Here is a 102,304-nt window from a genome sequence, read left to right on the forward strand (position 1 = left end):
TGGCCATGCAGGGCTTGCTAGGGAAAAAGTTCCGGGAATCTGTGCACGGGGCGCGCACACACCTACTACATTGGAATGCATATGAGCAATCACTCGAAGATAGAACAAATGGTTTAAGGTGCAGCACACATTGCAACACTCTAATCTTGCAACTAGGTAAGAGTGGCAACATCTGCAAATGAAATGAAATCACCTCCTAAGTCCCAAACCCTGGTAACCAATAGAGTTATGGGTTGTCAATACAAAGAGCATGTCCACACTACAGCACACTACATCCAAAGCTGGGTGGCTGCATAACGTACACCTAATATTAATAGGCATAGCAAGAGGTAGGGCTATCAGAGAAGCTCCTTGGGGGCACCACCACCTCTGGGCCAGCCAAGGCAGAAGCACTTACCCATTGTCACCACCAAACACGTAGATGGCATCTCGATAGGCAACCACGGTGTGTTTGCTGCGCCTGAGAGAAAGAGTATGTCAAGTAGTCTGGAAAGGGGAGTCCTAGCCCTGCCCCTACCCCCACACTAACACACCCACTCTGCCCTGCCCCAGCCCCGCCCCCTCAGCCCCACCCTGACCAGTCCCCACAGCTCCACTCCAGCCCCACCCCAACCCAGCCCCACCCTGACCAGTCCCCACAGCCCCACTCCAGCCCCGCCCCCTCAACCCCACCCTGACCAGTCCCCACAGCCCCACCCCCTCTCAGCCCACCCTCACGCTGGTTCTGCCCCACCACACTGACCCTCCCAGTCAGCTCCTCCCCCTCCCAGCCCCATCCCCTCACCTGCCCGGATCCCGGCTCCCACAACAGAGCCCCGCCCCTCACCACACCCGACACCGCCCATTCTTTTCAGGCCCACCCCAGCCCCACCCGCGGGCGGTTTGCAGCGGCTCGGTTGAAGGACGCCCCCCATCGGCTCACCTGGCCCCCACGAATTCGTCGCAAGGCGGCAGGCGGCGCCAGCGATGCACCGTCTCGAAAGGCCCGAAGTTGAGGGTCAGGTACTCCAGGCTGTCCGAGCAGCTGTGATCGAAATCCACGCTGGGCGCCACCTTGGAGCTCCCGGCCCCGGCGCCTGATGGGGCCCCAGCCACCGCCATTGCCCGGCTCGTACGAGCAGTCAGTCAGGCGGGCCTGCCCCACCACCCCACAGCCCGGGGCATGCGCAGCTGGGCAAGCAGAGAACGAACCGGCCCTTGAAGACGAGGGCTCCCGGCATGCTCCGCGCACGCCTCCAGGGGACTACAGCTCCCGGCGTGCCCCGCGCCGAGCAGGCGCGTGGCTCCCTGTTCCAGCCCAGCGGCGGCTCGTGGCCGGTCCGGTGGCGCGGGATGAGGCGCTGCTCGGGTGGCGGGGCGGGCGTCTCATTTCCGGCTCTTGTGCCCGGCCCGCCCTACGGCGGGGTAGAAACTGTAAAATTTCTAGTTCGGCGGGGCGTTCCCCCGGCGTGACCTGTCCTGTCAGGGCAGGACCCAGGGCCGGATCTCGGCGGGACCCCAGCTGGCCCCACAGCCGCACTGCAAAACGAGCGGAGGCCGGGAGCTGACGTCCCTTCCTGCTCGGCGTGCTAGTGTTGGGCGGGTGAAGCCCCCAGGATGGGAGGGAGCCACAGGACCTGCTCCCTGCACCCTCACCCACGTAAGCCCCCGCTTCGCTGGTAAGCGCCGGGGGGCAGGGACCCTTGTTCTGTGCTAGAACCAGGGGGGCCTGGTAACAAATAACTATCACGGAAAAGGGCTAATGATGCTCCTGAATTGCAGTGAGGCCAAGAGGCTCGTTCTGGAGGCCTGCTGCTCTATGCAGCAGTGCCCCTTATGCCCCAGCAAGGGCACCCAGGTTTAGGCTTCTGGCTTGTGCAGAGAGACCTGCCTTCTGCTAACTGGGGTAACACCAAGCTGCACAGCTTGCTGCCTAGACTAGGCGTTCCCCAGCATGGCAAACTGCCTCAGCACCCCTGCTTTGCCTTCCCCTTAGAGGCCATACAATGCATCACTGCCCACAGTTAAGTTAGCAGACAGCCTTTTGTAAGCAAACACACATTATTACAGTGAAGGCACTACAGAGAAAATAAAATCAAAAGAATCTGCATGCCTGCTTATAAGACTACCAGCAGCCACCCCCAAATCCACCAAGGTCTCAGTAGGTTAGCAGTCTTGCCAACCCTAGCATGGGGTGTTTCTGTGGTTATATATTCATAACTGCTTGGCTCAGAAAAAGCATGCTGAGTCAGTCACTCCTTTCCAGGTAGGATCTTTGATCTGTCCTCATGTAACAGGTGATCAGCAGATAAAAGCAACCTCCTCCTCAGGGCAGAACTTCAAAAGGCCAAGTTCTGGCATAAATGGCTGTTCATTTTCCATGCCACAATACACATTGTTACCATCAAACATCTGGTCCTTCACTTACCTGGAAGCCTACATGACCCTATAGTAAGAGCCCAGTTTCCAATGTACAGGGCATTGTCAAACAAAGTTTGATGCGCTTTCTGCATTCCGCAACATGCGCTGGGGTTTAAATCTGCCCTTCGTTCTTTTCTGTTTCATATTTTCAGCATCATTATACACCAGTGTTCTATAAACATGCACTGTAGAGCACAGGTTCTCACTAATATTCAGTAGCAAAGTTTCAGTAGCTACCATGCCAGGGAAGTACTAGAGCGTTACATAGCCTTCCTTTACTCTAGACCAAGAATGCTCATTTGGGAGATTGCAAGCGGATTCTTCAGCACAGCTAACTGTAGGATTTTAGCCATTTTTTGTTAAACAATTGGAGAAAGCAAGGTTGGCACACCAGTCAGAGTTTGTAGAAGACATTCACTCAAATTCTTTCAACTCCATTCAGTTACATGCAATAACAGATTGTGTTGGACCCTATTTCCATCATTGCTTCAGGAAGTTGGGGGCAGTCATATTGCTTTTTTTAATGTTATGTTAGCAAAATAAAACTAAGAACCACAAACCCTCAGACCTAGGGCACTATCTTTTCCTGGATTACTTAAAAAGAAAGTTAATTGTTACCCTAGGTGAGTAAGAGAGAAGAGCCACATCCTAAACTAAGCCAGCAGAATATGAGGTCACATGCTTTGTGAGGACCTGTGGGGAGAAATACAGCCTTGCACTAGGCTCCTTTGTTTCCCTCTTTTAGCAGTGTAAAAACGGAACACTGGCACATGTATAGTGAGCTAATTGGAAGCTTGCTTGTAAGGAAGGCTTGCAGATGCAGTTTGAAAGCACACTACTCCATGAAGAGAGAGAGAGAGAGAGATCTGATTGACCCTTTAAGAAAAGGGGTTTGAGTGGTTCTCATTCTGCCTAAAAGGAAATGGAAGATGCAGTCAGTTGCAGGGTTTCCCTCCTGCCCAGAAGAATCCTCTGAGATCAGGCCAATAGTCTGTAGGACAGTCAAGGGAGAAGCAGTTGTAAAGGGTAAATACGTATAAAAAGGAGACCAAAGGAAATTAATGTAATTATTTCCTTCTAAGAAACTGTTTTTTAAAAAGGTATCAGTGTATATTTTAATAATTTTATTTTCATTTTCCCCAAAAGGGAACAAAAGGCAAAGAGGTGTTGTGAGATACATCACTCTGTATTTATGGATAAATCAGTTTGTAAATGTTATTTTACCACCCTATAAAAATACACATACTAATTTGTGGACTATAGCTTAACCATTTCATATAAGTCTCAGGAGTGTGAAAAAAGCCAAGTAGTTCAGAGAATGGTTTTCATGGAGCAAAAAGGAAGTTAAATACACTCAGTTTTTTCTAAAAAATTCTGGTTGCTTGTATTCAATATAACCAAAGTCTTCAGTAGCCACATTCCACAAGAATTGAGATTTAAGTGGTAGCTTCCTTTCAGCATGTGCATGCAAAAGCTTTAGCAAAGAACTAATGCAATGATAGAGAGACTAGACGGAAGCCCCCACCCACCGTAGGAAACAAGACGTTCATTTAATTTTATTATTTCCGCTTCCCATCCAAACTCTTGTAAACAGATTTCATACCATTTAGGCATCTCTGATAAAAGTGTCTATAGTCTATAAAAAGTCACGTGGTAAGATCAAGATATTTACCCTGTATGTGTTATGCAAGTGCGAAGAGGAACAAAACTTCCCAAGTCTCAGAGCACATCCAAGCAACCTACAAAAGACCTGATTCCTTCCTCATTCTGTCCAACTGTGTTGTGTGAAACTCAGTTAATGTGCCTCTTCAGAGGCAAATATAAAGTTTACTTTTAAAAATATTTAAGGACACATTATTTTAAGGACCTCTTGGAAAGTTTTTTTTTTTTTTTTTTTTTGGTGGAAAATGGAAGTGTTCCCTTGGTGAGATCAGAGTGCAAAGCTCAGTCTTCGCTGCTCTCTCAATAATCCTTCCCTTAATAGATTCATAGTAAGACAAGGCTCAGTACTTCGTGATGAGGATCACATCCGCAACAGCAGGTGGACACTGGAAAAAGTTTCATGTTTAATCACAAAACATGGAATAAGCCAGAAAACTATTGTCCAGATATGATCAATATGGTCTATTGCCTGGATTCATATGCCAATAGCATGAAGCACTCTTCTTTCATTCTCATTGAGATGGTCTGAGAACATTGCATAGCAAGGCTGCTGTGCAAACTGACACAGGAAATCAGTGAGATAAGCCTAGAAGAAAGATGACAAGAGACCAAGTTAACATCTTAAAGTACATCTATCATTGCTCAACTTTGGGAATTTAAGATTGCATAACATGAGAGAAGAATGAGCACTAATACAGAAGGGAGGAAAGGAGGCACTGTGCTCAGCAGACAAGACAGGCCATGCTCCATAGGCTTCAAACTACATGTCAAACAGGCAGGCCACATGCAACCTCCAGGCCAAATGTGGTACCAGGGCTGTAACCAAGGTGTAGCCCAGAGTCAGATCATTTGCTCAAGACTGAGCATTGTGTAGTCTTTGTGGATATGCCTCTAGAGTGGAGGGAAGTGCTGTTGCAATCTGTTCCCTAGATTCAAAGTTAGGTTCTTTTCTGTCAGATTACCCAGTTCATCTCCCAACCAACCTACGACTGTCCTCTCTAGTAGAAAGTATTTGGTCACATCTAGTTCTAAAAATCACAAGGCTTCCATCTTTTCCTAGCAGACTATTCCACAAATCAATACACCTCAGTCCAGCAATTTTCCTCTTAATACTTGCCTAATTTTCCCTTAATGAACATTTCAAGTTGTTTTCCATCCACCCACCAGCATCCCAGAAGTGAGGAGGAAGCAGGCTGATGCAGAGGGCTGAAGAATAGGGGAGAACATGGTGAAAGGGGGTTACAGGAAGAGCCTGAGGATGGAGAAAAAGCAGAGGGGAAGGAGACAGTATCTGGAAGGAGAAACTCAGTGATTACAGGACCTAGTGGGGGAGGCAACAGAGAATGAGGAGGGGGACAGGATAGATGCAGAGAGGGTGGGGGTAGATAGGAGCACAGAGACAAGGTTGGAGAGGATTCCGGGGCAGAAGAGCACATTCCTCTCTAGAACTTGGAGGAACCTGGGGCTTCTCAGCCCACACTTGTCTTTGCTTATGGCAAATATCTGTGAAATCAACTGGCCAAGTGTGTCTCATCCTCCTATCATGGCAGGTCCACATACAGGATGGCAGCATACTACTGTTATTAGTTATTCCATTAGCAGAGACTCAATGCTATGGATCTAAAGGTCAAAAATCCTGCTAACGATCCAGGGGGGTGTCGATATACTTCCATGTGACAGAGTTTGTTTTGTATTGTTTTTTTTAAGTTCAGAAATTACCTCCAAAAAACATTAAAAGAACCTTAAGGTTGCAAAGTCAAGCAGTAAAAGTCAGGAGATGCCAGAATTTAGGATTCCTATGCAGCCTCAATTCAGTCCCCTTGTGTTTGTGCATCAATCTCAATGTTAAATTCCCTGACCATTTTTTAAAAGTTGAAGTGCCTCTTTTGAGAGCTGCACATACTAGAACTTCTGTTCTTTTTTAAGCTAGGAAATTACAGAGAAAAAAAACTGTACAAAGAATGTTAAAGCAGCAAAGTCCAGCACTAAAAGTTAGGAAATTCCTAAAACTAAGTTGCCTGCCCAGCTTTAATTTTGACCCTTTTCATGTATACGTTCTGACAAGATTTTAACATGGTCGTGTAATATTTTTTCCATGGGACCTCAGCATCATTCAGTGCACAAGAAGGAAGATGCCCAGAGAATGATGCAGTTGTTTAATACCCTTGCATTTTCTTGGTTCAATATAAAACCACATGGCTTATTTATACCATGATATCCAAACACTGCACTGATTAAGGAGACCTGACCTTTTCTGGTAATAAAGATGAAATACTATCACAGACTAAGGTATCAGAGGTAGTATTAGAACAAACTGATCATTCAGAAAGTAAGCCCTCAGGTCCACATAGTATACATCCACGAATTTTGAAAGAGCTCAAGAATGAAGTGAACTGCTAACAAAAATATGCAACCGCTCACTAAAAACAGCTAACTCTTACAGAGGATTGAAGATAGCAAATCACAGAATCAGAGAAGTGTAGGATTGGAAGGGACCTCAGTATGTCATCTGGTCCAGTCCCCTGCACCCAAGGCATGACCATTCTTGACAGGTGTTTGTCTAACCTATTCTTAAAAACCTCCAATGATAGAGATCTCACAGTCTCCTTAAGCAATTTGTTTCAGTGCTTAACTATCCTGACAGTTATGATGTTTTTCTCTAATGTCCAACCTAAACCTCTCTTGCTGTAGTTTAAGCCCATTGCTTCTTGTCTTATCCGCGGAGGTTAAAGAGAACAATTTTTCACCTTCCTCCGTGTAACAACCTTTTATGTACTTGAAACCTGTTATATTCCCCTCTCCCCCTCACCAATCTTTTCTTCTCCAGACTAAACAAACTCAATTTTTTCAATCTTTCCTCATAAATCATGTTTTCTAGACCTTTAATAGTTTTTGTTGCACTCTTATGGTTTTACTCCAATTTGCCCATGTCTTTCCTGAAATGTGATGCCCCAGAACTAGACACAATACTCCAGCTGAGGCCTTGTCAGAGCAAAGTAGAGTGGAAGAATTACTTCTTGTATCTTGCTTACAAGACTCCTGCTGATACACCCCAGAATGGTATTTGCTTTTTTTTTTTTTGCAACAGTGTTACACTGTCGATTCATATTTAGCTTGCGATCCATGCTGACCCCGATCCATTTCTGCAGTACTCCTTCCTAGGCAGTCATCTCCGATTTTGTATGTGTGCAATTGACTGTACCTTCTTAAGTGGAATACTTTCCATTTCTCTTTATTAAATTTCATCCTATTTACTTCAGAGCACTTCTCCAGTTTGTCCAGATCATTTTGAATTTTAATCCTATCCTCCAATACACCTGCAACCCCTCTCAGCTTGGTATTGTCCCCAAACTTTATAAGTGAACTCTCTATGCCATTATCTAAATAAATTATGAAGATATTGAACAGAACCAAACCTAAGATGGATCCCTGCAGGACAACACTCAATATACCCTTCCCGCTTGACTATGAACCACTCTTAACTGGTTGGAAAAGTATTCCCAAAGAGTAGCTATGGGTATATTTCCCTAGTTGATTTATGAGAAAGTCATGAGAGACCATATCAAAAGCCTTACTAAAGTGTGTACACACACACACACACACACACACACACACTTCCCCCATCCACAAGGTTTGTTACCCTGTCAAAGAAAGCGATTAGGTTGGTTTGACATGATTTGTTCTTGATAAGTCCTTGACTGTTACTTATCACCTTATTATCTTTTAGGTGTTTGCAAATTGATTGCTTGATTATTTGCTCCATTATCCTCCCAGATACTGAAGTTAAGATGATTGGTCTGTAATTCCCTGGGTAGTCCTTATTTCCCTTTTACAAATTGGCTCGATGTTTGCCATCTTCCAGTCCTTTGGAATCTCTCCCATCAATTGCTGATGGCTCTCCTCAGTCAGCTCCTTGAGTATTCTAACACAGTTTTCATCAGGCCCTGCTGACTTGAAGACATGTAACTTGTCTAAGTAACTTTTAACTTGTTCTTCTCCTATATTAGTCTTGGATCCTACTTCATTTTTGCTGGAGTTCAGTGTTTTAGATGGCTGATTGCTATTAACCATTTTGGTGAAAACTGAAACTAAAAGGGCATTTAGCACGCCACTTCACATTTTCTGTTATTGACTTTCTGCCCCTCATTGAGTAATGGGCCTATCCTGTCCTTGGTCTTCCTCTGTCTTCTAATGTATTTGTAGAATGGGTTTTTTGTTACCCTTTCTGTCTCTAGCTAGTTTAATCTCATTTTGTGCCTTGGCCTTTCTAATTTTGTCCCTACATGCTTGTGTTGTTTTGTTATATTAATCCTTCATAATTTGTATGTAGTTTCCACTTTTTGAAAGACTCTCTTTTGAGTTTTAGATCTTTGACGATCTCCTAGTTAAGCCAGGGTGGTCTCTTGCCATACTTTCTATATTTCTTATGCAATGGGAAGTGGGATAGTTTGCTCGTGTCCTTAATAATATCTGTTTGAAAAACTGGCAAGTCTATCACACTGTTTTTCTCCTTAGACTTGCTCCCCATGGGATCTTACCTACCAGCTCCCTGAGTTTGCTAAAGTATGCTTTCTTGAAATCCCATTTTCTTTATTCTGCTATTTTCCCTCCTACCATTTCTTAGAATTCTGAACTATCATTTCATAATCACTTTCACCCAAGCTGCCTTCCACTTTCAAATTCTGAACCAGTTCCTCCCTATTTGTCAAAATCTAGAACAGCCTCTCCCCCCTAGCTGCGTTCGCCACATTCTGAAATAAAATATTGTCTCCAGGGCATTCCAAGAACTTGTTGGATAATCTGTGCCATGCTGTATTATCTTCCCAACAGGTGTCTGGGTAGCTGAAGATCCCCATCACTACCAAGTCCTGTGCTTTGGATGATTTTGTTGTTTAAAAAAGCCTTATCCACCTCTTCTTCCTGGTTAGGTGCTCTAGAGTAGACCCCTACCATGATATTACCTTTAAAAAAAAATAAAATAAAAAAAACCTCTTTTACCCTTATCCAGAAACTCTCAACAAATCTGTCTCCTATTTCCATCTCAATCTCAAATGTACTTAAAAGATTATATGGGTGACTGGGGGAGTGAGTCTATAATTGACTTTACTGGACACATCTCTCTTCCTGGCAAATTGGTTGCAATGATCAATTAAAAATAGAATAAAACATTTGGAATATCATGCTATGACAGGGTCTAACGAGCATAGTTTCTGCAAAGGAAGATTATGCCTCACTAATTTATTAGAATTCTCTAAACATGTCAATAAAGTAATGGATAAAAGAGAACCAATTGACAGGAGGAACAGAAATTTGATAACAGAAGAGGACTTTCCAATCTCATGGACAGAGGTATAACTAAATCCAATGGCTGAAAGTTAAAGCTGGACAAATTCAGACTAGAAATAAGGCAAAAATCTTTAGCAATGAGGGTAATTATCCACTGAAACAACTTACAAAGGATTGTGGTCAGAGCTTAATTTGTGCCAGGGCTTGCTGCGGCTCAGCCCTGGCATCTCTTCTATCAGTGGTGTGCAAGGCATAACCTCACACATACAATGCGTGTGAGGTCATGCTGTGCAGAAGACACCCTCTATCGATTGAGCTAGGGAACCTCTCTTTTTATTTTTTTAAACAAATTAAGCACAGGTTCTGGTGGATTCTCCATTACCAAAAACTTCTAAATGTTTTTCTAAAAAAATTTGCTTTAGTTCAAAAAGGAATTAATCCAGGGAAGTCCTGTGGCCTGTAATATACAGCTCAGACTAGATGATCACAAAGGTCCCTTCTGACCTTAGAATCTTGGAATCAGTTTACTTAAACTTTTGAAAGGTCTTTGATAAGGTCCCTTACAATAGGCTACTAAAGATTCTAAGCAGTCAGAGGCAGTTAACAGCAGTGTGCCTCAAAGTTCTACAGTAGCCCAGTGCTTAATACCTCAAACTAGAAAAGGAGGTGAACACACTGAGCTGGCAGAATTTGCAGATGACAGTTATTTAAGAGAGTCAAGTCAGAGAACGGTGAGGAGCTGCAGAGGGAGCTAGCCAAGCTTCAGAGAGACAAACTACACCAGAATTCATATTGCACAGGAAGCCTTAATTGTAGCATTTTTTAACTTGATTTTGCAAACTTAGCAACACTTTTATCATAGGTTTTAAATCCACAATACTGCTTTTTGTTTAAGATTCTGTTACCCTCCAGACACTCAGAATCCACAAGCACAGACACTTGGTCCTATATGCTACAAGGTTTATTCACTCAAATTGCATTTCTTTTACGTAAAAAAAAATACGTTTCTAAGTAGTAGGTCATTCCTGCAACACAGATAAGTCATAGAAAGCACCTTTTTCCTAGCTCATTGTTTTGACCATGTCAACCCTCTGAATCCCTCTGCTGGCTCTCCCCTTCTCTACTGTGTCAAATGTAAACTATTTGTCTTCACTTTCAGGGACTTTATCCCCACCCTACTTATCTCTCATTTGCTATCAAGCTGTGATTGCTTGCCTCCAGCTGGCCCACTTCTTAAATATGCAAACAAGCACCTTGGTGTTTTCTTCCATGTTGCCCTCTCACCTGGGAGGCAACTCCCCATAAACATCTGCAAAGCTACCTCATCCTCCTTCAAATCCCTCTTAAAAATTCTCCTTTGCCATGATGACCAAAAAAATTTTAACGGTTATGCTGTTGATGTGCTGAGACCACTGCCCATCATGCTGACCAGTAGTCTCATTGTTTCCTCATGCTCTCCTGTCTGTCTGTATCCATCTGTTTTCTCTTGTCTTATACTGTAAGCTCTTTGGGGCAGAGGATGTCTTTTTGTTCTGTGTGTGTACAGCATCTAGAACAATGTGGTCCTGGTCCATGATTAGGGCTCCTGTGTGCTATAGTAATATAAATAATTATAATAAATAATAATATGTATTCTCTGACACTTTCTAAAGCAATTCCAGTGAACCGAATAAGAATACAGAATGTACTCGCCTTTCAATGCTCAGGGGGCTCTGCATTTTGTTACAGATACTACATAAGAAAGTAAAATATAATGAATAACTAGAACAAGTAGGCAACAGGAATCAGAGTGTAAAACGTATTCTAATACATCACCTGTAAATCTATTTGATAAAGAGGGTCTTTTAATGCATCTGGGTCATCTTCTTCATCATCATCATAGTAATCCTCATCTGGCAATAAAAAAGCGAAGTGTTTATTGTGTTGGACTAAGAGGCTACTCTTTCAGAATGCATCCCACTAGGCCCTTAACTAACTCCAGGAGAGCCACAGATTTTGACAGGGCTCAGAAGTGTCATTATGGATAATAATTCCCATTTAAAAAAACAAGTTACTTTTATTTTAAATGGGATGAGGGCAGTGAAGAATGGCAGAATAAGGCAGGGCAGGAGCCTTTAGATACTCACAGCTGAGACAAGAGTCCAAGTTGCACAACACAGGTGTGTGTGATTCCTTGTGTGCGCACATATTTGCACATTAGTGGTCTTGTTTTATGAAATGAAATTAATTGCTCCAAACTGAGATACCCTGGGGTTACCACCTCAGCACCTTACACGAATAGTTCCTTTATTAGCTACATTTCATGCATTACAGACACACAGGAAACACTTCCACTGAATATTGAGACAAGTCTCTTTCTCACTGGGACATGGTAAGGTTTAAGAAAAAGTCTTCCTGGGGCTACAAAAGAACCTGAATAAGTTTCCCTCTCATTAAGACTACCTAAATGAATTAGTCTTGCCATGTTATCTGCAGCACGGCGAATGCATCATGATAGATTTCAGTCTCCTATGCTACTGCCAGTGCAGCGAAACAAATCTTTTAAGTTGTCTTAGTTGTACCAAGTAAGATGCTTCAAATTATACATCTCTCCCTTCTCTTTAATCCTCCAAATCATACCTACATCTTCCTTTGCCTTTACACACCTATCACCTCAGGATCACACACAACTTCTTCCTACAAGAACACAGGACTTCGTTGGGAAATTTGGGTTCTTTTCAGTTTTGATACTGTCATTGTGTGACCTTGGGCAAGTAATCTTCTCTTCTTTGAGCCTCAGTTTTCCCATCTGTAAAACAGATATTTATACCTGCCCCATGAGAGTATTGTGAAGCCTAATTAGTACATGTGACTCACTGAAGCCTGGTCTACATTAGAAAATTAGGTCAGCAAAACTACATTGCTAAGGTTTGCGAAAAATCCATACCCCCCGGCAAATGGCGCAGTTAAGTTCACCTAAGTTCCCATGTAGACAGTGCTAGGTTGATAGAAGAATTCTTTTGTTGACCTAGTAACCGCCACTGGATGTGGTGGATTACCTATACCAACAGGAGAATCCCTCCTGTCAGCATAGGTAGCATCTACACTGAAGCACTGCAGCGACACAACTATGCTGCTGTAGCATTTTAAGTGTAGACAAGCCTTGAGACTTAGAACATACTGAGTTATTTGATATCTTCTAGCCTATGAACAGAGAGTCTGTTCCAGGATGTATCATTCGCTCTTCCCTTTCTCCCAGCCAACCCCAGTCTTCCATTCCAAGTTATTTCCCTACCCTCCACATTATATACTAAGCAGCTGTCAGGAGAAATGTAACTTTCAGTGCTGCACGTCTTTTACTCGACTTGATCTTTTAAACAGTCAATGTAACTGTTCTGCTTACCATATTTGTTAGTGGCAAGAATATCTGATAAAAGTTGTCCAGCTAAACCTTCATCTTCACCCTCATCTTCCTGATCTTCCCACATATCATTGGAGTCGTCTGTTGATGAAAGAAAAGCATCTTAAAGTCACAGAGAAAATATCAGTTCTGGACTGATAACCAATACCAATACCCACAGAATATGCAGTCCCTCATTAAACAGTACAAGAGCAGAAATGACAGATGCTCACGTGTTTGGATCAGGAAAGCCAGTGTATTGGCATTCTTATATCTTTAAAGTCGATGGATAGGATTATAAATAAACTCCTGCCAGAAAGTCAGACCAGTGTCAGTACCAGTCTCACTTTCTGAGAGGAGTTTTTATTTATAATCCTATCCATCGACTTTAAAGATATAAGAATGCCAATACAGTGAGAATTTTTGAAGGAGGGTTTAACACCCAAGAAAAACAAGGGTTACAATAGAAGTGCTGCTGGACTATTACACCCAGTGATGGGTTTGCGAGGCTGTTATAATCAAGAGCCAGCATTGAACTGTCTATGGCAAGAACACTGGACTGCATGAAGCTGGCCCAGAGCAGGTAAAATGAAACGGTATGGTGCCAAACCAGGGTGGAGACAGACTTGTTCATAAATAATCAGGAAAGCAGAATTTTTTTTTAAAGCTTTTTTCTGCATTCAAGGTACGACAAGCAGTTCCATAGGAAAGTAAGACAGTGAATATTATATGAGAAGAAAAAAGAAAGTTGTATTACACAATAAGGTTCTCAGTATCCAGGAATTGTCTTTACAATTCAATATTTGACACAGAAATGTCAAATATTATTGAAAAACTGCCATTTCCCTCCCATCCATCCAATCTTTATTATAAATCTAATTATCAAATACTACGACTGTTGTGTATCAGACTGAAGAATGTAATGTTCAAATCTAAAGCGGTAGTCAACTATATGAATTTAATAAAGTCTCAGGATATTTACATAGGCCCCACACAGCTTAGAGAGTGTTAGGGAGGGAGACCTCTACTCTGATGTAGGAGGATAACTGAATCTGCACATCAAATCCTTTGGAGACCCTACGCATCCCGTCAGGTTGGCCCCTAGCATTAGAGTCCCCCTATCTGAGATGCAATCCTCTGAATTGAGGCAATAGTGAGGATGCCTCTTTTCCTGGTTCTTCCTAGGGCAGTCCTGTTCAGGGGTCCTCCTCCGTGTTCCTACTCTTACTCTTACTCTTCTTGGGATGAGGAGCAGCAGACAGAAGCAGAAACACAGGAGTGGAGTGATACCCATCAGGACCATTCAGCACCAGTTTGGTACTTTGGGGTCTTATGGGCTGGCAGCCAGGGAAAAGGTCAGCACCAGTGGCTTAGTGCCCTTCTAAGGTGGATCCTGAAGGTCCAGGTACTGAGGCCAAGGGTTCTATGGAAGCCAGTCCTGTGAAAGCTCCTAGTCACCCATTGTGGCACCCATGGAAATGCACACTTTTCCATGGTAATGGGCTGTGTCCATTAACTCCCACTCTGAGCCAGATTAGAGCTGAACCTGGTTTTGGGAACCATTGTCTTTTCCAAAGGTTCCTCCCACTCCAAGGGACCAGGTTTAGGGGCAGGAGATGGCCCACAGAGTAACAGACTTTAATGCCAGAAGGGATCTCTTAGGATAACCTAATCTGAACTCCTAAATAACACAGGCCAGAGAAATTGATCCTGTTATTTCTGCATCCAGCCAGTATCTTCTGGTTGACGAGAGCCTAATAATTTTGAGTCGTGCAAATTTTGCCACCTCACTGCTCACCTACTTTTCTAGATCTATATTAAAAACTAATCTTAGCACAGCACATTGTGGCACCTTGTAGGTCGGACCTTGTTAATTGCCTTTTTGTAAATCTAAATATCAAAGTGATTCCCTTTTATGTACTACTTTGACACATTCAAAGAATTCTAACAGATTAGTGCAGCACAACAATCCTTTGCAGAAACTGTGGGTTAGACCTATCATTTTGTGATCTTCCAGATCTGTTATTCTATTTTCAACTATCATTTTGACCAATTTACAGGAAAATATGTGAAGATGACTGGTCTGTAATTTCACAAATCACCCTAGAGCTCTTTTTCAATATAGGTACAACATTTGCTACTGCTACCCTCCAACTCTCTAGTATAGTAAAGTAGCTGCTTTTAATGAGATTACATATTTTTGCTAGCAGCTCAGGTGCTCTGTTTACATTCTGCACCATCTGAATGTGTAATCCATCCCAGTACTGTACCTTGACTCCAGTCTGCAGCTGTCTGGCGAGATGCGTTTGCTTCCATTGCGTTAGAAAGTTCATTTATTATTAATTTTAAGATTTTTACTAACAAAGGAACGTTCGTCCAGCGTTCGGGATCTGTCAGACCAGATGAAGGAATACACAGATTAACTTCACATGCCTTTTAATAAATTAAATAAGAATCTGCAAAGCCACTAAAACAATCTGTTTTCAATACATGCTCGAAATGTTCACAGAATAGAACTACACTTTCACATGAAAACATTCTTCTCAGAGAGCTCCATTTAACCAGTTTCTCCATTTTCACTGTAAGATTACCATCAAGCAGATATTCTGGAACCATCTGATTTAAACATATAAACAGGCAAGTGTCAAATCCTCAGAACTAAGTGAACACTGAAGTGTAACAGTATGTTATGTTAGTTAAGCAAGAACAATCTGAAACTTCAACAGGTCAATTAGTAACCACACTGGGACTTTGAAGGCCCAAGGCAAAACTAAAGGTGATTGATGATCTGTCAGTCATTTAATGAACAATAAAGACTGAAGAACAAGGTTAAAGATATTAGCGCCTTTCCAACTTCCCTTTTTTCTTTCCTTATGGGCATTACTGATGGCACACACAGTTCTCATGTTGCTCATATGTCCACTCTTTTTTATAATCTCATCTTGTGAATTCAAAAGACATTTCAAAATGTCTTTGAAACAGGATTCTTAAAGGCCATAAGAACTGTGTTCAGCATTTATTTTAAATTGTAAATATTGCCGTTAGGGGAACTATGGCTCAGGATCCAGGTAATGGAATACAGAGCCTTCCAGATTACCAGTCCAAATCCAGCTCAGGTCAAGTCACTGAAGTAATGAATTATTTGTATTACAATAATGCTTAGGAGCCCCAATCATGGATCAGAACACCTCTGCACTAGGGACTGTACAGACACCACAAAAGAAGTAACTGTTCCAAAATGTTTACAATCTAAAGCATAAAACACGATTACTATTGGAATTACATTGCATTGGAGTAGTATCTACATTACTATTGGAAGATTGTTTGATAGTTCATGTAGAATTAACTGACAGCTACAAGTGCCTTCTTCACAAATAAGGACTCAAACAATGTCCTACCTCTAAAGGCAGTTCACAAAGTCAGAGCTGAGCTGCGCTGGCAGGGCAGTGTGTAAGAAGCTTGCACTGTAGCTGCCTGTACGATATCTGTTGTGGTGACAGAAGACTTCAGTCCTCTTTCACCAATATTAAAATGCTTGTTTGTCATCACAATTACTGACTGCATTTTATTAAGCTAAAATTTTCTAAAGAGACTAGTGATTTTGGGTGCCCAACTTGACACACTGTCAGGGGACAAACAGTCAGCACTTCTGAAAGTTGGGCTCCGATAACGTATCTCTAGTTGGGCAGCCACAAATTGAGGCACCCAAAGTCACTGAACACTTGAAAATTCTTGCTTTGTGTCTGAAGTTGTAGAAGCACATGCGGCACAAAATCTTTTAGCTACCAAATCTGAATTTCAACTCCATTATCATTCTAACATCAGTAAAAGGTGTAAGGGCAAATACTGAAGAGTCAAAGTCTCTCTGTGGGGTATGACTAATGATGGAACAAATGCATCTCAGTTCTCCATCTGTAAAATGAAGATAAAGGGTAGGACAATGGAAGTAGCATTTTTTCTCTATTTAGATTGTAAGCTATTTGCAGCAGACACTGACTTCTTATGTATTTGCACAATGTCTAGCACAACTGGGCTCCAATCTCATTGGGGCCTCAGGTGCTACTGTAATATAAATGTGTAACCTATTGCTTCATCTGAATTCTCTCTAGGACATGAGTTTCAGATTAATAAACCTCTTAAATACAACAAACTGATCAGGATCTAAGTGTTACATCAAAATTTAACAATTGTGCACATTCAATTCTTAGATGCTCACCTTCCTCTTCACGGTTATGAAACATTAGTGCATGAAGCAAAAACACTGAAGGCAAAAAAAAAAAAAAGACTGAGGCAGGGCCGAGGGCCCATAATACCTACTAATTCTGTACCAGGCACAAAAAAGAAAAAGAACTAGGAAAAGGTAAAAGTAAAAATCAGATTTTCAAGAGTTCTGTTTGATTCCCAGATTGTTCAAAAAAGAGTTCTATTTGGATTAAATACTGGAATAAAGTTAAAGTTTTTTACTTCAATTGTTGTACAGTGGACTAAATTGAAAGTTTCAAAAAATAATGAGGCGGGGCCTCACTGAGAGAACAGGGTCTGATGAACATTTGTGACAATAACAGATACCAGCAATGCTGAGAAATTGCTTTAGCCTGGCAGTCTAGAACAATGCTAAGGATCATCACTTGGGTGCCAATTCTGATCCTCAGTTAAAGGATTTAATCCTATCATTATTAAAACCAATAGTGGTTTTGCCACTAATTTCCATGGGAGCAGGAGCTGGCATCATCACGTCATTCAAGTGAGTACCTGACCAACACACAGCAGACACTATGGAGAAGTATCTCTTAGTCACTAATATAGAGGGGCAGAAACTGCAAAAATCAAAATTACTTTACCAAACAAAAATTGCTTACAAAATTCCTTTCCTTTCTGTAGCTGAAGCCAGCACTATTCTCATCTCAATCCAATGCTACTTATTTACTATGCACGGATGTTAAGACCTAATGTCTCGATCAGAGTCATACTGTGGGGCACTAGAGACTGAAGTCCTTTATAGAAAGAAGAGGGAGAGCATGGACACTGTGCAAGTATCCACTGAGCTTCCCCCCACCCCTATCAGCCATTCCCCTGCTGTAAAGAATTCTCTAACACCTAGTGGTGGTAACTTCAATCCTATTGGGCAAGTCAATCCTTTATTACCTCTACTGTGATTACCAATAATGTCCACTAATCACTTATTTCACAGAGGTTTACCAAGCACCCTTACAATATCAATTTTAGGTCCTTCAAGCAGGAATGAATTTGATGTAGTGACAGAGCAGTGAAGGGCTCCAGATCCCATGAGCCAACTAAATTTCCCTTAATCGTAAATCAGAAGTGCACCAGTAATGTTCCCAAACAAGAGTTTGGTAAGCAATTAATAGGTATACTGAACTTGCTACCTTTGGGCAAGTTCCAATTAAAAAAAAGTCTGTCTTCTGTATAGCAATATACCCAACAAAGCTGCAGGAGACCCAGAAAATCTATTTTTAGAGGCTTTCACAGTGGCCACAAGGTAATATTTACAGATGCAACCCTGTTAGAGCAATTTGATTACTTACTTTTGGCTGATTTGGATCGTGTGCGTATTCCCTCATCCATATTGAATATTTCTTCACCCTTCACTCTAATGTCCTGAAGTCGCTTGTCATCAGTGTTGATACCATACTGGAGGAGTTTACACAACGCTACAGAGCTGAGGAGAAAAAATGTAGTGCCTGAGTCTCCCTCTGTCCTACACATAATCCAAAATTCATAAATCATTTATAACTTTATTCAGTTTACAGGCTTTATATCAAAGTTGAGTTCACTATAATGGTACATGAGCTCAAAAATAAAAAAGATATTCCACGTCCACCCACTTATTCAGCTCATGAAAAGGGCTGTAGTTCCAGATGCAGATAATCAGGGACATGAGCTCCTCCTTGGTTTCTTGCCCTGGTTCAGCCATTACAAGGGACTCATTACTCCTGTTTTACCCCAATGTCAAGAGCTGATCCCCTCTCAAAAATCATGGCAGGCCAACAACTTGGTCAAGGTGGTATGACAAAGATGCTTCTCAGATTTAGCAACTTAGGGGTGAAAACATAGTTTAAGGCAGTTATGCAGAACACAGGCCATAGAATTTCTCCCAGCGATTGCTGTACCAAGCCAAAATTTCTGGCTGAGCTAGAGCAGATCTTTTAGAAAGACATCCACTTTTGATATAAAGACTTAAGTGATGGAGAATCCACTGCATCCCTAGGTAAGTTGTTCCAATGGTTAGTTACCCTCACTGACAAAAATGTGAACCTTATTTACAGTCAATCTATCTAGCTTCAGCTTCCAGCCATTGGAACTTGCTATGTCTTTGTCTGCTAAACAGTCCTCTCATCAGAAATCTGCTACCCAAGTAGATTCTTCTAGACCATGATTAAGCCATTGTTAGCCTTCCCTTTGATAAACTGATAAGACTGAACTTCAGTCTCTCACTGTAAGGCTGGAGTTCCACCCTCATCCTCTTTGCTGCTTTTAATACAGTAGATCCTGCTTGACCTCTTACCCTTGGCTGGGGTTGAGATACTGGGTAAAATTTTCAGAAGCACCAAAGCAATTTATGAGCCCAAGTCCTATTTTCAAAATGCAGATGACTTGCAAATCTATTTCTCTATCACTGACCTGTCTCCTTCCAGCTAATCCAACACAATGTTGCTTTTCCCCTGGCATCTCCTTTTGATTTTCTTGTAATCTTAAATTGAAGATGGCCAAGACAAAACTGCTCTTCCCTTCCAAACTCTCTCCACTCTCATCCTCCATTATCACAGTCCATTCTACCTGTCTAAGGCTTCCCATCTCAAGGTTATTTTGATTCCTTGCCCCACATAACCTGGCCATATCCTAACTTTCTTGATTCGGCTCAATGTTGCCAAAATCCCACAAGAGGAGAAGAGCATTGCCTAGGAAATGCTCACCAATCCCTGCCCTGGAAAAGTATTGAGGACACTTCTTGGTCTGGTAAGTGGCGAACTGATCTGTGGACTGTGTTCCCCATCACGTGAACAAGTTGTGAAGTAATGACAGATATATCTCCCACTTGTGGTTGTGTGGGAATTTGCGACTGAGCTTGTACACTATTGAGTTTTGCGTGCCTGGTAGGTAAGCCGTGGACAAGATGATGTTGTGGGCACAGGTGTTCCTAACTATTCTCAATTCAAGGAGACTGATGTGGAGGGATATCTCCACTGGTAACCATTTGCCTTACGTTGTGAGAACATTTAAATGCACGCCCCCCCCCCATCCAATAAGGGAGGCGTCAGTGGTAAGGAACAACAACAGTGGTGCCTGAAAAAAGGGGGTCCCTTTGCATGCGTTGGCTGGGTTCTTCCACCAATCCAGGGAGCTACTGATCCTGGTGGGCAGTGACAAGGTGTTTGTCCAGACTGCTTCCGTTCAATATGCAAATTGAACTGAACCACAGCTGCAGGCAGCGCATGTAAAGTCTGGCATGAGGAATCACCGCCATGCTTGCCACCATATGCCCCAGGAGGTGGAGGCAGATTCTGGCTGGCACTTGAGGTCTGCACTGAGCTATGTCTATAAGTGAGACCAGGGAGAGAAATCTGTCTTGAGATAGGAAGGCTTTGGCCTGTAGCACATCTAGGTCAGCCCCTATGAATTGGTGTGAGGGTCAACTTTTGGGAACTGATCTGTAGGCCCAGTTCCATGAACAAACTTCTGGGAACTGATCTGAAGGCCCAGTTCCATAAACAAATGTATCGTGTTCTTGATGGCTCGACGAGCCTCCTGAAGTGGCTGGGTTCTTTGGAGACAATGGTCCAAGTAAGGGTAGATTATCCCATGTGATCGTAAACGGGCGACGATTACTGAGAGAGCTTTGGACAATACTCTTGAGGCTGATGAAAGTTCAAAGGGGAGGAACTCTGTATTGATGATAATCATTTCCCACTGTGAACTTGAGAAAGCATCTGTGAGCCGGCAGAATTGATATGTGAAAGTAGGTGTCTTGTAGGTAGACCACTGAAAAACCAGTCTCCTGTTCCAATGACAGAATGATCGTTGATAAGGTGACCATCTTGAACCTCTAAGCTTTGACAAACTTGTTCAGAAGCTCTGAGGTTCAGGCTGGATCTACAACCTCCCTTCCTTTTGGGTTTTAGGAAGTAATTAGAGTAGAACCCCATGCCTCATAGATGTTGAGGTACTGATTCTATGGCTGCTACCTGAAGGAGGCAATCTATCTCCTGCCATAGTAGACTCTTGTGAGAAAGGTCCCTGAAGAGGGACAGGGAACGGTACTGTGGAAGGAGTGGGAGGTGAAGTGGATGAAATAACTGGATCTGACAGTCTCTCTGTCCAACGTTATGTGCCCCCAGGCACTGCAAAATGCTGCTAAACAGTGGTCAAATGGGTGCACGGGCACAGAGTAGTAGGGAGAGATCTTGCAGTGCCTCGACCTGCCCATCAAAGTGGTGCTTAGTGGCTGGTGATAGAGTCAAGGACTGGGTGCGTGAAGGCTTCCATATTGAGAATTTACTTTTCTTCCTTTGGGACTCAGTGCCGCTGTGACGGGCATTGGGACAAATAAGGCCTCTGTGGGTACTGAGGGCTAAAACGTCTTTTTTGCCTTCGTGTGTAGATTCCCAATGACCTGGGAGTGGCCCTGGAATCCTTCATGGAGTGGAGGGAGGCATCGGTCTTCTCGGCAAAGAGCTTGAAACCCTCAAAGGCGAGGTCCTCCACTGTGGTCTGCATCAGCGAGAGGTGAAGCCACAATGTCTGTCTCATCACCAATGCTCCCAGCCTCATTTGTCAGATTCTTACATAACCACCTACAAATCTTCATCCATACAGTTCCCTATGCATGGTAGACTCTCCCTGGATTCATCCACAAAGCTCCTCCCCTGTCCCTTTAAAAGAACCATTTCCACCATACTGCTTACAGTGAATTGCGTTGACTTACATATAATTTACATACTGTTCGTGTCCTTTCCTAACCTCTGTCTCCTTGCCTGTGCTTGGATTATATGGCCCTCTGAGCAGGGATAGTCCTTGAGTATTCAGAAAGCACCTAGCACATTGTGAGCACTACAGTAAATAATTGAGATTGGGAGCCCCACTGTGCTAAGCTCCATACACCCACATAGTGGGAAAAAGTCCATGTCCAAAGATTTTACAATCTAAACAGACAAGACAAAGAATGGAAGTGTAAACAGTGGTACAGAGAAATGAAGCAAATTTCCCAAGGTCACAGGAGGTCAGTGACAGAACTGAGAATGGAATCGAGGTCTCTTAGTGCCCCATTCACTACATCAAACTGCCTCCTAATCTAGCTATTTATGTGTGTGCTTCCAGTTAGGACAACTTCATTTTCTTGATTATTCTAATGGTTGCCAGTTTGCCCCATAACTTTACTGCACTGAACTTAACGAAAAAGATTAAGTTTAATTGTTTGGTGACCTATAGTTTAACTCTCTTCTGTAATGCAAAGAGATCAGTTGTAGCAAACAATCTAAGATGAGAACACACTTAATTCTTGGATGCTGTGTCAAGCTCTAAAACCCAGCCTCCACTGGGAAAACCCATGTTATCTAAAGACTGAAGTTCTGCAAATCTACTTCTAAATAGAGTATCACATTTCAGTTGATTTTCCACTTGTCCCTATTGATTATCTGGATTCTATTACACTGCTGTGAAGACACCTAATATCTTTTGAGACACCTTGAACAATGACCTTGTGCAGTGCTTTGAAACAGTAAAATACAGTATAAATGAGCTCCTCCATGAGCTGTGTTCACCAGATCTTGCATTTTAAATCTCTCCCCACAGTAAGACGAGGAAAACCCCACAAACTATTTACAGTTCTGCAATTGTTTTCCTCCCCCCACTCCCCCACCCCACCCCCACTTACAGAGCTGCCATTTAGTACAGCCCGACAGCAAAGCAGGAAGAGATTTCAGTCCAGCACTGGAGCAAAGTAAGTCTCTTGTTCCAGGTAGCTTACAATTTACCCCACCACCCAGTCACCTAGTTACAAAATGTAATGGGGCAAGCAGTCTATAAACCAGATGCTTGTACTATCTTACCTGACTTTGCCTTCATATTGTCCATAGAACAAATGCTGCCGACTCATCCATTCAGCCATTACAAATTCCAAGGCAGGCTTGCCAGTTGGCCCAGGGAGACTACACAGGAACTCTAACAATGGCTCCAACTGGGAGTGAACCAGGTGAGCAAATACCATGATCAAAGACTATAAAAGAAAAAGGAATACTAGCTGTAATAACTCAACAATGAAATGTTTTCTCTTTACCAAAGCCGTGTCCCCCAGAGGCTTTGTGCATTTGCTAAAAAGGCATACAACAAACACTAAAAGGCATACGATCCCCTGTAAGCCTGTCCACTAACCAGGAAAGCAAGGGAATTAGAATAGGTGCGAGCACTTGCAACTGCATTTAACCCACAGAATGAGACAGGACAAGTTAAACTTTTCATCCGAATCTGAAGCCCACAAGCCCTCCTAAAACAAGGACAAAAATGACTAAACCAGCAGAGGTGGCACTGGGCTCTCCACCGGAAAACAATTATTTATATCACGGTAGCAGCTAGAAGATGCAACAAAGGTCAGGACAACATTGTGCTGGATGCTGTACATATTGGTGGAGACAATCCCTGCCCTGAAGAGCTTACAATCTAAACAGAAAGGACAGACAGTGGGAGAAAGGCTCTTATCCCCATTTTCCAGTCCAGGCACAGACATTAAATCACTTGCCCACAGACATTTAGCATGTCTATCTCCCAAGTCCTAGCCCAGTGCCTTAAACACAAGACTATCTTCATTCCCCCGTCATGAAACCTAACTCAGAAGCATTTTTCCAGTGGAGGTGAGCCACATGGCTTAGTAACAGCTGTGATCACCTTCCTAAAACTTGCAATTTTTGGTTACAGAATGTAGCTTTCCAAGTTTCTGACTCAGAGATCATGCAGTTAAAAATGAATGATATTCTTAAACTTTAGTAAGAAAGGCAGGAATCTAAGTTTTTAAAACAGCCTATAGTTTCTGTTTGATTAGAATGCAGCTGCACTGCTTCTTTAGCTTCCCAGGGTCTCGGGACGCTGGCCAGCAAAGTGCACTATGGAAGTCACAGGAATACATGAACCTACAAGGCCAAAGTAGAAAGTATCTCCAGGTGTCCCACTTCATTGGGCATGGGGATGAGATTTTGCAACTGTAAGACGCGGTCAGCAACTGCAAACAAATGCTTTTACCTTCCTAAAAAGGAGTATTTTATCCCTCTCACTACCCTCCTGCTATACTTCTGGCCAGCTGTCATAAAAGCACCTCCTCTCCGCCTGAGCAGGCAACAACAGAGGACATTTGGCACATTCTGTATTACAGGGTTCAGACAGGGTAGGGCAGAGCACAAAAGTCATCACATGGGAAGATTTTATTTTCCTCACACTCCATCACTATCAGTTGATTTTTAAGGTCAGAAGGATCATTATGATGATTAGTTTCACAGATTATAGAATTTCACCCAGTAACTTCTGGTGGAGCTAGAGCAGTGTTTCCCAAATAGCTGGGTTTTGGATCCACCAGTGGGTAACAGGGTGGGTCTAGGTGGGTTGCACATGTCCCAGAGGCACTCCCTCCCATTCCCATGGTCTCACTTCCCCCGTGCAGCGGTGTAGAGAACAGGATCTGGGCAGTAGTACAGAGCAAGTGGCCAGAGCTAGTGAGTGGATAGTCAACTGCCTGGTAGCAATCACAGCCCAGCTGCAGGGAGAGAGGGGCCGGGTAGGGGCTACAGGAGGGAACAGAGCTGAAAAACTAAAAGCAATGGGGCTGGAGGAGCCAAGCAGATGGCCTGGATGGCTGAGGAGGAGCAGGGATGGTTGGTCCCCCAAAAAAGACAAAATGGAGTTGGTGGTTTGCCTTGGTAGAAAGTTTAGGAACCACTGAGCTAGAGTACCTTTCAGAAACAATTCCCATCTTGATTTAGAGACTAAGTGAGGGAGAAGCCATCACATCCTTAGGGAAGTTGTTCTAATAGTCAGTAACCTTCACTGTTAAAAAAAAAATGTACTTCGTTTCTACTCTTCAGTCATTTAGTCTCAGTTTCCAGATACTGGATCTTGTTATGCATTTGTATGCTATATTAAAAAGCCAGGTGACATCAAATCTTCTTCCTGTTCATAGATCTTAGGACTGCATTTGCTCTCTTCACCAACTAAACATGAGCTTCCAATGTGATGCTGTGGCATTACACCATGATCACTAAATCCTTTGCAGAGTCACTGTTCCAGGACACAGTCCTCCATTCTGTAAGTATGACCTATGTTCTTTTATTTGGCTGCATTAAAATATATTTGAATGAGCCCCAGTTTACCAGCATTGCTCTGTGTAACAGTTAATAAGACAGTATTCCAGTAATGACTTCACTACTGCCTTATATAGTGGTAACATCACCTCTCTACTTGATATTTGCCTACGTACTATTCTATAAAAAAAACCCTCAACTTATAGAAGAGACTAAGTGAGATTCCCAGCTCAAGTACACCTCAACTGCAACTTCAGCAGGATGAGCCAAAGCCAGGAGATGGCTAACAGCATGCATGATGGATGAGAAGCTTTAAATTCATATTCCTCTGATCCTCCAAAGCGGACAAGACAGACATTTTTGCAGCATACCTAGAATCTGCAATTGCACAAGTACTGGATACTCACTCAGGCTTGTAATATAAACATATACTTCAGTGACAGGCAGGGTTTCTCTTCCTTATACTTATAAACATGGTTTCCACTGGGTCTCCAGCCTGCTCACCTGCATTACACTGAGTGTCTCTGCTTGTTGCATTTTGCTAAGGATGGCTCTCAGAATTTGGTCCAGGTTCTCTCCCAGCTCACTTCCGGCTTTGGAAATCAGTGTGGAAACTAGTCTGCCCACAAAGGCAGCTGTGAACTCTGAGGTCCGTGGATCCAGGAGTTGGCTCACCACCTGCATGACATACCACAGCCCGTTGTGGCCTTGTTCATCATGCCATTGTGCAATCTGTTCTAGTGCTACTGAGACGTATGCACGCAGACACTCACCACCATTCTGAATACAAGAGAGAGAATTACTGTGTTAGGACTGGCAGACTCTCAAACCGCAACTGCATATGTTGTAGGCTCCCCCAAGTAACCAAGAACACCCATTCACCACAGCAGAAAGAACCTTAAACAGGAAGAAAGAATAAATAGGCAAGATACATGTGATGGGTAAAATGGTGGCAGTTGTGAGAGAACCAGTGCTCAGATGACCTGTTTCATTAATCTATTATTCAGATACATTCCAAGAGACTTTGACCAGTTGGAGTTCATGGTAGCTACAAAGCAGCATGAGGGACAAACATGACCCAGAGTAACACAGTGAGGCTCTCTATTTGTTTCAGCAAAGACTACAGCACAGCAATCCAGCACAGTGTTCACCTTATTCTCACTAGAGCACTGCCCAGTGGGACCTGTTTCCATGGGCCATACCCACATGAGAAATGGCAGATGGAAACACAAAGTTGCTTTTCTCTGTTTGAAGGTGAGTAGCTGACTCACCTTGGACTATTCACAAACGTGTTTCAGGAGCTGGAAGCTCAGAAGGGCTTGCTTCCTATAACTTTGAAAGTCCCAAGTCCTTGCTTAGAGCTACTATGACAACATCACCAGGCAGTAGCAATGGCTGCCAGCAGGTAGAGCACAAAAGGCTGCTGCCGGTGCCCCTTCCCTTCTCACCTCCAAAGGCTCTGGGAGTTTGGTGGAGGGAACAGGAAGAAAATACGGTGAGGTAGGAACTGGCCATGGCGGGGAGCAGCAGAAAAGCAACCACTACTCACAGAGAATTAGGTGTGTTTGGGAGCAATATTGAGGAAATCAGGGACCAATAGCAGGCAGTGAAGCCTGCCCTGAGCATTCCCACTCCCCCCGGCTTGAACCACCAAGGTAGAGCTCTTCTTTAGCCACTATCCTTTGATAAATGCTGCCAAGAGGGGAAATGAGGTCAAATGTTTTTTCCCCTTGTCTCCTGTTTTTCCCTTGAATTAACAGGGGAGACTTGCTTACTCCCCCATGCTTGAGGTTGCTTTGGCAGAAAGCCTCTGCCAGGTATGCTAATTACAAGAGAAAGGGACATGTTTATGGCATGCTGCAGAGACCTAAAAAGAAAAGACCAAGACTGATCCTGACCCGCCAGTTAAAAGGAGGATCAGCAAAACTCACTACAGACACCAAAATAAGGATGGCAGCCATTATCTTATTTATAAAAGATAGGAATGGTGCTCAGGCTTCTGGCACACTGCCAGCACGGCTGCTGGTGGGGTCAGACTGAGCCCTTCCAAAGCAAAATGACACCTTAAAGACTAGACAATGCATGTCAAGTGACTGACTTGTGTCACCCATCGCTTTGGAGTGACATGACCCTGCGGTCCCTTGCCCCTTCCCTATAGATGTTACCTGCATTGTAGCATTGTCATCCGTGTGCAGGCTGCACTGAGCCACCGCAGGGAATGCTTGGCAGATCAAGAGCTGGGAAAGAGGAGGTTTTGTATTCCTCACAACAGTGGTTAATATATCAATAGAAGTCTGAAAGGAGAAAGCACACACATAGAAGCCCTTTTAAACTGCAGCTACCGCACTAACTCAGCATTTCCATAAGGCTAGGGGAGTGGGATGAGATGCAAAGGCCTACCCTGGTAATGGCTGGAGGACACACAACAGTGACTGTGCAGATTCTCCTCTGCTGCCTCACTCACATTGGGATGGGGGACAGGATGGCAAGGAAGGTTTTTAGCACATTTTGTGTGCCCAAGTGGCTCTGGTCACCTCAATTTCAAAGGGCTCCACTGGATGGCTTACAATTTGTAAGAAAACAAAGCAGATTTTGTTTCAGCTTTTACCTCTACAACATGCCTCAAAAACACAACTACCAGGGAGGCTTTGAAGATAGCAGGTAGCCCAGAACAAAGGTACTTTCACGGTTGACTTTCACAATCAACATGCTGCTCTACTGGTAAGAGCTGCACCTGAGGTTATTCTAAAAAGATTTATGTGGTGAAAAATTTCGGTTAATCTGATTCATCTAAAGGAACCAAGGGCAAACCAGAAAGGCAGTTCATAAATAGTGGAGGAGCACAAATGCCCATTCACTGACAGTTGGTGCAGAACAACTGACTCCCCTTAGCAGTCAATTCAAATTTTAGTTTAATAGTGGAAAGTATGTGACAGTGCATATGTAAATTTATTTCTGTGATCATGCTTTATATAATTCCGCCTGATTTTAAAAGGGTTGATGATTATTGTTTGTTATAATAAATGGTTAATCAATTGTTAGGAGTCTGACAGGTCAACAGACTGCCCATAACAGCCAGTTATAACCACATAAAACCCACCTTCTACTGATGTGCTTATAACCACATATAATATATACTCCTCTCTGATCTTATAAATATTTTAATCATGTATTAATGCATTATAAATCAAATCTCAACATAAAGCATGATTTTACATATACACAGAGATAGTTACCTGTGTGTGTTTAATTGTGTACAGAAAGGTGCATGCTCGCATGGGGGGCTATGTACTGCTTGGGTTCTAACAAGCTGTGAATGTACCATGTCCATGACATGTAACATGCATTACTGGACAATTCTAACTTCCACAGCTTACACTATTTCAAATGGTAAGAAAGAGTTAAAGACACTTTGTAAAGACTGGAAGAAGGCTGACAGACTACTGAGAGATCAAAGACTATGATGAGTATTTCTTTCAAACCCGTGGGTCTCTTTCCCCACAGGAAGATCTCAGTCACTTAAGACACTGCTTAATAGTAGTTTATGAGCATCCTCTCTCGCTCTTTTCATACCAAAACAAGTTGATGAAATGGGAATGACAAAGCCAATGCTTTGACTAGCTGCAGTGAGAACCCAAGCTGCAGCTAAACCATCTCTTGCCATAGTACTTACTGCACAAAGCCCTGCTGGAATCTTATCAGCAGGAGCCTGCATGATGCTGACGAGAGTTGGGATTAGTCTCATCTGCATTGGACCCTGGCAGGCTTCTATCTGTGCTAGCTCCTTAAAGATATCTTGGGCGAGAGAGGCAACAACAGGATCTAGAGTGAGAAAGCACCAGTTACTAAGACAAATTAATGAGTATTGACCTAAGGTTCTGTTGCTATCGTTTCAATAAGGTAAACTGCAAACTTCATAACCGGAGGTTACACAAATAGTCTTTACTGAACCATCTAGTTACACGGGCATTACTTTCAGCCTCATTAAGCAACTAGAAGTAATCGGAAGAAAACATCAGTATCCGTATGTCTATAGAGCATTTACTAGACAATTCTGTACATGAAGGTCACTTTCAGTATATTTGTGTCTGTAGCCAAGGAACAGAATTTAAAATTTGTGTCTGTACCATGCTGCACAACAGAACTGATACAAACAGGAATTTGGAATAATGTGGCATTTCACCCCCACCTTCACCCCAAGCCTTTTATCCTTCATTGTACCTATTGCACTGGTCTGGGTGACAAAGTTTAGTACAAATTATTTTAATATTAAACTCAATTTTATGCCATCCACAAACTTGCAGCATTCAGTCTCTTGCAGAATTTTACAGTGACAATGTTTAACTGCACCACAGAAACTGCCAGGGGAAAACTGGTGTTTTGACAGCTGGGTAGGAAACATTTGGAGCTCTGGCACCTAGAAATACACAGAAGATGGGTATGGTTTTTGGTATACAGGAAGCAGTTTAGGTCATTGGTAGTGGAAAGGAGATTCCTTTAAGAAAGGGACACAGTGAATTTAAAATTTGGCGGTGGTGCATTTGAATTCCTCATTCAAGCAACCCAAACAACTCTAATAGCACTTAGTTACCTCAGTGTATAACTACCCAACATCAACAATGATAAATAAGCAGAACAAATTGATGTTTCTGTTAAGATGTTCTGCAATAAAATAGTTGAAGCCTACATATAGCTACCAAACAATTATAAGTTAAGCTTCTCTCATACAGCTATACTGAATAAGGGCATCTGGAGATTGAAGCCGGCATTACTGCATTACAAAGTTCACATTTTAAAGATTTTTGGTGCAACCGTAAGAGCTAGAGATGTAAATTCATAGATTTTAAGGTCAGATGGGATGGTCAAGACCTAGTTTGACATCCTGCATCAAGTCCATAACTTTGTCATCCAATCTCAATTTAAAGATTCCAGGAGACAGAGAATCCACCACATCCCTAGGAATGCTGTTCCAATAATCAGCCTCGCTGAAATAACTGTGTGTCTTATTTTCAGTTTGAATTTGTCTAGCTTCAGCTTCCAGCCAGTGGATCTTATGACATCTTTGCTATGCTAAATACACAGCTGGCAAGGTTACATAAAGGTATGCATCCTGCTGCTCGGTTTCTCTATCTCCACATCATAGCGATACATACCTTCCTCTGTGTCTAAGACTCTGGTTTTGCCAGATTTCTGACTTGTCTAAAATAATCAATTTTATATAGATAATTTTAGTGCAATTTATTTTTTACAATCTTCATTTAAATTTTATACACTAGAATGTAACTGACCTCAAGTCACTTCAGCCTGGTGACGACACAGCTGATCCTAGCCTTATGAAAAAGATGGGTGTAAGCAGTGTACCTCTTGCTCCAACTGTCTTTCCAGGATCTGATGCCTACATCAAATACCTCGCTTATCTTGGAGACAGACACTTTCCTGAGTGTTGCCAGATGTGTCAAAGACTTTACACCAGGGGATCTGTAAGAATGGCACACCTTACTAAAAATAGCTTTCTTGGTGGCTTATCACATCTACAGGGAGAGGATATACAGGTTACAGACACATTGTTGATCCTCCCCCTTGCTTTACAGAGTTCCACAGACACAAAGCAGTCCTGTGCTTTCCTCTCAAGCTTATTAAAAGGGTGGTCTCAGACTTCCACCTACTCCAATGATTTACTGTTGACGGTAGTTTCCCCTAGGTCTCATGCACCACCAAGGGAAAGTAGAATGTATACATTAGATGTTAAAAGGGTACTAGGTCCAAACCATTTAGATAGAAACTATTTAGAAGGTCAGAGACTGACTGTGGTCTATAGTGATCAGCATCAGGGGGACACCATCCCCTCTAACAGGCTGAGGGTGGACTAAAAGATTATATAGAGACTTTTGCCTTAGCGAGGGCTCACTCAATCATAGCTAAGGCCATTTCCATGGCTTGTTATCAGAATGTCTCTGTTGTGCAGATTTATCGAACAACTACATGGAGTTTAATACACAGCTTTATTCAGCACTACTTGCTGGACTTGGCTCCCTGTGACAGAGTGGGACTAGCCTAGTTCACCACTCTGTGAACTTTGTAAGCATCCCTGCATGAGCCAAAATAAGAGATAATTAGGAGTGGGTGGTTAACCAGTTAACAAGCGGATTCAGCTCACCAGCTGGGGGCAGTTTAATGGGAGAGAGAAAGGGAAAGAGCAGGAAGAGCAAAGAAACTCAGGATCACAGCGAGGTGATATCTCTCTCCACCTCACCCTGCCACCCTATGCCTAGGGTGTACACTGAAGCTTGGGAAAAGCTTTATGGTGATGGAACATGAAGCTCCACATGACATTGTAAATAAAGAACATGGGTGAACTTACATAAGTGTACGTAAGTTTGCAAAGAGAAACTGAGGATGCAGTGGCCCACCCTGTGACAAGTGGGGGTTGTCCAGGATAACAAGGACTGTCTGTCTGAACTGGGTCTGTTCAAACTCCTGGAAGGTCTTCCATAACTACTTCTGTTGCTCAACTACCCAGTGCAGAAGTTCCTCCACACTGCCCAGTCCTCTGCTCCTTCTCATCAGCTCCCCTCTCTGGTTCTTCACCTACATCAGAGTGGGAAATCCTGGATAAGCCCCAACTTGCCACAGGATGGGCTCCTGCACCCTGAACTTCTCTTTGGAAACAGTACTCACGTGCTCTTATATAAGTTCACCAGTGTACTTTCCTCAGTATCTTATGCAGCTTCATGTCCCATCAGGAAAAGGCTTTTCCCAAGCTTCAACATATCCCCTAGGCACAAGGGGGAGAAAGCGATCACACCACTCAGACCTGAGCTTATTTGCCCTTCCTTCCCTCTCCCATTTAGGGGCTGGCCTACACTAGAGAGTTTTGTCAACAAAAGTCAGTAGTGTGCACCTCAGTAATTACTGCAGTGGCTGTAAGTTGACCTCTGTTAGGTCAACTTATTTTTCTAGTGGAGACAAGGGCTTGCAGTCGTCAACTGATTAGCTGAATTCCCATGTTAACTGGTTAATCACCCAGCCCTAATCAATTATCTTCCAATCTGGTCCACCCAAGGACACTTATAAAGTGTACAGAGTGGTGAGCCAGCCCCAGACTGCTCCTACTCTGTCAGCCATCCTTTTTAAATAGTTCTTCACACTTCACCCTCCATCTGCACTCAGCTGCTTGCTACAACTCACAAAAAGTGGAAACAGAGATATATACAAAGATAGTGCCACTGTATATTCCCAGTTCCTGCCTCTCTTCCCCTCTTCCTCAGAGTGATTTATATATCTCTGGACTCTGCTGTGGTCATATATGAGAATGTACTTCACTTCTGCTTCAGTTCTTTTCCCTTGAACCTCAGTCAAATATTGAGAGGACACACGTGCCTCCACCAACTGACGTAGCTTAAATTCTGAGCACAAAGCACCAACGGTCCCAATTCCCACAAGTGTAAACAGGCAGAGGTACCACTCACAGAACTAGTTACTAGTAACACCTCTTTAGTCTATTCTGACATATATTGAACATGCCACACTCAGCAGAGGTTGCCTATTTATTCTACTGACTCAAGCAGAATTTAGGCAACCCAGTATTTGGGTGACAACTCAATACACTCAACAATTCAGATTATGAGAGCAACCTTAGAAAACCTGTCCTGACCACCTTCATCAATGGACACAGACTTGTCTACACACTAGTGACTGATGACAGAGCAATGTTAACAGAAACCTAGTAAGAGGATGACTTCAGGCAACAAGATATGCTGTAGCATAGATAGCTGATCAAGAGTAAACCGATGTGGGATTTTACAGGATAAACTGCATTTAAGGAAATGAAGGGAAAGTTGAATGGCAAATAATACTGCTTCCTCAGAATGACTTAATACCTCAATTTAGTACTTCAGGGGCCTAGTCTACACTTACCTGGAAATTCGGTGGCAGTCGACAGGAGTTACGTAAGTTACACAGAGTAACTTGCGTAACTCACATCGACTTTGTAACTTCCCTTTAGCAGTCTGTCTCCACTGCGCTGTGCTGATGGGAAATGTGTTCCCATCGACACAATACTACGCCTTTTGAAGTGATGGTTTAATTGAATTGACTTCATGATCGATTGAGCAGGTCTTCACTTCCGCTCAATCAATCTGGATAGATCGATCTGACGGCAGCAAATTTGCCGCCGTCAGTGTGTACATAGCCAGGGAAACACAAGTCATCCTTTTATATACAGCATGCCCTCTTACGACCTATCTGTCAGCCTGCCCCCTACATTGTTCCTGGAGAAAGAAAATTCTTTTTTCACACGATTGCATATCATACCAGTTATTCTTACACTTCACTAATAGTGCAGAAAGATAATGCAAAGCCCTTATCAAAGAGAAGTTAAGAACACTTGATCCATAAGCATCTATGGATCCATAAGCATCTATGTGGGTAGAAGATTTTGATAGCAGAAGGCTCTTTAATGTGGCAGAACAAGATCCAATGGCTGGAAGCTGAAGCTAGACACATTCAGGTTAAAAATAAAGTATAAATTTTTGGGGCCACCTACCAAGAGATGTGGTTGATTCTCCACCACTTAAAATTTGTATGTAAAAATTGGATGTCTTCCTATAAAAAGTGCTTGAACCAGAGCATAAAATATGGGCTAGATACAGCAATCAACAGGTACAATTCTCTGGCCTGTGCTGTACAGGATGTCAGACTAGATGATAATGGTTTCAACTGGTCTTAAAATCTAGGAATCAATGTATTTCCAAACTGTCATTCTGTAAATTTTAAACACACTGTAAATGTCAACTTCACAGTTAATCTGTAGGAGATTAATCTTGACCAGACTCCATTAGCAAAAACAGAGCTATATTTTATAGATGCATTTTGGGCACATACCATTACTGTACTTGAGGAAGATTGCTATGGTAAAAGGGCAGATTTTGTTCTCCACATTTGCTGTAAATGCTGGGTCTACGGTACAAACAATGCAGAGTGTTTCCATCACAAGATTGAGGACCTCTGAACTGAACTGAGCTGCCAAGTGGATCAGTCCATCCAGGATACTGGGAAGGAAAGGCTGCAACACATGGGTGCTTTCAGAGATCTTCAGCTGGTCGCAGTAACTAGATAAGGAATTTATGGTACAAAACACACAAATATAATATTTATAATAGCACTAGAGGATATCGGATGCATAGATCAGAGTATCTTTTCAGTGATTGTTCCCTCTTTCCTTTCTCTTTTCATCCAAACTATGAGGTTTGTTTTACCACCCGTCCCCTATATTTTCTTTTTCCTACTCAAAGTCTCAACCTCCCACTTTTCAAATGTATACATTTAGTCTCTTTTCCCTTTCCCCACCTCTTCAGTCTGCTGAAAACAGCAATGGCCTCATACCAGTGGGCTCCGTAACTCACCTCTCTCTTTCAGGAGCTCATCACCATAGAAGGATTTTCTAATTTGTTTTTTTAGGATAAAGATAACTTCTCTCTTTATAGAAAGGAGGACTAAGTTACTTAATCAGTACCCAGAGTTTCTTTAATTAGGTGTGTAAATGTGTGAGTGTGAGAGAAGCATACTGAGCGTTCGGTAAGTTGCAGTGATGAGTTGGCACTTAGTTTGCAATACAATGAACCAAGTGACACTTGGATGTCTTCTGGCGACTTCCAGGCCTTGGCCCAACTCCTATGAAACTTCTATTTCCTGAGCCTACTTGTCTTCCTCTCCTAGAAAGATCCTGCAACTTCAAGCAACTTCTGCTCCCTGGATCCTCTTCTAGGGAAAAGAGCACTAGGCATCAGGACTGTTCTGGTATCTACCTCTGCCAGTAGGGAAGGAGCTTTCCTGGCTTCTGTTCCTTAACTAGCTACATGTACATCCTCTCTGGGTGAGCTGGCTTTCAAATCCAGATAACAGCAAATCTCACACTACATTGTGTCAGACTCACACATTAGTCTGATGGTACCATTTACTGACTTAGGTTACTCAGTCATTATGCAGTCTATGACCACAGAACCATACACAAAAAGCATATATGGGTATCCGCTCTCCTTACGTAGCAGTAACTGACAGCGTGGACAGGGCTTCCATCAGTAATGCCTGGTAAGTGATGGGGAAACACGCCCACATATCTGAATTCATGATTTCAAACTTGTGAATTCCAGAGACTTCAGTTCAGTACTAAGACATCTGCCTTAGACAGGAGACTCTATTCAACCATGCTCTGAAGTGTTTAACCCCTTTCAATGAACATCAGTAGGAATGCAAGCTCTGAGTATCTGTTATATCTAGGGCTGCCAATTAATTGCAGTAAACTCAAGCAATTAACTCAATACAAATTAACTTGATTTTAAAAATTAATCGCAATTAATCACAGTTTTTATCACACTGTTAAATAGAATACCAATTTAAATTTACTATAAATATTTTAGATGATTTTCTACATTTTAAAATATGTAATTGAAATCAACAACACAGAACAGAAAGTGCACAGTGCTTGTTTTATCTTATTTTTATTGCATAATTCTACATTTGTAAGTTGCACTTTCACAATAAAGAGCTTGCACTACAGCACTTGTATGAGGTGAACTGAAAAATACTAATCTTTTATACAGTGCAAATATTTGTAATAAAAAATAATAATGTAAAGTGAGCATTGTACATTTTGTATTCAGTAGATGTAGAAAACATCCAAAAACTACTATTGTTTAATAGTGCAATTAAACTGCGATTATTTTTTATTTTTTAAATCATTTGACAGCCCTAGTTATATCACCCCACTTCCCCAGCCTATTGAAGATGGAAGCTGAATTACTGCAGAAGAGCATGTATCTACAGGACTTCCCCAACAACTCAGTTATCTTCTCTCTGTGCTCTATCCCCAAATAGTCTAACAGTTGGCTACTAGATCCAAGGTTAAGGCTTCAAAAGTTGGTGAGAGAGAGCACTTACACAGAGCTCTTCTTCAGGTCTGGGAAATGTACTCAGTATCAGAGCTAAACACAAAGTGGAACAAGATTGTTTAGCACAAGTAGTCAACACATATTTCAAGGAACCAGTCAAGGTGCCAGTTGAATTTAATGGGCCATTTCACCTTGAATGGTCCCTAGAATTGTGTGTTAGCTGCTTACTCTAAACACTCTGCTCCATCAAAAGAGAAGAATGAGGGGGGATTTGATAGCGGCCTTTAACTACCTGAAAGGGGGTTCCAGGGAGGATGGGGCTAGGCTGTTCTCGGTGGTGACAGATGACAGAACAAGGAGCAACGGTCTCAAGTTGCAGGGCAGGAGGTCTAGGTTGGACATTAGGAAGAAGTTTTTCACTAGGAGGGTGGTGAAGCACTGGAATGGGTTACCTAGGGAGGTGGTGGAATCTCCATCTTTAGAGGTTTTTAAGCTGAGGCTTGACAAAGCCCTGGCTGGGATTATTTAACTGAGGTTAGTCCTGCTTTGAGCAGGGGGTTGGACTAGATGACCTCCTGAGGTCCCTTACAAGTTCATAGAATCATAGAATATTAGAGTTGGATTTAGCTCTGATACTGAGTACATTTCCCAGACCTGAAAGAGAGCTCTGTGCAAGACTGAAAATTTGCCTATCACCAACAGAAGTTGGTCCAATAAGAGATATTACTCACCCACCTTGTCTCTCAATCTTCTGCCATCACATTATTGATCTAAAGCCACATTTTGAATCTTTTTTTTAAAATCAATTTGCTGTTCAATTTACATTTTGAACCAATGCCTCTTAATTAGTTCAGATCTTTAAAATTTGTAAGCAGCAAACATGCCTCCTTACATAGCTATAGAAGACCTATAGAACAGCTGCAAAAGCACCACAAAAGTCAGCTCTGCAGGCTCTTTCTGTGCCCCGGTACACGGTGATTTCTTAAGTGGATTGTAGCTAGTGCCTCAACTAACAAAGCATAGGTGCAAACACTACTGTAACTACGATTTGAGACCTACAACTATAACGTTATTGTCTGCACTTTTGTTTAAGCTTTCAGTGACTGGTATTATACCTTCCACTTGCCCACCACTACAAAGGGCATTACACTGGAGATCCAAATTAACTTCCACTCTACACACACCATCCCTGGTGTTATTCCTCTCATTGTATATTTATGTGAGTAACATGAAACAGTCAAACTCCATCTTGAGTAAACATGTTATAATAACCCAAGGTTTATCCTGGGTTCCAGACACAGAATCACAAATCTGCAGCCTAGCAGATCAAAAAACTACTGTGCTTGTGATGGAATGGAATTCTACAGATTCCATCAAGTCATAACTACATTCAGTTAAAATTCAGTCTCACACATTTACTAAAAATAGTGAAATTTAACTCAATTATCTGATGACAGATCTGTAAATAGTTCCTGTACAAGATCTGTCATCAGCTACATGTATAAAAGTATGGTTCCCTAGAACATACATCAACTTTTCTGCTTTAACACCAGCTATGTCAAGCTCTTCCATCCTCCAATGATTCTTTTCCTCTTGCATTAGCTCACAATCCACCAAGACCCAACATAGTGCATAAGCTACTTACCCCCAGATAGCTCTGACTGCAGAGATCCGGACTGAAGGAGGTTGGGTCTCATGTAGACCACTGACTGTGGCCTGCAGAAACTGCTGGATTAATTCTGGAGACATAGCAACTGTGAAGCGACTGGCAGCCCAAAGAGCACGACCAAGCAGGAAAGGAGACACTGAAAAAAGATAAATTTCTTAAAATTCACAACATTTATTCTTAAACTATTGCTATTCCACCCTCCCCCCCCCAAAAAAAAAACAAAAAACACTGCCATCTTAAAAAATGCAATACTTGTTTCATGATACTAATAGAGAAATTTTTTCTATATGATAAAGAAGGTTTACAAGCAGGACTACCAAACACCTTTCCCGTGGACTGAATCCAGTCTGCATGACAGAGTAGGAAGAAACAGAGGTTACTTACCTGTTAATGGAGGTTTTTCAAGATAGGTAGTCCCTATCTATACTCTACACATGACCATACATTCGCTTCATGCACCTGAGACCAGATCATATTGAGAGTAGAGTCCACTGGTTCACATTTCTTTGTACTCAGCATCAAGGGTGCAAGGGGAAATAAGGACCAACAACCTCTCCTGTTCCTTCTCTACCATGAATCTAAGTCATGATATGAAACAAAGAAAGAGGGTGGGTACTAGAATATACAGAGGAACCACACATCTTGAAGAACCTCCAATCATAGGTAAGTAACCTCCATTTCTTTGAGTTCTGGTATATAAGAATATGCCACGCAGGGGTGACTGGCAAACAGTACTCAAACAGGAGATGTGCATGAAAACACAGGCGTACATTGCAATTCTAAAGGCTGCATTGGCAGAAGAGGCTTGGACCAAAGCATAATGCTTCGTTAAAGTGTGGATGGAACTCGAGGTTGTTGCCTTACAAATGTACATCATTGTGCACTTTTTGAAGAGATACTACTGAAGTTTCTTGCACTCTATTGAAATGGGGCCTCCCCCCATCAGGAGAAGGGAGATGCACCAACTGATAACAAAGGAGGATACAGACAGATATCCATTTGCAGCATCTCTGAGCAGATATTGCTTGTCCCTGTACTCACTCTGCTAAAGCAGCAAATAGCTTAGGTGATTTTGTAACTGGTTTAGTTTTCTGCAGGTGGAGTGCCAATGCTTGTCTGATATCACTTCCCTGATATCTGTTGGAAGACTAATGAAGCAAAACATAATATGTCCTGCAATGTTCTTGCATGTGTAGGGACAACTGTCTAATTCAGAAAGTACCAAAAGCCTGGCTGAAGTCCAGATACATTACGTCCACCACATTCCCACATCCACCAAACCAATTACCCTGTCAAAGAAGGAAATCAAAATGGTTTGGCATGATTTGTTCTTGATAAATCCATGCTAGCTGCTAGTGATTACCCCTTCATCCTCCAGGTATTCACAAACTGAATGTTTTATACAGTGATCTAGTTGCTTCCCAGGTATCAAAGTCAGGCTGACTGGTGTATAGTTCCCCAGCTCCTCCTTTTCCCCCTTTTAAAGAGGGGCACTATGTTAGCTCTTCTCCTGTCATCCATGAGTTTGTAAATATTATTGCCAGTGAATCCAACATTTCTTTAGCTAATTCCTTCAGTGCCCTCAGGTGAACAGCATTGGGCCCGGCTGATTTGAATTCATTCAAATTGGTCAGAAGATCTCTGACATGTTCTTTTGTTATCCTGATCTGCGTCCCTTCCCATTTATTGTCTATGGGAACTTTGGCAGTCAACCTGTCACCTGTCATTTTTTGTGTGAAGACTGAAGCAAAGTAGGCATTGAGCAGTTTTGCCTTCCCATCATCTTCCATTGCCAGTTCACCTTCTCCACTGAGATCTTTCCTTGATCTTTCTTTTTTGTTTGACATTTGTAGAACCCCTTCTTGTTGTCTCTAACATTTCTTGCCAGCTGTAACTCATCCTTTGCCCTGGTTTTCCTGATGTTGTCCCTACATGCTCGCACTATTCTCATGTGTACTTCCTTGGTGACATGCCCCTCCTTCCATTTCCTGTATCTCTTTTGGTTTTTAAATAGCTAAAAAGTTCTTTGTGCAGCTACATTAGCCTCCTGTGGCTCTTATCTTTCCTCTGTGTCGGAATAGCTTGATGTTGAGCCTCCAGCATTTCATCTTTAGTAACTGCCAGTCCCCTTTTACTCCTTTTCTTCCTAATTGGTCTTTCCTTCAGACCTTACCTACTATTTCTCTGAGTCGATTGAAATCCACCTTTCTGAAGTCCAACATCCTTGTTTTGGTGTTCTCATGTCCTCCTTTCCGTAGGATCTTGAATTCCATCAGATCATGATCAATTTCTCCCAAGTGAATCATTACGGCCAACAGGCTGGATCCGAGGGAGTTGTGGCGGTCTCCATGGCATAGGGTATCAATGGCTCTGACATGGTAGATGCTGCCGTGGATGTGAAAGTCTCCCTGAAGGTCCATAAGGGTGGCATGACATGATCAGTTCTTCTCCCGGTTTCCTTTTGTCGAAGGAGAAGGCGGACTCCAATTCGAATGGTGGTACCATCAAAGCTAATGGAATAGTGTGGAGTACTGGTGCAGATGATGAGGGGCCACGTACCCGAGGCATATAAAGTGATGGAGATATCAACTCTTTAGAAGTGGAGAGATCTCCTGGATGGGGTGACTCCAGGTCCGGTAAGGCAAAGGTGTGGCTATGGCAGCAAAGTGAGGCTATGGTGCCGGATCTCCTCAGTGTAAAGAGGCACCTCCCTTTTTAAGGTATCAGTGCCAGAACTGCGGTCTTTTCTGGAATGGGCAGATCCTATGTTTTGTGGGGTGCCAGTGATGGATTCCATTGCTTGTCGGACTTCTTCTCATGCCTCTGGGACTTAGCACATTCTCCATTTCCATGGCTCAAACTCGTGGAAGTAGAGTCCATCTTCTTTGGTTTGGAGCAGCGGTTCTCAACCGGTGGTACTTACGAGAAGGCTGGGTGGTACGCGAGCCATACCGCGCTGCCGAATCCACCGCCGGAAGTGCCCTCCCGCCTGCCCTTGCGAAACTTTGCCACCGAAAATGGGCAAACGGCAGAAGGGTTTCGGCGGCAGGTATTGTTTCCCCCATGTAAGCCACCGCGAAACCCCGCCGCAAATCCCTCCCGCCGCCGCCGCGAAACCCCGCCGCAGGTCCCCTCCCTTTTTTTCCCGAGTGGTACTCGGGTCGGGTACAGTCAGGTCAAGCAGTACTTGACCTGACTGTACCTGGCCCGAGTGGTACTCGGGAAAAAAAGGTTGAGAACCGCTGGTTTGGAGTAAGACTTAGTCTCATTCTTACAAGTATGCTTCCTTACCTCCAGACTAGGCCCCACCATGGAGTCTGTGGAGATTCAGATTCAGACATGGTAGCAGGACACACGCTCCTCACTGAATCAGGACAATGTCCAGGGGGTTGGGGGCGCGGGTTTCATGGCCTGGGTCCGAGTGAGCTCTCATGGCAAGCTCCAGGAGGTGCTTCCTGAGGCAAAGAGCCCAGCCTTCTCAGGTGCAGGTGACGAAGGATTGGCAAATACTGCCCCTGGACGCAACATGAGCGTCCCATAAGTAGTGGAGGCAGCACTGGTGGTTGTCACTGAGTGAGAAGGAGTGTGACCAGGAGGCGCAGAGTTTGAGGCCTGGAGTTTTGGGCATAGTCCAGTACCCGCACAGGTTTACGGGGGGAGGAGGAGTTGAAAAAAACCCAAAGCTATCTACTAAGTACTAAAATATGATAAAAATAGTAAAAGTACTATAAAACTGGTAAACCATGTACACTATCCTATTTAAAAGTGTGTCAGATGAGGTCACTGAAAGTTCCAACCTGGACCATGTGGCGGTAAGAAGGAACTGGAGACAGGGGTTGATACGCCCCATCCTTTATTGCCTCGGATGGAAGCACAAGACAAACCAGGGCACATGTGCAGACCAAAAGAAACTACTTTCAAATTCTCCGACTCCAGGCGCTTGGGTGCACATGCGTAAACCTCAGTGGAATACAATAAGGACCATCACTCAAAGAACAGCTACTTCTAGAGCAGTGGTTCCCAAAATGTTTCATGCCGCAACCTCCTTTGGGCTCACTCTGTTAATGCAGCCCCCAAAGACAGTGGTGATTTGGGGGACAAATTTTTCAAGCCTTGCCACACCTCCCATCTGCCCCTGCTTCCTCCCCCTCCTCCTGCATCCAGCTCTGTTCCCAGCCAAGATCAGGAACCTGTGCTGCACCAATGGCAGCACAGGGTCCTTCTCCCACATCCCTCCCTTGCATCCAGCTCTGTGCCTTTGCTCCTCACCTCAGGAAAGGACCATGAACAGCCTCTCTGCCTCCCCCGTGCTACCTAAATGGTGCCTTAGTCCCTGCCTTCCCTGCTCCTTACCCTTCACTGCTGACTCAAAGCACCCTGCAGCTGAGGGTTCCAACAGGAGGGTCCCAATAGGCAGAGCAGGACTGGGTGCTGGCCACTCTCCTTCCAGAGCCCCCTGCTGTCCCTCTCACCCCATTCCTTACACCCCTCCTCCTTCATGCTTGGCTCAATTTCTCACAACCCACTCCCAGCGGTCACGACCCACAGCTCTAGAGCAAATTGGAGAGGCTTCTCAGCTTTGTCTGAAGTAACACAGGAACTAATTCAAGAAGTAACAGTAGCTAAGCCACTGAGTAATAATAACAACAACAATATAATTAGTTTAAACATACTTGGGGCAGGTAGAATACCAGAAAGATAGGATACCAAAAAGTGACAACTTTAAAAAAGGGAGATTGAATCAAATGAGGTTAGCCAAAATGGTCAGAAAGTTAAAAGTAAAGGAAGTATAATCCTTAGCACTGATGTTACTTAAAAAAAAAGAATAGAATCTCAGAAGACATGAGTGCAGCTAAACAAAAAGGGAACTAGGAAAGCTAGGAGTAGACCAATATGGCTAAATGGCAAGATTCGAGAGGCAATTCAAAACCATAGAAATCCTTCAAAATGTGCATACCTGACCACAGTTAAGCCAATGAACAGGACCATAAGTTACAGCAGACAATAAGATAAATTAAAAGAGCCAAAATGAATTTTGAAAAGCAAATAGCTAAAGGTAAGAAATTCTTTAAGTATATGAGAAGTAGAAATCCTGTGAAAGAACTGGTGGTCCACTGGATAATCAGAGGATAAAGGAAGCAATTAAAGAAGATAAGGACATTGCTGAAAAGCTACCTGATTTCTTTGCATCAGTCTTCGCTGATGAGACTGTTGGGAAGATTCCTAGCTTAGACCTGTTCTTTTCTGGTAATAGAGATATGGTACGCTCGGATATTGAGTGTCAGAAGAAGAGGTGCTAGAGCAAACCGATAATCTAAAATGCAATAAATCAACAGGCCCAAATGCAACATCCAAGACTTCTGAAGGCACTTAAGTATGAAGTAGCTGAATGGCTAACAAAAATATCTCATTATAAACAGCCACTGTTTCAGAGAATTGGAGGGTTACAAATGTTGCACCTGTATTTTAAAAAGTCTCTGGGTGTGATCCAGGTAAATATAGATCATTAAGGACTTTACACATGTAACTGGCAAATTGGTTGAAATGATAACAGAACATCCTGCAAATTCAGAGCCATTCACTTACACAAGAAGTTTCAACTGAAAGTAGACTGGCTTACATTAAGCAAGTTTATATTTAATCTGAAATTGAGAGAGAAATGTGGGAGGGCATGCAAATACAATGATGCCCTTTATCTGTGAAGTTACCTCAAATATTTTTGTGTAATAGTATTCCACCTTGTCAACCATATCAGTTCCTTCTACATACAGATACTCAGCAATTACTACTACTCACAGCATTTTTGCTGACATACCTGATAGGTTGAGATCTGCAAGAACAACGTTTGTCAGGAATCCATGCATATCAAAATGAATTCTACCATTCTTCACACTGTCTGTAATAATAGACTTCACAGATCCCAGCGCCAGCATACAGGCTTCATGTATCTTCCACCTACAAAAGAATTTAGATGCCATTAGTTTTCCCACATTCATTCTGTAATTTTTTTTTTTTTTTTTTTTTTAAGTGAAAGTACCCATCAAGGATTTTTTGGTCCTAAGCTCCTTCCATCACCTCACTCCTCTCCAAACAAAAATCTGACCCACCTTTTCCTTAGTCCCACTTAGATCTTGAACTTCCTGACCTAGAATGTCTTTTCCAGTTATACTATATACCAATCACGAAAAACTTAAAGAAACTGATATAAGAATGACATGCGAACAAGCTAGTGGACATCAACAGATTTACTGCTGACATAGCAAACAATAAGATGGGAAGTTGTTTTGTAAATTTAACCTTAACTATGTCCTTCTTTAGCTAGCTACGGAATTCTTATACAGAGTTTTAACCTTAAGTTACAGAGCTATCCTCTCAACTATTATTTAACAAAGTTAAAGTCTGGAAATTTCATTCATAGATTATAAAGCCTGATCAGTTCCATCTGACCTCCTGGATATCACAGGCCTAAGGTTTTTTTAAGTAATCCTAATATGTGACTAAGGAGAAGGCCATTGATCTCCTTCTTGCTGATTTCCTGAGGTCTGCAGGAAAGGAATCTAACTGCTGAAAAAGGGGCACAGCAGCAGGGCTCTGCCAGGCCAAGTGTATTAACTTCCAGTGAGCCTTATGAAGCTCCTTACGACAGTCACAGCACCCACTCTATCAACGTTAGGAAGTTTGCTGGGCCTCCCAAAGCCTCCCTCCACCCTTAGAATAGCAGGAGGCCTCCCGGATGCTGAGTCCCCACTGTGAGCTTTAGAAGGCTCATGCCTACCTCATTAATCTAAAGAGACTCATTAAAAGTCTCCTACATCGCATGAACTTTAGGATGCTAGTGGAGTCTCCACACACTTTCTGCAAGCCTTAGTGCATTCTTCAGGGACCAGCCAAACCACCTCCCCCAACAAGGCTCACTAAGGCAGTTTGCTCCCCAATGAACCTTTAGCGAGTTTATATGGGGCTGATTTTATTTTCACTCATTAGTATCTACCAAGCTTAATAAGGCTCCCAGGCCACTGGGAATGCTTATGAGGAACCCCAATGAGCCTATTAAGGTTTGCAGGGAATGAGGTTAGTTCTCTTCTTCAGTCTTACTAATAAACCTGTTAAGATCCTGCTGTACCACCTCCCCATGTCCTCTTCTTCACTGTCTCTATGTTCTCTCCCCCTATTCTCTTACTCCACTCTCCCCTTTCTAAGTCACCATCACCACCCCCTCCCCCCTTCCCTCCCACCGCTTCCCCACCACAAGCACCATCCAAACACCCTCTTCTGGTTTGCCTCCCAACTTCATAAGAAATGAACACCTGAGGAGGTCTGCAGAAATGATAGTATTGAGGCTTTCAGGGGGTTGCATGGCAGCAGGGGCGTTCCCACCCACCTTTAAAAATTTAATCCAACCAACATTAACACTCACAGCACACTTGTTCTCATGTTAAGATACAACAAAAATCAGAAGAATTCTCTGTGAGGAACTTATCAGCCCTCCCTTCATGATACTTCGAAATATAAACCTATCTTTCCCTTTACCAAAAAATTATATTTATTTATAAATACAGCCCTAGGTGTTCTTGACTCTTTTTTTTTTTTTTTAAATGAAAGTTAAAGTTTTCAGTAGATACTTGGTAGCCTATTTTAAGCTCAGAGCCAATGAGCTATCTGCATGTTACTATTTAAACTCCTAATTTTTAAAATTAGAGTTTAAAGAAATTCATCTTTGGTCTTGGCCAATGTCATCATGGCCAACTCAGTCCAGTACACCAAGTTCTTTCTCCTATGAAGTGGAAAAAAAAAACAAAAAAACCTCTTTCTGGACTCAGATGAACCTACCTAAAACTCAGGTTTAATTTACCAGTTTTGAGACAGACGTTGTTTTGCTGTGGGGGCAGGTGAGGAACCATAGAGGAAATTTCAGATGTACCAAAGAAATTCAGCTGAAAATTTAATTATGGAGTGGTTACTGCCCTTCTAATATCCACTAAAAATACAAACACTGAGCTAATACTGTGTACACAATGCAGGGTATTTATGTGACAGTACGTATTAGACCGAGATGTCTTTTCTTCCCTTTCCCCCACCTAACACTGGCCATTGAAAACAATTCTAAATCAGAAGATACAAATACAGACACATCCATGAGGGAATAATGAAAAAACCACACACAAGTAGAAACGAGAAGGGATGTCTGAAGTTACTGAATTCAGTAGCATGAAACCAATGAAGAACTGCACCCATATTTATTTTTATAACATCTGGAACTGTAACTAAAAAAAACTTCATTGAAAACTGAGAACAATTTCAGTGCTGAAGTGCTGGCAATTGCTAGTTTGCTCTAGGGATAACAGAGAACACTGGATCTTACGCATAATTTGTAGATGTTTTTACATGGGCCAGGAATTGTTCTAGTTTTGTTTCTAACACACAAATCCCACAAGATCTTAATTTTATCCCAGTTTCATCACCAGAAAGAAATTACAATTCATTTGCATTATGTGCCTAATGTTGGGAGATAACCCACCCCTTATTCTGTCATCATTGCTACCAATGTTGCCTGCCTCCTTACCAATGCTCAGCACCATTGTTTTTAGTCTGCTCAGCTTCCTGCAAGTGTCTTGTAGCTGCTGCAGCCAAAGCTGTTGCACTCTCATTCTGGAAATCAGCAGCTACAGCCTGGATAGAAGAAGCAATGACCGTCACTCTGTTTCTTTATACAGGTGCATTTTAAACATTTATTTTTTGGCAGCAGTTGTACTTCAAACTAACCAGTACAAACTGTATGTAAGGGACAGATACAACTTTTTGCTTGAATCAAGTTGTAATTCAATACCACTTGGGTCCTTTAGACATAGAATACATTTCTTACCAGCAACAAATCCTGTGCAGCAATCCTTACTGTATAGGAAAAAGTATCGTCATCTTCATCCTCCACAAATTGCTGTGGATTTGCAGTCCAGACTTTTATCTGAAACAAAAGCAGTGGGGAAATCACAATAGTTCAGTGACATCTCATCCATTACTGGAAACAGGATAACTTCTATCTACTCTGATCATCATCTATGACAATGAACTGATCCAACACCTCAGTTGTGCAGGAAGATTTAGAATTTTTACTTCTCTGAAACTAGTTCTAATTTTCAACCTCAATATATATTAATATATTTATTTAGTTGCATTTTATCTGGAAATCATCTCTTACCAAGGAAGGTAATTTCTAGTGCTTCATCTGCTAGTTTTAAATCTCTCATGTGATCAGGCTTCCATTGTTTGCCTCTTTTACTTTCTACATGACATTATACAAATGCACTTACCTGCTCCTCTGTAATCTGCATGTAGAGAATGATGTAATATATCAGCTCTGGCAAAGCTTTCTTCACTGTGCTTTTAAATTTGTGATTTTCCAACAAGGCATGCACAAATTCAAATATGCTGAACACCAGGTTTTCAAAGCCCAGTACTTCACCTGAAAAAACAAACAAGTGGGAAGTTTCACAACTGGATGTGTCGAATCATGCAACAGTATAAATGACTGGCAAATATTAATATTATAATCTGTTAACAGGTCAGTCAGGGTAAACTCTGGTCTCACTCCTGGGCTAGCGAGAGCTGGGACTAACTGCAGAGGCAACACCATTCCATCTCAGGAGAAGTCTACCTCCCCTTGCACTAAATAGCAACCCCTTGAAATAATTGAGAAAAATGGTCTGGTTTTGACAAAAGTCCTGTGTTTTTCATGGCTGGGGGATAGAAAACCCCTGATCATAGGTGTACTTTCTAACAGGCAAGGAAATGGCTGCATTTTTTAAAGAATTTAACCACTGTCCCTTTAACAATAGCCTTACTCTTCAATGCTATCTGGAGAAAAAAAAATCAATAAACTACCTTTGATATAACCCCACTCCACTACCACAGTAGCATGTAAGTGAACAGCTGAGGTTTTCAGGAATACAAGTATGTCTAGGTCACTGTTCTGAAAACAGCTTTTGTTTAGACGAGCTTCCCTACTCTCCCCCTACAGAGAACAGAAGTGTATCATGACAAGCACTTACCATCAGAATCCACAGGGTCCTCTACCTCTTCTGTATAATTCACTTCTGTTCTCACATAGGTACAGCAAGTTAAGTAAATAAGAGCAACAGTTTAGCTTACACATTACTAGAGAATTGCTTCTATTCAGGATCAAACCCACTCATTAAGTCTTTATGTGATTTCATAAAGCAAATTAGTTTTCACTTTACAGCAAAGTCATCCTTATATTTCAAGTAGAATAATTAAATATGAAATGCACCAGACCATCAGTTACCTGTAATCAAGTTTCCCAAGTAGATTTGTTAAAGACAGACAATATAATTATGTTCATTGACAGATTTTTTTATGACATCTGATTCATTTTAAAAATCCATTGCGATAAAGTATAGATGAGGGAAAGTGTGATCCAAAATTTCATTCTCATTAATGAGATTTTAATATAAATGGAACCACAAAGCAGAAAGTTTGGTTTCTAAGTGAAAATTTATATCAGCCTGAAGAAAGAGAAGAAAGTCTAAAACTAAGATCCAAGTTACAAATAAAATTAAGAGTCCACTAGAAAGTATTTCTCAGTGATACTGACCCCCCAAAACACCATTCTGTGAAGTAAAAACCTTTGACTAAGTCCTTTTACAACATTCCTCTACGCTCCCAAACATCCAATGGTTAACATAGTTGTATATAACATCCAACATATCATAGCAAGATTTTGGAATACAAGATGCTCAGATAGGAGCTAGGTACTTAGGCACTACGGTGATTAGCATGATAAAAGACGAGAAAGACCATGCCTGGGCTATTGATATAAAGTGGGCTGGGATGCTGCAATCTCGAGAAAAACTATAGCCTCTCCAATCAAAAGGCTGAGTGTGGAATTCCTTCACTCACTTCTTTAACCACTACTAAAATATGGCATCCAGTTCTGGTGTTTCACACTTTTAAAAAAAGGTACTGAAAAATTGGAGAGGGTTCAGAGAAGAGCTACAAGAAGGTTTAATTGTCTGGAAAACCTGCCTTAGAGTGAAGACTAAAGAAGGTTAATCATTTTAGTTCATCCAAAAGAAGCTTAAGATGTTATGGAAGTATAGGGAAAAGTTATCAGATAGAGGACTCCTTAATCTAGCATACAAAGGCATACCACCAAGAAGTAACGGCTGGAAGCTGAAGTCAGAAAAATTCAAACTGGAAATAAGATGCAACTTTACCAGTGAGTGTATCCAGTGACTGAAACCACTGTACAAAAGGGATTATCCCTCACTTGGGAGTATTTAAAATCAAGGGTAGATGTCTCCATTGAACAGAGATATCAAATGTAGGGCCCACAGAATGGCTTCATCCGGCCTGCAGATTTTCCATGAATCTTCAGGCTTGTTTACATCCAGAATTCACACTACTGAGATGTGATTTGAGGGCAAATCAGTGCATTGTGCTTTAAGTCCCCCATATAGTATCTGCTAGCGTCCATTGATATAGCACTGTTTCAAAGAGGACATCAGTGCACACTAAGGAACATTTAGGACACACCAGCAGGGTCCACACAGGGGAGATGAATGCAGCACACTACAAATCACAGCTCCATTGTGCAAACTCCAGGGCCACAGACAAGCCCTTCATATTTTTATTAGAATGACTGTAGTCGACTCATCATGGTCCTTCCTCATGCCTACACAAAGGTGGGTCCAAATTCCAGTGAGTAAAATTAGTATGAACTTAAAGACCAACTAGGATTGCTGCACAGCAATTCAGCAAAATGGGCCTGATCCACAGGGCAAGGTGTCAGATCAGGCTCACCATATGAAATTACTTTGACACCCCTGCTCTAGAAGAAATGCTTTAGTTTAATCACAAGTTAACGGGCACGATGCAGGAATTACTGGGTGAAATTCCACAGCCTATGTAATGCAGTTGGTTGGACTACTGATCACAAAAGTCCATTTTGGCTTTAAAATCGATGAATTAATTGGTAAGACATTAAGGGCAATAAATTATTTGAGGCTTATGTAACCTTATGTAATGTTTCTTTTGTTTCCTGTCTGTCACAGTAAATAGATTGTTCTCCAACTTGCCTGTAGCCATGTATAAGATGTGTACAATTGCTTTCTTCCTATGAGACACCTCAAGAGTTCTTTTATTCTATCTTAAACCACACACCAAAAGAAAAAGGATATAAGGCTGCACTTTCTGTAAGGGTATTCCAAACTATCGGCAGGATTTGCTGCATGGAGGAAACCATGTGTTTAGGATAGTTCTTCACTAGGGCTGTCACAGCCTGGAAAACAAACATCAATGGAGCAATTACACACCTAAATTCACACAATATATCCGATTAAAGAATCATTAGAACAAGTCACTTTGGCAAAATGCTTTTCTCATGATCTTTGAAATATTCCACTCACATTTGCTCTTTTGTAAGGAACTGAAAGACTCAGAAGAGAGTAAGATATGAATAGAAATTGCTAGTAGTATGCTACTGCTGAGATACTGTGGTGATAAGCACTATAAAAAGCCATTTGATGCAGAGAGATTAAAAATTTATCACATTTAGATCACTGTTTTGAACATAGTTCAGGCCACCTGTTACTATCTGATGGCTATTTAGTCAACCATGACTGCTAACTTTGCACCCTTGTTGTCAGTGTCAGAACCTGAACCCAATACCTACAGGGATTGGTCCCCTCTAAGTCTGTAGCCAACGATAAAAGATATCAGGTATATTTAGGATATAGTGAAATAGAAGTATAAATTCATTTTGTAATACAAGGCCTACAGGCCTCAGACAGTAAGATATTTAGCTTAGGCAAACAAGGCCTCAGGCCTAAAGACAGGCTGATGTGAGAAGCCAACCAATGAGTGACTATGTCACAAGAATAGATGTGTTAACTGCTGATATTTAGGAAATATATACAATAACGTACCAGGTAAAACCAGTTAGAGTATTTTGGAGATTTTTGCAGATACAACAGAACCCCGTTTATCTGATCTAACTGGGACTGGAGCTAGATCAGATCATCAAAACCCCAGATAAAATGGAAAATGAGAAAATGAAATGCTGCAGTGCCATCAAGCGGCCACAGAAGACATCAGCCACTTCTGGCCCTAGAGTCCTGGTGGTTCAGTAGACACAGAGAGCCCGTTAAGGGAGGGTCAGATAAACAGGGTTCTACTGTATAGGCATCCCGTTATGGCAACTAAGTAATGTAAATTGGAGTACAAGGGAAACTAACAAGTTAGTCTATGAAAAATGGGGCACCCCAAAAGTAGTGAAGCGTGGAAGTTCAAATAAGGAAAAGGGGTTGAAACTTTCATAAATATGCATGAACCCCAGTGGGCATCAGCGTAACACTCAGCAAAGTTGTATCTCAGCCTCTGCGCCTTGGGAACGCCACAATGAAATCCACTGACGATGACAGTAACAATGGTGATGAGGGGGAAGATAATGGCAAAACACTCCAGGGTTTCCCAGAAAGAGATGTGAGTGATCCCAGTCAGAGGGCTAAACACTTTGTACTCATTCAATCTGCTGTTGTATTTCAGTGTTTGTGGGATTGTTTATCTACTTAGTGGATTTGTTTAAAAAGGGACTTGTGATAAACTGCAATTTTTCTCATGCACTCCCCAGGTGTCTCATTTTAATGACATGGACAATAATTTTCCTGATGCTGCAGCTTCTCAGACCAAACCCTTATTGACCACTGCAGTCAAAGATTAATCAATAATCAATACACAAACTTTGTAATGCTTCCTCAATTAGGCTACAGGACAAGGATGAAGCATTACAAAGTTTGTATTACCAGTACCTATGCCTATGTTGTATTACCAATGCCTATACTCTACCAACAAGGGGCTTCAGTTACCAAGTCTGTAAATTCACCATTTTCCATCAGTGCAAATCATTTAAACCTCAAAGTAGTTTCTTGTCAAGTTTTGTATCTCTCCCTGTCTGGTCCATGTCCCAGCCTGCAACCAGTCCCTTGGGAGTGCCCCACCCCCCTTAGCGTACCGGGATCCACACAGATCCATAGGCATAGGCCTGCATCCTACAAGACTGAAACTGGGCTTTTTGAACACCTGCAATCCCACACTCTCCCCATGGCTCTCTGGAGTGAGTCCAGCCAAGCCAGACCCTTGAGGGAAAGCTGTCTTTCGCTCCTTCAGGGTGCAATGCTCCTAGTATTTGCAGTGACACCAAGCAGCCTTTTCAAAACAAAGTAACAATATACCGGTCACCCAGAAAACAGAATCTGAAAGTTCTCAGGTTAGCAAAGAGGCAAAGGTTAAGCCAGAGTTCAAACTGGCCACCACCAAACACGTTATTCAGTTTGTTAATGATTGTGTTTCCAACCAGGCTGTTGAGTCAACACTTCCTCTTTACAGTCAATACATAGTAATGCCAACCCCAGAAGGAAACTGAGGCACGCATCGGAATAATAAAAATATTACTAAAATCCCCACATTCATCACACCTCTCTTCTCAAGTTTTGTATCTGTACCTGACCTCTCGTCCTGCAAACATTCCCATTCTTGCTGCTTGTTCGTCAGCCTCTAACAAAAAACTTAGTGTTTTCTTCCATGTAGCCTCTATAGCCAATTACTTCATTTTATCATCCATTTATCATCGTGTTATCTGGTGTTATGGTCCATTCATATGCTATTTCATATATAATCAATGTATGCTAAATAGATTTAAGTTGTAGGATTAATGAAGCATAAGAGACAAATATTTAGAAGTGATGAGTGTGTATTAGGTATATAAGTGAAGCATGACTGGAACATAAAGCCTATAGGCTGAGACCTGTCAGATTTCAGCTTAGCCAAACAAGGCCATAGGCTTAAGAATGCTTGACATAAGTGGGTGACCTAGGATAACCCTTTGCCAGAAAGGTTACAAGATTACTGTAGAAGATGTGCCAATAGGTAATGTTACAAAAAACTGATTGCAATAAACTGCAAGGTATTGTCAGGATCACAAGACACCTGATTGTAACATCATGGAATGTCCTGTCCTGACCACAGGGTATATGTTGGGTGTAGATGCTAATGAGAACAAGAGGAACTAAAAAAACCTATGAAAAATGAGGCACCCCAATATTCATGGGATGTGGAAGTACAGATAAGGAGAAGAGGGTTGAAACCCTCATGCATATGCATAAAGTGTTAGGTGTGGGCAGAACAAGATAAAAAAGGTTCCCTGTTGGGTAAAAATGGAAGACCCCCAAGGGGAAGACCCCCATGAGACAACCCCAATAGGAACCATTCCTCTATCGATAATCAACTATTGAGAGGTCCATCAGACCCTATAATATCATAGAGGATGAGACATGGGTTTTTGTAACTTATTGCTTTAATAAAACTTGTAGGACAGGTAAGACTTTGTTCTTGGGATTGTGTCTGTGGTCACTACCATTGGACTTCATGTGTCGCTAGAGTCTCCAAATTTAAGAAAAGCACCAGAGGTGATTTTCACTCTGTTGAGCTTGAAACTGTAGCAACAGGAACTGAGCCCATGGTAGTTTAGTACAAAATTACTAAATTCAAATTAAATAAAAAATCCCATGCATTGACCCATCATACTTGAAATCCTCCATAAGACCCCCACACTCTTCACTTTCAAGTCTCAAAAACTCACTTCTGTGTTGCTATAGTGAATCTTGCCAATTTTTATACAAACAACTTTTTATTCCTTTTCCCTAAATCTTGTTACATACTGCTAGCTACTCTGGACAAGAAGCATCCTTAAATGTCTGGAAGAGCCTACCTTAGTGGGTACATAAACAAGCAGCATAGAATGCTCAAGCAAAATATTCTCAGTAAAGGAGTTCTGGCAGGTACTGGCTAATGTGGTTTATTCCTCAACAGTATGTCTATAAATTGCAGTGCTACTGAAATCCTTCTAAAAATATTGGCAACTACTTAATTTTCTACATACAGAAACATACAGGAGAAGAATTAATCAGTTAACCTATTCTAGGTAACTGGAAGAAGAACAGAAGCATAACTTTTCCCTACCACCTTAATGTGCAATTGAACAACCAATGTCTAAATCTTCCTTTTTAGATTTCATGTGGTACAATAATACTCCCATGGTATCTTGAAAATGTCACTTAAGTGGAGCCTTCATGATGTAAGTTACTGCATTCTAAGTACCTTGGACCCAGAGTCCCTTGTATTATGTACTTTGTACATTGTCAAACCCATTTATCACATTATTTTGAGCGAAATGTCTGCTAATCATCAGTGAAATAATTAACAATGGTAACATTTTAAAGGTCATCCTTAGGTTTCAGAATCATCAACCTACATAAGGTGAATCATGAAGACTCACAGCTATCGATTCAGGTGGTCTTTATCAATCAGCAGACGACATTACAACAAATTACATTAATATTTTCAGGTTAATATTCAACCATGAGACATAGAAACAATTGTTATATGAAAGCTTAGATTCTTGAGTAGCCATCTCTCAACAAACATTTATCAATGAACACTGCAATATAACTAGAAACAGTGACAACAAATAGTTCAAAAAATTAACACATTAACAAACTTTAAACATAGCCAACGCCTTAAATTTACTACTAGTGATGACCCAGGGCTTGCTGCTCAAGTTTATGGCTTTATGGTAAGTGAGAGTGAGGGCGGTAAGTGTGTGTGTTGTGCTGGAAGACTGCGTTGATTTGTGCTGAGCTGTGTCTGGAGGCTGTGCTGGGATGCTACTGATTTTTGCCAGATGTGTGCTGTGACGAGGGGCTACATGCATTTGGGGTATTTTGTGACACAACTGTGTGGCAGTTGAATCAAGTAATCAACCATCTAATGCAATCTTCCTCATACAACCAAGAAAGTTGTTGCATGCAAATTAGCTGTAGACCATTGGTAGTGATTGGTGGAGTTACCTTTGATATCACAATGGTCTACGATTCTTGGCATGGCATAGATACATGCCTTACTGTAGCAGTACACCATACGAGTGTAACTCGTAAAGTCAAAATGACGGAGAACTTAAAAATTGGACAGTAAGACCACGAATCCCAATGATGATTGAACACAGTGATATTCTGAACAAAAAGTTCTCAGTCATGCTTGTAGCTGTTTCAGTTGTTTCATACTGAATCAACATACATTCTAGCCATCAGAGTGACATACGGACAGGTGACAAACCTGGAATCTTATTATCTAGGTGATCTAGAAGTAGATCTGCCTGTGTCATTCGACACCACTGCCAATGGAACTTATTACTGGATATTAGTGTCCACAAATCTCACAGCTTTCAAAACTAAGCATAAAACTCAGTACTTCAACTTCATTTTCCCAAAGAGAAAAACAACAGGAGGGAAGACACAGTAATGAAGAGACAATTTTGTTCTTTAACACCCCAGACTGCCTCATGACAAGTACAGAGTAAAATTAGATCATGGGTAAGGCCTTACTTGAATTGCAGGATGATTGTCAAATAATTGTGGCTGAGTTGCGAAGACATGGAAAATGGAAGAAAAGTAATAACGGACCTTTATTAATTGCGGAAATTTGGAAAAGCCAGAGCAAACATATTCGTTTAAGAAAAATTTGCTGGAACTCAAGTATTATGCTATGCCTGATAATTTTTTTGATAACCAGACATTTTACTGTAATACAGTCATTAAAAAGAAGTGAATAGTAAAATATAAAATTCAGAAGACAAAGTCTTAACACAACTGTGGTAAAAATAGAGTTCAGTTACTTTAGCATTTTATATTTTACAGGCATTGAATGTTAGTGCAGTACATCCCACTAAAGTGGTCTCCTTCATGCCCTGTCTTTGCTTGTGAAGACTTGCCCATACCAAGATATTGCATGCTTGGCATCCACAGAAATAGGCAAGACTGATAGTGAACACTTTGCTATCTCTGCTATTCTGGAAAATGCTGTAGAACTGCAGGTGAATCCCAAAACTCTTCAAGATCATTTAATACATATTCCCTTGCAAAAAATTTGTATGGGGCAAACTGTGCTTTAGCTTCACGGCCAAACATAGGGATTGCCTCAGAAGGACCACCTGATCTGATTACATTCAATTGCTTCACACCAAATACCTGAAATGCCTTCATAAATGAAAGTCTGGGCTGCATAAACCTTGGTCCTCATCAAGCTGGACTGACAACACTCTCCTCAGTGTTGTAACAGTAATCCTTCAGTTTGTCTGCACTTGTTTTTTTTTTTTTTAATACTCCTTGTAAAAACGTATTCCATTCTGCATCTTCACTGCACTTTTCTTTTGAATTGGAGTCTGCCCAGTGTATCAGATCCATTATAGTATTGCATGATTGATGGATAGAAACAGAACACATCTCAAAAGATGCAATGGTTCTCATCACTGGTTTGGCATGCCAAGCAACAAATTCTATGTCAAGTGGCATGGTCATGTCATTTAAAAGCAAGAGCAGTCTGTCTATTACTGGAGTGTCAGGTGAAATCTCCATTTCACTTTTAATGAACTCGTGATAGTCATTCACCTGTTTAGTGTGCTAAAGAACTGCTTCAAACCACAAATTCCATCATGTCACTACTGGTTCTGGACACTGAGGCACTTTGTTAGGATCAAGCTGTTTTTTCCTGCAAAGAAAGCCTTGAAACGCAGTTTGGGAGCTGGGCAGTGTTTAAAGTGCAGCAGTGAATTTATCGACATTAGAAAAATGAACGTGCTACTGACTGCTAGCCAGAAACTTACAATATGTACATTGCACGTTATATGCACCGGATTAGGAAGTAGCCCCTTGAGAACTTGAATATATGCTAAAGTACAGTATATTGCATTGTCTGTCACTATCTCAGACACTTTATTAAAGTCTATATCAAAATTGATCAGGCGCTTGGTGACAGCTTGTGACAGTTGAATAATTTACCAGGTTAAGAACAGAACTGTCCAAAAGAAATTATTGTAGCTTTTCTGAGTCACTCATTTGGGGTACAGCAATGATATGCAGCACATAAATATCTTTGTCATCTGTTGACTTGTCAAACACAATACATATAGAACCAGCTTTTATAATATGCTCTTTCAGCTGCTTTCTGTGAACTTCCAACACTTTAGGTAAGCAATCTTGGCAAAACTTGTTAGCAGGAGGAAGAGCATCTGTGTGGGGAATTTGTTTCTGAATGTACTCCCTTAACACTCGATTATCCAGCTTCTCCATTCGTATATTTGCACCTGAAAATGCCTCAACAAGTTCAAAATATGCCACACTTTGAGCATCATAATTCTCGGTACTGCAATTAAATAGATATAACAGTCATCTGATGTTTTGCTTTTGATATCAAATCTGTCTTTGCTTTGTGTTTGGCATTATGATGCTGATCAGAATTTAAAGAACATAACTTATGTTTATGATCTAACATGACATTACAGAGTGTACAAAACAACTTTCCACCATCAGCATTCAATTGCTTGGGTTACTGCTTTGCACGATCTAAAGCACTGATATTTTTTGCAGTTTTTGAGTCTTTGGCAGGGTTCGTCATTTTCTTAAACTCATGGAAGTACTGTTCTGTGTGTAAACAACCATGTGTCTCCTAGCAATATATAAGTATCATGAGATCAGATGAGTTCATTCAAGTTTGAATGCACATGACAAAAGTGAACAAATACAGTACACCCTTGCTATAACAAACCTCTGGGGATCCACACCATTTGTTCAGTTTATCCAGGGGCTCATTATAGCAAAAGGCGGGGGGGAAGGGAGAGGCACGACTGCTCTTCCAGCCCTGGAGCTGCAATGAGGGCACAGAGCTCCTCTGCCGCCGCTGCACTCCTGGGGCTAGAAGAGTTCTCTGGCCCCACTCACTCCAGGTGGGATCCAGGAACAGGGTTTGATATAGCCCAGCATTCACTATTGCAAAGGAAGTTATACTGAGGGTGTATTGCATTGCCAAAGCTACTGTAACTAAGGTGGGATGCACTAATGGGGATAAAAGTGTGTGTTGCAAACCTCAAAATGTATGCCAAATTGTGGACTGTGCAAAGTTAGCTAATTAAAATCAAAATTGCTATGAAAGCCTAATATTGCAGGATCTGCAATTTTCGCAATATTGCAAATTAAGTAGGACCTTAATTATGGGCCTATTGGGATTTAAACAGCAATTAATCACTCCTCGGAGGCACATAGATAATGTATGGGTCTTACTATAAGAATCAGTCTTCCAATTCTGAGTCTGTTTCCCATCTGTAATATTGGAAAAGTAGTGTGGTTAATCCACAATCCAAAAATCACCTCCACAGTTGCCAAAACCAATAATTGATCCAAGTCAGCTACCAATATCTCCAGTCCCCTCCATATACTTCCCCCCAATTTCTACAATGCAGCTATGTTGTCAGTACAAAGATCTGCATGACACCGAAAACATGAAATGTGGAAACAAGGTAAGAAACTCAATTTACTATCAAAACCAGTACTTCCTTTCTCACATCCTTCACCTCTTTCCTATTTAGATTGCAAGCTTTTCAAGGCACGGCCTGTCTTTTACTATGCATCTGTATAACATCTAGCACAACAGGGCTCCAATCTCAAGTAGGGCCTAAAAATGTTATCATAGTTCAAACAAAAAAATAAACCAGAGGACTTTGCCACAGAACATAAGTCCAGCTTGCTATGGAATACATAGGGCTTTAACAGTAGAACAAAGGATATGGCTTTAGTTAGAAATGAATTGGCTGTCACAGGTGCTTTAGGCCATGATTCAGGAAAACAATCCTACCCACAAAGACACTTAAGCATGTGCTTAAGTATTTTCCTGAATAGGAAAGCACTTACACAAGTATTTCTTGAACTGGGGTCTTACACAAACCAAGAGTAGTAGAGTAGAATATTCTGGATTCACAATCATTGGCACTCCTGCTGAGTGTCACCATTTCCTCTGGATTTGCAAGATGACAGCTATGACAATGATACCTATTTATAGGTTCCATGCATAAGAACTTGTACATTTCATGACATTCCACCACATCTCTGAACGCACACTCCACAGGCTCAGAGACTGAATAAAATCCATTGACACTTGTATTTCACTATGGTGACAGCCTGCTCAGCATTTTCAATATTGTCTAAGGACCCCAGCTTAGAACCTCCTCTCCACTGAGGGAGCTCTGACTTAGGTTCAGCAGCTCATGGTTTTGGCTCTCTAAGCCTTGGCTGCTATGTTGTTCTCTAGGCAGCACAGGCTATTCTTCTGATTCTCTCCCTGCAACCTAGCTACAGCCCAATTCTTGCTTTGACTCCCTCATCCCAATCTGCTTGGCTCTGTGAAACAGTGCAGGAAGAATGCACTGTAATCCAGTTAACTCGTTCTTGCGGGAAACACAGATAGCAAAAAGGGGCCCACACCTTAGCTGTGGGTTTTAGGCATCAGCTCAATAGGCTGACTAATCAGGTTCAGGCAGGTCCTGGCAGGGCTGAAACACAAACCATCCAATACCCAAAACAGCAAAATTGCAACTTCCACAGCATCTTGGAAAGATGCCAGTTTACCCAGACAATGAACCACAAGATCCACAGGGTCCTGACTGAGAAGAGTGTGGTAAGTCAGACTTCTAATAGGTACTGGGATCAAGCTATCTGCAAACTCAGGAAGAAAACACCATCAATTTACACTTGGTTCACATTTTCACTGTTCTCTTTGCAACCATAAGGGCTACATTTTTTTTTTAAAATTAAAACATTCTGTAGCATAATTCTGCTGCAAGAAATGAATACCACAGACTTGGAATCCTGGAACAAACAGGTTCCTGGCTGTAACCAAAAAGTTGTCCGATAGACTGCCAAATATTTGTGAAGATTCAAATCACCTTAATCAAAAACAGACATTCCCAGTCAGAATTAATACACCACATACCAACAACAAACAAAATTAGGATTCCACCACCTATTTGTCTGCCATCACAGAGACAAGCTACAGCTTTCTCTCTCTCGATCAGCAGCTGACAAAGACAGCTGTCTTGGTTCTAATCATACATGCCTAGAACTCATTCAGACAGAATGGCTCATTTTAACATTGCAAGACGTTGGAGTCACAGCACCCTGCAACTCAAAATGTATAATGCCAACAAAGATGACATCAGCCTTGTTTTCTGTCTCAGTGTTAGAGAGAGAGCATATGTGTGTGTATATCTGAGTACTAATTATTACTGAACCACACTTCATGTGCTTACCTTTAAAACCTCCATCTTAAATCCACTGTCAGATGTAGGGCCATCAGGCATCTGTAAGGCCTGAACAAAAGCCTCTGTGAACTGCTGCACTACAGGGAAGATCAGGACTTTGGCTGCACCCTAGTCACAACAAATACAAGTACAATTAAATTCTACACATTAGGATCCTCATAGTACTTGGGCATCTTAGTCATGGACCAGGACCCCATCTTGCTACAAACAGAACAAAAGGACAATCTGCAATAACTAGTAAATTTACTCATACCCCCATGAAGTATTACAAGCTGAAGCTCACAGACAGCAGTGGAAATCACACTGTTACGTGGCCTCACAACAAAACAGAGACTGGTGACAACTGCTGTGCGCTGCAGAGTCACATTTAGCTTCTGGGAGTGACTCTTTACAATGAACAACTGTCATACTAACTGGCTTCTCAGAGTATGGAAGCCAGCAACAATTGCAAAGTAGAACAAGCTTTTTTAAAACTGTCTTTGTCATAACTGGCATAAGAAGTGGTGTGTTGATTTGTCTGAGTAACATATAAAAAGCATTCTACCTGTACTGTAAATTGTGCTATGTGGAGCAAGATTAAAGTCTTCATGATGGACAGAGTAAGAAAAATCAGACATCAGAGCCTATGCAGCATTATAAAGGCAGTGGTTGTGACTCCTTACGTAAGACAGTTAAGTTCCACACTTAAAGCAGTATTCAACAACCTTGTTATTAGTTCCATTCTCAAAGAGTAAGTGCTGAAATTTTGCGTGTGATACACTATAGTCTCCTTCATACTCAGAAAGTGAACTGTACCCTACTTTAAGGGTAAAACTTAAGTCAACCTTAACTATGGAGTCAATGTAACGGCCATAGAGCTGCTATGTATTAATCTATTAATACTATATGTAGTAATCAATGTCTATTTTAAGTGACCTGGTCAGTGAGATAAAGTTGCTCTATAACTATGATGGGTTTCTGGAATTTCTTGTCTGACTGTATTGATCTAATTTAAGAGAGGGCTGTGGGTAGAGCAAACAGGAAAGCAACACAATATATCTAGATAACACCTCAGCACACACTTGAAAGACAATGGGACAAGCTTTTAGCTTCAAGGAACATGGCGCTTATTTTGCCAGGCTGGAGACCTGGAGATCAAAAGAACACTAAAAAGTTTAAAAGGGCTTCTTGAGAGAAGGGGGTGTCATTTGTCAGAAGCTGTCTAGGAAGACAGGCTGACACAGGGAGGAGGGAGGGAGAGAGAGAGAGATTACTGAGGGAACATAAAGACATGGGCCTTCCCAGAGCCAGAGAACAGTAAGCCTCAGGGAAAAGCTAGTTATACATAGTCTGTTTTAGAGTTCCAGAGGGGTAGCCGTGTTAGTCTGTATACAGCAAAAACAACGAGAGTTCTGTGGCACTTTAAAGACTAACACATTTAATTTCAGCAGGCATAAGCTTTCGTGAGCCTCAGCTCACTTCCTCAGATGCAGTAGGTAGGTTACCCATTTGCTGTATCATTTCTACCTACTGCATCTGAGGAAGTGAGCTGAGGCTCACGAAAGCTTATGCCTGCTGAAATTAAATGTGTTAGTCTTTAAAGTGCCACAGAACTCTCGTTTTTATAGTCTGTTTTATTGTTTCTAAGATAAATATTTCAGAGAAATCCCTTCTTCTAAATAAATAATACTTTGCCTTAAGGAGGCTGTCTTAGTCACTGCTACTGCTCTCAGAGAATAGAACTACAGGATTTGAACCTAAGTCAAACCTGCTGAAGTAATAATTACTAGGGGACTGCAACCCTGGGCCTAGTTTGACAATGGGGAATTGAATGATTCCACATGAACTCAGGTGACTGACCAAGGCCAAAACCTAAAGGTGGGGTGCAGCTGAAGAGATCAGGAGGGGTCAGAGGTGCAGTTTGCCCAGTAACTATGACAGCCATGATAAGGACCTCCAGAATGGACCACGCAGTACCACTTTCCCCAAACTACAGCACTTAATCTGTGTCCTTGTTCCCACAAGTTCCAAGTAAACCTATTGATTAGTTTAAGAGTTAAAATTACATATGAAGAAGCTAGTTGCACTGAGTTTTGCACTTTAAGCAGGAATTCAGCCACTGTACATGCAAGAAAATACATTATTATCCCCAAAATTACACTAGTGGAGTATAGAATGAATATTTTAACGTTCCCAAACAAATGTTAATTTTACTTCCACTCAGAATCATTTCCTGCAATATACAATGAACTGAAAATCAAATTTACCTTCTCCAGCTCCTCCATGTTACAGATCATATGGGCGCATGTGGTGAAGATCTCCACTGCACGTGACCTTGTGCGAATACCATACACCTTGCAGAAAACATATAACATGTCTCAAGTGTGACAGGAAGAGAAATGCTAGTGATGTCAGGGAAGTGAAAGTGTGTTTAATCACTAGCTACCATTAACCATGCTCATATGTCATCCTTAACACTTATTTCAGAGATTTCTCTTTCTTCAGCACAGTCTAAATTTGAACAAGTCACCAGCTAATTTCCTAATATTGAACAGTGAACCTGGAAATTCCCAAAAGATACTGTAGTAACCAAAACTGCAGGAAAAGGAGTGAGAGAGAGAGAGATATCAGAATACAATGCAATCTCATTCTCACTTACCTGAAAAACCCTCTTAAAATTTTCAGTGGGTCATCACAATCTTTTTAATCACTTCAAAACACATGACATCTAGCTACATCGACATTTCTTTATTCCTTCAGAACAGGCACCTCACTAACCTGCAAAACGTTATGCCATTTAGTTAGTATCACTAACAGTGAAGACAAATGGTTCTTTTCCATACCTCTGCCATCGTGAAAATTTTGTACATCTCAGGAAGAATAACGGGAGCAACGAGAGGCATCTGTGTGTCTGTCACTTCTCGGGTAAATTCTAGGAAGAGCAAACAAGTAAAGAGGAGGGCCCCCATACATTTGATCATTATTTCCCAGTTTCACACTCCAATCCAGTTTAGCCTCAACAATGGAAGTGATTTTATTCTTGGTGAAACTTTAATTTACACCAGAGTGGCATGCATTAACATAAGGCTCACACTGGGTCATTTCAACACTAGACTCCTGTAGTGCACTCTACATAGTGCAACCCTTGAAAACAACCCAAAGCTGCAGCTGTAGACATCTGCTTGGTAAGTGGGACACCATAAGCACACAACACTTGTACTCAAGTCTTTGCACTTGCTCCCTGTTTTCATCTGGGTGTAATTAAATGCATTGGTGGTAATCTTTAGAGCCTGGAATAGGTTGGGAGCCAGTTGTTATAGACACCACCACAGCGCAAAATGGCTGAAATGGTGTTGCTATTGGTACTAGGGTTTACTCTTTACAGGACCAGTGGCAGAGTTCTCAGAAGAATGCCTCCACACCTGGTACTTGCTCTCAACACTCGACTGGTCTTCAGAACTGACACATCATGTATTTTTGGTGCAAGTTTTGACTAACTTGTTTATGGATATGGATAGATACTTCTTATATTTTTAATGAAATAAATACTACAGAAAATTGGGTGACTATGGGAGACTTTAATTTCCCAGATATAGATTGGAGGGACAAATGTTACTAATAATGGTAGAGCCCAGATATTCTTAGATGTGACAGCCAACAGATTTCTTCATCAAGCGGTCACTGAACCAACAAGAAGTGATGCCATTTTAGATTTACTATTGGTAAGTAACGAGGACCTCATAGAACTACTGACTATATATCATGAGTTAATTTAGTTTAAACTAAATGGAAAGATAAACAAAAATTGGTCTGCAAATAGGCTCATTGATTTCAAAAGCGCAAGCTTTAAAAAAAATTAAGGGAACTAGTTAGGGAAATGGACTGAACTGAAGAACACAAGAATCTGAATATGGAGGAGGCTTGGAATTACTCTTTAAATCAAAGTTGCAGTTGGAGCCTGCATCCCAAGCAGGAGGGAAAAACTGGAGGGAAAAGTTGCAGACCAACCATCTCAGGTAGGTTATTACGGGCAAGAAAAAAAACCTACAAGGGATGGAAGAAGGGATGAATAAGCAACCACAGTTCTCTCTTGGGGTGTGTCTACACAGCAATTAAAAACCCGCAGCTGGCCTGTGCCAGTTGACTTGGGCTCACAGGGCTCAGATCAAGGGGCTGTTTAGTTACAGTGTAGACATTTGAGCTCGGATTGGAACCTGGGCTCTTGAACCCTGTGAGGTAGGAGAGTCGAGAGCTCAGGTCCATTAGTTGACCTCAATTTGTATGAACAAATTTTTAAAGAGTAGTTAAGGACAAAAAGGCAAACAGTAATGGGGATAAAATACAACATGGTTTTACAAAAGGTAGATCATGCCAGACCAATCTGATTTCTGAGACGATAACTAGATTTTCTAGACAAAGTAAATGCAGTAGATCTAATCTGCCTGGATTTCAGTAAAACATTTGATACAATTCCACGTGCAAATTAGTTAACTTGGAGAAGATGGGGATTAACATGAGAATGGAAGAATGGCTAAGAAACTGGTTAAAGGGGAGACTACAACAGGTCATGCTGAAAGGTGAATTATCAGGCTGGAGGGAGGTTACTAGTGGAGTTCCTCAAGGATCAGTTTTGGGACCAATCTTATTTAACATTTTCATTAATGACCTTGGCACAAAAAGTTGGAATGTGCTCATAAAATCTGCAGATGACAAAATTGGAGGTACTGCAAATACAGAGGAGGATTGGAATATCATACAAGGAGATTTAGACAACCATGAAAACCGGAGTACTAGAAATTAGATGAAATTTGATAGTGCAAATTGCAAGTTCATGCTTTTAGGGACTAACAAGAAGAATTTTTGCTGGGTACTTCAGTGGAAACAGCAGAGGAGAAAGACCTGAATGTATTGGTCAATCACAGGATAACTATGAGCCACCAATGTGATGCAACTGTGAAAATGGTTAATGCAATCCTAGAATGCATCAGGTGATATATTTCCAGCAAAGATAGGGAAGTGTTATTACCGATGTACAAGGCAGTGTGTGTAATTCTGATCTTCCATGTTTAAGAAAGATGGATTTAAACTCGAATAGGTGCAGAGAAGGGCTACTAGGATGATCAGAGGAATGGAGAACCTACCTTACAAGAAGAAACTTAGGAGCTTGGCTTGTTTAGCCTAACAAAACAAAGGATGAGGAGAGAGATGATTGTTCCCCATATGTACATCCAAGGGACAAATAGCAGGGAGGGAGAGGAGTTATTTAAGTTAATGGTCAATATTGGCACAAGAACAAATGGATATAAACTGCAGTTCTAACTATCAGGAGTGAAGTTCTGGAATAGCCTTCCAATGGGAGAAGTGGGAGCAAAAACCTAACCTGTTTCAAGACTGAGCTTGACAAGTTTATGGAGGGAATGGTATGATGACGTTGCCTACAATGGCATATGGCGATTGCTATTAGGAAATAGATCCAATGGCCAGAGACGGGACACTAAATGTGGAGGGCTCTGACTTACTACAGAGAATTCTCTCTCAGGTGTCTGATTGGTGGGTCTCGCCCACATGTTCAGGAGCTAACTGACAGCCATATTTGAGGTTGGGAAGGATTTTTTCCCCCAAGTCAGATTGGCAGAGACTCTGAGGGGTTTTCATTTTCCTCTGCAGTTTGGAGCATGGGTCACTTACTGGCTTGTTGAACTAGAATAAATGGTGAATTCTCTGTAACCTGAAGTCTTTAAATCAAGATTTGAGGACTTCAGTAACTAAGTCAGAAGTTATGGGTCTATTACAGGAGTGGGTGGGTGAGGTTCTGTTGCCTGTGATGTGCAGAAGGTCAGACTAGATGACCACGATGTCCCTTCTGACCTTAAAGTCTATGCTTCTAAGGTGGGCTGCTAACACTTGACAATAGTAGTTTTGATTAATGATCCCTACAGTTTAATACAGTGGCAGCTGGTGTCCAAAATTATTGATGAGGCTGCAAATAACATACTGCACCCTATCTTCTTTTGAAGTAGATAATATTTTCCAAGTGAAAATTGCAACACTGGTGATGCGTATTCCAGAGGCAGCAGTGATATATGCAGACAGGCCTATACTCTGTGTCTCTGTCTCTTGTGCCTTCTCCCTCTGCTGCAAGGCCAAAGGTCCCCCAGTGGTAGAAAGATGTACAATAACTTCCAAAGGATGGAGCTGCTACAGCCTCACAGATGCTCCTCATGTCTGCAAGAGGTACTATACCCTGCAGTGCATCAGCCACGTCAGCTACAACATTACTGGTGAGGCTTCACACCAATGACCAGTCAGCCCTGGATTTGTACAATTTGTGCTGTTACATTTCTTAAACACAATGCATAAGTCACTATAATGAATATTTTAATATCCTAGCAGGCACCAGTAGCAACCAGTGGAGTTAAGACTGCTAAATAGTTCCCATTATAACCACCAGTTTTCATTGTTTTTAAGAGCAATGGGAAGTGGTAACCATTGACAAAGATTATAATTCTTTATAGAGATTTCCATAAAAGAACATTTGTCAACCCATTGCAAAGAAACTTTCAATTATGAAGAACAGCAGCAAAAAAAGACCATTAATCACCCCAAAATTGTTTTTAAAACTACCCCTTCCAACGTATCTACTCAACAGGCAATGAAACAAGGAGTGATGGACAGGGAACCACTTACGGATAGGAGAAAGGGAAAGCTGGGTTTGCGCACACTCAAGAAAATGTGGGGAACTAGAGAGGGGGAAATTAGGGTGTGTGCGCATAGGAGAATTACAGGGGTCAGGAACTGGGAAAAATTGGCCAGTACCTTCTGGCTGCATTGAACTACTCCAGAAATAGAAAAGCAGCCAGAGTGCACTGGTGAATCTGGCACTCAGATTTAAAATAAAAGATTTAAGGTTCATACTGCTTATTTTCAAGTCATTAGAAATCAGAGTACTCTCTTTGGGTTTCTTGTTTACATGAATGACATTTTTTAAAAGTTCCTAGATAACTCCGTAAACTGAAGTTAAGGTTGAGTACATATCAGTGATTTAAAGTCAAAAATATTATGGGGATAATTACAATATCCTCAAAAAAAATCTAAATATGTTAAGGTATGGAAATGAACTACCTTAAACTTTGCCCTGTAATGATACCATGAGCAAAAAAAGGAAAAAAAAAATAAGTGTTTTTTAAAATCAGTGTAATCTCGATTTACAAACACTTATGCACTAATCACAATTATAGTATGGTGTCACTACAGGGATTTCTTTCAAGTTCAATTCTAAATTTCCTAGATTTGTAATGCTTGTTTAGGAGATAAGTTACATAGCTGAAATATTTTTAACTTTAAGTTACTGATGTGTAATCTCCACTTTAATTTTGTTTACCATAGTTTTCATCTAGGATATATTAAAGTATAAATGTAACAAGAAAAACAGGAATAGTGCATATGTGCAAACCAACTTGGTTTTCATTGTACAACCATAATGCTGAATTAACAGCATCTGCAATTTAGATTACTTTAAATACATAAAGTTCTTGATCCAGCATTATAAAGTAATGAAAAATACAAGGCCTCAGTCATACTTGCTGCAGGGACCATGGCTTTACATTTTTCTAACTTTAACTGAGAAGTCTCCAATATAAAGTGTAGTTTTACTCTGAAAAATACTACAGAATGTCTCCTTCTCCAATCCACTTCATATGTGTATTTAAAATACCTGCTTACTTTCGTGATAAAATTGTTGCTGCTGTTTAATCTTGTTAGTCCTGGCAGCACAGTTAAAAGAAGTAATGGAATCTGCAGCTCCATCTTGTATATCAACAAAATAGTTTGCCAAGTTCCAAATCAATTATACTAATTAAACCCAGTGAAAACAATATGACTGCACTGGTGTTGCTGAGAGGAGATTTTGACCTACAGAATCTTTATTACTGGTAACACCACACAAAATGGAGAAACCACTGGACTCTTCGATTCAAGGTATGTTTTGTTTGTGGAGCTGGCAATTAGAAATATATCTAATATATATCTTTTTACTTATAAAACTTATTCGACATGCCAACACAGACCACTTCAGAATATCATTTCCACAAAGTCATTTTTCAGAGTAGAACTGCACTTTTAATGTTGCCTTGCCAGTTTTTGCATTTGGTTTTCTCCAATGATATTCAATATCTAGTGCTTGAAACGGCATTTGGAGTTTACGATGCTCCACATATACCCACACTCATGTCCATTAGAAAATTCTGATACTGAATGTTTTCCAAGAGTATAATTGTATTTGTAAACAAAATACCTTCAACCCAAAGGTATACGTCTGTGGGGAGTCCATGGCTCAATTAAAGTGTAAAATAATGAGATTTATATGAGAAAAATGTCTAAAAATCCCTTAGTTCGTGAATACTATCTTTCTTCAAAAGAAATTTTAGCTTAAACACAAACCCCATTCAGGTAGTGAGAACAAGAAGAAGAAATGTCAGGCTAAAGTTGTAAGCACCTCAAAAATAGGAGCTTATAATGGAAGTTTCTTCCCAGCTGTATCCTATTAGCACAGCTAGCATGACATACTTTCCTCTACGCCTTAATGACAACCCCCTAGAGCAAGGAAGTTTAGCAATGGCTGAGCTCGAGGCTTTAATCCCTGCAGCACACAAGAACCCCACTCCATTCCCATTTCTTTACTTCACTCAGCAAGTGGGAAAGTGACAGAATACTACCAAAGTCAAGGAAAAACCAGGATGACTGCTCAGGTCTTGCCATGCATATACACATACCTGTAAGTACTCTCATTGCTCCATGCACTGCATTCAGATCACCACTAACCAGCATCTGCATCAACAGGTTGAAAAGCTGGGGCCAAGCCTCAGGCCAGTCCCAGTGGGCTATGGCTGAAACTGCATAGGCAACACTTGAGCGCACTTTACTAATAGATTCTCTCAGTCCATTGGGTAACAGCTCCCTAATGGCAACTTTTGCCTGCAGAGAATAATGATATTTAGCAAGAGAGATCACTGATCACACACAACAATATAGTGTTTTCAAGCCACTTTTTTTATCACATTCTGATATATATAGCAGTTTTTTGTTGTGTTTTTTTTTTTTTTTTATCATCAGGTTTACAGGAAGGGTCTTTGTGTGATTTAAAAACAAGCACATCTGGAGTCCCTTCAGAACACAACATGTAGAAATATATTACTCTTCCCATACAACACACACACCCAAATATACAAGCTTTTGCAAAAATAAAACTGATTAAAGTTTAATTTATTTCTTATATACACTGTTTTAATCTCATAAAATCCTTCAAAGGGAAGGAAAGCTCCATGTAACCCCAGATAAGGAGTCTAGCCTTTCCTAGGAGTTCTAAAACTAGTGGCGTATACACCCAGGACAACTGCTCACATATAACCCAATTCCTAACACCTTTCATTTCTTCAATTAGCATTTCCCTTCCAATGAGCCCCAACCTATATGTGCTTGACTTTGAAACCTTAACATTCTTTAAAACAGGGGTTTTTTTGTGGTTGTCTCCTAGTTTGTTTGTTTTTAAAAAGCAAACAAAAAAGCAGAACTCCCACGTGCAGCATTCTGACACACAAGGTTTATCAGATGGGTTGGAACCTTTAGGTCCACTGCACAGCCCTCTGCCACTTGAGCTAAAGGAGTAGTTGAGAGCAGTGGTAGACTGTCATCCTCTGTATGAGTCAACACTAGAGGGGAATGAAAATTTACCACTGGCTTTGACAAATATTTGCCGACAGCAGAAGAATGGCAAGATCCAGAAATGCTGGGTTCCGTGCCAGTCTCTGGAGGGGAATGCGCTTTGGTGGGCACAGACTCTTCTGCCTGCTTCCTCACAAATTTGTCCCCTTTCACAACCTCTCCAACCTGTCGACGCTCCATTCCTGTCTCTTCCCCCACCCCTGGCTCATCAACCCAGTCCCAGTCTTCTTGCCCAGACAGTTCTAATCTCCTCTCCAGGGATGCCTGTCTGAGTCAGTCTCTCCCCCACCTCTCGTTCCCAGTTTTCTTGCCCAGTCAATCCCAGTTCTCCCCTTGCATGCAGCTCCTTGGTGTGCTCCAGGCCAACTAGTTCCCAGTCCATTTCGCTTTCTTCCCCCAGTCCTAGTCTCTCTAGACACCTTGTCCCATTCTACTCCTTACCCTCCCCCCAGTCTGGCTCTTGTCCGCCCTGCATTTGAGTTCAGGTGACTTCATCCTCTATGCCGCCTAGGTGCCAGAAAGGGAATTGCTGAGAGCACCGGAGAAAAGTTCCCTGCTTTCAGTTCTGGTGCCTGGCTCCACCCCACTTCAGAGCAACCATTACAGAGGAAGTCCAGCTTCAACTCTGTAGCCACTGAGTGCAGACGGCACATGTGCAATATGGGCAGTGTGAGAGGCGTGGGCATGCTCGGTGAGGACAGAGTCTTCGGACATTTTATCTGCTAAACTCTAAGAAGCCTCCACACTAAGCATGTGCACACTGAGATTTTTTTAAATGTTTATAAAACTTTGCCAATTTTGGCAGACTTTCAAAGGAACAGCAAAATACACCCAAAGCCTATCCTTCTGCCAAATTTCAATTAGCAGGTCAAAAGCATGGGAAGCTTAAATGCTTCTTAGAGAAAAAGTCACCAGAATTATTTTAACATTGCAAAATATTTTTTCACAGCCTCATTCTCAGAAATATTTGAATTGATGTAGCTGAAGTTTTCCAAAAAAATTCAGCCCAGAGTTATAATTTGGGAAAACTACAAGCAAATGAAGATCGGGTCTTATAACAGGAAGTGTTAGGCACCCTAATTAAGAGGTGATGTTACTCACTCTAATAAAGCAATACCAGCCTCCTCCCCAAAACAAGCCAATCAGAAACCTTAGCTTTCGACAATGATAAAAATCCACCACAGCAGACAGACAACATGCAACCACTTCAGTATTATTAAATAGGAATCTTACCCTTTCTGTGGTCTCTGGAGGCCTAAACTTGTCCGACTGGGAACACCAGTGAGTTTCCACATATTGTTTCAAAATGACAGATGCTAACTGTAAAAGGAGAGAAAGAACATGAAGCAGAACTAAAAGAATGGGTCACATTCAGGATTGTTACAAACGTCCCTCCTCATCCCTCAAAATGAAGTTGGCCAAAATGTGAAATTTCCTGTGAAAGAAAAATAAGGTTACTTACCAGTTACTGATGTTCTTCGAGATGTGTTGCTCATGTCCATTCCACTATGTGTGTGTGCATGCCTCCGTGCACAGTTCACAGAACTTTCTTCCCCTTAGCAGATCCCATAGGGCCGGCTCCAGCACCCCCTGGAGCCCTGCACACATGCCGCAGTATATGAGGCACTGTCAGCCCTACACCTCCTCAGTCCCTTTTTTCTGCCAACTCCGGCAGCGGAGACGGGGGGTGGATTGTAGAATGGACATGATTAACACATCTTGAAGAACATCAGTTACTGGTAAGTAACCTTGTTTTCTTCGAGTACTTGCTCATGTCCATTCCACTATAGGTGACTAACAAGCAATACCTGGGAGGTGAGTAGGAGTTACCAGTAAGCTACCATCAGCACTGCTCTGCCGAATCCCGTTTCCTTTCTCGCCTGCTGAATGATGGCATAGTGGGACACGAAGGTATGCACAGACGACCAGGTGGCAGCGAACCACCTGAGGGAGTCCCACAAGTTAAAATTATATCTACCCAGGAGGGCCTGATGGTTGGCAATCCTGAACTGCAGGCTTGCCATGGAATAAACCTTTCTCCCAAACAAATCCAGCGTTTTGTTGTCTTTGTTCTTGGGAGTGGACCTTGGCTGACCTTGCCTGTCACGCTAGTTAGTCGCATCTACCACCAGGGCAGGGTGAGTGAACAGATACTCAAATCCTTTGGCCGCGACATAATACTTTCTCTCGGCCACCTTTGACGTAGGGGTGACCAAGGAAGGGGCTTGCCACAGGGCCTTTACAATTTTAAGGACCCTTTCGTGGACTGGGAGGGCCACTCTCGCTGGGGCAGCCGCCACCAGCACATTAAAGAGGCTATCTTCGGCCTCTTCTAACTCTTCCACTTCCAGCCTCAAGTTGGAGGCCACCCTCTTGAGCAGCTCCTGGTGTGCCCTGAAATCCTCCAGTGGCACCGAGTGGTCCCGGGAGACTGCCTCGTCCGGTGAGAAGGAACAGGACTGCCGAGGCACGTCCTGCGGGTGCGCCCCCTCCTGGCGAAGGGTTTCACCCATGGAGGGTCTCTCCATGGGGTCTGACTCCTCGTCCGAGGAGTGGTGTCTATGGGCTCCGTCCTGTGCCGCAGGCACGGACTGCACCCCCGACGACAGGATGGATTGGGGCCCCTGCCCCATCTGGATACCCCATGGGGCCCAATAAGGCCATTGCTGCGGCCATTGACCCCGGGGTCAACCCGGGGCTGACTGCGCCACAGGCTGACGCTTTGTGGGGGTGTCGGCTCTCCCGACAGCTGTCCCCCCCCACACATCCTTGGTCCTGGGCATGCTTCCGTGCCGGGGACCGCCCTCTCGACGCCTCCAACCTGGAGGACGACGAGGATTGCCTCCATCACCATGAATGGAGGTGCGCTCCGAAGAGCTAGAGGTACCAGAGCATCATCGCAGTACCAACAACTTCCGGTACCGCGTGCCGTGCGGCCCTGCAGACTCTCTCAGTGACTGAGGTTGGCACTGCTCCAAGCTCCTCGGTGCCGAGCCAGACTCCAGTGACCGGGTTCCACGTCGTGGACTGCGCGGTGCCGGGTCCTCCGATGGTGACCTGGTTCTGCGCCAGCTCGGTGCGGGCAAACTCTTCAGTGCTGGGTCTTCCGAGGGCGGCGACCGGATTCTGCACCACCTTGGTGCAGGCAAACTCCTCAGTGGCAGGGAACAGGGATGGGAGCTGTCCGAGCGCCGCCTGGCAGTCCTCAACCAGTGCCGCCTCCTCGCATGCGCTGCCTCCGGTGCCAGGGATCGACGTCGGCGTCGAGAGGGAGACTCCTCGTCCTGAGTCGAAGCAGGCTAGCTCGACAACACCGACCTGAAGCAACTGCTGGGGGAGCGTCTCTGTTCTACCCCTGGTAGCCGTCCAGCAGGAGATCTTCCTCCTTGTACCGGGGATCTCCACTATCCTTCAGGGAGACCCAACATGGGTTTCCCCTGTGACACCGGCCCCTTCTTCCTCGGCGGAGGGGGGAGGGAGGGCGTAGGCAAGGCCAACAAGACTCTTGCCACCTGAAAAGCCTCCGGTGTTGACGGCATCGGCAGGGGCACTCTACTATTCCCAGGAGTCGGGGGAGGCTCCCTGACCGGAGATGCAGGCACCAGAGAAGACTCAATGGGCCGGGTGCAGTGCATCTCCGAACTCAACCCTGCCCGTACCGACGACACAGGGGAATGTCTGTGCTATGCGCACGCCTTCTTTCTCCTCAGTGCTGGCGATGTTGCAGGACAGGTACAGTGAGAGAGCATGAGGCCATGGGTTTGAAGGGTGGTCCGGTGAGTCTGGAAAGGACCAAGTTTAAGTCTCACTGAGGAGAAAGCTCCCTTATTGACAGGAAAAGCCTTTCCAGACCCTTGAGGAATGTAGTCGTCATCTCATATGAAAAGACTGTTCCACCTTCCACCAAAGGATGGAAAGCGGATATGGACATCACGTGGACCTTGACTGATGAGAAGACCAATCCCCCTTGCTTCAGATGGAGCAGATACGCCAAGAATATTGGGATCGATGCCTCTATCAGGGACACACCACATTCGGTCACCCAGCAGGTGAGGTGCCTCCATTTTGTCCTATAGGCCAATCTGGTCAACGGCTTACTGCTTTCCAGGAGTATGCACTGAACTTGGATTGAGCAGGCCTGCTCCTCCTAGCTCAGCCATAGAGCATTCCAAGTTATCAGGTGGAGAGAGGCCAGTTCCAGGTGGAGCAGGCGACCTTGATTTTGGGACAGAAGGTCCGAGCGCAGCAGCAGGGTCCAATGCCTGGGTCCCGCCAGCTCTACAAGCATTCCGAACCAATGCTGTCAGGGCCACGCTAGTGCTACAAGGACGACCCATGTTTGTCCCTCTTCACTTTCAGGAGGACTCTGTGGATCAAAGGTATCAGCGGGAAGGCGTACAGGAGGCTCTCCAACCAGGAAAGGAGAAAGGTGTCAGTAATGGAGCCTGAACTGAGGCCCTGACAGGAACAGAGCAACGGCACTTCCTGTTGGCCCTGGTGGCAAAGAGGTCCACTCTGGGATTACCCCACCTCTGGAAGATGCGAGCTGCCACCTCCGGATGGAAGGACCACTCGTGGTGACAGCAGAAGGACCCACTGAGATGGTCCACCAAAGAGTTGTTGACCCCTGGGAGATGAACTGCTATTGGGTGAATATTGTGACTGATGCAAAAGTCCCAAAAGTGCATGGCCTCTTCGCATATGGCAAGGGATCTGGCCCCCCCTTTTATGTTCCTATAATACACAGAGGTCATATTGTCCATGAGAATCTGTACCATCTCGTTGGCAAGATGTGGTAGAAAAACTGCATAAGCTAGATGAATTGCCTTAGTTTTTTGATACTGATATGTAACCCCAGTTCCCCTGAGGCCCACATGCCCTGGGTCTTCAGGGAACCAATGTGAGCTCCCCATCCCAGGTCCGAGGCATCAGGGACCAGAGTTTCCGACAGCTGTGGTGCTTCACAGGGCATTCCCGAGAGGACACGACCCAGATTCAACCACCATACCAGGGAGGTAAGTATTTTTGGAGGTACCGTGAGAATCCTGTCCAGGTGGTGTCTGACTGGAGAATAGACTGACACCAACCATATCCGGAGGGGTTTGAGGTGCAGTCTGGGCTGGGGAACCACATAGGTACAGGCCGCCATGTGGCCCAGGAGGCTGAGGCACACCCTCATTGTTGTGAGGGGATGAGCTGAAATGTGGGTTATAATATCTGTCATTGCCTAGAATCTTTTCTCTGGAAGTAATGTTCTGGCCCTGGATGAGTCCAGCATTGCGCCGATAAATTCTATTCTTTGTACAGGGACTAATACCAATTTCTGTTTGTTTATTAGGAGTTCCAGCACAGTGATTGTGATGCTGGCCTGGACCTATGACCTTGACCTTCCCCTGATGAGCCAATCATCTAGATAGGGGAACACCTGCATTCCTCTCCTCCTGAGGTAGGCCACTACTACCGACATGCACTTGGTGAAAACCCTTTGTGCAGTCAAGAGGCCAAAAGGGAGCACTGCCAACTGGTAGTGGCAGTCTCCTATCATAAACCTCAGGAATCTCCTGTGACCAGGGACGATCACAATGTGAAAGAAGGCATCCTTTAAATTGAGAGCGGCATACCAGTCGCAGGGATCCAGAGAGGGAATGATGGTGGCTAGGGAGAACATGTGAAATTTCAGCTTTCTGGAGGTATCTGTTCAGGCGCCTTAAGTCCAGAATAGGCCTCAGCCTTCCCTTTGCCTTAGGGATCAAAAAGTAACGGGAGTAAAAACCTCGACCCCGTAGGTCTCTGGGAACCTCTTCCACTACACTCACCTGCAAGAGTGTTCTCACCTCCTGTTCAAAGAGTTGGTCCTGAAGGGGTCCCTGAAGAGGGACGAGGAGAGTGGGTGGGAAGGCAGGAGAGAGGCAAACTGGAGGGTATAACCAATAGCCACAGTGCTGAGTACCCATCTGTCCGATGTTACGGTAGCCCAGGCTGGGAGGAAACGGGATAAACGAGAAGAAAAACAGAAGGGGGATTGGATCCATGGGTAGATCTGGTAGGTCACTTTCGGGCACACCTTCAAAAGGCCTGCTTTCCGCCCTGATTATGGCAGCTAGAGCCCGGTCGAGGGCCAGCAGATGACGAGTGGGCCTGGTGCCTCTTGTAAGCCTTGTTTTTCCTCTTGTAGGAGCCTCTGCAGGAGTAATCCCCAGGTCACTGCTCATGCTAGGGCTTAAAGTGCCTCCAAAGGAAGAGGGGTATAGAGGCTGAGGGACCTCAAAGTAAGCCCTCGAGTCCTTCATGCCATGCAGTCTGGAATCTGTTTGCTTGGCAAAGAGGGCTGTGCCATTGAAGGGGAGGTCCTGGATAGACTGGTGGACCTCTGATGGGAGACCCGAGGATTGGAGCCATGATGCCCGCGTCACCAATATCGCCGAGGCCATCATCCTGGCTGCAGAGTCTGCTGCATCAGAAGCTGCTTGCAGGGGTGCCCTGGCCACTGATCTCCTCTCTTCGAAGATGGCCTTGAACTCCTGTTTCAAGGATGGGGACAATGAGTCCACAAAACCTGTCCAGCAGCTACCAGATATTAAAGTTGTATCTACCTAGCAGCGCCTGTTGGTTCACCACTCGTAGCTGCAGGCTGGCCATGGAATTAATTTTTCGACCAAACAAGTTGAGTCTCTTTGCGTCCTTATATTTAGGAGTCCAACTGACTTTCTCCTGTCTGTCCCTTTCGTTGGCAGCTGAGACAACCAGGGATCCCGGCAAGGAGTGGGTATAGACGTATTCAAAGCCATTCGCTGGCACATAATATTTTCTCTGTCCTTTTAGATGTGGGGGGCAGGGAGGCCCAGGTTTGCCACAGAGCTTTGGACAGTTTAATAACCCCTTCATGGACTGGAAGGGACACTCTACTAGGAGCTGCCGAGGCCAATATTCCAAAAAGTTCATCAACTGGCTCATCCAGTTTCTCTATCTTGAGGCCGAAGTTGGAGACAACTCTTTTCAATAAGTCCTGGTGCACCTTGAAGTCGTCCACCAGCACTGCAGATGAGGGTCCCCCACCTGCCTCATCTGATGGTGACGAGGAAGAGACCAGTATCTGAGCTGGGGTGGGGCCTCTGTTCTGGGTGGGGTGGAACCCCTGGGGCCCGAGGCAAGCGAACCTTAATGGTCCGAGTCCGTGTCCAAGTGCGGCCTCACACTGAGGGATGGAAGACTGCAGTATCGACATTCCTCTCATGCAGAATCCCAGAGGGAAAACCCACCAGTACAGCCATGGTCCAGGCGACTGGCCTTGAAGCCACGCCCCCATTGGTGGTACCATGGAGAACACGAGCACCGGAGCCAGGGCTTGCCTAGTCTGGACAACTTCGTTAGAAGGGGCTTCCCAAGAAATCTCTAAGGGGAGGAGGATGCAAATATATCCCCTCCAATTACGTAAGAACTTCGTTAGAAGGGGCTTCCCAAGAAATCTCTAAGGGGAGGAGTATGCAAATATATCCCCTCCAATTATGTAAGAACTCACCTATGGAGGGCATCTTTGTCTGCTGCTCACCTGTTATGTGAGGACAGATCAAAGGCTCAAACTGTATAAAAAGAGTGATTCTCAGATTCACGAGTGTTCTTGTTCTGAGCTAAAACCTGTTACAAACTTTAATAACTGAAAAAATCTTGGGTGGGTTCTGAAGGATCGATCACCTGCCAGAGCCCTTATTTGAGTCGGGGGTGGTCTCTAGTAAGCTTATTAGCATGCATGCAGATTTTTTTGTTCTTTATATTATGTTTTCTCTGTAACGCTTTCACCTTAAGAATAAGTGTCCTTGCTTAGAAAGAGCTGTGTGCTAAATTATACCTGTGGGCAATTACACTGTTTCTAGCCTCTGAAGAGCACACGAAGTAGGCATCCTTAAGCAGTCTGACTTGCTGGGAAACTCATTGCAAGCAGGGAACTGTACAGCCTGGAAAACCCGGTCAGGTGGGAGAGAGAGAGACAGGTCTCCATCCAAAAGAGGTGACAGCTGAGGACCCGGGAGCTTAAAGTGGGTGCCCTCAAGGGATTACAGAGGAGAAATACAGGTGCAGTTGCCCTGAACTATGACAATTTCAGTCATTCATATTAAACTTTAAAAGGAAACGGACATTCTTATGCAGGTATAATGCTGCCAGAATAGGAAGATTGTAGATTTGTAAAATATTTACAGACTTTAGCTACCAAAAGTTCCATTTAGAATCTGTACTTCAATTTATCCCTCGTGATTAGCCATAACCACTTCAACACATTTCTCACTCTTCAACACACTTCTGATCTTCTAGCAACCTGAGCACTATACATCATCTTAACTACTGAGCTGCTTGAATTTGCAATCCTTCGAGACAAAAGTGTTCAATAAATATTTCTGTTGTCAATTTTGGAAAAAACGATAGTCATGTCATATATGATGATGCAACACTTTACATTCCGGTAGTAACTCAGAAGGACGTTAAACAACAGCTACTAAAGACAGACATTTTTAAGTCAGCAGACCTGGATAACTTGCATCCAAGAGTATTACAAGAGCTGGCCAAAGAACTCTCTGGATTGAAAGTTGATTATCAATAACTCTTGCAATACTGGGGAAGTTCCAGAGGACTGGGAGAAAGCAAATGTCGTGTCAAGATTTAAAAGAGGTAAATGGGACACCTCTCTGGGAAATACAGGCCTGTCAGCTTGATATTGATCCTGGGCAAAACAATGGAGAGGCTGATATATGACTTAATAAAGAATGAAAGGAGGATAGTATAATCAATGCCAATCAATATGGGTTCATGGAAAATAGATCTTGTCAAACTAACTTGACTAGATAGATAAGATTACAAGTTTGGCTGATAAAGGTAATAGTGTTGATGTAATATACCTAGACATCTGTAAGGCATCTGACTTGGTACCGCACAACATTTTGACTCAGAAACTAGAATGATACAAAATGCATATGGCACACACTAAATAGATTAAAGTAGGCTAAATGACAGGTCTCAAAACATATTTGCAAACAGGGAATCATCATTAAGCAGATGTGTTTTTAGTGGGGTCCTGCAGGGATTGTTTCTTGGCACTATTCTACTTAACATTTTTTAATCAATGACCTAGAAGACAACAAACTAAGCACTGATAACATTTTCAGGTGACAAAGACTGGGGGAGTGGTAAATAATAGAGAGGATAGATCACGGATACATAACGATATGGGTAGCATGCTAAGCTGGGCCCAAGCAAACAATATATGTTTCAGTATATAAAATGCAAAGTCATATAACTAAGAACAAAGAATGTAGGGTGTACTTGCAGGATGAGGGATTCCAACCTGAGAGCAATGATTCTGAAAGATTTGTGAATCATGATGGATAATCAGCTGAACGTGAGATCCAAGTGCTAATGCAATGCTTGGATGTATAAACGGGAATACTGAGTAGCAGTAGGTGGTTATACAATTGCTGTATTTGGCACCGGTGCAACTGCTATTGCAATACTGTGTTGATACACTGGAGGGAGTTCAGAGAAGATCCACAAGAATGATTAAAGAATTGGAATATATCCCTTATAGTAAAAGACTCAACAAGATTAATTCATTTATCTTAAAAGAAAAGGTTAGGGGGTGACCTGATCAGAGTCTACGAATACCTACACAGGGAACAAATTTGATAAATAGAGGGCTCATTAATCTAGCAGACAAAGATATATAACAAGATCCTATGGCTAGCAAAGATGCACATTTTTAACAGTGAGGATAATTATCTGCTGGAACAACTTAAAAAGGGTTGTGCTGGAATCTCCAATACTGGCAATTTTTAAATCAAGATTGGATCTTTTTCTAAAAGATCTGCTCTAATTCAATCAGGAATTAACTCAAGGAATGCCTATGGTACGCAGAAGAGGTCAGACTAGATCATTACAATGGTCCTTTCTAGCCTAATCTCTGAACCTGTAGACCAGGGGTTCTCAAACTGTGGTACATGTACGACTAGTGGTATATAAGCTCGATGTTCCATCTATTCACTTTACAACCATTTAAGAAAGTAGTATGTAAAGCAATAAAGTTTGAAATCTGTTGCTTTAGGCCATTACAAAAGCAGATTTTTACCACTTTGCTATGTTTTCTGTGTTGTGGCAACACCAGTGTGTACAATGTGTGAACCTCCTCTCTGCTGTCAGCTTAGTGACAAATTCGAAGCATTTAAGGCACTGCCCCTCCTCCTTGGCAGCTGCCACTTTCTTCTCCCATGAAAATCTTCCAAAGCTGCAGAAGTACAGTACATAGTCCTGCATTCCCCAGCTAGCCTCTGGTAGAGCCAATCCACCCTAGGAGGTGCACTGGTGTTATCTCACTATGGGAAATATTTAGCAAGGTAAGAAAATTGTTTCTCTGTGATCCAGCCACAACCATTGTGTGTGCTGGGTCCAATCAGCAGTGCTTGGACAATCTTCCTTTCCTTCCCCATCTGTGGTTAGAAGCTTAGTGAGACAGTAAGGCAACAGGATTGAAAACTGTATGGGTAGGACGGGCAAGACTCCTTTCAGAACCCTATGCCTAAAGGCAGCATTAGTCAATGATGCCTGGTGAAGGCGGCAGTACCTAGAGAAAGTGTTGACTGAGCACCAGGTAGCTCAGCAGTGTTCACGAACAGGGGCTCCCCCCCTTCAGCCCAGAAGCTGGCTACTAGGGGCCTTCAGCTTCTCAGGACAGGGAAGATCATCTAAACTTAAAGCATAACAATGCTAGGTTGGATCCAGCTACAAATGACATGAGATGCCATTCCCCCCAACACAGAAATCCTCAAAAAGGATGAAAATAGAAATCAACTGTCAAGGAGAGATAGGAGGACAATGCCACCTTGCTCATTGATGCTATCCTGTACATAGATTCTATTCTATATAGGTTCTTATACCACCATCACTTTAGTGTCCGAGCTCCACATGTTGAGCACTTGAACAGCATTATGATGAGAGTTTATATCACATGGATAATGGTCATGTGATTTTTGACAAAAACAAATTTAAAATAAAACGGAGTCACGTTAATGTGAAAACAATACCTATGACTTCTCACCTGCACACATAAATACCAAGAACAGTCTGCTGTAGATCATGCCCAAAAGAAAATGTTTCCCATTCCCACACTAGTTCCCCAGTCCTCGTATTAGTTACCGAAAAAAGCTATTATGCAGCTTTGATTATTATTTGAGTAAGTGCTGAGCATTGCTACATTCTCATTGCTATATGCTCCTATAAATTAGATTTCTAGAGAAACAGGATTTAATTTTTACTTTTTTTAAAAAGGAAACATGAGCGCATAGTTTATAAGCCAACAAAAGTTATGATCCAACTCCTTTCCACAGCATGCTTGAGAAGACTCACCTGACGAATGGCCAGTACTCCCTGGGGATCTACAGTCAGTTCTGCTAAATGAACGCCAAATTCTGCAAGAAAGAATATCTACATGAGACTAAGAATACAAATAACATTAGCCTCAAGAGACTTAAGCCAACAGCACATTACAAATCACAAAAAGGATTTTAGCCTGCATCTTCTGGAAGGCACAATGTTGACAGAATGAGTCATATGTAAGAAGGAAAAGACAGCCCCATAGAATACCTCCTCAGCTGAATCTTAGGCACCCAAATTCTCCCTCATGTTTCCTACTGACTTCATTCCCCTTCCCAATAATCTATTTCCCTCTCTCAGACACAAAGCTTTTTTGTAACTGCTTTTTGTAAGTGAAAGATTCCTCCTCCTCCAGCTGCTTGGGCACCAGCAGGGATGACCACCAACAGCACAGGAGAGAGAGTCTCTGCTCTCAGTTTCAGAGCCAAATGCCACAGCAGCCCCCAAGAGCAATTGCAGGGAAAGTCCTGCTTACCCCTCGCAGCTCTGGGCTGGACATACTCAATACAGATGGACTCTTTGGAGAATTAAACTATCAGCTTTTAACAAATCTCTATTGAGCATATGCAAACTGCTATTTTCAGAGGGTAATAACTTAGCCAAACTTGGGTAAATTTTTATGGTGACAGCAAATGGCATCTCTGATTACAGTAGCTCCCCTGTTCCAAAGGATGAAGACACTCGAGTTTCTCAATGAAATGACCATAAGAATTAACACGGATAAAACAACATACAGTAGAACCTGAGTTACGAACACTTCAGGAATGGAAGTTGATCATAACGCTGAAATATTCGTAACTCTGAACAAAACATTATGATCATTCTTTCAAAAGTGTACAACCGAACATTGACATAATACAGCTTCAAAACTTTACTATGCAGAAGAAAAATGATGTTTTTAACTATCTCAATTTAAATGAAACAAGCACTGAAACAGTTTCCTTACCCTGTAAAATCTTTTTTTTCTTTTTTAAACTTTCCTTTTATGTTTTAGTAGTTTATGTTTAACACAGTACTGTACTGCATTTGCCCTTTATGCTCCTGCCTGATTGCATACTTCTGGTTCCAAAGGAGGCACGTGGCTGACCAATCAGTTTGTAACTCTGGAGTTCATAACTGAGGTTCTACTGTAGCTCAGTCTGAGAAAATGCCTGAACCATTTTTTGCTTAAGTTTTTTAAAAATTCAACCTGAGATGCTGATATATTGAGATGGGGCTTTGGCCACAATCGTAACTCTTTTAGAGATCGTTCTGTGCTTATGGGCAGTCCACAAGCAGTCCCAGGTGAAAATCCATGTTTCCTGTCATGGAAAACTTCATCCCTGACAGTTAAAGTTTGGCACAATTATAAGCAACTGAAAAAAGGGTCCTATAATATAAAGCATTAGGCAATATGATATAATGACACCCGTCAACTTCACCTGTACTTAAATATAGTAGATAAACTCTATCTACATCAGATAACTTTATTAGTAGTAGGTAAAGTATATGGAGAATTCAGATATGCTACCTAAACAAATCCTTTCAACCTTGAGAAAATTCAATTGACAAAGGAATCTCAAGCACAAGTCTTACAATTATGACTATTTTAAATAAAGACGTATACAACAAAAGCATAACAAGCTATTTATTTATATTAAAAGGGCAATACATTCAACATATGCTCAAAAACATCCAATCTCCACTTTAAAATCATTAGTGATGGAGAATCAACCATGACCCTTGTTACTTTTTCCAATGGTTAATTACTCTCAATTAAGAATTTACACCTTATTTCCAGTCAATTTGCCTAGCTTCAACTTCCAACCATTGGATCATGTTATAATTTTCTCTGCTAGATTGAAGAGCCCATTATTAAAGATTTGTTCCCTATGCAGATACTTAGAATCAATACATACTAATCATTAAGTAATAAACAACAACAAAGTCAGCTCTTAACCTTCTCTTTGTTAAGCTAAATAGCTTCTTGAGTCAATCACTGTAAGGCATGCTTTCTAATCCTTTAATCATTCTTGTGGCTCTTCTCTGAACCTTCCCCAATGAATCAACTTCCTTCTTGAATTGTTGGTACCAGAACTGGACACAATATTTCAGCAGCAGTCACACCATTACCAAATGCTGAGGTCAAATTTAGTTCTACTCAAGATCCCCCCGTTTATGCATCCCAGGATCACATTACTTCTTTTGACAACAGTGTCACACTGGGGGCTCATGTTCAGCTGATTATCAACCACAACCCCCAAATCTTTTTCAGAGTCACTGCTTCCCAGGATAGGGTCCATAATCCTGTAAGTATGGCCTATATTTTTTGTTCCCAGATGCATACATTTACATTTAGCCATATTAAAATGCATATAGTTTGTCTGCATCCAGTTTACCGAGCAATCCAGATTGCTCTGTTTCAGTGACTTTTCTTCTTTATTTGCCACTTCCCCAATTTGTGTGTCATCTGCAAATTTCATCAGTGAGGATTTTATGTTTTCTTCCAGGTCATCGATTAAAAAAATGTTAAATAGCAATAGGGTCACGAACCAATCCCTGCAGGACCCCACTGGATACATACACACCTGCTCGATGACAATTCCCCATTTACCATTACATTTTGAGATCTGTCCATTAGCCAATTTATAACCCATTTAATATGTGCCACATTAATTTTACATTGTTCTTGGTTTGTTTTTTAAATCAAAACGTTGTGCGGTATGAAATCACAAACTAATGTTATAGCTCCTTTTGAGACCACAAGTTGGCTTTGGAGAGTAAAGCCTCTCTTCCCCACCTCCACAATCAAGGAGGAGTCAAGCCCAAGGAGCCTAGCAGAGCCCAGCAGGGTATAATGTCCGAATCAAAAGAAGAGCTAAGCAGAACACAAGCTCCACCAAGGACAAAAAACAGGCACAAAGAGCCAAGCAGAACCCATGAGTATATCTGAACTCCAATGAGGGGGAGCAAAGCCCAAGGAGCCCAGAGAACATGAATGATCACATCTAACAACTGGACAGTCTGCTGTGAATGGTGTCTCATGTGACTGGAGCTTATTTTGTGGGCAGTTTGAAAGCATACCTTTTTTTTTTTTTTTTTTTTTTAAAAACAAAACGACCCCTGGCCCTGAAGAAGCTGACTAGAGAAGTTATGACTTTGAAGACAAACTCAGAGAGGCACTTAGAAAATGACTTGCGAAAGCAAGACACTTGACCGTACTCTGAAGTGGAAAGGCCTACAAGACTTATCAGACCAAGAATTTGTTTTCAAACTGATATGGACAAGATATTTTTGCATGTGACTATTATAGGATTTTTCAGGACAAAAGCAGCAGTAAACAACTGCAAGGATTCAAGAGACAACTCATTCTCTCATTCAACGGTGAGCAGGTAACCTAAAGAAAAAACTTGTGTTCTGAACGTATCACTTCAAGTTTTCATCAGAACTGTGGGTCACCGTTCTGACCTTAGCCTTATTAACCTACATCATTTTGCCAAACAGGCCAGACTGTTAAAATGGAGCTCTCCTGAACCAAAATTATTTAACAAGAGAAAAAGAGGGACCAAAGGATGATCACGAAAGGGAACACCGTGTTTGGTAACACCTCAAGTCTTGTCAAACAAACACTGTATAACTCTTTCCCTGCAGTCCTATTTAGGAAGACTGTGGGATATCCTGAAAGACCCCTAGTAAAGCTATCATAACATTGTGAATGAACCTACCTCAACTTAACTGTGTCTTGGAAAATCAGACATCGCTACTTTTGGGCTGAGTTGGAGAAATCATGTCTTCATGATAATGCCAACACTAACGTAGCACAGACTTGTATACAACTAGTCCCTTTACCCAAGTGATGAGTTAGTTATTTTTAATGCTTCTCAGAAAATACATACCTGGGCTGCAGTCCAGTAAATGACTTAAGCATACAACATATATTTGTCTTTCACTAAAAAATTTAATTGTAATTGATGAATAATACTAAGTCAATAAGCAATTAAAAGATGAGGCTCCACATATTGAATTACAACAGCTTAGCCTATGACTATCCAAGAGCACAGGACAGCTCTCAGCACCGAAAGATTCTGAATGTTAAAATAGTCCTGAAGTGACATTTTTAAGGGTGACAAGAAACTGACAGCTTCTCAGAGAAGACAGGGAGAAACCTGGATTGGTAGTTATCCTAAAGATCTTTACCATTGTTTGAACATTTAGTTAAAAAGGCATAGAAGCCTACAGGCACCGGTGAATATACATAAAAAGATTCCGGAACTGTCACTCTAAAGCCTGGAATGTCTGAATCAGCATGACGTGATAGAAACAGCCACAAGCATGGTTGAGGACTCTTTTTCTTCAGAATATCACCAGGTTCAATCAACACCCAGCCCTGCAGTCTGTTATGGGCCAATTTGCTACACATACCCCTCTTTCACTCCAGGTGCTAGACACATCCTAGCCATCCTCCCCTGCCAAAACATCTCTATTGAATCCCCCTGCTCCCCAAGAATCTTTTCTCCCCACCCTCCTCGAACTCTGCTCATCTCAGCTGCCTCCCACTGTCACCAGTCCTTTTACCCAGGCTGCCTCTGAACTTTCAGACACATCCCATTTTAAAAACTTTCTTTAGAACTAAGACAAATTACAGCACTTCATATCCTGGAAGTTTACACGGGTTTTTTCCTCCAATTAAAAAAATGAAACAAAGTTATCCCATATCCCAGATAACAATTTATAGTTTATTTAAAGAACCAGATTCACCAGTTTGCTGCAGTTGCTATGTACAGTTCCCATCATACAAAGCACGCACAGCGAAACAGTAAATCTGGCTCTAAAAGCTTTTAAAATAAATCAGTATTTTTCATATCTTCAATTCATTGAATATATCACATGGCAGCAACCTTTGGGACTTTTGTTTGTAGGATTTTTTAATAACTTTTAATAACCAAGGAAACTCCTTGACAAAAAACTGCTAACCTGCATTAATATTGAGAGTACAAATGAATAGTTTAAGAGTAAAAAACCTCCAAGAATGTTGTAACTATCCCAAATACAAGTACTACCAACTCCTGAAGTCAGAATTTAGATGTATTTTTTAAGTTTATGTTGAACAAGTCAACTACAATTCTGCCCTGCAGTAACATTGTGCAATAACTATATGATTATGCTTAAGGTATTTTAGTATTTGTACCCCAGAATAAATTAAATTGATTTTTAAAAGTTTTTTCTTATGGCATCGCTACAGAACAGAGTTAAGGTTATTTGGGTGTCTTAAATGCACACTTTCAGGCCTTTACATATTTGGATTTCTTTTAAGTTTAACCCTAACTCTGAATTTCTGCATCTTATAATCCTTGTTTTGAGGCAAGGATTGTAAGATTGCTGTAATGAATATTGTAATGGTAAAACATATGTAACCTCAAGCTTAATGCCATCTAAACATTTTTTTGTTTCAGAACATATAAAGAGAAGAAATTAGGGAATTTTTAAAATCAAGTTACTTAATCTTTTGAGTTTTAAGTGTTCTGGGCCTCCTCCCCACACATTACTGCATGAGAGATTAATGAACATTAATCATTATTTCTCTTCTGTGGTATGCAACAAGCAAAACCATGTCTGGCAACAAAATCCTGAACTGAACTTACAGTTAATATTATGAAAGAAAGAAAAGTAACAAATAGAACAATAGAAAAATTATAACACTACAAAAAACTCTCTCCAGTTTAAACTTGTATTTGTCTGAAAAGTAGCAGCAATATGGAACAAGAGAAGAACAGACATCTTTCTGCACTGAAGTCCAATGTTTGCACCAGTCATCATCTCACCTTGAAAGTTTCCCTGTCAAAGGGGATCATCTAAAATTTAGCTTTGAACAACACGTTTATGAATTTTGCTTTTGACAAGTGTTATCAGCCAACTTTCATGATGGAGAAATAAACAGGGGCAAAGAATGTTAATAAAATAAAATGTATGTATTTTTTAGTAGTTTACATGTGGGATTTTAGAAATTAAATATGCGGAGTGTCAAGTGTTCATAGTTGAATACCAGGCCTACATTTTAAAGTAATGTCTAATCATTTCAAAATCCTAAAGCGTTCTAAATATTTAAGCTTTTCAAAAACATTACATTTGCACTCTAACAATGTGTGCTCTAATTATGAAAATGTAAAACTTTTTCATCAACACAGAACAAAACTGCACTTTATAGAAAAAGTGAACACAACTTATAGCTATGGAATTGTTACTGATTCTCCCACGAAATGTTAAGATCAATCCTTGTTTTAACTTAATCAGTTTGTACCTATGACAGATCTCAAGTGTCCCATTTTAAATTTGTCAGAATAGTTACTGAGTGACCTTCACTTTCTTGTTGCTTCAACCATGAGCATTTGTACCTCCTGCCAGACAGGCCTCTATCCATCATTCCACTCCCAATCCGCCTTTTTACTTTAAATACATACTGCATAAAAATGACAAGCAAAATTTGAAGAATTGTATAAGTAAGTATAGCTAACCTATGCCCCTTTCAGGGAATCTGACATGGCACTATTTTGATGGGATGTTTGTTTAGTATTTAAGAGATCCTCAGCAGAAGTGAGGCTTCCCATCCAAAGGCTGTAGGAGTTCTTGGCAGAATTATGGAGCCGTTTGGGCTAGAGGCATACCCTTAGACACCTCAACAGCAAACTGTTTACAAGAGTATTTGTGGAACCAAAAACATGGCTAATAGGAAAAAAAAACTGCACAACTGGCCTTTATCCGAGCGCAGGCTCCATCAGTTAGGCTCAATGAACATCACATGCCCAGGAGCGAGTCTTGATCCTCTGAGGGCTCTCCTTTGCAGAAGGCCAATGTTTACACTATACTGGAAGAGATCCAGAAAATCTCAAATGAGAACCAGAAAGAAACTTCTACTCTTCACTCCAAATTAATGGGATTGTTTCATGACCACTAACTACTTGCACCTATGCAGACTAAGAAATATAACCAAATCTCATGCTTCCAGGCATAACCGAACATCATACAGGGACCAGAACATAATTTTCACCTGTACCCAGCAGTGGAAAACTTGTTCGATGTATCAAGGGCCTATTTCACTTCCTCTAAAAGATCTGATATTGAACAGCCCCGGAGGCAGAATGCCAGACTAGATCCAGACTGGCACAGCAAAGCCTATGTAAGAAGTTAAACCCATTACTGACATGGGGTAAATATAGAAGCTCAAGTGGAAGATCATGGGGCCCAGATAACTTGGATGGAAGTAAATTACAAAGGCAAAGACCCAAAACTGCCAATACAACTGTATAAATAGCATCAAAAATGAGAGGAAAAACTGACATGCTCAAAAAAAAAAACATTTAGCAAAGCCAGCAATTTCCAGTTATTGACACAAATTTAAAGCTCAATTTATTGCCATCCATGGACAATGGCTGCCAAGAATATAGTTCCCAAATACAAGAAACCCTTCAACACCAACTGTTAGATAAACTTATTATTTACTTATACCCTATGTATTTAGTCCTGTGTATTTGCCTAAAATGGGACTCTGGGCCTCTGGGCCTGCCTGAAAGGCAGTCTTTCAGCTACACGTTAGCAAGGAACAAAGACAGTTTGTTCCTTTGCCTGTCTGTAATTAGATAGGTTTTTCTTTATTACTATAAAAAAATAAAGAATGCAGTTAAAATGTTTCAAGGCATAGTAAAAGTGTAATATATAAATGCACAAATAAGGGAAAGCTCTGATTCCTCTTCAAAACAAATGCCAGAGCAACGACAAGCAAACGGCTAAAAAGCAAAAAAAGTTAAAAAAAAGTATTTAAAAAAAAAAAAAAAAAAAAAAAACAGCCATAAACTGACCATGGCCAAGATGTGACACCGCTCCCTGCCCCTCTCATGGGGTACAAAAGGGGCTGAACTAAAGCCCTCAGACCCCCCCCCCCCAAACAGAACATAACTATATATTGAAAGAGGGGGTGGGGGTGGAGGGGAGAGCTACAAGTATAATTAAGGCTATCAAGAAGAACAATGGGGAGAGCGGGTTTCATCAGCATACGGAACTATGGTCAGGAAAAGAGGGAGTTCTATAGGCATATAGAACTAGGATTGGGGGGAAGGAAATTATCAACGTATAAAGAAACCAACTGGTATATCAACTGGTATAAAAGGCTTAAAAATACAGTTATGGTTTTAAGCTTGTCAGTGTAACCCCCAATAAACCCTTTGCAGAGTGCCTGCAGGTTGAACTGTTGCTTTCCAGCAAACTGTGTCTGAAAACTGAGAGGGGACAGGGCGGGGGAGCCCTAACACCAACAAGACAAATAATTTGAGAGACCCTGAAAGAAAGACTTTGGCAATGTAAGCATCTTCCACCGAAAACAACAGGAAAGAGATCCAATTCTCCCTACATGACACAATAAGATAGAATATAAAGGAAACAATCTTAACATTGTCCAGAATGGAGCTTATCATGCAAGTAAAGATGTTACCATTGCTTCCAGTGAAGGAGGCCACCATTCCACACAGGAAAAATAAATAAAATTATGCATGGCCACTGTTTGCAGCAAAGTGCTATCATGGCAAAAGCAATGAGTTTTCTAAAATTAGTAAATAGGCAGCTCTATCTATCTTAAAGTTTTATACTGCTGCCCATCACTGTAGTATCCAAGTGCCTTCCATGCAAACTTGATGGATAGTGTTTTATCAGTCTGCTTTCTACGTTCACTGGGAATGCAGTGCAGAACAAGTTCCTCAGAGGATACATATTTCTGTGCTATTGCCTCCTTTTCCCTAGTCACTATGCTCAAGTGAATTCTTGCATGAAGTTTGCAGTGCTTTAAACTGATTAGCAAGGACTATTCAGCTTTCAAGTTGCTATTACAATAAAACCTCAGTTACGAACAACAGAGTTACAAAATGATCAGTCAACCACACACCTCATTTGGAACCAAAAGTATACAATCAGGGAGCAACAGAGACCAAAACAAAACAAAAAAGCAAAGAGTACAGTACTGTGCTAAACTACTAAAAAATAAAAGGAAAGTTTAAGAAAGATTTGACAAAGTAGGGAAACTGTTTCAGTGCTTGTTTAATTTAAATTAAGATGGTTAAAAGCAGCATTTTTCTTCTGCAAAGTAAAGTTTCAAAGCTGTATTAAGTAAACAATCAGCTGTAAACTTCTGAAAGAACAACATAACATTTTGTTCAGAGTTACAAACAACCTTCATTCCCCAGGTGTTATTAACTCTGAGGTTCTACTGCACAATTTTGCTGCTGCAGTACCTGATGGACACATGCAAGGCAGTGGTCTCACCTTCGTCCCTGCTCTATACCCTAGCCATTTGCTAGTAACATGGATATCTTAGGTGGGAAACAGCTTCAACCCATACCAAAATTGTGGGCCTCACCAGTAGCACAGCTCCAAGAAGAAGAGTAAAAGAAAAGAAGGCAAATGTGTGGAGCCTGAGATTCCACTTCCTTCATACATGACTGCAGTAACCCAAAGACGGAATGGAATCCAGCCCGCTGAGTGGGGGCATCAGCTCTTCTCCTAGCCTTTGGCCAGGTAAGCCAAGCAAAGAACAGGATGAGAGTCCACTTCCTCCCCTAAGCTGTTACAACAAATCCATGTTAGTTGCTTGAACTGAGGTGGCAAGAGAAGGGATTTGGATGGTATTCACTTCCATGATGGGGGAAATAAAACAGAAGCCAATTGCTGAGTTTTAGGGTGAGGAATTCTCTCCCACTAGTTCAGTAGCCAAAATAAATTAAATTTAGCTTCTCTACATCATGTGAAAAATTATCTACTTGAAAACATGAGGTGGCAAGAGACGTTTCCTGAACCTTCAGCACTGAGACAGAGATGAAACCAACTCCTGGTTTGTTAAAAATGGTAGGCAAGGCACATTATCATGTTCTTAACATTAAGGCTATACCTAAACCCCTTGCTACTGTAAAACAAGGTTAGTGCACGCAATTCACTGACAAAAAACTTAACACCAGGCAATCTTAACTCTGTGTTAACTATCTTGTGCTCTTTGAGTTCACTAAAACTCAAACTTCTGAAAGGCAAGAAACACAGAGTTAAGATAGACGTCCACACAAGCTTCTCTCTGGCCCCCTGAAGGTGGCAATAGCCATTGGGAATTATCTGCAAGTACTCCATCTGCATTGCTATTAGCTGTACCTATACTGAATGGTGGAGGAATAGCTGGAGAGCTTTTCAAACTGTGATTGTGGTATCAGGCATTCTTTGAGGAAAGGGGGCGAGAAGAGGAGCATGCCCCTCAGGGAGGGATGTAAGCCCCACTCCCTGACGTCAATGTGTACAGTCAAGGGAATCAAGTACATGTGTACCTTGAGGGACCCAGTATGCCTCATTTCAGCACTGCATTGCATAGGCTGCATTAGCAGCTAGGCATAGGGATCTTCTTGCAATGGGAACTGTCGGCAGTTAAGTGGGAGATGAGTTGTCTGTGGGTTTAATGAAGGGTAAATGAAAGCATAGTCTTAGATGGCATAGTGTGCATAAGAGTGATGAGGTTGTAAAATTTAGTAGATGAGATGATCTTTCTGTGGAGTAGGCTGTTTCTGAATGTAGACCAGGGGTAAGTAGCTCTTGTTCAGTACAGTGCAAAAGTAGAGTACAAGCATGTGTATTATGATGCATATGGGGCCATCACTCTAAGAGGGAAGAGTTAAGGTTGCATGGGCATGTACCTTAACTGTATTTCCTGGTGTTCAAAAGTTTTTGAGTTTTGAACTCACCCTTCTGAAAGAGCACATACCACAGGCAACTTTAACACTGTGAAAAAGTGTGACAATGAATTTCCTAATTTTTTTAACAGAAAAAGAAATCACGTAGGAAGGAGTTAGTGGTCATTTAGGCAATTGTAATTATTGTGTAGGTTTGCAGTTGAGATGCTACAACAGTTAGATAATGGATGGTAATACTTAGCTCTTACATAGCACTTTTCATCAGCAGGTCTCAAAGCATTTTACCAATCAGGGAAATATCATCTCCCTTTCACATATGGGGAAACTGAGGCACAGAGCAGTGACATGACTTGGAAGGGTCCCTCCCAGATCCTGGCATCCATGTGGGTGCAGGGAAAGTGACTGATAATCCCAGAGGGTCAGGGACACCCAGATTCTAGTTCACATGAGACAGGCAGGGAGAGGGGTTTAGACAGGGCCCTCCTCAGATCTTGGCGCACACTTAGGGAAGAGAGTGAGGCTGACAAGTGCCCCCAGTTTCCCTGCAACCCACCTCCAACACCTCTCCTCCTCTACCACCCTTCCCCATTTATTCCCCTCCTATCACAGTAAACATTTGCATGTGTAATTTTTGTTCTTTTCAAAAATAAGTTGAGTGTCTTCTGAATTTTCTATTTTATTCGGATTACACTTGCCTTCAGTAAATAAACATTTGACAGAGGCAGGTGGTAGCAACATGACTGCATTTCATTTTCAGGTTTTTACCAATGGTGGGTTCCAACTTACCGTGCCTGGGTTTAGTTCAGGTTCAACACATAGCACGTCTCCTTGAGCCTGTGAAAATGGGCTGGCTAGCAACCCCCGTATGTTCTCTATCTGCACGTGCACAGTGTAATTTGTTTGGCGTTAGGATTGAGCATATCTGTAGAGCTTAAATCTCCACTCAGTAATGTTTACACTGCTGCTTCCCCAAAGGCACAGTGGGTGCCATGCTGGGATGTCAAGCGGTTGAGACACTTTGGGGCTGATTACAGCCATTGTTTCACCCTGAGGTGTGCACCAACACATGCTGGCAGAACAGGATCAACCTTAAGAAATGCTGTGTTTTCAGATGGCTGAATTTTGGACAACCCCTGCTCAAATGATCCCAAATTTGGCTCATTACTTCTATCCCTCATCCCTATGAGCACACCAAACTCCAAGGCAACCCCAAGTAAGCATGCGGATTTTAGAGCACTTAATAGAGTCACCCTTTTAACAGAAAGGGCTTCCCAATCTTAACTAAAATGGAGCTGGTGCTCCCCTAGAATATCACCATTTGAACTTAAGTTACTTATATTAGAGATCTGGCTTTGAGTAAATAGTAAAGTGGATCAAAACTAAAATCTCTCACGGGTAATATATTTGAAGAGAATTTACTTTTCCTTCTCCACCCCACAAATGGTGGGCAAATGAGCGATGCAAGAAGCTTAGGTTCTTAGTTACATAAAAAGCACGGCCCATTAAGTGACACTAGGTAGATGGCTTTGTTGATTTGCAACAATTCCAACAGATAAAAAGTTAAATGTCATTGACATTCTTTAGGCTTGTGAAATGGGTTAGAAGTAACGTATATAGAATATTCTTTCTGGTTACATAAAGGCTTTCTGCTTGCCCTGAAAGAGTTAAAGCAACAATTTAAGTGAAATTTAAATGAAGCTACGTGAAAACTCAGAGAGTTAAACTGAAAACCTGAAGAGTCACTGGAGTAAGAGAAGAAACATTACCAATACACTCACCAGAATATTTAAACTGCCATCCCTTGCAGGCTGAAATTTTATTAAAGTTAGTTCCCTTCAGGGCATACAGAGGATCAACTGGAGCAACTACTGTGTACGGCTCATCTGCAAACTCACCAGAAAAGGGGAAGATAACCTCTCTATGAAAGGTATTTACCTGGATGAGCTCAGAAATTCAACTCTTGGCTATATCGCACAGCTTCTCTCGTTAAGCAACACAATCCCAGATTGAGCAGAGGATCATGTGTATGTCCTTGGCACAAAATAAGATTTGGCAACACTGGAAATGTTTTGAAAAGTCTGTCTGTGCTCAAGCTGTCCTCAGTGGAGGAGAATTCCAGACAAAAAGCATCATATTCTTCTCTAAGAGCCATAGAATATATTTTCTGCCCACTAGGTGGGTACACTACTCCAACAGGAGCACCAAAGACTTTTCTATCTTAAACAAAAAAGTATTACAAGAAACCATGGCTTTAAAAGAACCAGTTGCAGTCAGCTATTTCAACAGCAGAGAACAAGTCCATAAGTTCATAACTGGGTAAACTGGTGCCAACTATATTAATGGCTTCTCCCAGTGTTAAGCCTCTTTTATGTTTGTCTCTCTCTCAAACGCTGCTCATCCTACTGTATTTCAAAATTAATTTCCTTAAATTTGCAAGCTGTCAAAAACCCTTGTTCCCAGTAATAGTACTGGACACTACGGGATAAATGTTTCATGAATGCAAGGATATATTCATCGTAATATAAAGCCTATTCAGTATGAGGATGTACCAAAGCAGTTTTGTCAGAAAACTGTGGGGCTATGAATGAACACACTTAAGCACAAGTTTATGCAGCAGAACAATGCCATGCAATCACTGTACCTGCAACAGATTCTTTGCTGGGTATAGAAAGGCCCAAAGTTGTATCTTGCAAATCTTATCAGATAAATAGCAGAATTCTAAAGCACCAAACAGAGTAAAATTCAGATGAACATTTCCTTAAGTACAACCTTAGGAAAAAATGACACTGGAAGAACATTTACAAGACTCTTGAACATAATACCCTAACTCTGGGATGTATAAAATCCAAAGATCAATTCTTGAAAGGTTTTGGGTACATCTTCACTGACAGCAGCAAATGATCAATCTATCTGGTTCGACTGAGCAGTCGATGAAGACCCACCCGCTCAATCGATTCGGAAGTTGACACAATAAAATCACCCCCTCAAGTGGCACCACGCAGTGAAGATGCCGTGTAGAAGAAGAGTTACGAATTTGACAGGAGTTACGCAAGCTACTCTGCATAGCTCGTGTAACTCCTGTCAACTGCCGCTGAATTTGAAGGTAAGAGTACACATGTATCAGTTATACACTATATTTATAGATGACTGTGCAGCTCAGCTCCTGCAACAAGAGATTTGATTTAAAGATAAGGTTCAAATTTAAAAGCAAGATACAAGTGTCACAAATAAAGCAGAGCTGAAAGTATCCTCTAATATATCCTCCCATTCCAAAAAAATCCAAAATTGATCACAATTAAGACTGCTGAAGTACAAAATCCATCAAGGCAAAAGGAAGGAAATCTCCAATAAAGGCAATCGTATTTTGCACACCTAACACCTATACATCACAACAGCTAATAATAGCTCAAAGACTCCAATGCCATCAGAAACCACCGTACATACATAACATAAAAATGAATGCAGACATCAGTCCTCTAAATCATAAAAATGCAAATCCATAATGCAAATCTTGACAGCATAAGGTTATTTCCTGAATTGTTATACATGAAGTTGGCATTAGAGTTTTTTTACATTAGAATAATTTAAAGGAACATGACAAGTGCATTGTTTTACCCTCTTAGATTCAAGGTGTATGATACTTCCTGCAGGGGGTGTGGTGTATGCACACCAGATCCAGGGAGCACTTCCAGAGAGATTCTGCTCTAAGCACTGCTCCCGCAGAAACCATCTCAAACTTGCTAATTCACCTCTGCCTTCTATAGTTGTCTATAAGCATGCACACAGGAAGCAGATCATATCACTGGCTCTCTACAGGCTGTTTTTGGAATAAAGCATAGCACAGGAGAGCAAAAGTCACTACCAAAAGATATTCAGGGTGCCCATCACAAAAATAAATGAAGTTATATTGAATAAGCTGTAATAGTTTCATTTATCTCAATCCAGCTCTTTTTGGAGCAATGTAATGTTGTTTGTTTTAAGCCATAAAAGAAACATACCAATTTTCAGACAACTAACTGTTGATGTTCCTAATGACAAGTGTCTGAAAATTAAACTCTGAACACATAGAATTTCAAAAAACGAACAATTTTTTTTAAACTCTTTTTTAGATGAGTGAGTACTTACTTTACCGGAACTATGGTTCTTTGAGGTGTTTTATCTATGTGGATCCACTTACATCGTGCAAGCACACCACCTGTGAATTTGGAATCTTTTGACCAGCAGTATCTGTTTGGAGCCCTCTGGCATATTCTTGTAAGTCCCCCAATCCCAATGGCATGTAGGGCACAGCAACCCCAAACACCTCTCAGTTCTATCATTCAGGGTATGTCTACACTACAGGAGCACTGCTATGGCACTGCAACTGTAAAGTAGACACTTCCTGTATCAACAGAAGGGGTTTTTCCATCAATGACATTAATTCACCTCAAGAGGTAGTAACTAGGTCAACAGAATAATTCTTCCATTGCCCTAGCCACATCTACACCAGGGGCTAGGTCAACCTAACTACATTGTGCATGGCATGAAATTTTTCACAGCCTTGTGCAATGAAGCTAGGTCAATCTAATTTTTAAGTGCAGAACAGGCCTAGTTCAGAATCCCAATACACAAACGTCAAAGAAGTGGCAATGGAGGGAGTGCACTGGGATCCACACAAAGTATCTTGAAGAACTACAGTTACTGTAAAGTAGGTAACCAGTCTTCCTTCTTTGAGTGGTTCCCTCTTATGATTAATTAGCAGTTCCCAGATTAATACAAAGGTCTGAGGAATATTACCTAGCTAACTAAGGATTGAAGAACAGGTTTCTCAGATTCAGCATCTGATCTAGACACCAAATCGAAGGCAGAATACTTGGTAAAGGTATAGGCTAAGCTCCAAGTTGCTGACCTGATACAGGAATAGTTCCTAGGTATGCTGAGGTGGTTGCCTGGACTCTAATTGAGTGGGTCCCAATGCTTGAGGGAAGGAGCATATACGCTGCTAGTTGATAAACTATAATCCACTTGGGTTTGAGTATGGTTTGGGGAAAACAGAGAGGTTGGTAGTTTTGTTTAACTTAAAATAGGACACCATCTTGGTGAGGAATTCAGTGCCACCTTATCCTTGTGGAAGACAACATTTGGGGAGAGGCGAGGTGATGTCCACCATTCGTGCTTCAATCTCACTAACTCTCCTGAAAGAGGCAACAGCCACCAGTAAGGCAGTTTTGAATGTGAGATGGTAAGGGGAGCACTTAGATAAGAGGTCCAAAGATGGATTCCATAAAAAATACGTAAGTTATCCATAATCAAACACCTGCAGAGCCAGAAGAGTTCCCACACCACTATGCACACTGGCCTCTACCACTGGAGCTAAAGGAAGTTAACTGACAGGTAGAGAAGGACCTTTATAATCCTTCAGTCAATAAAAAACAACATGCTCACAGAAACACATACTGCATGACCCTGTACCCACTAAAATCAATGACTGCCAGTGAAATCAACAGACGTAGGACTGAAGCCAAAGGTATCCACAACAAGAACAGTTAATAAATCTGCTTAACTACGAACTTCCCCCATCCTTTCCACCTGAAATACTGCCAGTGCAGGAGGTTTCAATGAGATTAAACTATATGGAGAACATCAAGGATTAGCTACAAGACGTTTACGATACTGATCAAGAAAAAACAATACAGTCAAATTTTCTCCTTTCTGCCTTCAAAGTTAATTGGCGATTTTCCAGCCAAACTCTCTCTCCAAGCCACAGCTATGGGGCCTTGAAAATAGGGCTTTATTAAATTAAAGTTGGTTCCAAAGTCAACTATGGATAAGCTGCCATATTTCCGAAGTATTATTCTATTGACAAAGTTGTGTTTATACTTGACACTGATTGCACCTGTATAAGTATTTAATTCTGACAGATCTACTAACTCCTGCACCGAAGTCTGAGGCCTTGACACAACATACACAAACACTTTATATTGTTTTACTTTTAAATATGATAATAATGTCCCAAATGACGAGGCCTTCCTTTTCAGAAAATTCAGTCTAGTAAGAAAAATACAAGAAAATCTTAAAATCTACACTCTCCTTTCTTAATTTCATTACTCCCTATTTACCTTCCCTCAGACAATGCAAAACCAAGAGCGCTCATTATTTACACCACTTAAGTATTTAAAGCCTTAACACAAGTCTCCTTAACCAAGCTCTACATATTTAATGCTTTTAATATTCCCTCTTAAACTAGTACTTCCAGCCAATTTATCCTTTTGTTTCTTTTGTGTCCCAAGCCACTTTACAGAGGCACATAAAAAAAAAAAGAGATGCACTTAGAAATGAGGTTTGGGAAAAGACGTATCTTGAAACAAACTCCTCCAAGAAGCTCAGGACTCTGCACAGAAAAGAAAAGATAGGAAATCCTTTTCCGTTAGGCAGATGAGGATGCAGTGGAGCTGCCTGTGCATCTGACACAGACTAGCTAGCGCTTCATACAAAAGCCAGAGTCTCCAGACAGGGCCGAGGGAGAAGCGCTCCATAACGAGGGGAGCAGGGAGGCCGGGCTCTGCCCAGAGTCCCAGTACAGAGCTAGACGGTGGGGCCCCCACCCTCCTCCATCACAAAGTCCTGGTGGTGGATGGGCTCATCCCCGACTAGGAACCGCTTGGGCGACCCCCCCACCGCCTGGGCTAAGAGGAGGGAGTGGGAGGGAGGAGGTGCTCCGTCCGTCCGTCCGGACGAGCGAGGCGTGGCTGGCGGGGCCGGCCCCGCAGAGCGATTGGACGTAGGGCCCTGGCTGGGGAGCAGGGCGGTGAATATTGGCGGAGGCAGCCGAGGGTCCCTGCAGATGGGGCTCGGCCCGGCCTGGCTGCCCCTCACCGTGTGCGGAGCCTCCGCTAGGGCGGGAGCAGCCCGCGGTGTGGCCGGGCAAGGCGGGGGCAGAGCCCGGGGCGGGGGAGGGGCTCGGGTCGGTCTCTGCTGCAGGGGAGGGGCCCGGCGCCGCACTCACCCTCGGTCACCTCCAGCACCTTCACCTGCTCCTCGGCGGCCGCGCGCACGCCCTGCACCGGGCACAGGATCCCGGTCAGCGTCTCCACCAGCGCCTCCTTCAGGCCCTGCGCCACCGGCCCCGCGCCCGCCATCCCCGCCGCCGCTCCCTCCGCCTCAGCCTGGCTACGGGACGGGCCGCCGGCCGCCGCGCGCGCCAAACGCACACACGTGACGCCACCAGCCACGACTGAACGAACGCGCGCGGCCCGGCGCCGGCACTAGAGCGGCGCGGGCGCCTTCGGAGGAAGAGGGAGACGCCCACAGCGCCCCCGCGGCCCGGAGGGGAACTGCGTGCGTGAGCCTAGGCGGGAGAGCCTGGCGCCGGGAGCCCTGTTGGGGTGGGATGGGTGCAATCTGGAGGCCGCGGCGTGCTTGTGCATGGTGATGTGCGCGGTAATCGCTGCACACGCTGCTGGACCCTGAGCAATGGGCATCGCCTCCAGTTTGCAACTGTCACTGCCTTAAACCCTCCTGTTCCTTACATGGAACTTTTCCCTTGTTTCAAAAACAATTGAAAAAATAGAAATTGCTTCATATGTTGACCTCTCCTCCCCACCCCCACTGGGGTTGTCAGTTGGGTTTGGACCTTTTGATCCACACATAGATAAGGGGCTAATTGGTAGGCCTAGTAGGCTGTTCTCTTCTGTGGGAACCTGCCACCTTTTCCCAGGGGATTTTCTCCCATAATTTGCTGACAGCAGTGGAATATAGAGACCCGGACTCTTGGTTCAAATCCAGGTTCTGTGGGGCATGTGCTCTTGGGGTTATCTAGGTCCATCCCACCCAAGCTTCTACCTCCCTTCCCTACTGCTTCTTTCCAGTCTCACCACCCCAACATCTCCTGACTGCAAGTGCATCAGCAACAGGAGCATTGAGAACTCTGAAATGCCAGTGCCCGCTCAGTGCCATAGCGGCAGCTGCCCTAGGATGAGCAATTGCAAGGGAAGTCCTACTGAGCCCACCCCACCAACCTTGGGCTAGAGTATGCTTAGTTGCTCAGTGGAAATGGTGCACACTGTCCTGTCAGTACCTAGGAGCTGTGAAGGCATAGAGCATGCTCAGTGTAAACAGAATTGTTGGAGAATTTAGCTGCCAAATTTTACAGAGCATGTGCAAATTAAGATTTTATAGGGGCTCTGAATTTGGACACATTTGAATGTATTTTCCTTGGGAAGGGAAAAGGCACATCCTTGACTCCAGGGCAACTCCCTGCCAAATTTCAAGTCCCTACTACAAATTAAAGAGGCACTAGACCTTCCTGCTAAAATGGTTGTAATATTTTTTTAACATGAACAAACAATGTATTTTCCCCTAACCTCATTCTCAGAAGCAGCTGAACCATTTTAGCTGGAACTTTCATAAATTCTTATCCTGAAGCATACACCTGGCATGGAAAATTTCAGCCCAATCTGTTAAAGTTTGGCAAAGTTATAAACAACTGAAAACAGTCTTATAATGGGGCAGAGTTGAGCAACTTCAACTAATCACAGTGCTGCCAACCCTACTATTGACTTCATCTGGAATATTGTTCTAATTCTAGATATTCTAGTTATCCATATACATGGCTCATACCTTTTCAAATCCTGCAAAGCTCTTGTTGTCAATGACATTTTGTCATAATGATTCCACAGACTAATTGTGTTATATGCAAAAGCATTATAGTGAAGCAACAGAACCACTCTAGTTATGATTGAGATTAGTTTACTGTTTAACAGCTGATTTTTCTAAGTGCTCAAAAGCCCATATGCTTACTGCGCCACCCTAAAATTGACTGCAGCTCATAGGGGCAATGTGTAGGATTAGTAGTCAAAATTTAGGATCATTTGAGCACTTGAGAGTCCCAAGATAAAGGCCTAACCAAAACATCATGTGACATCAACTTATTGAGAATTGTTATAACGGTCGTGTCTGATCATAATTTGGACAGTAAGAGTATATGTCCATGGCTTCAGCCTACTTTTCGTGACAGGAGGGTAACATTGCCTTAGGAACCTTGTTATTGAGCAAACTTGCTTATAATTGCTGTATAGGACAAAGGGGAAGTTTTGACCACTGTTCTTAAACGGAAGGACAAGAGACACAAAACATGCTTCCAAAAGGCAAGTAGAAAAAAAACAGGAAAGTCCCTATGAGCCTATGCAGACAAAAGGGTTAAAGAGACCTGGTTAAATATGCATAATCAGTGTGTAATCAGTAGTAATAAATCAATTAGAAAAGAGACCTAATAACATGAAAAAAGTAAGGACAGTAAGTCATGCCAAATGAAGTTTGTGCATACATACTGTATGAATTGCATAGGATATGTAATATTCATTATACTTAATGGTAATTGCAAAGGAACTAATGAATATGTAATTTGGCTGTGTATAAAATGTGGTTAATTGTAAGGGTTAGTCAAAGCTTTGTAGAAAAAAAATCCATCATGACCTGTCTATACCTCAGGAAAAGGTCACTGGACATTTCCTTTTTCTGTATGTCTTTAATTTCTTATCATAATAGTAATTGTAAACACAAGGTATACTTTTGGTTCAAATAAAGGTTGGAATTAATAAACCTGAGCATCTCAAACCCAAATGTGTGGCAGTCTCACCCAACAAACATTTTGTGTTCCTTATAACCTTTTTTGTGTTCACCTGGGGCTCAAGCTATTACACTCACTTGCACCTGCTCAGGTTTCAACTCAGCCAGTGTTTAGCAATCTCTGTGCTTTTGGGGGAGCAACATGTCAATGTTATTTAGGATTAAAATTAGATTTCCCAAGTAGTTCCAATCCCTCTGAAGCCTCTGGCATTGGCCACTGTCGGAAGAGAGGCTACTGGGCTAGATGGACCATTATTCTGGTCCCGGACGGCCATTCTTATGTTCTTATAACTGATTTTTCTAAGTGTGCTAAAATCCACATGCATCTTCAGATTAGGCTGTGCCTCATCAGAGCCAGGTGTGACCCATCCGTGCTTAGGGTTGCCACCTGAAAATGCCAAGGTCAGGATGATGAATGATGGAGTGCAACCACTGGAAAGGCGTGTTGGCTGGGCAGAGCTAAGCCCCAGAACAGCCAGGAAGAGGGGGTCTTGAGCAGTATATGATAATAGAGGCTGGGGTACAATTAATTATGCAAATTTGTCTGACACAGCCCCTCTCCTCAACCATGTGCTTATAAAAGTTTTTATTTTTAACTTTTTTTGAGCGCAGAGCTAGGAAAAAAATAAGGCTTTGATCGTTAAATTTATTTCACTGGACGGCCCCTGAGCTCAACTACTGAATGGTATCAAGTACTTGTTTAGAAATATTTTTAAAATGATTGTGCTATAAAAACTTCAGCACCTCTTCTTATAGAAAATTCACATCTTCATGCTGTTTCCTCAAGGAATCCTTTGTGACATACTTTGAGTGAAGCGTTCGTATGGTAGCTGAGGTTAACAAGCCTTGAAAGCTCTTCGAACCCAAGGACCATGAGTTTGAATGCTTTCTTTGTGTGCTGTGCACAACCTGTCTTTGCTTAGTGTCCGAGCTCCTTTGGGAAGCGTAAGTGGTGTATGCAATTTTGAGGAAGTTCAGCACCCACCTAGTGTACCCCCATCTGCCTGAATCCTGAGACCGCTTAGTGGGCAGTACTCTGGCTAGGATATTAGAACATAAGAACGGCCAAACTGGGTCAGACCAATGATCCATCTAG

At 42.2% G+C, this 102,304-nt stretch overlaps 2 protein-coding genes across 2 annotated transcripts; both read right to left on the minus strand.

Moving 5' to 3' along the window:
* Positions 1–397: 397 nt before the first annotated feature.
* On the minus strand, positions 398–1,662 carry LOC137142438 (leucine-zipper-like transcriptional regulator 1; the record flags this gene model as incomplete). Its single annotated transcript, XM_067531814.1, has 2 exons — positions 923–1,662; positions 398–460 (listed from the first exon to the last, which is right to left on the minus strand). Coding segments are annotated over exons 1-2 (242 nt in total), but the record flags the coding sequence as incomplete, so codon positions are not given.
* Positions 1,663–2,403: 741 nt separating this feature from the next.
* On the minus strand, positions 2,404–98,795 carry IPO9 (importin 9). The gene is made up of 24 exons (XM_067531488.1): positions 98,588–98,795; positions 80,888–80,949; positions 70,736–70,822; positions 68,554–68,755; positions 62,626–62,714; positions 62,050–62,136; positions 59,792–59,911; positions 49,782–49,882; positions 47,634–47,692; positions 46,896–47,047; positions 46,451–46,549; positions 46,151–46,257; positions 43,403–43,542; positions 37,564–37,723; positions 33,913–34,139; positions 28,703–28,851; positions 27,195–27,323; positions 25,534–25,809; positions 22,795–22,961; positions 18,274–18,407; positions 14,998–15,117; positions 12,731–12,829; positions 11,164–11,240; positions 2,404–4,648 (listed from the first exon to the last, which is right to left on the minus strand). Exons 1-24 carry the CDS (start codon positions 98,718–98,720, stop codon positions 4,538–4,540), a joined length of 3,087 nt encoding a protein of 1,028 aa, XP_067387589.1. The 5' UTR covers positions 98,721–98,795; the 3' UTR covers positions 2,404–4,537.
* Between the last annotated feature and the right edge of the window lie 3,509 nt (positions 98,796–102,304).

The sequence above is a fragment of the Emydura macquarii genome, unplaced genomic scaffold (genome assembly GCF_026122565.2).
Source record: "Emydura macquarii macquarii isolate MOO-44397 ecotype Brisbane River unplaced genomic scaffold, CSIRO-AGI_Emac_v2 contig_3220, whole genome shotgun sequence".
Classification (NCBI taxonomy): domain Eukaryota; kingdom Metazoa; phylum Chordata; order Testudines; family Chelidae; genus Emydura; species Emydura macquarii.

What these genes read in the sequence shown, in the direction of transcription:
- IPO9 (XM_067531488.1), bottom strand. Translation starts at nt 98,720, where the DNA reads ATGGCGGGCGCGGGGCCGGTGGCGCAGGGCCTGAAGGAGGCGCTGGTG. An exon ending in AAATTTTCACGATGGCAGAG is followed by an intron (nt 62,137 to 62,625) that starts GTATGGAAAAGA and finishes GTTTTCTGCAAG; the next exon opens with GTGTATGGTATTCGCACAAG. An exon ending in CTGCACAGGATTTGTTGCTG is followed by an intron (nt 46,258 to 46,450) that starts GTAAGAAATGTA and finishes TCTTCTATCCAG; the next exon opens with GCTGTAGCTGCTGATTTCCA.